This window comes from Filicampus tigris, chromosome 22 (genome assembly GCF_054856515.1).
Source record: "Filicampus tigris isolate MCC_2025a chromosome 22, RoL_Ftig_1.0, whole genome shotgun sequence".
NCBI classification, from domain to species: Eukaryota; Metazoa; Chordata; class Actinopteri; order Syngnathiformes; family Syngnathidae; genus Filicampus; species Filicampus tigris.
Genome location: NC_141238.1, coordinates 8,960,687 through 9,088,186, shown reverse-complemented (window position 1 = coordinate 9,088,186; position 127,500 = coordinate 8,960,687). Strand labels below are relative to the sequence as shown.

Genomic DNA, 127,500 nt, shown 5'->3' with positions numbered 1-127,500 from the left:
GGTTCCAGATGGCCAGGAGCTGCAGCAGCAGGGTGGCGCCCAGCAGACCCAGACCCAACCACTCCAGGATGCGGTAGGGTTCCGGGTTCCAGTAGCGCTGCAGCCGCTCGGGGTGGTAGAGCTTGACGTAGAGCGAGCGCGAGGAAAAGCGCCGCCTCAGGAGCTCCTTCAGGACCGGGAAGAAGTCCGGATGGGGCAAGGCGTCGTCCTCCAGGACCACCATGTTCCGGGGCTCCGCCAGCTGGAAGGCGCGGCGCAGGCAGAACGTGTAGTCCTGCTTCTCGCGCTCAAACGTATTGACGGGCTGGCGGCGGCCAGCCGGCCGGCGGAACACGCTGAAGTGCCCCTCCAGCAGTTTGGCGTCCTCGTTGACGTCCGGGCCACTCTCTGCGTCGCACAGCACCACCTGTCGAAGGACGTTGATTGGATTGGTTTCGACGACACATTTGGGGCAACCTTTATCCTTGATGGCGCGGGTGTCAAACTCTGGTCACCGGGGGCCGGTATCCAGCCTGTTTTGGATGTCTCCCTCCTCCCGGCACACCTGAATCCAATCATCTGGATCGTGATCAGGCTCCTGCAGAGCTTGTTGATGAGCTGATCATTTGAATCAGGTGTGTGTCGAAGGTGGGAGGGAAACATCTCAAACAAGCAGAACAGTGGCCCTCGAGGACCACGGTTTGACACCTGCGCTCGATGGGAAATCGTTAGCTCAAAATGACTTTGTGGTTTGAAATGGTCCGCTTGATGGATGGCGAACGTCCTGAGGATTTCATCAACAAGAGATTGTTGGAGAAAGTCCACTGCTCCTAACTTGTCTCGTCTTTTTATGGTTTGTGTCACATGGACAAGTCAACTATACAAAAGAATGATGAGCAAACGCTGCAGGACATTGGCCCCTCTCTCTCTCGACCGAGTCTTGTCAAACCAATCCGTTCCTTGTTGCTGACAGCATTTGATCATCATCTTGTTCTTGCGGTCATGACCCCGTAGCTCGTGACCAAAGATGTGGGAAGGAACGCAGAAAAAAATCCAGCCCGACCCAGGCCCGCAGGTATTTAAGCCCGACCCCGACCACAAACCCGAAATTTCATATTTTATTTGCAGAGCTGGGCAGCGACCCTCCGTCCCCGGTTTCCGTCTTCGTCCTGCATATTCAATCGACCCAGGTGGTCCCACTCGGTCGGAGTCAGCCAACCGGCGTCGAGAACGGACTTTGCCGGTACCGCGTCACATTCAGGTGGCGCACTACTGACATGCGGTCGAGTAAGGAAACAATAAAAAATAAAAGGGTGTCGTATACCTTGCGGTCCCACAGACACAATGACAATGTGCCCCGTTTTTTTTCACGGATCACCACGCCGTGCGTGTGTGTGTGTGTGTGTGTGTCAGTTGTTTTTGTTTGATATATCTTCTTTGTTTGGCAGCGTGTCTGCTCGTGCGGCACCTGCGTGTGACGTAAAGATGATGTAATCGACGCCGATTGGCTGTCGCCGGCGAAAGACAGGCCGGGACCACGTGAGCCCGTTAAATATGCAGGACGTAAACCGGGGATGGAGGGTCGCTGCCCAGCTCTGTTTATTTGTGAGGACTCGGGAGGAGGAGGGGTGATTTATGATAACAAATGGTGATAAACATTTATTAAAACGAAAAAAAAAAAAGTCCGCGAGAGAGAAGCCCGACCCGACTCGAATTGTTATAAATTCCTCATTACTGCTTTGTTTGCACATGCATTGTTTGCTGTTTAATTTGTGTGCTTTAGCATCAGGCATGTTTCGGGCAGCTAATGGGTCCTCTTTGTTTTCGTTGATTTAAGTCGGGCATATTGTTGGACAGAAAAAGGGTCCTATCGAGTCCGTGGTCCGTTAGCCGTTAGCGATTAGCGGCGAACTCGTGCGGTTTTACGGTCGTGTGTATGCGCCGTGATGAGCGAGCTGTTATGTTCTGTGAAGTGGAATGAAGTGCGATTAAAACCAATTGTTCTCTACCATCGTGTCCGGCCACGCTTTTGACTCGAGCGACTGTTTGGATGAGGTGCTCCTGCGAATCTCCCTAAATTCACCGACAGTCCTAGCTCTCCGCAACACGAATGTAATGACATTTCGGGCCAGGTTGGGCTCGGACTCGGGCTTAAGATCTTACCTCTAACGAATCATATTTATGTATGTTGAGAGACTTACCGTGATTTCTCACAATAATTAGCAATGATTTAACATGGCGGTCACAGTTAAATATTACTTCTGTCAATCCCTTGCAAATACTGTATTAGCATTATCGAATGATCACTTCACCAGTGAGTTATTTTGAGAGCAGTCCCGCGTGCTACTGCCGTAGCCCTTGGGGGCACCCCGTTGTTGGTCTAGCTGCTACCAAAGAATTGGATGACTCCAACTTGTCTTCATTTGAACCCTGACCAGGGATGGCAAATCAGGGTCCAGATAAATCTGGTTTAGCTGCCGGTTGAGGAAGAGCGCCTGTGGCTAAAGCCAAACTGTGGCAGGGTTTGGACTTTCTGGACCTGGATTTGCCACCTCTGACAAAAGGGACGTTCTTGGAATTAGTCTTGAACTCTTTTGAGCCCCAAAATATGCAAAACTTTGGAGGTGAAATGAAAGTCACACTTGACTCGAAAGGATGACGGGCAACACACCTGGGCGCAGGGCCGCTCCCCGCAGCCGCCCAGGAGACCGCTGAGCTCGCGCATCACCTGCAGAAGGTAGTGATAAGGCAGAGCCTCGTGCCGCCGAGTCGTCACCACCGTCACCAGCAGCTCGGGATGCCGGGAAAGCATCTCTGGGGGGGCGGGGCCGGTGGCGGGCCGGCGTGTGGCGCTCTGCCAGAAGAGCAGCGCGTCCTGACCGCGCCGCAGACTCTGGCGCAAGGCGTCCTGGCTCATGGTGTCCAAGTGGGCCGAGCGCATGAAGTAGTAGGAGTGCAGCAGGCGGTGGCAGATAGCCGGAAGCGCCACGCAGAAGGTCAGCGCAAACACCACCAGCGCCTGCGTGGCGCCGCTGGACCAGCGCACGCGGCGAATCAGTAGCAGCATTGCGGCTGGCGGCGCCGCGCTTTGGCTGGGGGAAACATCCAAAAACAACCATTTCAAACTCACTGTATTCAGTCAAATGATCCACTTTCTCCTGACACTGGTCGCACGCATGCCTCTGCCAGCTGCCTTTGGGCAGTAGGCGGGGTGCACCCTGAACCCGCTGCCAGCCAATCTCAGGGCACACATGGACGGACAACATTCGGAAGATGTTTTTTTACTCTTTGAGCGCCGTTGACATGAACTATCGTCAGTGGAAAACCTAACGAGGAGGGCCAGAGATGAAACCGTCGTCAACTAAGTTTCTCGGGCGCCGGAAAGTCTTGGCCAGCTCACGTTTTTGATCATTAAACTGGAGAAGTAAAAACAACAAATGGCAACATTGGGTCTTTTTTGGGGGGAGATGAGATCAGCGTTCATCAAAACACACTTGTGAAAATGGCCGACCTCTGGCAGCGTGACCTTTGCCAGCAGCTTGTAATTGATCGGTGTTTGGCACGTTAAATCTGTGACAAAGAGTGTCACAAAACGGAGAGAAGATGACGAAGATTTTTTAAATTCAGAAGTAGAACTGATGATGTCATGTATGTACAGAAACACATGCGCGCGCACACACTACGAAATGGCCAATGGCGCCCACTCACCGTAGCGACAAGTGAAGCCGGCGGCGGCCATCTTACGTTGCCACTCGCTAAGCCCACCTAACTCGAATTTGTTGGTTTCTCTGCGCCATTTTCACGTTAATTTCTGTCTCTGCGGGGAAAATGCCACAGTGGGTGGCATACGTTTGGACCATGAAGTCTAAGGAGAAGTACGACATGTACATTTCATTGTGAATGCAATTATACATTTTCTCGTACAATGTGTATCTGTGAGTGCGACCCAGGATTTGTTTGCATCTTGTTAGAGGCATCAACAATGAATGAAAGCCAAGCGCGTCAGGGACAAAATTTGCTGCGATATTTACACCTAATCTCTAGGGATAGACCGATATTCTTTTTTCAGTTATTATTAGTAGTCAAGGTGGTCGATAACCGATATTTGAAGGCAATATTTATTTGTAGAAAAAAGGGGGAAAATGGTGTCAAATTTATGAAAAATAAAAACTCCAAGTCTCCAACACTTGACTCTGTTTAAATGCCTTTAAGCCCATGTTTATAAAACAACTTTAGTGATTTACACGATGTTAAAGCACATATGTCAAAGTCAAGGCCTGCGGGCCGGATGTGTGTAGAAGGTTTTCTATGGCCCCTGGGCTGATATTGCTTTATTATTAGATCTGGCCCGCAGCAAGCCGGTGTGGATAGCAGATGTGATCGGTAGTTTGTTCGTGCCAGCAAACTCAGTAGTTGCAGATTTCCTGTTTTTCGCCACGTTTGTTGTAATGTGTAAATGTTAAAAGGTGAGTTTAATCATTTAGGTTCGTGTCAGGTAACTGCTGTACATAATAGCCTAGATATGTGCTCGTGAGTGATGTCACGTTGCGTTGATGAACACTAGTTAGTTATTTCGGGTAGTATGCTAACTATTTTAGTGATGAAACGTGAATGTTTATTGTATGTATTGTTTGGCTGTTTAATTTCTTAATAAAGTGCATTGTAATGTTTAGGCATATTGTTAACAAATGGCTATGCATTGGATGATGTTGCTAGGTTATTCTTTGTGTTGTTGCAGACAACAATAAATAGATGTGTCAAGTGGAATACGGGCCTGTGTTCTCTGACAGGAGCACCACATCCATACCTTGCCACTCTAAAATAGGGTTAGCTGGAGACATCATACCAATCATATGATGTCATGTCATGTCATGTCATGTCATCTTCCAAACCGCTTATCCTATACAGGGTCGCGGGGAGTTGCTGGAGCCTATCCCAGCCGTCAATGGGCGAAGGCAGACTACACCCCGAACTGGTCGCCAGCCAGTCGCAGGGCACACATAGACACTGTCAATGAGCGGGAATCGATCCCACGCTGCCCGCACACAACTCAGGCGTGTGTACCACTACACTATCAGTGGACGCCAATCATATGATCCTCTCCATTTTACTTCACATTATGGACAGTTCATACAATCTTGCCGCCCGAGTCAACAAGAAAATTGTTTCCAGTTTGGCAGAAACGCAAACATTCCACTGATCTTGTTTCACAAGACGGGCAGCTGCTTTTTTTAAGGCCATAAGCGGAAGTGACGTACAAGCTGCCCCGCAAACGTAGCAGTAATGTACTTTATTTTTTATTTAGTAACCCCGAACATAAAAACACAACAGCCAGGGGGTGACAGAGAAATATATTACAGAAATATAAAGTGTGACATCATCAGCAGGCGTGAAGGACCCGATCCAATATGGACATTTGAAAAAATTTCAATGAACATTCTATCAGTCCGGCCCTCGGCTTGTCGCAAATATTATTTGCCTTTGACACCCCTGTGTTAAAGCTTTTCTAGATCTTAAAAAATAGACAACTTTGTTTTACGTCTCACAAAAAAGTGCAGGGAGCTCCCAGGCTCAGCTGCATGTCTAACAAATATCTCCTTACAGTTTTCTAAAAATCCACTATAACTGAAATGTTTATCTTTCACACATCTTTGTTTTAAAGTTCAAAAACATAAAAGTGAATCCACAACGCAGCTACTAGCCAGAAAGATAAGCATGTTTCCAATACCGGACTTTCACATGCAGTACTTTGCCGTCCATTTTTTGCTGCACCATGTACAGCACTTGGAGCGGTGGTTGTTTTAAAGTGCTCTATAAATAAAGTTGAGTTTAGCTTTTCATTACGTGGCTACGTACACACACACACACACAATGGCACTCACTCACGTCTTACTTTTATCACCATTACCCGATATTATCAGCAACTTCTTTCAGGGTGTGGTTAGCTTGAGCCGCAAGGCGAGCAGAATTGCCCCTTGCCCCTTTATATGACATAGAAGGGCTCACAGTAATGTTACAAGTGAGTTATAGTAGACTGACATTTACTATTTACTGTGGCGAGCAGAATTGCCCCTTGCCCCTTTATATGACATAGAAGGGCTCATAATAATGTTAGAAGTGAGTTATAGTAGACTGACATTTACTAAAATTTCGGCGAAGTCGATTGCATTACCTTGGACTACTCACTCGCCGACTCCTGTTGTGTATGTGCTTGGCTCGTCCAGGAGACACAGAGAAAGAGCCAGCCAGCAGGGAGCGAACACGCAGCTTTACGCTGATTGGCTGTTACGCACTGTATAAGGAACCAATCAGATGGTGCTTTGGGCGGGCCAATCTGCCTAAGAAGGCAGGGCCAGTCGTGCAGCAAACAGAGAGAAGCACACTTCAGCAAGCGCGAATAAAGCAGTTTTTAATTTATCGGCATTAAAATAAAAAAGGCCGATGCCGATAATCGCTAACATGCTAAATATCCCCCCGGTAACCGGCCCGGCCGATAATCGATCCATCCCTAACCTCAACCAAATAAAACCAAACTGGCTCACTCGTATCAAGACACCACAATACTCATTTTACTGGAACCGCCTTTAAAAGATCTGCCTGATAATGCTGGTCTTGTGGAACGTTTTTTTTTCTTTGAAACTTCTGCAACCACCGATTATTTCAACAAACTATTCATAAAATTTTTAATCTATTCATCTGACAACTGGTTACTCAGTACAGCAGTGTTATGCTAAAACTAACTATGCTCTCTCTCTATATATCCCTCTTTCTCTCTCTCTCTCTCTCTCTCTCTCTCTCTCTCTCTCTCTATATATATATATATATATATATATATATATATATATATATATATATATATATATATATATGTATATATATTAGGTCTGTCAATTCAACGCGTTATTTTTTAAGTTAATCCAACCCCCTTTTGACGCCGTCAATTTTTTTGATCGCGTGATTAAGGTTCCCACATCAACCAGCGGCTGCATTAATAAAGGCTGCTAATCACCATGATCTGTCATATCATGTCATCTTCCAAACCGCTTATCCTATATAGGGTCGCGGGGAGTTGCTGGAGCCTATCCCAGCCGTCAATGGGCGAAGGCAGACTACACCCCGAACTGGTCGCCAGCCAGTCGCAGGGCACATCACCATGATCTATACATGTATATTTTTTTTAAAAAAAGCTTTAGAGTGCATGTATATCTAAAGAAAAAGCTTTAGAGTAGAGGAGGGGTTCCATCTGCTTCAAAATATTGACGATGAGGATTAATTTCTCACCTGACACATGCACGGCTGAGTGCCCCTGCCCGCGGTGATATTCGCGACAGAATTGTGGGCGAGTTACAATATAGGTTAGGCTTTATGTATTTATTCTGCCGTCTTCCTTGGTAAAGACAATCGACACGGCAGGACAGTGTTTTGTTGAGTCTTGTGAGTCAGACGTGAACATTCATTCATTCATTCATTATCCATACCGCTTATCCTCACAAGGGTCGCGGGCGTGCTGGAGCCTATCCCAGCTGTCTTTGGGCAGTAGGCGGGGGACACCCCGAATTGGTTGCCAGCCAATCGCAGGGCACACAGAGACAAACATCCGCACTCACAATCACACCTAGGGGCAATTTTAGAGAGTCCAATCAACTTACCATGCATGTTTTTGGAATGTGGGAGGAAACCGGAGTACCCGGAGGAAACCCACGCAGGCACGGGGAGCAGACGTGAACAGTCTCGTTCTAATTCACCTCTCTCTCTCGTTTCTTTTTCGCGCCGTACCAAACCAAATCGAAAGGGAATGAATACTTAAGCACAATATACATAAATAAATACATACTCAAAAGAACAATATTGCAGCATTTTAGAAAAATAATAAATACAAAATAATATGCCATTTGCGCCAAAGCAGCTGTATTTTATAACAGCAGGAACCATACAGCGCGATCGAGAGCCGCACGGGACAATCTCAGCGGTACACCACCTTTTTCTCATTCATCTATCTGACGCAATTTACATTAAAATATACCCACAACAGAATTTTAACAAACAAAATACCTTTGTAAAACACTCGAGCAGCGAAGCGAATAATAATCTTTGTGTGTCTGAGTGTGTGCATTAGCGTGCGTGTGGGTGCGTGCGGGCGTGCGTTTGCGCGTGTGTGTGGGGGTGTGCGCGTGTGTGTGTGGGGGCGGGGGGTGCGTGTGTGTGTGTGTGTGTTATTGAAAGGGCTAAGGGACTGTTTGTGTGAGATGAATCCAATGTTTGTTTTTTCAATTGAACAGGAAGTCAACCCAAACATTTTTTTTCAAGAATATGTTCTATGCAGGACCCCTAGTTGAAACAAGGCATTCTGATTAATATTGTGTTTGTGGAATATGAGTCAAGCGGCAAAATCTAGCCATCTCAGGGTTCGGCCAGTTTATCACTTCTGTCAACTGAAAATGGCATCACAGATGCCCCGAGGGCTCAAATAACGACCAAACATGGCTCAGTTTAAGAAAACAGATGATCTGTGATTTGTTGTTACCTGAGCAACTGTGATGTCATTTTCAGTCGACAGACGAGACAAAATGGCCGCCCCCGGTGATGGCTAAAAACAGGTGGATTAACTCTTATTCCACAAACGCAATATTATCAGAATGCCTTGTTTCAACAAGTGGGCCTGCACATATTCTTGAAAAAAATATTTTTGAGTTGACTTCTCTTTAATAAAGTATTTGCATAAGAAAATCAATCCTCTTATTCATGATAAGGGTATTAAAATTCGAGAAAATAATGAGAAAATCAAGGGATTTTTTTCCAATACATAAAATATGCGATTAACTACGAGTTAACTATGAAAGAAATGCGATTAAAATTTTTTATCATTTGACAGCACTAATATATATACATATATAAATAAAACCGATTTTCCAATTACGATTTCTTTGTCAAATAAAAATACTGAAAAATGAAGTATTTTGAATGTCTTTTATTTAATCTTTATTTTTCTTTCTTTGAACTCAAAATGCCAGTCCAGTCAATTCAATTTAATACACACAGAACAATCCATTGGGATTAACAGCATTTTACTTACACAACATAGTTCAGATCTGTTCTTAATTAAACCAATAATGAAAGAATTAAGTGCATATACCATCTGAAATGAAATCATCAACATGAAAGAAGGTAGACAGTCAATTCTGTAAACCAAACGGTCTGTCAGCAAGTCATTTTGCCAACCAGCTAGTGACTAGCCTTTCACATTTCTCCCTGGTCTTACTTAAACATAAATCAATGATTCATGCAAAACTGTCACTCAATAATACAATGCACTGTCAAACTTAGTCCGACTGGACCAGAAGCCCGTTGTAGAGGAGAAAAAAAGGGACAGCTTTCAAACATTGAGTTACTTGCTCACGGGTTGTATTGTACATGCTTGGACCACACTACACTACAGATCTATTTTTGCCCGATTTATGAACTAAACTACCCATAGATGTTGTTGTAGTTTTTTTCAGACTGCACACTCGTGGGAGAAAGCGGAAATGCAGAAGATACTATGGTGGCTTAGATACACCAAAAATAAAAAAATCGAACGTGCCGATTTGAACGTTACTAAAATAGTTTTATCCAGAAAATTCGGTTACAGTGCAAAATCGCTTTATCGAGCAGCCCTATTTCCAACAATCGCTGACAGTTTTTAAGGCATGACATTTGAGTTAAATGTAAAAATCGTAGATTAATCTCGGGCGTCACCTTGTGGTTTAGGGGTGTTACACAATTTCATAATTTTTCCTGTTTTGGAGTCGCATTATAAAACACCAGGTTTACAGAACATCAAAAAGTGTGATTTTCAATGATTTATAATGGGAGTCAATGAGCCCCAAAATGTCCATTGCAACAACAGCCTAGCCTAGTGTAAATCTGCCTCTGCCATATGCAATAATTTAGAAACTGCAGCATGGTGCCATTTTGAACTTCTGCATGTTTTAACAACCCTGGAGAAATATCAGCACCCTGGTGTTTTTTAATGCTTTATCTTTGATGTAAAAGATGAAAGACGCAAACATGTCCCAAAAATGGACCAAAAGAAAACCCCGGGGGTTAAACGCGTCTTACCTTTGTTCATCCAATGCAATGTACTTGGCTTGGTCGAACACAAACATGTCATGAGTCCTCTTGAGCAAGCGAAAGACCAGTGTGTGGACCGAGTGCTTCTGCACGTCCTGTGAACACATGAAACTTATCTATGGGTCGGGCCAAAACCTTGTACCTCCAAAATAGTCACTTTTTAGGAGACCCCCAAAATGGCAAGTTTGTTCACCAATTTACGTTGCATCGTGAAAGAGAGTAAGCCATTTTTAAAAGCGGGAGAATGTCGAATCGGAAGCAATTAATTCTTCCAAGGAATTAGTCGGGCGGGAGCGATCAAAAAAGAGCCACCAAAAGTCTCAAATGTTCGTCTTACCTCAGTCATTTGTGGGGATAAATGTCGTACCAAAGGATCAGTGCGTAAAAAATCTAAATGAGAGGGGAGAAGAAGAGAAGTGTTTTTTTTTTTTTTTAATCTGAGACATATTATGCACACCAGCAACGATGAAGACCACAACAAATTCAAGGGGATCTGGCCGGAGGAGGGGTCATCTCAGACAGGGGTATTGTCAGACCGGAAAGGGTATTCTCAGAGAGGAAGTGGTGGTGGTCGTAAAGATTTTTAAATAAAAGTGTTTAAATTTTGCAAATAAAAGCGTTTACATTTTCAAAATGAAGTGTTGGTAGTAAAGATTTTGAAAATAAGTGATGATTACATTTTCACAACAACTTTTAAAACGCGCATTAATGCTGCTTACTATTGGCACCCCCAGCCCCTCTTTTGTGACGATCAGGCAGTGTAACCAGCGTGACAGTAACGTGATTAGGTTTAAAACTTTAAAACTTATAATTAATCCATAGGCTGGTAGACATCTGCTGCTGAGATCAGTGCGAGCATAACCCTTAAGTTAGTTTCCTCTGACTTGATACTATGTCAAGTACCTACCTTGAAGAACCAGAACCAGAATTTTGATTGTCAGAACAGTAATTTTATAACATTTGGCTACTTTTAACTATAGAATAGAAATTTAGAAAAGCCTTTGTAACATCTACTTGATAATACTCAATATTTCTACTTATACTTATAATTTCTAAAAAGTCATGTCATGATGTTGCATTATAAACTTGGAATAATATTTATATAAAATGTGCTATAATATTTACATACCTGTATCAGAATGTTATGACCATTAGCTGTTTGTAATATTCATGTTATAATTGTTAAATATCTACTTATTTAGAAAGTATAATTGTAGTAATCATAGTTTATTTATTTTTATTTATGTATTTTTTCAATACTCTACAGAATATCAGAGGAAAAGTAGGATCTTATGTAAGGGGTAGGGTTAGATATTAGTTTATACTTCCTCATGTCCCCTTTCAAGCAAGTGATAGTCTGATTTGCCTTGCCATATTTTTTATTTTTTATTCTTCTTTGTTTGACCTATAGAAAAATGTATATTTGTATTTTAATTTGAATATTTTATTTACATGCACAAAATAAAGGCAATCAATAGTGGCTGCTACATAAAAGATAAATACCATTGCATTTAAAACCGTAACGTATGAATCAACCGTCTGCTAGATGCATTTTGCACTGCAGCGTTTGTCTTATAATGTGTCTTATAATGTGTCTTATAATGTAATAAACACCGACACAAAACTGAACCACTACTTCCTATGTATACATTATGTTGTAGCATTCATGAAATAACTGAATATTAAAGCTGAGATGGACACAATCATTTATTTAAGATAGTCTCTTCTTGTCTTTGATACTTTACCTTATAGGTCCAACATCACTTGCCATGATTAATGATTACAAAAACTGTATTCTGTTTGTACTCAACCCTGTCTACAATTAAATGTTCGAAAAGACACATTCAAAAGGTTTAGTTAGGTCAAATGTATTCAATGAAAAAGTCTCAGGGCTTTTAAAAGACCACGAGGACATCCCCTCATCTTAACCCCAGGAGGGCAAGAAAAAACTCCAAACACACAGTTAATAGACAATTCAGTGCTATACAACGCAAACCCGAATAGTGTGTAAGTCCATTTCAAGATAAAGCGCTGCAGGATGACTCCTTAGGAGAAGTAGGTCCTCCTCAGAATCCGTCCCGGTTGGTCAATCTCCAGTGCAGCACCACATCATCTGTTAGATCTCCATCTTTATCACATGTGGGGAAAAGCCGATAGAAGTTTTTGTTGCTCCTCTTGCTTCAATTTTTTTTTCCCATTATTCAAATACAATTTTTTTTTAAGAAAATAGCATCAAAGTTTTGGGATGTTTTTTTTTTATCATAAGGAAGGATTTCTTAGTGAAAAGAAACATTGTTATAAAAGTGGGCTTCAAAAATAAATGAAACCATTGATGAAATCAACCTCAGAAGTGTTGTCCAGCTGGTGCTTCCTAAGTTAGAACACAGGAAGGATTTCACCTCGCAGAAATACCTTTGAAGCATCCGTCCAGCGTGCAAATAATTTCCCATAGCTGAAATAAGACATAACATTACATAACATTTTTCATTCAAACAAATTATACAGTTGCACAGTACCAACCTGCCAAGGATGAAGCTTTCCATTAATAGTATACACCAACTTTTCTTCAATACAGGCATGTCAGTCTAAAAAAAAAATAATACAAGCATTTATTTTATAAGCCATGTAAAAACACACAAGGAATGTGTGTTATTTTTGAGCTACAGCATATTAAAGTAACAAGAAACTATAACTAAAAGAACGTTTGGGATGTGACAGGTGCTGCAGTACCGAATAATTACTGCTGTGCAAGTGATAAAGAGAGTCATCAAAAAGTACAGTCAATGTCAACGAAGTCTTCTACAGCTTACTTAAAAAAAAAAAAAAAAAAAACGGGTAACAATGGTGAAGTCATAGGCAGCATCCAGAACTTGGTAAACTTAGGAAGGGGTCACATGATGTTGGACTCCATTTTGGAACAACATAAAGGTCTGCAACATATATGGTCTTTCCCTGTGTAACATATTGTAGACAAGATATCAGGCACTCAATTACATAAAGTATAAGACAAAGCACATTTAGAGAACACATTTTCTATTATTTTTTCTAATTTTTTTTCGCCTGTGAATGGGCAATCTGCTGAATGAGGTCAAAGCAAGCATTTTCTATCAGCAATTGAAAAAAATGGTTGAAATTGTTTGGCTTTTCTTTATGTCAATTTGTACATAATCCAAAAACATCCATCTGTGGGTGACCTGCCGTTCATTTCATTTCATTGTCCATCCAAAGCTTGGCACGCATCAGGGCAGCTGTCTGCATTTTCACTACCAGTTCTTTTCCTGGCTTTTTGATGTCCAAGACATATAGTCAAGTTAATTAAAACACACAAACATTTAATTTTAAACAAAAATACAATGTAGCACTATCTTACCAGGTACCTTATGGATTGCTTCAATATACGGTACTATTCAATAATACATAACAGCTGCTGTTAGGGAGAATGTAATTCTAGTGTCCATGAAGTGTCCACAGATGCATTTTAGCAAGAAATACACGAACTGGCAAATTCCTTGAAACGCAATTGCATTTTTTTGTGTGCTGGAGAACTTTACAGAGACGAGTAGGTTTAAATTAGGGGCAAAGCGGCCAGTATATTTGCAATATTGAGTGCAGCGCTGCATTGCAAAAAAAAAAAAAAAAAAAAAAAAAAAACCCACCTCTTCCTTTCAGAGAATACCCCACCTCCGGCCAAATATCCATCCATCCATTATCGATACCGCTTATCCTCACAAGGGTCGCGGGGCGTGCTGGAGCCTATCCCAGCTGTCTTCGGGCAGTGGGCGGGGGACACCCTGAATTGGTTGCCAGCCAATCGCTGGGCACACAGAGACAAACAGCCGCACTCACAATCACACCTAGGGTGTGATTTAGAGAGTCCAATAAACTTACCATGCATGTTTTTGGAATGTGGGAGGAAACCGGAGTACCCGGAGAAAACGGGGGGAATATGCAAACTCCACACAGGGAGGCGGAGCCGGGATCGAACCCACGACCTCTGAGCTGTGAGGCGGACGTGCTAACCAGTCGATCACCGTGCCGCCTTCCGGCCAACTACCTCTCGCAAATTGTGTATTGACAGTACCATTTCCAAACTTAGGAAGTCTGAAAAAATAACTTTCTAAATATCGGGTTCATTTGACCATCTCAAGTACTGAACGCACCGAATCGTTGACACAGTGCGCCCATCACTACTTTTCCGGGTTGAAACGAAATTCATCCTAGTTATTTTAGCTGGCCGTTAGTTAGCTCAGCTTGCTAGCCGCTGTCAAAGAGACTTATTAGTTACAAATCGCTAAACAGAGATCCATTGAGAAAGTGTTGGGATTGCATTGTGAAAATGTGCGCAAGGACCACAACAAAGTATGCGGAGGAACTTTGTGGCGCAAAAGAGGAAAACGAACGTCGTCAACTACTGGAAGCTCTTTGCCAGCAGCCTTGTGTTGTGTTATACAAAACAGGTTTGAACACGTCTTACTCTCGCTTGTTTGGTAGAGAACTACTTTCTATGATGAATAGTATTCCAGTGTTTATTTTCAAGAGAATGGATGGATGGATGCGACTGCATGTCATAGACAAAGTCAAGGGCATGAATAAATTATGCCATATTACTGACGCCGTGGACTCTAGGGGGCGCCAAAAATCGGGTGAAATTTACCTTAAATATAAGAACATAACAAATAATTGCTATTTACTCATGATTTCAAGTCAAAGATGAAGAAAAGTTCATTTAAATTTATATAAAAGAAAAATCGGAAAGGAGACAGGTGTGCGCATGTTTTTGTGCATTGTGCATCGTTGAAACTAATGTCACTGCTAAGCAGATAATTCTGCGAATGATTCATTCTTTGAAGCATTCATATAATTATATTCTCATTAAAACACTCCAGTGCACAGTCCTGCCTGACGAGATTTTTATAAATAGTGAAATCAAGACAAGACAGCTGGGATAGGCTCCAGCACGCCCCGCGACCCTTGTGAGGATAAGCGGTATCGATAATGGCTGGATGGATAAAATCAAGACAACTTGTTCAGGAGGTAGGGAGGGAGGAAAGGAGGGGAAAAATACATAATTTTACTCTACAACTACAGATAGTACGGTATTGGTGTATGAGTTATGTTAATATCTGATGAATGTTGTTGTTAGAAAAAGGAACAGAGCCTGAGTCTCTTTAAAAATTAATAATAATAATAATTTTTATCTGTTTATCCAATCTGTCTTATTCTACTTTGGATAATAAAAAAATGTTTATGTAATCAACATTTAGGAAATTTTTAAACAATTTCACATAACTGGATATGAAAAACATTTTTTTTTACACACGACTGATATTTCTATTTAGATCCAGCACTAACTGAAGACTGAGGGCACCAAAATGTTTGTTGTTTATTATTTAAGCCTTTTGGGGAGTATAAAATCTCCTTGAAGAACACAAATTCCCTGTCTTCTGTGATTGGCTGTTACCTGAGCCCTCAGCAACTGTGATGTCATTTTCAGTCGACAGCAGCTCTTACTCTAATAATCTCATGCACTTGTAATTCACCTAAACAATTTTAGCGGTCCTTGTTAGAACCGCCTGGACTGGATTTTCTAATATATTTTTCCCGCACGTTTCACCGGTCAGGTGACTGAATGTTTTTCATTACTTGGTAGTAATCAATATTCATATGAATTATAATGATAATTAAATGTGATTAAAATGCCTGTGCTAAAATAAAACTAAGTAAATGTCTAATTGTACAATGTGAAGCCCAAGGGGAGGGGCTAAGCATATATACAGGTGTTGTTTTAAAGGTTTTTTTAGGAGTGTGTGTAGAGTGTGCTGAAATGAAGGGTACTACACGAGAGTTAATAGAAGTTTGCAACGGTAGAAAAGCGCTATTGAAGTGATAGTCCAAATATATTTTTGTAAATACTATTTTTGACCTTTTTTTGTATTTTGGGAGTTTTGCACAATAAATTACACTGGTAAATATATTCTGACTTTGCCATTCATTTGCGACCCGCAACAAGGTCAAAAGTCTTTTAGATGGATAGTCGAGTGATCAAGTCACCTATTTCCACTAATATCTAATTCGGACTAAGACAGTTTGGAACGCAAAGGATTGAGATGCTAAGTTGACCCTCTCCTAAGAGTTACAAGAGTGTTCCTTTTGAACATTTTGAACTTCCTTAAAATGACACTGGCAACGTCCTTAAATCGACACGTAGGTCACTTCCCCAAAAGAACATCTGTTGGCGGGGCCACTCAATGTCGTTCAGCATCGCGAGGTGCCTGTGTTTCATCTTGGCAATAAGCAAGTAAACCATAGCTGGAAGTTAAGTTTGTGTGACTCTATGTGAAGCTAAAACAGTTCATGTCATTCAAGTCTAGTCAAGTCTGGCGAACTCTGGTAGTTAAATTTAGTAGTACAATTTGTCAAATTTGCTTGGGACTTAATCCAACACATTGAATCATATCACATCACAGCATTCATAGAACTTTTGTTTCGCCATTTGTGCTATCACTACATCACCTTTTGTGGCACATTGTCATCACAATCCTTGACAATGTGTGTATATATACACGCCCCCCCCCCCCCACATATATATATATATATATATATATATATATATATATATATGTATGTGTGTATATATATATATATAATAAAATCTTGTGCCTGCGTGGGTTTTCTCCAGGTACTCCGGTTTCCTCCCACTTTCCAAAAACATGCATGGTAGGTTAATTGGACACTCTAAGTGTGATTGTGAGTGTGTTTTTGCTATTTTCAAAAAATTCTAATTCTATTGTACCAGTCTCCCAACGTGCCATTACCACAAAATGCCCCAGGTTGCGAGGGCCCTTAATAGCTGCGCACAGCTCTAGTTATTATTATTATTATGATGATGATGATGAGGACTAGCAGGGAAAAATAAAGTGCAGATGCAGAAGCAGCACAAAAAACTAATCTAGGAGAGTCTACTTGTATCTTTGATTAAAAAATGTCGTAAACATTTGTTGTGACCACTGTTATGAAATTGTTAACATAAAGCCATGCGAACATGAAACACGCAAAAAAAACCACAAACTCCAATTCTAACTCTGATAATCAAGTATCAATGAACATGGTTTCTGTAAAAAAAAAAATTTTAATCTAAATGGGGACACATTAAACTACGCTAGCCTTATTAGGTCAATCATCTGCCAAATAAACACCATTAGCCTTATCACCATTTTATTGTAATAGCCGTAAGTAACATTAAACCTTAAGTATACATATAAACAATCATCTGTTGTGTTAAAACATGAGATTTGACCAACTTGGTGTGCTTATTTTCTTATGTCTTCAAGATGTCGATGAAGATCTTCACATTAAGGAGGAAATAGACGACGATGAGACCCCCCCACATAAAAGGGAAGATGGTGCCTGAATGTCATCTCATTAAAAGAGAGGAGGAACAGCACCATCACATCAAACTGGAGGAGAAAGAGCACCTCCACACTAAGGAGGAGGAAAAAAAAACTCCCTACGTCAAAGAGAAGGAGGAGGATATCACAGAGTTTCCATCGGCTGGTGTCTCTTTGCAGAGTGAAGATGATGCTCAAAATGAGGAGAGCGGAGGGGCGGAGCCTCCAAACAGCAGCAGCTCAAGTCAACACATGACAACAGAAGGTGATGGAGACCACTGTGGAGGATCCCAAGTAGATGACCTCAGAGCTCCGTTTGCCTGTTTGGATTGTGGCAAAAGGTTCTCTGACCAAGGGACCTTAAAAAATCACAGAAGAACACACACTGGTGAAAAGCCGTTTGCATGCTCAGTTTGTGGTAGAGGATTCTCTCAGAAGGGGAACTTAACAGTACACACAAGAACCCACACTGGTGAGAAACCTTTTTCCTGTTCAGTTTGTGGTAAAAGATTCTCCCATAAGGGAGACTTGACAAAACACACAAGAACACACACTGGTGAAAAGCTGTTTGCATGCTCAGTTTGTTGTAAAGGATTCTCTCAGAAGGGGAACTTGACGAAACACTTAAGAACCCACACTGGTGAGAAACCTTTTGCCTGTTTGGATTGTAGCCAAAAGTTCTCTGACCAAAGCACCTTAAAAAATCACAGAAGAACACACACTGGTGAAAAGCCATTTGCCTGCTCAGTTTGTGGCCAAAGATTCTCAAAGAAGGGAAACTTAACAGTACACACAAGAACCCACACTGGTGAAAAACCCTTTTCCTGTTCAGTTTGTGGTAAAAGATTCTCCCATAAGGGAGACTTGATAAAACACACAAGAACACACACTGGTGAAAAGCTGTTTGCATGCTCAGTTTGTGGTAAAAGATTCTCTCAGACGGGAAGCTTAAAAACGCACTCAAGAACGCATACTGGTGAGAAACCTTTTGCCTGTTCGGATTGTGGCCAAAGGTTTTCAGACCAAGGGACCTTAAAAAATCACAGAAGAACACACACTGGTGAAAAGCCGTTTGCATGCTCAGTTTGTGGTCAAAGATTCTCTCAGAAGGGGAACTTGACAAAACATACAAGAATCCACACTGGTGAGAAACCTTTTGCCTGTTTGGATTGTGGCCAAAGGTTCTCTGACCAAAGCACCTTAAAAAATCACAGAAGAACACACATTGGTGAAAAGCCATTTGAATGCTCAGTTTGTGGTCAAAGATTCTCTCAGAAGGGAAACTTAAAAATACACACAAGAACCCACACTGGTGAGAAACCTTTTTCCTGTTCAGTTTGTGGCCAAAGATTCTCAGTGGAGGGAACTTTAAGACGTCACATGAGAACCCACACCGATGAGGAAACCTTTTGCCTGCTCAGACTGTGGTAAAAGATTTTCTTTTAAGAGAAGTTTAAGGGTACAAATAAGAACACACGGGTGAGAAACATGTTTCCTGTTCGGTTTGTTAGCAAAGATTCTCTTGTAAGAGCAGCTCAAAAATCCACACAAGAACACACACTGGTGAGAAACCGTCTACCCCCTCATATTGTGACCAAAGATACTCTCATAAGAAAAGCTTAAAAACTCACACAAGATCAACAAGTGGCGAGAAAAAAAAAATTGTGGCCAAAGGTTCTGTCAAATGAAAGACTTAAGAACTCACACAAGAACCCACACTGATGAGAAGCCATTTTCCTGCTTAGTTTGTGGCCAAAGATTCTGATGGAAGTATTAGGGTTAAGAATCATAAATGTCTAAGTGATCTTATATGATGAGTTGTCATCAGGGTCATAATAGTTTTGGATTTTTCAGCATAGCTCATGTTTCTGTTTCCCAGTATTGAGCTATGCCCCAGTATCAGGCGTGGACTGACCGGTATGGCTGGAGTGCCGGGAACAAAAAAAAAATACTCTGCAGCTTTTAATGCAGCAACCACCCGCAGTGTTTATTTTGCGACCTGCTTGCAGCAGACGTTCCTTGTGTATTGCTCGCTGCCCAATAAAGTTGTGTTTGTTCAAAAAGCTTGAATCAGTGGAGTCTTCTTCAATACCACCCATCACAATTGGGAGTCAGGCAGGCCCGTTGGGGGTTGGGCAGTTATAATCAACTGTGTAGGTAGAACTGACTGAAGTTTGTGACGCTGCATCAGCAACATCTATGTTTTTTTTTGTGATGTGTTTTCACAAAATTAGGCGTATGGCGTGGAGATTGGTTTTGAGTTATTGACCAAAAAACATTGTGTGGTCAAAAATGCAGATTTTTGAAAATTTTCCCAAAATACTCTCCTTAAAGTCTTTATTTTAATTTCCCAGTAGCCAAAAGGTTAAACTTCGAAGTTTATGAAAATAAGTGATTAATTAGACAATGTGCGTTGTAGCTAAGTAAACTAGTGCCTGTTTTGTCACACCAAATAGAAAATAATCTTGTGAGACAAAATTCTTCATTCAAATTTCCTATTGTGGTAATTTGACCTCATTAAACACACACACACCCACACACACGCACGCACACCCACACACACACAAAACAAACAGAAGTTCAAATGATTTCCTTTTAAGAAATGGTTAGTTCTCTCATTGAAACCATGCAAACTTTTTTTTTAAAGAATCGGAATCGAATCGATTACCTGGAACCGCATTCATCTAAATTCAAATGATGTCCAACTGTAAATACCAAGTCAATTATTAAGTGTCTGGATGGATAGAGGGAGATTTAGGAATAGTAAAGCAACACATAAGCAACCCCCCAAATGGTAATGAATCGGTTACATCAGCCATAATGAGGCTCTGAAAGGTCAAAAGTACATTATTCAATATACAGTAATAAATATTTATATCAGCAATGCATTTGCGTTTGTTTTCTCCCTTTTAACCATGGGATGCTGAGAGCTACATAACCAAAGGTCTCAAAATAACATTTTTTAAAATAAATTTAGCTTTACAGGACACTATATTTATGATATTTGTTAACGGTATTCCATATGTGCTCCATTAACCCTCTCCAGGCAGGTGTTGCAGATTCGCAACTAATTGCTGATCACCTAATTAATACACATTCATATTACGTGAGCCCTTTTTTATCCAGAAGTACTACTAAACTATTACTAAAATGTAATTTGAGCCTGGCATCACCCCTTATCACAGTTTTGCTGATTTATACCCGAGGCCAAAATTGTTGGTACGAATCTCTTGATGAAAAGAAAAACCAGCAGTGTGCCAACATACCTGCTGAGAAGTGCACAAGTATCACTGAGAGTCAAAAAACGTTTGATTGCAGTGAATGCCTATAAAGGTTGTGTGGCAAAATATTTTAAGGGGACCAGAATTTTTGTACAGGCTTGTTTCACGAGTTTGCTTTTTAGAATAATTTATTACTTTGGTAAATTCAAGTTATTTCTGTGACCACGTGGGGTTTTCTTTCATTAACAGAGGGTTACAATTTTGTCCATGTGTGTATACGATGAAAAATAATCTCTTGGATGTACATTTTTTCAAATCAGAATTGGAGGTTTTACCAACATCAATAATGAACCAAATTAAATCATAGTCATGTTGGTGAGACTATGATTTGTATGCATGCAATCAATGTACATAAATTTGAAAAATAAATTCAACTTATTTTTCAGCATATATAAATAAAGAGAAAGAAAGACAGTCAATAGACAACATATAAATACTGTTGTAAATGTCAACCATTTCCTAAACAAGAATAAGAGGAGCGCTGCAAATGATGCTGGTGAAAGCGCCGCAATCGCGTTTGGCACAGTTTGTTCAAGTGGTTTGCCGTAGATTTTTCGCTGCAGCTCTCCATATTTTTACCTATGCACACGCTTCACTACATTTTCCAGATTAAAAAAAACTCAAATTTACTCAAGAGACACAACGCAGGCGCCCATTGCTACTTTCGGTGACTTCAATATCTTTTGTTCAATCTTTCTCCTCGCTTCAAGTCGTCTCGACGCACGTTGGAGCTCCGCGGCATAGTTTAGCTTAGCTCATTTTAGCTTAGCTTGGTTTAGTTTAGCTAAGATTGCTAGCCGCAAACAAAGAGACGCGTTTGGGATCAACTCATCGCTCAGCAAAGATCAAGTGTGATTGTCAAGTGATTGCTGGGTGAAAATGTGCGCAAGAAATACAGCAGAGTACGAGGAGGAACTTAGTGGAGCAAAAGAGGACAACGACGCTGATTTCAAGAAGTCTCTGGTTGGCTCACACAGAGCAGGTTTGTTATCACCTCGATCTTACTCTCTATTGTGTACGAAGTAGTTTTACAACATTTCTGTGTTTGTTTATAATGGCGAGACCTTCATCCGAGCACTGTATGATGTGACATTGAATATGACTCGGTCCGTCTGTCGGTCCCCCCACCCCACTCCAAAAAAACACTTAAATACAATACAAGCTGTAACTTGTTATAGAGCTGTAACAAAGCACTTTACAAACAATACAATAAATAGAACAAAGACAATAAAAGGTTGCGATACATGTATTAATAAATATAGATATAAATAATATATAAAATATAAATAATTAATGGCGGCGGCACGGTGGTCGTCTCAGATGTCACAGCCGGGAAGCAAGCATTGTAATATTGCTTGGTTTGTCAGTTCTGTTTAGTGAAAACGGCGACCGATCGCCAACAAAAGTAAAATGCACATTAATACTGTCCACTTCAACCTGTGAAAATATAAAAGCTTAGGGATGGGAATTTTGACTAATTTGCCCGCCGACTAGTCTCAAATTTTATTTGCGACTAGTTGACTAGTCTATAAGCAAGAAAACCTGAAATTGAATACATATTGAATTCAAAGTTTAAAATGCAAATGTTTTGTGTATTTACAGTAGGGGCTATTTTAGCCCAAACATTCAGGACAGGTCCGCTGATAGTGTAGTGGTACACACGCCCGAGTTGTGTGCGGGCAGCGTGGGATCGATTCCCGCTCAGTGACGGTGTCTGTGTGTGCCCTGCGACTGGCTGGCGACCAGTTCGGGGTGTAGTCTGCCTTCGCCCGTTGACGACTGGGATAGGCTCCAGCAACTCCCCGCGACCCTGTATAGGATAAGCGGTTTAGAAGATGACATTCAGGACAGTTTGTTAATTTAAATTCTATTGAGGTAACAACAATTGACTGAATAAAAGTGAACAATTGAAAGAGAAATGCATTTCTGATACATTTTCCAATGCAATGCATGGCATTTATGAATAACGTATTGAGTAATGGTACCAACGCCCAGTCCAGCAGGGTCTCATTCGCCAGCACCATGGTAGGTGCATTATCATGCACACAGGCGACGACTTTTTGTAGTGTCCACGTACCCATCACACTCCGCAGGTGAGCAGCCAAGTTTTCAGCTGTGTCTCATTCCTCTAAGGCGCATGTCTGGAGCACACAGCAGCGGAGATTTTCTTCGTCCACATAATGACACGTTATAGTCATGTAAGATTCGGTGGCTATGGACATCCATCCGTCTGTAGTTATGGCCACATAGTTGCTCGTAGTATCAAGCGCTCGCAGCATCTCCTCTTTCATTTGGTTATGGCTACTCTCGAGTTGGGACGTGATTGTTTTGCGACTGGGCACCGCGTACTCGGGCTCGATAGACAGCATTAATTTTTCAAACCCTTTTCCTTCAACAAACGAAAGTGGCAGCATATTGCGGGCAGTCATTTCACAAATTAGTTGGGTAATCTTTGCTGTGCGGCGAGCATCACAGAGCCTGGCTGGAACAAACGCTCTCACGCTCGTCTGGCTGGTCCCGCCGCCATGCCCACTGTCATATGCTGCATCAAAATGCTGCCAAATGGAGCTGCCAAATGGAGCTGTTTTTTTCGTGGTAGCTTCGACATCTTCAGAATTCCAAACTTAGTGTCCCCGCCCCTACTATGTGTGTGGGGGTGGGGGGTGGGGGGGGGGTGTACTCGGGTGCTGGGGGGCAATTCTCTCTCTTGGTATTCAGCTTGTTTACAGGGGCCGAGGCAGAGGCGTGTGGAACAAGATGCGTGATAATGCAGCGTTTGATTATGATTATTATTTTATATGATATTTATTGTACAGTTTTATTTTGGGGGGATTTGCGCCTCTGTTACACTGTTGGGAACCCCCGACATCGTTCCCACACTTCTAAATACTTGTTACACAATCAAATTAACGTTCAAAATGCAAAATGAAGAATAAATACCAAGCTGCAGGCTGTGAGAAGAATTGAGCTTCAACCGCGGCAGTTGACGATCACGACGGAACGTTCACTAAAAAACTACGTTAAAGTTTTAATTTTTATCATAAAATTGACTTACCTTAACTAGAATGCCATAGTGTAATTTATCCAATCCCGCACTTTAAAACATTTGTCGTCATCGTGAAAAGTGAAAGTAAAAACGTCCGCTTCTTCTTCGCTTATTCTTCTTCTTTGCCTGCTCTTTCTTGTTAGCTCCCTTTGTTGCCTCCTACTTCATCTAAAATCGAAGAAGAAGCATGGCATGCATTAATTAACTTTACCTTTGCACAATAACATCAACAAAGTCCTTCGGATAAAATGAAATGCGAGATTGTAGTTAACGTAAGCTGTTTTAAGACAACCTAAGACAAAACTAGCAAACACTTTCACACTTTGTTTGGCGATGTCTAAATCCGTGTCGCTGGCCGGCCGGGAGCGCGTTGCGCTCGCGACTTATAAACACAGCTGTTGTACTGCACTGAGGAAGGCTGCAAGTGACAGGTGAAACTGTCAGCACGGTCAGAGAGTTTTCTCTTCACAAAAAAATAGGAAGATCATTGTCATTGTCGAAACAAAAGAAACTTGAAACTCATGAACAAAATGAGTCGATGCTTACGATTAGCGATAGCGATTAGCATTAGCGATACTTATTAGTATGTTCAGTCAACAACCTACAATCATCCACAATTCAGCTCGTATATAAATGTCCATCCATCCATCCATTATCTGTACCGCTTCTCCTCACAAGGGTCGCGGGGCGCGCTGGAGCCTATCCCAGCTGTCTTTGGGCAGTAGGCGGGGGACACCCTGAACTGGTTGCCAGCCAATCGCAGGGCACACCGAGACAAACATCCGCACTCACAATCACACCTAGGGGCAATTTAGAGTGTCCAATCAACTTACCATGCATGTTTTTGGAATGTGGGAGGAAACCGGAGTACCCGCAGGAAACCCACGCAGGCACGGGGAGAACATGCAAACTCCACACAGGGAGGCCGGAGCCGGGATCGAACCCACGACCTCTGAACTGTGAGGCGGACGTGCTAACCAGTCGACGTATATAAATGTCATTACACATAATTGTCTAAGTTAGTTTCAGACAACGATTGAACAAGAATGAACCACAAACAGGCAGACATGCTAACGATTAGCAATCGCGATCAGCATTAGCTATAGCGATTAGTATGTTCAGTCAACAACCTACAATCATCCACAATTCAGCTCGTATATAAATGTCATTACACAAAATTGTCTAAGTTAGTTTCAGACAACGATTGAACCAGAATTAACCACAAACAGGCAGACATGCTAACGATTAGCGATCGCGATCAGCATTAGCTATAGCGATTAGTATGTTCAGTCAACAACCTACAGTCATCCACAATTCAGCTTGTATATAAATGTCATGACACACACTTGTCTAAGTTACTTACAGGCGATGGTTGAACAAGAATAAACCACAAACAGGCAGTTGCCTGCCTCTCACTGTATTGCATCATGCAGCCACACACGTACGGAGGAGCACACTCAGCACAAAGGAAACGAAGACATAATTACGATCGAATACATAAATACTTTTGGAGACTTGGAAACATTCTACATGGTCGGGGATAAATGAAAGACTTATTTAATCGATCTACAACCATTTTGGTGAGTGTAAAGTTATCTTACCGTAACTTTCTTGTATGCTATTTGTAGCATCGTAGCTCGGTGGAAATGATGTGTACTAGGCGCACAATCCATCCATCCATTATCTATACCGCTTATGCTCACAAGGGTCGCGGGCGTGCTGGAGCCTATCCCAGCTGTCTTCGGGCAGTAGGCGGGGGACACCCCGAACTGGTTGCCAGCACACAGAGACAAGCAATCACACACACTCACAATCACACCTAGGGGCAATTTAGAGTGTCCAATCAACTTACCATTCACGTTTTTGGAATGTGGGAAGAAATCGGAGTACCCGTGGAAAACCCACGCAGGCACGGGGAGAACATGCAAAATCCACACAGGGAGGCCGGAGCCGGGATCAAACACACAACCTCTGAATTGTGAGGCAGACGTGCTAACCAATTGATCACCGTGCCGCTCTAAGGCACAATTTCCTCCCAAAATGCGACTTATACTCCAGTGCGACATATGTTTTTTTCCTCTTTATTATGCATTTTATGGCTGGTGCGACTTGTACCCCGGAGCGAATTATAGTCCAGGAAAATACGGTAAGTAACATGTATTGCTGTTGTGTATTGCCATAATTTAGATGGCACTCCTAACCATCTCTTAACTGTATATTCTTTCTTCGAGAAGGAAGAAAAAAAAAAAAGGTATTTATGACAGATGTGACTGGCGAACGTGTGCAGTCTGAAAATATTAGAACTAAACTCAAAATATTTTGGGGGGGATACGTTGAAAATCCTCATGGATCACATAAATCATATGTATGAGAGCATTTTGGCAACTTGGGGTGAAAGGAGTCTGCCTCTTGTTCATCATTCGTCATTCAGACATGCCATGAAAGCTGCAAACATACTCAACGAACGCCGCCGTCGCAAAGGCTAACTTCAAAGTAAAGCGTACCAAATAATACACTGAGTCATTGAAGCCAATACAATAGCCTTAGTAGACTTTTACTTTGAAGTTAGCCCGTGTGGTGGCGTAACAGCTAACTTGACTTCTGTTTTCAACGTTTTGGCTTGCTTTACGCAGTTTTAATTGACAGTACATAGTGGCCATCAACAGAACGTCATCCCGCAATCATATTCAGTTGCTAATTTAGGACGATAACAAACCGCTAGTTAATTACGCCGTCATTGTATGATACGGCACACGTCTCTGGCATTAGTGGCTAGGAATGTGGCCCCTCCAGGGCACCCTAACAGCACTCCACAGCTCCTTCAGTGACAGACTGTTACACCCTCGCTGTGCAAAAGAGAGGTTCCTTCTTGCCTGCTGCTGTCAGACTCTTTAACAAGAACATTGTGTAGTCGCTACAAACTGGCGGACATTAGTGCAATTGTGCAGTCCTGCACCTGAGCTCATATCGTGCAATACTCAATATTCCCCACTACTGTAATACCGTGCAATACTCAACATTCCCCACTACTGTTAGTCTAGTATTATTTTTATCCAATGCTGTTCCTTACATTTCACTACAGCACTGCAGCACTGTCACTTACTTAGACTATTTTTCCTCTGTACTATGTACAGGCCAAAATGAGTGTTCCTCATACTTTTTATGTAGATGTATGTTTGTGTGTATATACATGTGTATATACACGTTACTGCGTATATTTACATAGGTTTGATCCTGAATGTTTGCCATCAATGTTATACATTAATGGCTAAATTATGCCGCCGTCCGTCCCTGTGTGACCTATATCTTTGCTGCTGTAACACTGAAAATTTCCCCACTGTGGGATCAATAAAGGCATTCTTATCTTATCTTCTTATCTTAGCTAGCTATTAGCATAAGCAACAAGTGCCTGGCTGGTAGTTCAACAGCTGTTCCTTGCCTTTATATTTTTTATACTTCTTTTTCAATATTGTGGACCAAGATTACTTTGTAATGCACTCTCCAAGTTTTAAGGAATGGAATGTGCCTTAAATTGCACTTTGAGGTCTTTTTCATTATACGTATATAAAAAAAAAACAATTAAATGAAACTTTGTCTTCATTTATTTTACAAAACACTTTTGTATTCAGCTAAAAATGTCTGGCAGGATACATTGTTTTATGCACTGGGCTGTACCGATAATTCAATATCAATATGTATTGCAATTGACACGTGATCGATATCAATAGAAAATGCCTTCAATCAAACATTCAATAAAAAAAAAAAATAGAAAACAAACCTGATTGCAGCACGACGCGTGATGTAGGCAGCGCACATCCGCCTCCAAACACAAAGAAGAAGTTAAACCAACGAAGAAAAAGCAGCTAACCCCAACGAAGAAGAAGCAGCTAACCCAACGGAGCATGCCGCGCGGGCCCGGCGGCCGTGCGCCATACTCGTGTTGAGTGAGCGGCATAACTTCGTTCAAATAAATGACCAGTGGACTCAATAAAACTCAATAAACTCAATAAAATATTATTCATGATAACCCGATTTAAACACCTCCGGATGGAGACGTGGTGTACAAGTAAAGGAGTTCCCTGACTTTGACATGCTAGCGCCAGTGTTAGCCATGTCCGACCCTCTATGAACAATGTATGGCAATAATGAGTCCGCTAAAAAGATAAAGTAGTCCTTAGACAGTTGGTCAATGATAATGTATACACCGTAAGAGAGTATTAGTTCACTTACATTGGATGAACATTGAATGAAGTCAAATTAATGTGTATCAACAATAATGCTTTGGCGTAGCACCTAATGCAAATAAGCATTTACAATGCACTGGTGGAGGAGCAACGGCACATTACGCTACATAACGATGTACGCAACCGTGCTCTATAACCCTATAGTTTTTATAATGCTATGAATGTGTGGAGTCGGTATTAGTGTAACAGTGGCGGCGACTCCGCTGTCCCAGCCCTACCTACTCAGACTCCGAAGCCTGGCCGTCACTGGCTTGGGAGCACGGGCCGTAAATTCATCGGCTTTCAAAGCTCCAAGGAAAGAGATTTTAATTAGGAACAATCACGCAGCGCAAGCTGGCGTCTTAACTGGGTTAGCTTTGTTGCTACGAACGTAACAGCTGAGTGTTTCACTCTAGGCATGACTAATGGATTTCCACTTAATGCAACGGTTACACTGATGTAAAATTTTGGTCATTCTTGGTTTAGGTGGTTATGCCTGGAGACTGGAGAGGGACGGAGGGATGACGTCACAACGTCGCATGCACGTTGTCACAAGTGCAATCAAACATTAAAATGTCACGGGGAAACACGAGCAAACTCATACATATAAAAATGTGCACCTCACCTCTCAAGTCATTTTTTCAGCCCAAGTGCATGTTCCAGCATGGGTTCTAACATTTTTGTTTTGTTTTTCTCAGCAAAACAAAAATGCCAATAAGAATACCGTTGATGCACCGGATCAATAAAATCTTATCGATACCCATACCTAGCCACCACTCAAAAAGGTGCAATGTGCAAGTCTTTCCACAAATAATGGATCAGTAAGTGAATTTGAAAATGCCAAACAGTACGTATTAATCTTTACTCATCTGGCTCTTCTAATAATCTTCATTCTAAATACAAACCTAACACTGTGTGTATGGCTTCTGTCCTCTTGCAGACATCAGTGAAGATTTTCGTCCTCACATTAAAGAGGAAGAAGAGGACGAAGAGGTCTCCCACTTTAAAGAGGAAGAGGAGCAGCAGTCTCCTTCCGTAATAAAAGAGGAGGTACTAGAGTGCCCTTGCATGAAAGAGGAGGGAGAAGAGCCCCCATACATCAAAGAGCAAGAGGAGGTTTTCTGCAAGTTTCCATCAGCTGGTGTCGTTCTGAAGAGTAATGATGAAAGTCAAAGAAAGGGGAGCAGAGGGGCGGAGCTTCCAAGCAGCAGCTCGTGTCAACAAATGTCAACAGAGAGTGATGGAGACCAATGTGAAGGATCACAAGCAGATGGCCTCCTACCTCCATTATCAGATAGTGATGACGTGTCATCACATGATGCTGCTGCTTCTGATGATGATGATGAAGAAGCGGAAGGTGTTATGACATGTAACACTGACAACAAATGCTGGAAAAAACACAGCCGTTTAAAACACATGAGCACACACGCTGGTGAAAAACGTTTTTCCTGTTCAGTTTGTGGGAAAAGATTCGCTGATAAGTCACACTTAAAATTACACACAAGGATCCACACTGGTGAGAAACCTTTTGCCTGCTCAGTTTGTGGCCAAAGATTCTCTCAGAAGGGAAGCTTAACAAGTCACACCAGAACCCACACCGGTGAGAAACCCTTTGCCTGCGTATTTTGTGGCCAAAGATTCTCTCAGAAGGGAAACTTAAAAAAACACACAAGAACCCACACTGGTGAGAAACCTTTTTCCTGTACAGTTTGTGGTCAAAGATTCGCTAATAAGTCACACTTAATATTACACACAAGGAGCCACACAGGTGAGAAACCTTTTTCCTGCTCAGTTTGTGGTAAAAGATTCGCTGATAAGTCACAATTGAAATTACACACAAGAACCCACACTGGTGAGAAACCTTTTGCCTGCTCAGTCTGTGGTCAAAGTTTCTCTCAGAAGGGAAGCTTAAAATGTCACACAAGAATCCACACTGGTGACAAACCTTTTTCCTGTACAGTCTGTGACCAAAGATTCTCTGACAATCGAAACTTAAAATTACACATAAGAATCCACACTGGTGAGAAACCTTTTGCCTGTTCATTTTGTGACCAAAGATTCTCAGTGAAGGAAACTTTAAGACGTCACACCAGAACCCACACCGGTGAGAAACCCTTTGCCTGCGTATTTTGTAGCCTAAGATTCTCTCAGAAGGGAAACTTAAAAAAACACACAAGAACCCACACTGGTGAGAAACCTTTTTCCTGTTCAGTTTGTGGTCAAAGATTCGCTGATAAGTCACAATTGAAATTACACACAAGAACTCACACTAGTGAGAAACCTTTTCGCTGCTCAGTTTGTGGTAAAAGATTCTCTCAGCAGGATTCGGTCATGAGACACAAGTGTGCTGGTGACAACCGCAATGATGAAAAAGTTTGAAATGAAAATGTTTAACAGGTGAAGTATTTAGCATGACAATTATTTACAAAATCTGGGTTGTTTTATTCTATGTAGCATCTTTTATTTTGTCTTCTTCTCTTTGTATCTACTAAGTCCTCCTGTGGACCAGTGTTGAGAATTAGCACTGGTGCTCCATTTTTAAGCAATGTAACACTTAGTACAATGTTTTAGTGATGTCCATATGAAGTCCATTCATAATTGATTACAGTGGTACCTCTACTTACAAAATTAATTGGCTCTGGAATAAATTTCTTAAGTAGAAAATTTTGTAAGTAAAGACGTATTTTCCATGTAAATGCCTTAATCCGTTCCAAGCCCCCCCAATATTCAGACATAAATGTTTTATAAATATATAAAGCATCTCTCTCTCTCTCTCTCTCTCTCTCTCTCTCTCTCTCTCTCTCTCTCTCTCTCTCTCTCTCTCTCTCTCTCTCTCTATATATATATATGCATATATTATATTTTTTATATATTTATATATTTGACCGTTCAGTCAAAAAAGAGCAACGGCTCTCCTGTTCGTCCTCCGCTACTCTCGCTCGTATACCCTCCCATCCAGCGAGCTGCACGATGCATTCATTAATCTCGTAAACAAAATAACTTGGCAAGACACGAATTCGACCACAACACAGATAACCCAATTCGTTACACTATGTCTGTAATTTATTTCTTTGCATCTATGTTTGCCACCCCCTGGCTGTTGTTATAACAAACATTACCGCAACATTTGCGAGGATCGTCCTTCGATCGTCACTTTATGAGGAAATACTTCATGTTAGAAATCTCACGTTGTTTTATTATAAGTAATTGTTGGCATTTGATAACTTCATTGAGTTTGGATGAAGTGCTGAGATGTCCCACACTGTGAGCAGGCATTGAACGCTCCTCAAGCGCTAAGTGTCAATAGCGAGAGACGTGGTTTCTTTTCTTTCTCCTCCTTCAACACAGCTAGCTAGTGGTTTGTTTGTGCCAGCAAACTCAGTAGTTGCAGATTTCCCATGTTTCATCACGTGTGTTGTTGTGTGTAAAAGTTAAAAGGTGAGTTTAATAATTTAAGTTCGTGTCAGCTGTACATAATAGCCTAGATATGTTCTCGGGAGTGATTTCACGTTGATAACCACTAGTATGCTAACTATTCTAGTGATGAAACGTGTGAATGTGTATTGTATGTATTGTTTGGCTGTTTAATTTCTTAATACAGTGAATTGTAATGTTTAGGCATATTGTTAACAAATGGATATGCATTGGATGATGTTGCTAGGTTATTCTTTGTCTGTGTTGTTGCAGACCACAATAAATAGACGTGTCAAGTGGAATACGGGCCTGTGTTTTCTGACAGGAGCACCCACATTCATACCTTGCCACTCTAAAATAGAGTCAGCTGGAGACATCATCCCAATCATATGGTCCTCTCCATTTTACTTCACATTATGTACAGTTAATACAATCTTGCAGCCCGAGTCAACCAGAAAATTGTTTCTAGTTGGAAAACAGAAACGCTAACGGAAGTGACGTATGGGCTGCCTCGCAAAAGTAGCAGTAATGTACTTTATTTTTTATTTAGTAAGTCCGAAGATAAAAACACAACAGCCAGGGGGGTGACAAACGTAGAGGCAAAGAAATATATTACAGACATATAAAGCGTGACATCATCAGCAGGTGCGAAGGACCCGATCCATTCTGGACATTTTAAAAAATTTCAATGAACATACTATCAGTCCAGCCCTCGGCTTGTCGCAAATTTGTTTATTTGGCCCTCCGTTCATTTGATTTTGACACCCCTGCTTCAGGGTCGTGGGAAGTGCTGGAGCCTATCCCAGCTGACAATGGGTGACAGACTACACGCTGAACTGGTCGCCAGCCAGTCGCAGGGGACACACAGACACCGTCACTGGGCGGGAACTGATCCCACGCTGCCTGCACACAACTCAGGTGTGTGTACCACTACACCATCAGTGACCCTTTCATTCTCTCTACTTTCCGTACCCATTGTATAATTATTTCATATTATTCTTTTTGTCAAGGCTTTTTATGTGGTAATTTCTCACTAGACAGTGATTGTGAAATCAGGGTTTGTCCAGTCAAAAATCCGAAAGGTTATGGAAATTGAAAATATGTTTCTAGTTAGCATTAACATATTAAATAAAATAGTTATTCAATGGTTAAATCAACCAAGCAAGTCTTTTGTTTTATTCCTCTTCAAAGGACACATGAGCATGAACTTTTAAATACATTTTTAACAGTGACTCCATCTTACATCACATCTCTCGCTGACTTTTGACGACTAAAGATTTGAGAGGTCCATTTTTACTGGGCTGGCAGTGAATAAGTCTGGGCCATCACTCTGTTTCATGAAGGGGGGGGACTTGGCCCCACACGATGTACAGTGCAAAGATTGAAAAACAATACAATACTGTGTAAAAGTTCAAAGTCATCATTCGATTCAAAGTTGAAGGCTCAAGGCACAGAGCCAGGAGACCCAACACAAACACGGGGAGTGGGTTTACAAAATTGACCACAAAAAAACAAAATATGTCTATACATGCCTCATTTTTATTTATTTCTTGCTTTCCCTCTTAAAAAAACCAAACTGTGCTAAAAGGCAGATTTCCAAAATTATCAAATTCATAAACGCACTTGACTAGACCTAATATTTAACTTAGCATACATGCATACCAAGGATGTAACAATAACAAAGATATTGCAATAATAAAATTGCCACGATATCATTATGTTACGATATTAAAAGCAGCATCTGCTTCCCAAAAGTTATTTTTGCCCACTTCAGATGAACACAGCATTGTGAACTCATGAAGCCCATGATACTTTGCGAGCTGAGCCAACAAGAGCACATGGCAGGAAGGAATTGTAACCCCCGCCCCCCAAAAAAACGGAAATAAATCAGTAACTTCAGCCATAATGAGGTGCTCATAAGTTCAAAAGTATATTATGTAATACAATTAATATTTATATCAGCCATGTATTTGCATTTATTTGCTCCATTTTGAACCCTGGGATGTTGAGTGTTGAGATCTAAACAGTTAAAGGTCTCAAAACATTATCTCTTTATTAAGAACGACAGCAGAGTACGAGGGGAAACGTTGTGGCGCAGAAGAGGACAACGACCCTGTCTTCAAGAAGGTCGGCCATCTTTGATCGCCATCTTCTGCAACCATGCGGTCAAAATATGTTCGTAATGTGTTCACACAATCTGCAGTGCGCCTTCGTAATTTTCTCAGCACAAAAATGGCTGTTGATTTTTGACACATCCTAGTGACCATTGTATTTGAACTGAAACAATTATTTATTCGTGAAATCAGCTTAAGCATGAGGCTTCATAGCTCAGTGGTTAGAGCACTGGTCTAGTAAACCAGGGGTCGTGTGTTCAATTCTCACTGAGGCCTGCTAGATTAGTAAATGACTGACATACAAACATTATGAATAATGGCTCAGGCTGAATCTATGCAGTTGTCCTCACAGTCGTTAGGAAGTGTAACAAATCAATAGTTCCCACCTTTAAATGCCATGCTAACAGTGTGCTGCTATGCAAGTCTTTAATCTCTTTTTGTCTGAGGAAAAGAAGCGGCCTAATAAATATAATGTCTATATTTTAATATAGACTAGTACAGTTAGACTTCATTTATGCCTGTTTTAAGTGAGAAGTGGCCGCTCATGTGGGCCAAATGGTCAGCAGGTCACTGGCCTTCTAGGGGGGAGGCAGGATGCCCTCAGACCGTGGACATCTGGATAAACATTCCTGTGACTTGCCTGTCGTAAACTGATCATTCTCAAGGTAATCAATCTTAGGGGCGTGCAATTTGAAGTAGACTTTGGGGCGCCTCTAGGAATTAGCTACTCATGTGTACCCAATACATATGTAATTATCAAGTTTGAATATTGATCCTGCTCCCCATAAGAAGGGGGACGCGAGACGGGAGGAGTACGCGCACGCGGCAACTCAAAGAACAACTTCTTTGGCATCAGCTGTATTGGTCTTAATAAAATCTTATTGTCCAATCAACTGAATTGTTGATTGGAAGTCTTTTGCATCATCAATCCAGTCTGGCCTTGCCTCTGCTCCGGACAGAGGCATCGACTGACCCTGCTCCTTGGAAGAAAATACACTACACTAATAATTATGCACGCCTTAGGAGCAACATTTTGGCCACATCCCACAACACACAAGGTGGAGGGAGCAGACCGAGCTTCTCAATATATGGGCCAAATTTACTCCTGAGAGAGGAACGCAGTCTGCCTTCATCGCAACCAAAACTCATCGGGTGTAACAATTGGGAGCCTCCGACTCAAGTTCTGTTCTCTCTGCTGCCAAAGTCAGTCCTGAATATTTTTTAGTTTTTTTTTATAAATCGTTCAACAAAGTCCATGACGTAGTCTCTCTCTGCTTCTTTAATTATACCAAGGATTATTCCTCCTTGGACGTGTCTCCAAATTTACAAGATGTGCTTGAATGTCCTCTTGCAGTTCAAGTTTATGCACCAACACTTCCTTTACCAATTCGATGGAAAATTCCTCCATCTCTGACACTCGACGCCTGGTTTCCTCAATCTTGTTGTTCATTCCTTTCATGTCAATGTGAACAACACAGAGCGTCTGCGTTATCTCGGATCTGAAGTCTGAAATATGTTTCTGAATTTGTCCCGTGGGTTTGTTGACCTTGCTCACGTCGGCATGCACCTCCTGTATTTCGGGGATAATGCTAATTCTCATAGCCTCCAAGCTAGTGTGGTGGATTAACTTTCTAGCTGTTTATACTCATTTGCATATTTTAATGGGGGCATGGAGAGTCTGGTACGCAAACATTTACGCATTGGTTGACATTTACAAAAGGAAAGTGCATACACAGTTTCATGCAGCTTTTGCCCGGCATTTTCTGGATTTGTCCATATGTACGTTTTTCAGTGAGCAAGCCATGCAAGGCCTCATAGCTCAGTGGTTAGAGCACTGGTCTTGTAAACCAGGGGTCGTGTGTTCAATTCTCACTGGGGCCTGGTGAATAGTTACACTTGCATTATGTGTTAGTTCGCATTTTTGGATAATGTGCGAAAGCCCCATCGTTAGCAAGAGAACTGCTTTCGTAAATGAGCAGTAATAGATTGCATTACACTGAAGCCAAACAACTAATAACAATTTACAAATTTCTGTCTGTTGTGCTAACCAAGAAAAGTGCGAGAATCAAAATCAGGACTCTTGCTTCACAAGACCAGAACTTCAACCATCTATGGTCTTAGCATGTTAAACGGTGCTTTAACAGCTACGCTATGTGACCTTGCTTAGTCGCAGGGTATTAGCATGGGAATTAAATATCATAATTACATTTTTTCAGCACAAAAATGTCTGTTGATTTTTGACACATCCGAATGACCACGCATTGTTCTTGAACTGAAACAATTGTTTATTCATAAAATCAGCTTAACCATAAGGCCTCATAGCTCAGTGGTTAGAGCACTGGTCTAGTAAACCAGGGGTCGTGTGTTCAATTCTCACTGAGGCCTGATAGATTAGTAAATGACTGACATTACATTACAGCTATATAATTAATGGCTCACGCTGAATCTATGCAGTTGTCATTAGGAAGTGTCACAAACAAATATTATTTCCCATCTTTAAATGCCATGCTAACAGTGTTCTCCTATGCAAGTCTTTAATCTCTTTTTGCCTGAGGAAAAGAAGCTACCTAATAATTATGCACGCCTTAGGAGCAACACTTTGGCCACATCCCACAACACACAAGGTGGAGGGAGCAGACCGAGCCTCTCAGCATATGGGCCAAATTTCCTCCTGAGAGAGGAACGCAGTCTGTCATCATTGCAACCAAAACTCATCGGGTGTAACAATTGGGAGCCTTCGACTCAAGTTCTGTTCTCTCTGCTGCCAAAGTCTGTCCTGAATATTTTTTATTTTTTTTTATTTTTTTTTATAAATCGTTCAACAAATCCCATGACGTTGTCTCTCTCTGCTTCTTTAATTATACCAAGGATTATTTCTCCTTGGACATGTCTCCAAATTTGCAAACTGTGCTTGAATGTCCTCTTGCAGTTCAAGTTTATGCGCCAACACTTCCTTTCCCAATTCGATGGAAAATTCCTCCATCTCTGACACTCGCCGCCTGTTTTCCTCAACCTTGTTGCTCATTCCTTTCAAGTCAATGTTAACAACACGGAGCGTCTGCGTTATCTCCGATCTGAAGTCTGCTTAACGTAGCTTCGTTGACCTTTCTCACGTCGGCATGCACCTCCTGTATTTCAGCGATAATGCTAACTCTCATAGCCTCCAAGCTAGTGGGGTAGATGACCTTTCTAGCACCCCCGTGCAGTCTTCGTGCTTGCACGATGACAAAACGTGGTCTTCGCGGTTTGCCAATCAATCCCCCCCCCCCCCCCCTCCATTCATATAAGTTTCAGACATGATTCTATTGACTTTACAAGTTAAATATTAGGGGAGGCGACTCGGACCCACTGGTGAATGATGCTGCCACTCACATCTCCACCATACCGAAAGTCCCGGGCACGCCTTGTTTATACTCATTTGCATATTTTAATGGGGGCGTGGAGAGTCTGGTACGCTAATATTTCCGCATTGGTTGACATTTACAAAAGGAAAGTGCATACACAGATTCATGAATTTTGCCCGACAGTTTCTGGATTTGTCCATATGTACGTTTTTCAAGGAGGAAGGCCTCATAGCTCAGTGGTTAGAGCACTGGTCTTGTAAACCAGGGGTCGTGAGTTCAACTCTCACTGGGGCCTGCCACATAGTTACACCTGCTGAAAGCTATTTCACCTAAAGAAATTGGTATCATGAATGCACTACATTGTTTATTGGAAAAAGATCATCTATCAGAGGCTGAATAGATTCAATTGAAAAAAATTAAGAGGAAATAAATGTTGCATATATTATCAGGGCTAAAGGATCCTTTAAAGAGCCAAATGGATGGAATTTGTTGAGAGAAGCTAGTTATTTTTTGCTCTGGAGAAACGTCATCAAAAAAGAAATAATGTTTCAGCCCTTAAAATAAAGGATAACATAACCACCAATTATGTAGACCTTTCAAAATATGTTGGAGAATTTTACGCTCATTTACATGAATCAAACTCTTGCATCAGTGATTGTAATAAGTTCATTCATTCATTGAAATCGATTATTTCAGAACATTTTAAATTATGCTGTGAACAACCAATTTCCAAATTGGAAATATATGAGGATTTTTATGGAATGAAAAAAAACATAAATCCCCAGGAAATTATGGGCTATCAGTGGATTTCTATGTACATTTTGGGGATATTGCTGAAGATCATCTATTAGCAGGGGTGCACATAACTGGTACCAGGTACGCATGCGCAACAGAAATCACTGAGGACTTCGCTCGTGAAAGTCGGTGTTAGGATTAAGGTCTAAATCACGATACTTACCCTAATTATTTGACTCCAAATTATTTACCATATATTTATTATTTGAACCGACATTAACCTTACCTAACAATTATGCGTGCTCGTTCCGTAAGAGAGAAGACCAGAAAGCCAATCAGTCGAATCACCGAAATTTTATTCCTAACAGCAAAAGCTAATACAGTATCTGGGGCTCGGTTCCCTCTCAATACAGATCTGTGCGCTCCTGTGGCCATCAGACACCACACCCGAGTTGCCCCGAACAGTTATAGAAAACAATATGCAAATTAAACACACCAAAAACACTAGCCACTATCATTTCATTAGTTACATGGTATCTGCAATATATTTCTTCAGATGCTGATTGGTTCTCTTTTCCCCGCCGTCTCAGATGACGCCTTTTCTTGTGCACATGACTCGCTTGGTTGTAGCTCCTGAAAACACCAAGTTATCTGCATTCCAAGAGGCCGGGGCCTTCAGAGAAACTGTGGCTCGCCTTTGTCTCCCTGTTTTTTTCACTGGCGGCACCTGGTACCATTAAACCTCCCACACATTGTGTTCCGCTGATACAGCAACCTTGAAACAGCTCTACTTCTACTCATTTGTAATACAACTTTGAATCATTAATAAATGGTTAACATAATGTGTGCCTTCACAAACTAATAATAAAACCCTTCATCGGCCAAAGTTTGCAGTCAGAATCGCTAACGGACACTCCGGATTAGAGCCGAGACGAGATCGGTCTAACAAAAAACGAGTTTTAATTTTTTTTTTCCCATACCAAAATTGTTATACGGCGTACACAATTTGAAATGATTAAAAAACGTATGAAACGTATATTTGTGTGGAGCAACAAGCATCAGTACTTAAAAAAAAGAAATTATTTGTTTGCAGAGGTCTGAAGGTAGTCTAGAAGCATTAGATTTTAATCAACTTCATAATACCTTTAAGGTCAAATGGCTCAAGAGCTGTCTTGAATATCCAAATTCATTACGGTCCTTTATGCCTACTAATATTTTCCAAAAAGTAGCGGGTTTGAAATTTCTACTTGGATGTAATTATTCAGTAGCGAAATCAAACTCTCCAAATTCTGGTAGCAAGTTTTACTCTCATGGAAACTATGTTACACACACACAATTTTTCACCTCACAAAGATATCATTTGGAATAATTGTGACATTGTGAGTGGTAAAAAAAAAAGTTTATACAAGGCGAACTGGAATGAAAGGGGCATCACTTTAATTGCTGATCTTTTTTATCATAATGGTAATCTCTGTAGTTATGAAAACTTGATGAAAACCAAACGTTTCCAATCCTGTTTAAAGAATTTTCTTCTGTTACAAAAGCACTGCCCACAGGCATAGTAATGAAATCTTGCTTAAGCTATCAGAAAGTTGTCACTTTAACTCCTGACCTTAAAGTTGGCGGAATTGCCTTAACAGACAAGAAATGTACCAACAAACAAATACGAGGTGTGCTTCAAGGTAAAAGTAGGATCTTGCCTAAGGGGAAAATTGATTGGGCATTCACAATTTGAAGACATCAACTGGAGTAGAGCTTGGTTATGCCCCTTTAAATTCTGTATCTCGAATAAGTGTAAAGAAATTCATTTCAAAATTGTACACAGTATTTATCCTAGTAATGTCATTCTTTCCAATTTTGTTGATATAGACGTGATATGTTCCTTTTGCAAATTGGATCCTGAAACCACAATTGATTTATTTTGTTGCTGTCCAGTTACATCTAAATTTTGGAGTGATGTAAGAGACTTTATGTTCAGTAAAATTGGCAAATGTATAGAGATTAAACCCAAGGATATCATATCTGGTTTTGAATATGAAAATGTATCAATTAGTTATGTGATGAATATTATTTTTACTTTTAGGGAAATTCCACAATCATAAGGAAAAATTGAATAATTCTTCTCCACTTCTTACCGTTTTGCTGTTCGAGCTGAAATCATATGTTCATGTACTGTCCCTCGTCGTGATGAACAAGAAAAGTCTACATACGTTGTCACACTTATCTGAAACCTTTGCTCTTTTGTGAAGTTAAATTTGAAAAAACGTGTTTATGGAACTTGTCCGTCATAGTTTGCTTTGAATTGTATTGACATTGATCGAGTTGAAAGTTGTCTTTAACTATGTCCGTATGTTATGTACATTATGTATATTATGTAATTGTATAATATCCAATCCCCAAAAAAACATGCATTTAAAAAAAAAGCTAAGCTCAGTTCGCATTTCACAAGTTATGGAAATTGAAAATATGTTTCTAGTTGGCATTAATAACATATTGATTAAAATAATTATTCAATTATTAAACCGGGCAAGCAAATATCGTCCATTGTTTTATTCCGCTTCAAAGGACACGTGATCATGAACTTTCAAATACATTTTTAACGATGACTCCATCCTATATCACATCATTTACTGATTTTTGACGGCTAACAATTTGATGGATCCATTTTTACTGGGCTGGCAGTAAATAAGTCAGGAGTGTCACTGGGTTTCATGCATAGAATGAAAAACATACAAAACTGTGTAAAAGTAAGTAACCATTCAATTCAAAGTTTACCGACGTGTGTGAAATGCCTTTAAGCGGCACGCCTCCTGCATGTGAAGATGTCCTCAAGGCATTGAAGCGCTGGCTGCACCTGCGCTCACTGCACCTTCGCTCCTCGTTGATAAGTATGACACGCAAAGTGGAACTTTTTCGTTCGCCGACAGCCATTGCAAGCCGACCGACGTGACAAAAAAAGACGGTGGTTGTTTTCAAACTACCGTGGCTCGAGGTATGATCTCGTCCAATCTGGCCGAGTACCTCGCTGCCCGGCATCCAGAGAGTTATAGCACAGCGACAGGTTGCGATCCATTTATAACACCTCCAAAATAAGTAGAGTGAGAATTATTTTGTTCACAATTTCACAAGGCATTCGACCTGCTGGGAGCGGATTAGAGAAGAGTAGATACACACACACACACCCACACACGCACCCACACACCCCCACACACACCCACACACACACACACGCACACACACAGACGAGCAACATTATGTTGAGTCATTATCAATTAAATGAACATATTTGCTTGACTGTAACGGTATTGTCAATATCAACAATGGACGACATGAAATGAAATTATGTAAAAACGTATCGTGAATAAGTATGTACATACATGTATACATGATGCTTATACAAACATATAAATGCAGACATTGATCTCATTATTAAAAAAAAAAAATGTTCTTAATTAAAATCAGAATTGGCTAGTTCTGTGTCCAAAAAGCATAGAGGTTGACAAAAAAAGTTTTTTTCAGTCAGCTATACAACACCAAACACGGTAAGTGTGATTACAGAATCAACCACAAAAGAAACAAAATATGTACACCTTGCATACACAAAAGTCCATGCAATCAGATACATTTGAACAAAGGGTACTGTGTTTACTTAAGCCTCTCCTTCTGCCTGACTCTACATGATACATTGAAACTAGGGCTGTCAAAACTAAAACATTAACAATGGAGATTAATTTGAATTTTACAACGCATTAAAAAAAATTAACTCGGTTAACTCAGTTTTATTTGCTTCCTGCGGGAGCTTCCCTCTGCTCAATTTGCAGTCAAATTTAGAGGAGAATCACTGTCACAAAGACGGGCGTTTGCGTAATTTTACTTTAAAAAGTTGCACATTGGCTCACTGAAGGAATCCAAAATAATTTGTGCACTTTGCCAAGCCAAATTCAAATACCATATTACTTATACGTCTTTGGTGTATCATTCAACAGTTGTATTTTACAGGAAAAGAATCGTATTCAATGATCAAAGAAAGCGATTAGAACAGTCTTTGAATCAAAATATACTTCTAATTTGTTTCATATTAATTCCAACATTTTACTCAAGTAAATATTGGTTCCAAGCTTTGTAAAAAATTGTAGTTGAAAAATATGATTAATCGCGATAAATTATGGAAAAAATTGTGATGATTTGTTTTTAAAAATTCAATCGTTTGACAGCACTAATTGAAACCTGATCATGATGAAATTACCTGATCAACATTGAGGCAAATGACACGGTAATTAAGCTCCGAAATAATAAAAACCCTTTTTTTCTTTCTTTTTTGCTTTCCATCTTTAAAAAATACAATACAGCTTTCCAGAGCTGGGCACTTGACCATTTTTTGCCCGTCCGGCCGCGACCCTCCACCCTTGACTTGGGTACCCTTCCGGCCGCGACCCCCGGCCATATTCATAAACGTTGTCGGCCCCCGCCCCATCCGCCCTCCGTCCAAAAAAAAAAAAAAAAAAAAAAAGCATCCATGATTGACGTCGCTGCGGGAGAAATGCTCTAACGGCAGAGGCTTTTTGAAGATCATTAGCTGGCTAATTTACAATTTGAACCCGCTGTGGACACGCTTCAAATGCGCCAGTAGTACAGTAGCCAACGTGCGTGTGCTTACTTGCATTGCTAGCCCCGGGCTGGATTTGTCGTATTGTATAATTATTTGGGACCAACAGCCAGCCAGTAGTCGTAGTCAAGGAGTAGAAAGAAGCCTAAAAATCAGCCTTTCACCGAGTAGGCTGAGATGAATTCGGCAACCTCGCGAGCACGTCACACGCACGAGGGCCGATAGTGGGCTGGACTAAAATACACCTCCGGCCATGCTTAGTTAAGCCATTTTTTTTTTAATTTGTCGCGCTCCACCCCCCCTGCCCACGAAATGGGCATCCGGCCCGGAAGGTCCGACCGGTCCGGCCCAGGGACGGACTGCCCAGCTCTGCAGATTCCCAAAATTACCAAATTCACAAACACGCTGAACGAGACCTAATATTTATTTTACACAGCATACATGCATAGGAAGTAACGATGATGGCAATATTGCAACAATAAATTTGTCACAATATTTGAGACATGTTATGATAAAAGCAGCACATCTGCATAAAAAAAACTTTATCCGCTTTAGCCGAACACAGCATTGTGAACTATCGACCATGATAATTCAACAAACTAATAAGAGAGAATCACAGTCAAAAGACAGCATAAATTAATACTGTTAAAAACTTGGCAAGGGTAATAGGCGCTCCTCTTCCAGAGGATGCTGGGAAGAGCGCTGCAAAGGATGCTGGGAAGAGCACTGCAAAGGATACTGGGAAATGCTCTGCAAAGGATGCTGGGAAGTGCGCTGCAAAGGATGCTGGGAAGTGCGCTGCAAAGGATGCTGGGAAGTGCGCTCCGATCGCGTGTGGCACAGTTTGTTCAAGTGGAGTTGCCGTAGTCTCCTTGGCAGTGAATGAATTAAATACATCTTGATTGATTAACTCATTTAATCCCAAAGACATATTTATATGTCAAGACATATCGTCGCTGAAGCTCCTAATTATACGATCTGCATGCTGTGCTGCGCCCAGTGCACAGAGAGCTTTCCGGAGCAGATAACTGATGTCGCGTGTTACTGGTTATAGGTACATAAAGCAGCGGAACCAACGTAACATTACCTACAAGCAACACAATTGGACTGAAGTGAAATAGCTGCGTGAACGTTAGCTACATAATGCACGAAGTTGAAACACAACGCGGCGTAACTTTGACTGCAAACCGCTGCTTCAAGAAATGAAACATAACGATGCACGTTAATACGTCGGACACAACAGCAATTTTAGTAAAACCGGGGGATATTAGTTAGTTAGATGGACTTAGGATCCTCCAGCTTTCTTCTTTCTCTCGTCTTCCCTTCTGATCCCACTTAATAAGTCACACCAGAACACACACTGGTGAGAAACCTTTTGCCTGTTCTGTTTGTGGACAAATGTTCTCTCATAAATTAAGCTTAAAAATACACAGAAGAATGCACACTGGTGTGAAACCTTTTGCCTGTTCAGTTTGTGGCCAAAGATTCTCTCAGAAGGGACACTTACTAAGTCACACCAGAACACACACTGGTGAGAAACCTTTTGCCTGTTCAGTTTGTGGCCAAAGATTCTCTCTGAAGGGAAACTTAATACATCACACAAGAACCCACACTGGTGAGAAACCTTTTGCATGTTCAGTTTGTGGACAAATGTTCTCTCACAAGGGACACTTAATACATCACACAAGAACCCACACTGGTGAGAAACCTTTTGCCTGCTCAGTTTGTGGCCAAAGATTCTCAGAGAAGGAAAGCGTAAAAGAACACACAAGAACCCACACTGGTGAGAAACCTTTTGCCTGCTCAATTTGTAGCCAACGCTTCTCACGGAAGGTTTCTGTCAAGAGACACAAGTGTGTTGGTGCCAACCGCAATAATCAAGAAGTCTTAAATGAAAATGTTCATGTTTAACAGCTAAAGTATTTAATGTGATAGTTATTTTCAAAATCTGCATTGTTTTATTTTATGTTATTCTCTTCTCTGTATCTACTAAAATCGTGTTTTTTACCACTGTATTTTTTTTTTACCAATTACCACTGTTGGTCTGTTTTTAAGCAATGTATGCACAATGTTTTTGTGATTTCCATATGAAGTAACTTTTTGATTGATTACATTGACTGTGAAGAAACTTTGACTTTTGATAGGAAGGTGGGAACGTTTAGATACAATTCTGCATTCAATACAAATAAATGGAGCCTTTCTCAATGAAATAGGCTGTTTATGTTGACTTTGGAGGTTTGTTGAAGCGATTCAGTGTAACCCGAGTTCCTTTTATATTGTTTCCATTTTCATATATTTTTGTTCTTCTAAATTGTTTGCTTGTTATTTGTTTATTTGTTTTATTGTATGTGCTTGTTTGATAAATGTTGTTTTAGGGATCTGTGTATTCTGTATTTTTTTTTTTTGTGTCATTCTGGAAAACTTTAGAAAATAGAATATATGTTTCTAGTTTGCATTATATTAAATGAACTATTCAATGATTCAACCAAACAAGGGAATACTGTTGATGTCCTCAGTTGTAATGTTGTGCTTGTGCTGTGAGGCGCTGGAACACTGACTATGGGGCTTGCGTCATCACACACTCTTGTTTTTGTTCCTTAGTATTAGAAAGCGAGTCTGTTGGAGCGGGTGCATTTTGTGCTCTCTGTGTTGTTCGCAATAAATACGCCATGTTTGGCTGAAGAAGCTCATTACCTCCGTCGTGAATTCTTCCAAATGCAACGTTAAGCTGCAACAAACTTAACAGGTTATGGACCCAGGAGCCATTTGGAAGAAAAGTTTGTCAGTTTCCATCGTGTAGAAAAGTCGCGGACGGCGTGCTAACGAAAAGCTACTTAGCAAGAAGAGCTAAATAGCATGATGGAGTTTTGCATGATTGTTTAAAGTTGTGTAAAGAAAGATACAGCAACAATATTTGAGCGTTTTGATATGATGGATTGTAAAATCAGAGAGACACCATGTGAGCAAAAGATACAATATGATGAGAATGCTACAAAAATGAATGATGTCAGAATGTACAGGGAGGCTGTGGGAAGTCTTATTTACCTGACTACGTTTACCAGGCCAGACTTAAGCTGGTGAGTAGGTTAGCTCAGTATTTTGCTGAACCTACAGTGGAACAGTGGGTTACCATGAAACATGTGTTAAGACACCTCAAAGGCACCTCTGACAAACAATTAATCTTCAAAAGGAACAACAGTGAGAAACTAGGTTTACGTGCCTATAGTGACGCAGACTGGGCAGCTGATACCAGCGACAGGCGCAGTATTACAGGATACTGTCTGTTTCTAAGTAAAATTAGTTCTCCAGTTTCATGGAAAACAAAGAAACGACCCACGGTGGCACTTTCGACCTGTGAAGCAGAATACATGGCACTAGCTTCAACCATACAGGAATACCTATACTTAGACCAATTTCTAAGTGCAATTGACAATTATCAGTACATACCAACAATTATACATGATGACAATCAGGGGACAAACGCACTTGCCAAGAATCCTGTCAATAGACAGAGATGTGAAGACGTGGACATAAAATATCATTTTATTAGGTCTACTGTCAATGAGGGGAGATTAACTTTGATGTATTGTCCAACTGATAACATGGTTGCTGAAATCATGACAAAACCGCCAACAAAGTCGAAACTGAAGAAGTTTGAAAGTGTTATTTTTGGAGTTTGAAATGTGTAAGACAGGTCCACATTGATACTGTATTTTTGTTTGTTCAAATTTCAACAACATGAGTACAAGTGGGGGTGTTAAGGGAATACTGATGTCCTCAGTTGTAATGTTGTGCTTGTATACGACTGTGAGGCGCTGGAACACTGACTATGGGGCTTGGGCACGCGTCTTCACACACTTTTCTTTTTGCTCCTTAGTAAGAGAGAGAGAGTCTGTTGGAGCGGCTGCATTTTGTTCTCTGTGTTGTTCGCAATAAATACGCCATGAATGGCTGAAGAAGCTCATTACCTCCATCGTGAATTCTTCCAAATGCAACGTTAAGCTGCAACAAACTTAACATTAATAATAATGAAGGTATTTGCCTTCACATAATAATAATAATAATAATTTGTTTTCCTGTCCACGTCATGGCCGCATTGAGTTCAATGCCTTTGGCATTACTGAGGACGGCACTGGTTAGCACGTCCGCCTCACAATTCAGAGGTCGTGCGTTCGATCCCGGCTCCGGCCTCCCTGTGTGGAGTTTGCATGTTCTCCCCGTGCCTGCGTGGGTTTTCTCCGGGTACTCCGGTTTCCTCCCACATTCCAAAAACATGCATGGTAAGTTGATTGGATACTCTAAATTGCCCCTAGGTGTGATTGTGAGTGCGGATGTTTGTCTCTGTGTGCCCTGCGATTGGCTGGCAACCAATTCAGGGTGAACATTCTCGCTGTAATTCACCTCTCTCTCGTTTCTTTTTCGCGCCCTACCAAACCAAATAAGAAAGGAATACATACCTAAGCATAACATACATAAAGAAATATATACTCACAAAACAATATTGCAGCATTTTATAAAAATAATAAATACTAAATAATATGCGCCAAAGCAGCTGTATTTCATAACAGCAGAAAGGAACCATGCAGCGCGATCAAGAGCTGCGCGGGACAATCTCAGCGGTACACCACCTTTTTCACATTCATCTATCTGTTACAATTTACATTAAAATATACCCACAACAGAATTTTACTAAACAAAATACCTTTATAAAACACTCGAGCAGCGAATAATAAGCTTTGTGTGTGTGGGTGTGTGCATGCGCGTGCGTGTGGGTGCGTGCGGGGGCGTTGTAGGGGTGTGTGTGCGTGTGTGTGAAAAATGCTAACCTATTGAAACCCAGCCATTTTCAATAGTAAACGCATCATATGCAAACAAGAGCGAAGATGTAACATCTGTGTATACAACGGACAGGATATTCTTATTCTTATGTCGGATGTGTGCGGCATGTGGTGGCACCTCGCCCGTAGGTGGCTCCCTGGTGTCGTCTTTGACGGGTTCTTCTGCGTCTCAGGCGACTGAGATCTCTGACGTAACTTTCACAGCGCCGTTTCCAGGTTCCCGTGTTCTGCGTGAGGCCTCTGGTCACGCTGGTTTGAAAGGTTGCATGGGCGAAATAATGGACGGTATTAACATTATTCTTCTTTTGACGGTGTCAGTAATAGTGTATTATACAATGTTACACAGCCCATTCACTTCATAGGAAGAATTTAGAACAAAAAACACTCATACACAAGTGAGCATGTGTATTCTAGCTAGCCATATGTGACGTTAGCATTAGCCGGGGTATTGATTTGAATAAAAATGTTCTCACCGTTGTTTGTATGACGTTGCTCGTATTCTTCGCCGACGAGCATCAAAGCATGGTCAGATATGTCATCTGGGCCTGATCCAAACGCTTCGTCGTCGTTACGCGCTGGTGAATAATAATAATAATAATAATACATTTTATTTGTATAGCGCTTTTCATATCACTCAATGACGCAAAAATAAATGAGTAAAATAAAACCCGCTGTTAAAACAAAAACAGTTAAAACCAACAGAAGAAGAAAAAATAGCAAAGATGTTAAAAAGCAAGGCGGAATAGGTGAGTTTTGAGGAGTGTTTTGAAGGATATGAGGTCTGTGCAGTTGGCGGCACGGTGGTCGACTGGTTAGCACGTCCGCCTCACAGTTCAGAGGTCGTGGGTTCGATCCCGGCTCCGGCCTCCCTGTGTGGAGTTTGCATGTTCTCCCCGTGCCTGCGTGGGTTTTCTCCAGGTACTCCGGTTTCCTCCCACATTCCAAAAACACGCATGGTAAGTTGATTGGACACTCTAAATTGCCCCTAGGTGTGATTGTGAGTGCGGATGTTTGTCTCTGTGTGCCCTCCGATTGGCAGGCAACCAATTCAGGGTGTCCCCCGCCTACTGCCCAAAGACAGCTGGGATAGGCTCCAGCACGCCCCGCGACCCTTGTGAGGATAAGCGGTACAGATAATGGATGGATGGATGGAGGTCTGTGCAGTTACGAATGTGTTGTGGAAGGGATTTCCAGAGGGTGGGCGCGGCAACAGAGAAAGCTCGGTGTATAGGAGTGTATGAGTGGAGAAGATCGGAGAGGTAGAAGGGGGCCTGGTTGTGAAGGGCTTTGTACAGGGTGGAGTTGTCAAGAGTAAGGTTGAATTTGGAGGCAGTCTGTGTGAGGGAGTTAGGGCCAATTATCAGCAGGTGGGATTTGGAGCAGTTGAGGAAAAGAAAGTTTGTTTGCATTCAGGATTTGATATCAGAAAGACAGTTGGACAGAGTGGAGTGGGTAGTAGAGGTGATGGATTTAGTGGAGATGTACAATTGGACGTCATCGGCGTAGCAGTGAAAGCGGAGACCGTGGTGACAAATAATTTGACCGAGGGGGGGAAGGTAGAGGATGAAGAGAAGAGGACCAAGCACAGAACCCTGGGGGACACCATGGGACAAGGGGGCAGTGGATGAGGAGCAGTTGTTGATGTGGATGAATTGTTTCCTGTGTGTGAAGTAGGAGTGAAGCCAGGTGAGGACTTTGTGGGTGATTTACCTTGGGCAGACCGCAGGTGCGTGTGTGAAAGGAAGCATCTTCTCAGCCTTCTTGTTTAGATATACTACATTTCAGTTTGATTAAACTAGTTCGCAGAATAACAAAACAGTGATATGTCTTCACTGTACAAGAAATTATGCGCAACATTTTTTCTTTTGCATTAAACACTACTTGTTTTTTTTTTTTTAGTTCTGTGAGAATACTTAGTAAATCAATAAAAACGGAGCAACCAAATTAGCAAGAGCTATTAACAGTATCCATACAATACATTTTTGGCGATGTGATAAATTGTGGGTACATAGACACGTTGAAAACAGAGCTACATTAGCCAAGTACTAATGCTAACAGTGAAACGCATCATTAGACTGCAATCTATTGCCGTAAGCCTGAGTCCAAAGCTAATATTTGAGACAGAACGACGTTATAAAATACATATTAATAAATTGGATATACACGTTGCTGACTTTACCTGCTGTGAAGATGCGTCTCCTGAACCGCTGGAAGCGTCGTCCGATCCGCTCGAGTTCGCCATCTTTGTTCTCTTATCAACGCATGCGCGGGGAGAGGAATCGCGAATCGATTAGCTCCCCTTGGGACTTGCCTGTGTTCTGCGTGTCATCATCCTAATTTGCATGTTGTGCAGATTCGTACCCTCAGCTGGCAATGCGTGCGTGGTGAAGATTCGTAGTTGTAGAAGCGAGCGTTGTTTTTATTCATACTCACAAAAAAAAAAAAAATTCAAACCCTCACAATTTTGATTTGTACTCACAAATTATTACTATTACGGATACGAATCTTTAATCACGGATATGCCTTTTGACAGCAATCTTACTCCATATGAGAGCAGGTAAATGAGTTGATATGTAGGTTGATAAGTCAGATGACATTTCATGATGCCAACCATACACATAACAAGAATCCCCCAAACTACCTCAAAACGTTGCCAATTGACAGAAATTCTCTGAAGTAAAACGGCTCCACAATAATGGCGCTGAGTATGACCGTAAAGGGCAATGCCTTATGAGATTTTACCAGAAATACGTCACACCACTCCGTGCATATAGTCCATTGCCCAGCCTCCCCCTCTGGTAATGGTTTGCCCCAGCGGCAGGAGGGTGGGGCGGTGGACGCGAAATCTCGTAAAAGTGGACCTCTGTGAATCAGTGAATGATGTGACGTAGGATGGAGTCATCGTTCAAAACGTATTTGAAAGTTCATGCTCATATTTCCTTTGAAGTGGAATGAAACAAGGGACGATATTTGCTTGTTTGGTTTAATCATTGAATATTTCATTTAATATAATGCAAACTATAATCGTATGTTCAATTTCCTTAATTTTTCCAGGATGACTGGACAAACCCTGATTTCACAATCACTGTCCAGGTAGAAATGATCACATAAAAAACAGAAGATAAAAAGCCTTTTCCTAACAAAAAGAATTAATGCATTGTAAACTTCACTTATCAAGAAAACAATTTAGCAGAACAAAAATATATGAAAATAGAAACAATATAAAAGGAACTCAGGTTACAATGAATAGCTTCAACAAACCTCCAAAGTCAACATAACCAGCCTATTTCATTGATAAAAAAAAAAGACTCACAGTTTGATTATTTGTATTGAATGCAGAATTGTATGTACACTTTCCCACCTTCCTATCAAAAGTCAAAGTTTCTTCATAGTGCAAGTAATCAAGAAGGTATTGCATATGGAAATCACAAAAACATTGTACCTAGCGCATACATTGCTTAAACACGGACCAACAGTGGTTATTGGTAAAAACAGTGGTAAAAAAAATGGATTTTGGTAGGTACAGAGACAAGGATAAAATAAAAGATGTTTACAATGTGTGTTGATGTACCTTGCACAGCACAACATAATTAACTAGGAACATCTTTTTTTTTTTAATGTTATGCTGCCCATTGATTGGATGCGAGATTCCAGTTCCTTTTAGAGATGTTTATTCGTCAGCAAAACGCCGTAAAACGCCAACACAGCGTCGAACTAAAAGTTTAGACATACAACATAAAACAACATATTACATTTATGACAAAGATAGCTTTGCTTAGCATCAAAGCTAATCACGATAGACAATGCAAAATAGTACTGAGCACTTTGGCCTGCTTTCAACCAACGGCAGTCTTCTCCAAGAGATAATCATCACTGTCAAATATGTGATGCTTCAACAAACTTGTTATATTCTTTTAGTATATACACTCGGCTTTGGCAAAACAATGAAGAAAAAGTAAGCAACACGCCTGGCGAATGCCGCTAAGGCTAGGTTCACACCGCAGGTCTTAATGCTCAATTCGGATTAAAAAAAAAGACTTTTTTTGTGTAAGCGTTCATATTACATTATAAATGCGATCTTGTCTGCTCTATGAACACATACGACACACGTCAAAGTGGCCCGCATGCGCAGAAGAAGAGACGACGTCACACCCGACGTTGTGTTCGCGGAAGTAAATGTGGTCCAGCGTGTCGAGGCATTTATACAGTCAAGGTAGCAGGTAGAAATAAATAAAGTATTTGGGGGAAATTATGGGGCGAGGCTTTATTATCTGATTTCATGGAGACATCACTAACGATTATGTCACGTCTTAACCGTGCATAAAAAATGAATCTGTCTGAGCTGTGGCTGAATTACTACGATCGCCATAAATGTCCACTTTATGCTTCATGTTTCAAGGTGGATTAAATTAAAGTCAAATATAAAATCAATAGTGTTACTCAAAACAACTTTGCAGATTCGATCCCTTGTTGCCAGCAGTTTCCCTCTACCTCCGCGGAGCACATTTTGGGCTCCGGATGACGTCAATATCGGATATGTGCGACCCGGCCGTTCAGACCGCGGACGCATTGGAAAAGATCGGATACGTATCCGATCTAGGACCACATATGAAAGCGACCCAGGTCGCATTTGAAAAAAATCGGAATTGAGCCGTTCAGACTGTCATAAAAAAATCAGATACAGGTCGCATATGGGCAAAAAAACGGAGAGACGCAACTTCCGGTATGACATTTTCAAAATAAAGGCATCGTATTTCAAAATACAGATGGCTGCCATTACAAATGTCATGCGATCTACCAAAACTACCTTTGCGGTCGACGGGTAGATCGCAATCGACGTATTGAGCACCCCTGCTTTAGCTGTTAAACATTAACATTTTCATTTAAGACTTCATTTAAGATTATTGCAGTTGTCACCAGCACACTTGTGTCTCTTGGCAGAAACCTTCCATGAGAAGCGTTGGCCACAAACTGAGCAGGGAAAAGGTTTCTCACCGGTGTGTGTTCTGGTGTGATAAGTTAAGTGTCCCTTCTGAGAGAATCTTTGGCCACAAACTGAACAGGCAAAAGGTTTCTCACCAACATGTGTTCTGGTGTGAATTATTAAGATTCCCCTCTGAGAGAATGTTTGGCCACAATCTGAGCAGGAAAAAGGTTTCTCTTCAGAGTGCATTCTCATGTGTTCTAAACATCTCTTGAAAGCACAAGTTTTCCCACACTCAGAACATTTCCAGCATTTGTTGTCATTGTTACATGTCATATTACCTTGACATTCTTCTTCATCATCATCATCGTCATCATCATTATCACCATCACCATCTGATGATGTCCCATCACTATCAGATAGTGGAGGGCGGAGGTCATCTCCTTGTGATCCTCCCCAGCGGTCCCCATCACCTTCTGTTGTCACGTGTTGACATGAGCTAATGCTTGGAGGCTCCGCCCCTCTGCTCACCTCATTTTGACCATCTTTACTCTTCAAAGATACATGAGTCGATGGTATCTTAAAGCTATCCTGGTCCTCTTCGTCTTTGATGTAGGGGGGCTCTTCTCCCTCCTCTTTCTTGCAAGGGAGCTCTGGTACCTCACCTCCTCTTTTATTACGGAAGGAGACTGCTGCTCCTCTTCCTCTTTAAAGTGGGGGACCTCTTCATCCTCCTCTTCCTCTTTCATGTGAGAATGAACATATTCACTGATGTCTGCAAGACACAAAAACACAAATGCACATGGCATTATAGTTCACATTTATAATGGTTATTAGGAGAGCCAGATAAGTTAAGATTACTATGTACTGTTCGTCATTTTCACTTCCTGATGTATTTTTGGTGGGAAGCCTAACCTTGGTTATTTGTGGAAAAAACTTGCGCACGGTCTGACATTGCACCTTTTTGAGCGGTGACCCCATCAAAAGCGGAACTGGCCTCGTATTTACATGAGCCCCTTGAAGAAATGATTAGCACGACTGCAACTATGACGGTGTACTAAACTCACTATTATTTAAGCACTGCAAAAGCAAAAGTTAATAAGAAAGCTTCATAGAATACGTCACCCAATCATCCATTTTCCAAACCGTCAAGGCACAAACGCCTTCTGAATAATACATGAACATCAAAGCCTTATTTTGAAGCCCTTGCAGTCAGGGCTGCCCTCACCTACTAACCATCAAATATTTATCGATTTAAACGTCACTAGTAGAAAATGTGCACAGAGGTGTATAGAGCCATTCGTGTGACATTCCCTGTAATGCAGTATTGAGCAGGTTATGATCATTTTCATGGCCAGATATGCAGCTGGATAACCTTGATGCTTTTTGGACAGAGATTTAGCCAATTTTGATTTTAAGAACATTTTTTCTTTAAATAATGAGATCAATGTCTGCATTTATATGTTTATATAAGCATCATGTATACATGTGAATGTATGTACAAACTTAAAGGGACGGTGGCCATGTTTTCACTAACAAGTTCATTTTATCTTTTTTTTGATGAGGAAAATGAAAAGAGTTGTCATTTTCTATTTTATCAATAAATTTGGGAGACATTAGGAAATAAGTGACTCCATGAATAACGCCTCTTCTTAATGAGAATGGCCGCGCCCCCTACCGTTCTATCCTTGTTCGCCGGAGTCACGGGAGGGACCGATTACAAACTCTCCATTGGAAACCATTGTACTTTTATTGCTTATAACGTCCAAAAACGGCAAACAATTGGCACCGAAATCTATGTGGACATCTCTACTAATGCTCACTTCAACATATCAAAAGGATTAACCTCTCCGTGGCTGATTTATATGAGGATGAGGAAATGTGGAAGTCAGCAGAGCTACATGGGCTGGGATGAGTGCACACTGCTTCTTTGCTTGAAAAAAAACAAAACGCTGCTTCTTTGCTGATCACGGATAGGACGGCGAGGCATTAAACACCAGTCAGGATATTTACAGAGACTGAAGTGGAAATGAGACGTGCACATTTATTTGGATGAGGAATGACCCCAGATTTTCGACTTACAAGGCGCCGTATTATTTGGAAGGTAACAGCCGAAATGGCACGTTCCGATGCGGCCACATTCTCGGCTGTGCAGTCAGCCTCGCTAGAAATTTTTGTTCGCTGTTCGATGAGGGCTTTCGTTACTCTCGCGCCGCTTCACTCGGGCAGAAGGTGACGCCTGCAAGAAAAAGCAGGGACACCGCGCACGACTGCATGCGAGGCGACATGAAGACACAGGCTTTTTCACCTACACACGCTGGGCGGACAGTAAGGAGCTAATGTTGTTGTGCTAACGCCTTTTGTTTTACCGGCCTGAAGCTAGTTGTTGCTAAACTTCCGCTGTCCCAATCCTACCTTTAACCGGGGAGGGGAGCGGGGGCTCCAGTCTGCCTGCTGCTGCTGCAAGCCGCGTCTCTCTCAGTCCTGAGACACGAGTTTAGAGTCGGTAAATGTCCAAAATATAACCCGTCGGGGTTCGTGTGCGCATTCATGCTCTTGTCCGCTTCAGCTTGTGAAAGTGGAGAAGCAATCGCCACGGTATTTTTGATTTTGTGGAGGTGATCATGATGAGTTCACGTTTTATGTCAATAAATCCAAACTATTGTGCAGAACACTTTTATTGAGTACTAATGTGCATTTGCATTTTGGTGGCGATTGGACACCGTTTTAGACAACAGATTTGACAAAGCGAGCAATATTACCATGCTTGGCTCCCTCCCGTGACGTAGACCGCTGAGACCGAAAACATAATATAAACCACGCCCCTTTTGGGGCGGGGAAATTTGTCATAAACCTAATCACAAAAAAAGACCTTAAATCACTACAGAGACCAATGTTAAGCTCACCCAAGTGTCCTTTTAATCACGATATGTTTTTACATTACATGCCATATTCTTGACCTATTTAACCCCATTTCATGTCGTCCATTGTTGACATTGGCAATAAATTTGCACTGTTACGGTCAAGCAAAAATGTTCATTTAATTGATAATGACTCAACGTAATGTTGCTTGTCTGTGCGCATCTACTCTTCTCTAATCCGCCCCCAGCGAATCGAATGCCTCGTGAAATTGTGAACAAAATAATTATCACTATACTTATTTTTGAGGCGTTAGAAATGCCTCGTAACCTGTCGCTGTGCTATAACTCTTTGGATACCAGTCAGCGAGGTGCTCGGCCAGATTGGACGAGATCCCATATCGAGCCACGGTAGTTTGAAAACATGCCTTATTGACGGTCTTTTTTGTCATGTCGGTTGGCTTGCCATGGCTGTCGGCGAACAAAAAAGTTCCACTTCGTGCGTCATACTTTTCAACGAGGAGCGCAGGTGTAGCCAGCGCTTCAATGATTTGAGGCCATCTTCACATGCAGGAGGCGTGCCACTTAATAAGATGTGAAAAACAATATAAATGTACCGAGACTTCTTACATCAGTAGTGGTCTAGCTAACTAACAGCAGGGCAACATGTTAATTCAAAACGTAATTAAAATAATACACACATATTGCAGGAATAAAGATGACACAACAATAACATTAGAGTGTCAAACAAGCATTAGTGCAATACTTACAATAATTAAATGAACGGCATCCCAACACCGTACAACGTACGTCTGCTCGTGTCCGTTGGGATAGCAACGCTGAGGTTGCCGCTACCGTCTAGCACCACAAACAGGACAATTAATCCAACAATGCCCCCTTGTGGGGGGCGAAACATCCTTCAGCAGATGCTTTTTAAAGATCATTAGCTGGCTAATTTACAATTCGAACCCGCTGTGGACACGCTTCAAATACCACAATCCCTATAACACCAGTTGGCGCTCGCGCGTACGCGGGAGTAGAAAGAAGCCTAAAAAGAAGCCTTTCACTGAGCAAACTGAGATTATTTTTGGCCGCATCGCGAGCACGTCACACGCATGAGGGCCGATTGGTGGGCCGGACTAAAATCAACTTCCGGCCATGCTTAGTCCAGCCATTTTTAAAAATTTGTCATCCCCCACCCCTCCGCCCCAAAAATGAGCATCCGGCCGGGCCGGAGGGTCCGACCGGTGCGGCCCAGGGACGGACTGCCCAGCTCTGCTATTATGCCTGTGGGCAGTGCTTTTGTAACAGAAGAAAATTATTTAAACAGGATTGGAAACATTTTGGTTTTCATAACTATAGAGATTACCATTATGATCAAAAAGATCAGCAATTAAAGTGATGGCCCTTTCATTCCAGCTCGCCTCATATAAACTTTTTTTTTTACCACTCACAATGTCACAATTATTCCAAATGATACCTTTGTGAGGTGAACAATTGTGTGTGTAACATAATTGCCATGAGAGTAAACCTTGCTCATAGAATTTGGAGAGTTTGATAGGCAATTTCGTTACTGAATAATTACATCCAAGTACAAATTTCAAACCCGCTACGTTTTGGAAAATATTAGTAGGCATAAAGGACCAGAATGAATTTGGATATTCAAGACAGCTCTTGAACCATTTGACCTTAAAGGTATTATGAAGTTGATTAAATCGAATGTTTCTAGACCAACTTCAGACCTCTGCAAAGAAATCATTTATTTTTTTAAGTACCCTAATGATGCTTGTTTCTCTACACAAATCTGCAAAACAATTTGTTAATCTCTTAATAATGTAAGGGGCTAACAAAAAGGGACAGAGCTGGATACACCAGACGTGATATACCTTCTGCCTTAGATCAGAACACTCTTCCATAAATGGAGAGATCCCTTTGAAGCCACATATTCAGAATGGATCTGGTTGTTTTGATTTGGGGAATAATATTCTGCTGCTGTCTGATAGCCATGTCTTTCCAAATATGGATACCAAGATATCTAACACTTTGCTTAACAGGAAGGTTGAAAATGGATTGCTCTTCAGTTTCATATAAACATAAGCTTCAGACCAGATGCTTCAGAAAATTCTTTAGTTACCTCTAATGCACCCTGCACTTGTTCTCAATCTTTAAGAAATAATACAGTGTCATCAGCCAGCCACGAGCGTGTACGCAAATGCGCGTCGTGACGCAAATGACGGTACGCGTCAGTGATTTCTGTTGCGCATGCGTAGCTGCGTACCAGTTAAGTGCACCCCTGCTAATAGATGAACTTCAGTATCCCAAAAATGTACATAAAATCCACTGATAGTCCATAATTTCCTGGGGATCTATGTTTTTTTCATTCCATAAAAAGCCTCAGATATTCCCAATTTGGAAATTGGTTGTTCACCGCATAATTTAAAAATAAATAATAGGAATAAATAATAGGAATAGTCGGTAGTTCTTTAACAAAATCAATGAACTTATCACAATCACTGATGCAAGAGTTTGATTCATATAAATGAACGTAAAATTCCCCAACATATTTTGAAATGTCTACATAATTGTTGGTTATGTTATCCTTTATTTTAAGGGCTGAAACATTATTTCTTTTTTGATTATGTTTCTCCAGAGCAAAAAAATAACTAGTTTCCCTCACCAAATTCCATCCATTTGGCTCTTGACCTTATAAAGGCTCCTTTAGTCATGTTAATATATGCAGCATCTATTTCTGCTTTTAATTTTTTTCAGTTGAATCCATTCATCCTCTGATAGATGATCTTTTTCCAATAAATAATAGCAAATCATTCATCACTGTGTCAGAATGTAAGGTGAGCAGGTGTAACTAAGGAGCAGGCCCCAGTGAGAGTTGAACTCACGACCCCTGGTTTACAAGACCAGTGCTCTAACCACTGAGCTATGAGGCCTTGTGCTGCTTCCTCCTTGAAAAACGTACATATGGACAAATCCAGAAACTGTCGGGCAAAATTCATGAATCTGTGTATGCACTTTCCTTTTGTAAATGTCAACCGATGCGGAAATGTTTGCGTACCAGACTCTCCACGCCCCCATTAAAATATGCAAATGAGTATAAACAAGGCCTGCTCTACGACTTCCAATATGTTGGAGATGTGGGGGGGCGGGGGGGGGGGGGGGTCAAGGAAATGCACAGGCAAACCGCAAAGACCATGTTTTGAAGACTGAAGACACACGAAGACTGCACGGGGGTGCTAGAAAGTTCATCTACACCACTAGCTTGGAGGCTATGAGAGTTAGCATTATCGCCGAAATACAGGAGGTGCATGCCGACGTGAGAAAGGTCAATGAAGCTACGAGGCAAATTCAGAAACATCTTTCAGACTTCAGATCGGAGATAACGCAGAGGCTCCGTGTTGTTAACATTGACTTGAAAGGAATGAGCAACAAGGTTGAGGAAACCAGGCGGCGAGTGTCAGAGATGGAGGAATTTTCCATCGAATTGGCAAAGGAAGTGTTGGCGCATAAACTTGAACTGCAAGAGGACATTCAAGCACAGCTTGCAAATTTGGAGACATGTCCAAGGAGAAATAATCCTTGGTATAATTAAAGAAGCAGAGAGAGACAACGTCATGGGATTTGTTGAACGATTTATAAAAAAAAATAAAAAAAAATAAAAAATATTCAGGACAGACTTTGGCAGCAGAGAGAACAGAACTTGAGTCGGAGGCTCCCAATTGTTACACCCGATGAGTTTTGGTTGCGATGAAGGCAGACTGCGTTCCTCTCTCAGGAGTAAATTTGGCCCATATATTGAGAAGCTCGGTCTGCTCCCTCCACCTTGTGTGTTGTGGGATGTGGCCAAAGTGTTGCTCCTAAGGCGTGCATAATTATTAGGCAGCTTCTTTTCCTCAGGCAAAAAGAGATTAAAGACTTGCATAGGAGAACACTGTTAGCATGGCATTTAAAGAAGGGGGAATAATATTTGTTTGTGACACTTCCTAATGACAACTGCATAGATTCAGCGTGAGCCATTAATTATAAAGCTGTAATGTAATGTCAGTCATTTACTAATCTATCAGGCCTCAGTGAGAATTGAACACACGACCCCTGGTTTACTAGACCAGTGCTCTAACCACTGAGCTATGAGGCCTTACGGGAGAGCTGATTTTATGAATAAACAATTGTTTCAGTTCAAGAACCATGCAGCGTGGTCATTCGGATGTGTCAAAAATCGACAGACATTTTTGTCCTGAAAAAATGTCATTATGATATTTAATTCCCATGCTAATACCCTGCGACTAAGCAAGGTCACATAGCGTAGCTGTTAAAGCACCGTTTAACATGCTAAGACCTCATAGATGGTTGAAGTTCTGGTCTTGTGAAGCAAGAGTCCTGATTTTGATTATCGCACTTTTCTTGGTTAGCACAACAGACAGAAATTTGTAAATTGTTATTCGTTGTTTGTCTTCAGTGAAATGTAATCTATGACTGCTCATTTACGAAAGCAGTTCTCTTGCTAACAAAAGGGCTTTAGCACATTATCCAAAAACATTGGATAACACTAGCACATAATGCAAGTGTAACTATTCACCAGGCCTCAGTGAGAATTGAACACACAACGCCTGGTTTACAAGACCAGTGCTCTAACCACTGAGCTATGAAGCCTTATGGTTAAGATGATTTTCTGAATAAACAATTGTTTCAGTTCAAGTACAATGCAGTGGTAGGATGTGTCAAAAATCAACAGACATTTTTGTGGTGAAAAAATGTCATTATGATATTTAATTCCCATGCTAATACTCTGCTACGAAGCAAGGCCACATAGTTTAGCAGTTAAAGCACCGTTTAAAGTGCTCAGACCTCATAGATGGTTGAAATTCTGGTCTTGTGAAGCAGGAGTTCTGATTTTGATTCTCGCACTTTTCTTGGTTAACACAACAGAGAGAAATTTGTAAATTGTTATTAGTTGTTTGGCTTCAGGGAAAATGCAATCTATGACTGCTCATTTACGAAAGCAGTTCTCTTGCTAACGATGGGGCTTTAGCACATTATCCCAAAATGCCAACACTAGCACATAATGCAAGTGTAACTAATCACCAGGCCCCAGTGAGAATTGAACACACGACCCCTGGTTTACAAGACCAGTGCTCTAACCACTGAGCTATGAGGCCTTGCATGGCTTTCTCATTGAAACACGGCATATGGACAAATCCAGATACTGTCGGGCAAAACCAGTTGGATTCATCTGTGTATGCATGAATCCGAGCACATTCCTTTTGTACATGTCAATCAATGCGGAAATGTTAGCGTACCAGACTCCTCAATCTCCACGCCCCCATATAAATATGCAAATGAGCAGAGGTGGGCCTTCCGTCAAATTCAAACTCGGATGGCACCGATTTACATTACTTCCATACAGTTTCTTCTGACTCCTTTTCCGTTGCGTATGATAAAAAACACAACCAAACAGCATAATGTTCACAAATGTTGTTACAGGAAAGGACAACTGATAGCCGATTTCATTTACCGTATATTCCGGACTATAATTTTTTTTCATAGTTTGGCCGGGGGTGCGACTTATACTCTGGAGCGACTTATGTGTGATATTATTAACACATTATTACTGTTATGGCTTGTTAGTGCTGACTCGTATTTATGATGTTTTGCCTCCCTCTGCAGGTGCTGTAAATGTTATTGTAACCCACATAAAGAACCATAAGATACATTCTAAAAGCTATTAAAATGCATGAATAATTAAAACGGTTAAAGTCTAATGTTTTGTAAGTAATTAGAATAGTATGAAAAAAGACAATTTGACTGTTAAGGCCTTGCTAGTCGAGGAAGCCAGGTTATCCAACCAGCTAAACATTCAAAAACAAACTCCACAGACTCTAGGTGTGCAGCGAAGTTGCCTGTTTATATTGTGAAACTGCACAAGAAAAAGAAAATACTATGCATTACATACACATGTATGTACAATTCAACAAAAATACAACTTATCAAACATGTCAGAAATTTAAAACGAAAATTAGATAAGTTGCACAAATGTAATAAAAGCAGTAAATACATAATTCAACTTAGGGTGAATTCAAGAGTGATCAGTTCTTAAATTACACGATGCCTGATTAGTGACAAGATAAATTTGGCTTTTTGAAAAAGTTGGATGACTGACAGGCTCTTTTATTCTCAATAGAACATCTATTTTCATGTTACCTTGCCTTCAGTGGAATTTTAGCAGTGTCCGAAAGATTTTGAAATATTCCTTTCTGTCTAGCGTCTTACACTGAGCTCAAAAAAGTTAAAAATTTCCCTTCTAATTTTGCATCGTACGTCTAAGAGGTTCCCTCAGCATCGCAGGTCGGAAAAAGGGGAGAAAAAAAAAGAGCGCTTCCTCCTGAAGACATAGATTTCGAAACTGTTCTAGAACCTTCTCTCCAGTCGGGTGACCAGGAGAGGGCCAATCGTAAAAGCTTAGCTATCGTCCGATGTTCGTGTGCTAATTTAGATAACCTTTTGAGGTTAAACATCACGTGACGTTTTTCTGTTATAGCTTGTTTTTTTTCTACTGTCGGAATTTACCGTTCGCACCGACCACAAGCACATCTGGCAGATCAAAGGCCTGTAAAAATGTTTGTTTACGAGAATATGCCATTAACCTGAATTCACCCCGTACATACATTTCCCTGAAGAATAGCTACGATGCGAACATTGTTAATGAAACAAAAAAAACTGTTGCGATTGGAAGACACGGCTCGCCAAGCACAAGCATAATAAAAAATAAAAAGGTGAAATAACTACTCACATTATTGCCATAATTTTCACATGCAACAATGGGTCTACTACTTAAATCCTATCACATGTAAAACATGGTGGGATTCATATTACACATGGGCACATCACTTCTATTTAAAACATAAGTTTAAGAGAAGCAGTATATAAAAGCAGTATATCGTCGCTGTCATGTGAAAGACACTTCTCCATTTTTTTTTCATTTTCTTATTTTTACATGAATCATGTTTCCGTGTGGCGGCACGGTGGGCGACTGGTTAGCACGTCCGCCTCACAGTTCAGAGGTCGTGGGTTCGATCCCGGCTCCGGCCTCCCTGTGTGGAGTTTGCATGTTCTCCCCGTGCCTGCGTGGGTTTCCTCCGGGTACTCCGGTTTCCTCCCACATTCCAAAAAACATGCATGGTAAGTTGATTGGACTCTCTAAATCACACCCTAGGTGTGATTGTGAGTGCGGATGTTTGTCTCTGTGTGCCCTGCGATTGGCTGGCAACCAATTCAGGGTGTCCCCCGCCTACTGCCCAAAGACAGCTGGGATAGGCTCCAGCATGCCCGCGACCCTTGTGAGGATAAGCGGTATGGATAATGAATGAATGAATGAATGTTTCCGTGTTACAGACACCGCATTAAAGTGAAAAATAAAAAAAGGTTCCAAAATTAGAGATAAGTGTTTTTCACAGGACAGTGACGATATAGTAATAATGAGCATCTTGTGAGCTGAGCACAACATCCTCAGAATCATCAGTGGGTCACGCATCTTTCCTTCTGCTTTGAGTTTGTGTAACTGTGCACATTATTGATTTCAGTTCTGGTTCATGACTTCAGTTATTTTGGCGAATTCTAGTATTCAAATTTGGGACTACACGTGCCCAGCGCTTAGGCCACAATCCATTATCAAGCCCCTCGTTGCATCATCTGACGTGGCGGTTTTTTTTTGTTTTTTTTTTTTACTACATCAACAAAAACACTTCCTATTACACCACCGCCACCATATGACGTTGATAAAATTGGCTTTGTGTCTTTAAAAGATGTTTGCAAATTTCAGGATTCAATCTATATATTGTATTATATATTGTTTTCAAAATCTACACTTTTACAACTTACAACAGAGTCAGTTCCTTCAGTTTATTTTTTTGAAACTTCAAGGATTGCTGCTATTGTCACCAGCACACGTGTGTTTTTCACACCACTTTTTAGTGGAGAATCTTTTAGCACAACCACTACAACTGAATGGTTTCATCCCAGTGTGTGTTCTCACGTGTTTTGTTAAAAGTGGCTTTTGAGAGAAGCTTTTGCCACAAACTGTGCAGGAAAAAGGTTTTTCTCCACTGTGTGTTCTTGTGTGTTGTGTCAAAGTTGACTTCTGAGAGAAGCTTTTGTCACAAACTGAGCAGGAAAAAGGTTTCTCTCCACTGTGTGTTCTTGTGTGCTCCTTTAAATGTGACTTTACAGAGAAGCTTTTGCCACAAACTGTGCAGGAAAAAGGTTTTTCTCCATTGTGTGTTCTTGTGTGTTCTGTTAAAATTGACTTGTGAGAAAAACCTTTGCCACAAACTGTGCAGGAAAAAGGTTTTTCTCCACTGTGTATTCTTGTGTGCTTCATTAAATCTGATTTATTGGAGACGCTTTTACCACAAACTGAGCAGGAAAAAAGTTTTTCTCCACTGTGTATTCTTGTGTGTCGTTTTAAATGTGACTTTACAAAGAAGCTTTTGCCACAAACTGAGCAGGAAAAAGGTTTTTCTCCACTGTGTGTTCTTGTGTGCTCCTTTAAATGTGACTTTTTAGAGAAGCTTTTGCCACAAACTGAGCAGGAAAAAGGTTTTTCTCCACTGTGTGTGCGTGTGTGTTTTGCTAAATTTGACTTGTCAGAGAAGCTTTTGCAACAAACTGAACAGCAAAAAGGTTTTTCTCCACTGTGTGTTCTGGTGTGTCGTTTTAAATTTGACTTTTGAGAGAATCTTTTGCCACAATCTAAGCAGGAAAAAGGTTTTTCTCCACTGTGTGTTCTTGTGTGCTTTATTAAATCTGATTTATGAGAGGAACCTCTACCACAATCTAAGCACGAAAAAGGCTTTTCTCCACTGTGTGTTCTTGTGTGTCGTGTTAAATGTGACTTTACAGAGAAGCTTTTGCCACAAACTGAGCAGGAAAACGTTTTTTCTCTACTGTGTGTTCTTGTGTGGACTTTTAAAGACCCCTTTGAACTTAACAGTTTCCCACACTGTGAACATTCACAGCATTTGTTGTCAGTGTGACATGCCCTATCAGCTTTAGCTTGTTCATCATCATAATCAGTGTCAGGAGAGTGTGATGATCTGTCATCACTCTGTGCTTGTGACGATCCCCAGTAGTCACTTTCTATGGTCGTGCGTTGACTTGAGCTGCTGATTGGAGGCTCCGCCCCTCTGCCGTCTTCACTCTTTAAAGTGCCAAAGGGCAGTGGTGATGTGATCTGCTCCTCCTCCTCCTCCTCCTTTTTAATGTGAGTGAAGTCTGGCTCAATTTTTTCAGGACGAAGATATTTTTCACTGACATCTGCAGGACACAAAAAGAAAGACACACATTTGGTTTGGCCGAGTCGTAAACCGTACTTTGGAGCGATTTGATCTATGGACGCCCTGCGACGTGATATGAAATTAGAATTTCTCTTGCTCTCCTATAAAAAACACACTGTGTTCCAAATTATTATACAAATGACTTTTTTCCTCATATTTTAACAAATATTCTATGCCAGGGCTCACCAACTCCGGTCCTCAAGGGCCAATATTCTGCATGTTTTAGATGTTTCCCTCCTTCAACACACCTAATTCAAATGATCATGATGAGTAGAGATAGACCGATTATCAGCCAGGCCGATTATCGGGGCCGATAATTGGCATTTTGGCGATTATCGGCATCTGCCTTTTTTATTCATCCGACAGCCGATAAGCAAACCATTTAAAACTGGGTCATTTTGCCTCTGATGTAGCCGAGCGCGTCTGTCTGTAATGGAGCCTCACTCCAGCATTGTCCCGCCCAAAGCAGCATCTGATTGCCGGTTAGCCGTGAAGAGCCACAGCCAATCATTAGCAACAGTCATATATGGATTCAACCACAGCGGTCCCACACTCATGGGAGATATGCAGGCTTAGAAGGTAAGTTACTGAAGTTTAATCATCAGTAAGATATGCAAGGCTGTTTTTACTGTACCCAACAAAAATCCCTTTCTCACATCTTGCATCTAATTTCTTGTGATCATGCCTTTGCGCATAACATTCTGATCCAAACACCCACATTTTGGAAATATCTGGCTTTCGTCCTGTCATCATGAAATATGGAGTGTTTTTAATCCTGTCATTGTAACATCTGTTATGAATATGAGCAGCATTTTGAACAGGATAAGACCACAGCACTTTTGGTAACCCCTTTTCTAATAGCAGGCACCGTCCCATTTCAAAAAGCGTTCTCCGCTGTCGTTCAGCTGTACCATTTTGGTGTGGAGAGTATGGGGATGAAGTTTCACGTCCAATTTTTCCCTCAAGAGTGACTAGAAAGGCATTGTTGGTGTATTCTGTACCATTATCTGACCCAATACATTTACACTGCCATATGGAGACGGTCTGCAAGGAACCTTTCTGTTGCCAATAATGTGTCACTTTAGTTTTTAAGAAAATAAACAGATACTGCCCCTGAAAAATTATCTGTGAATGAGACTGCATACGAATCATTGTTTACAGCGGGATAAGCTGTTAGCACTCTGTGCTAACCCCACGCCGGCTCCTGGAGCGAGACCCGATATCCCGTGTGAGCTGAGGAGGAAGAGACGGGGATCTTGTGCAGGGGTGAAACGCCGGGCAAGGAGGAGACGATACCATCCCGCCTTCCCGTCTGTTATTATAGGGAATGTTAGATCTCTACCCAACAAGATGGACAAGCTAACGGCGCTAACCCGGCATGAGAGAAGAGTTCCGGGAGGCGAGCATGTTGCTATTCACGGTGTCGTGGCTAACAGCGCTAACGCCAGACGCGGTCGTAGAATTGGACGGCTTCCAAATCCTACTCGCGGACAGAACGCTGGAGAGTGGTAAGAGAAAAGGAGTAGGGCTGGTTGTGTTTGTGAACGATAGCTGGTGTAATCCTGGGCACATTACGATTAAGGAGCAGCTCTGCAGTAGGGACATTGAGCTGTTGGCATGAGACCATACTATATCCCGCGAGAGTTTAGTCATGTGATCGCGGTGACCGTGTACAGGTGTGTATAAAGGTAACTACAGTTCAGGAAAAGTTTGGAAAATTATACAAATTTAGTAAGACTAAGAAATAAAATTTAGTAAGCATAAGGAATAAAAACTGTGGAATAACGTCTTGCAAAATATAACATAGGTTTGTACCGTATTTGCACAACTGTAAGGCGCACTTAAAAGTCTAAAATTTTCTCCAAAATGGACGGGGCGCCTTATAATGCGGTGCGTCTTATGTGTGCACCGAGTTCCAATATCTGTGAATGTTATGTGACTTTGTTGAGTGCTGCGTTTGACTGACTGGGAGCATTTGCTGCCACACGCTGCTTATATAGAGAAAATGCGGACCCAGTAGGTATATAGTGCCGGTATATGCATTCATTGTGCATAACAACATTGAAAATGGTACCCACGAAGAGACACGCCTACAAAGCACAGTTCAAACTGCAAGTTATCAGCTACGCGCAGGAACATGGAAATCGAGCAGCCGCGAGGGAATTCAAGATCAACGAATCCATGGTTCGCAAGTGGAGGAAGCTGGAAAACGAGCTTCGCCAAGTCAAGAGGACGAAGCTGAGTTTCCGTGGAAACACGGCGAGGTGGATTAATGATCAAAGAACAGCCGGGAGAAGCGACTCTATAGTCACCATTCAAATCAAAGCAAAAACGCTTGCTGAAGAAATGAAAACTGAACATTTTCAAGGAGGTCCGTCTTGGTGCTTTTGTTTTATGAAACGGCGCCATCTATCCATCCGCGCAAGAACGGCCGTCACGCAGCAACATCCGGCGGATTACCAGGAAAAGATGGCTATCTTCCGCTCCTATTGTAGTAAAAAGATTGGCGACAAACGCATCCAGGCCAACCACATCACCAACATGGACGAGGTGCCGCTAACGTTCGACATCCCGGTGAACCACACTGTTGAAAAGAAGGGGACCAGCACGGTAGCAATACGCACAACGGGGCACGAAAAGTCGGCTTTCACTGTTGTGCTTCGTTGCCATGGTAACGGACAGAAACTGCCACCTGTGGTGATTTTCAAGCGGAAGACGCTGCCAAAAGAAAAGTTTCCAGCCGGAGTCATTATAAAGGCCAATCAAAAGGGCTGGATGGACGAGGAGAAAATGAGCGAATGGCTGTGTACACAAAGAGACTGGATGTTTTTTTTCCGCACACGTCATCGTCACTGTTAATTTGTGACTCCATACGCGCCCATCTCACAGACAATGTAAAAAAACAAGTGAAGCAAATTAACTCCGAGCTCGCCATTATTCCCGGAGGCTTAACAAAGGAACTCCAACCACTGGACATTGCCGTAAATAGGGCGTTCAAAGTTAAGTTGCGAGCGGCGTGGCAGCGATGGATGATGGGCGGCGAACACAGCTTCACAAAGACTGGGAGGCAAAGCCGGGCAAGTTACGCGACAATTTGTATGAGGAGCCGCAAGGCAACGAGACGGACTCAGACAATGACGAAAGTGAACATGGCGTGGTTAATGGAGAGCTTGCCCAAGTGTTGGTTTCGGATGCCGAAGATGAGGACTTTGATGGCTTTGTGGATGACAGTTAATCACTGACGATTATGTGAGTAAATCGCTAAATGTTTCAATAAAAAACAACCGAACTCAGTTTTGCTCCCGCTGCTTTTTTAAAAACATAGTGGTAAGTTAGCATGTTTGCTAGCATATGATTTAGCGTGCATGCATGCTACCGTGTGTTTTAAGCTATCGTACGTTTTACCATGCCTGCGCCCAATAATACGGTGCGCCTTATGTATGTGTTAAATACAAAAATAGCGCCCATAACTGAGACTGCGCCTTTTAATGCGGTGCGCCTTTTGGCCGTGAAAATACGGTATATGAAAATTTGCTTTTTTAAATACAGCATTTAAAACTGATTAAAATGGTTTTCTTGGTTTAGTAATACATGCAGCATTTAGTACACATGCGGCATTTCCCATATGCCTTTTGTCCTTTCAGACTTCCTGTAGCGGGGATGCGAGGGGCGTGACATTCCCGGTGGGGCGTTTTGTCAAGGGGGCGTTCCGCACCGGGGGCGTAGGTGGCGTTCTGTACCGTGGTCTGCAGTCTGCAGTCAGATACATCTGGACACACGGGGCAGCACAGTGGACCTCACCGGAATCTCGCGTAAGAGTTACACCCAGATATTTAAATCCCTGCCTAGATTGCCTAAAAGAGACCAGGCTATCGAATTGTGATGGCCACTTCCCCACAAGCATTAACGATTCAGATTTATTTGTGTTAATTTTGTAACCTGATACCTTACTACAGTGGTACCTCTACTTCCAAATTTAATTGGTTCTGGAAGAAATTTCTTTTTCCACATTTTCCATGTAAATGCCCTAATACGTTCCTAGCCCACCAATATTCAGACATAAATGTTTTATAAAGCATCAAAATGCATGAAAACATGAAACAAATACATGTTACAATTAGATTATTGCACAATAAATGAGAGTTGTGCATAATGTAAAAAAACAAAGAATATAGTAAGGAATAAAAATGATGGTCGTTTACCTTTTAATTGCTGTCCTCATCGCTTTTTGCTCTCTTTGGTTCATGTTCTCTCTCAGAAGTGGTTTTTGTGGCGTTTTGTAAACAACTGATTTAATAACGTGGCGGCTGTCGATACATTACGGTCATGTTCTTTGGCGAGATCGACCAAACGCATCCCCTTTTCATACTTTTCTATTATCTCTTGCTTTGTTTGTATGGACAAAAAACGATTTTCTCATTTTTTCTTTTCCTTGTTTCTAATTCACGTAAAACTATCGGAAGACCTCATGGCCCGAGGGGCGAATGACGAGGACGCTGCATCTATGTTAGAGGCATAGCCTGACAGCTACGTGGTGAGTGACGTGTGCTGGTGGGGGGAGAAAACCCGGAAGGTAAGTGCTGGTGTAGGAGAGAGAAAGGAGGGGATTAAAAATAAATAGAACCCCGATTGCTAAGCTACTTGACGCCTCGTTGTCTTTGTCCACCACGCTGACTGCAGTCAGTTCGTCCCTTACCACGGTTTGGGGCTGATAAGACTGACTCAAGCCTGATCATGGAAGGTAACATCTATCTATCTATTTACCTGTCAATCCACACACTTAGAGACATACGGAAGAGGTCCCTCTTAGCCAATGGGATGCCAGGACGATGCTAGGCTAGCCAATGTCAGAGCAGCTATAAGTATGTTGTGTTCAGGAAACTCCCGAGCTGCTGGTAACAGCCCATACTGCGAGTATCACCCCATACTTTTACCTTTCGTATCCTGAAATTTCTTTCGTAACTAGAGGCAATATTTTCCTGTTGAGGCGTTTCCTAACTTAAAAATTTCGTATGAAGAGACGTTCGTAAGTAGAGGTACCACTGTATACTGATCAAGACTATTGAGCAAGGCAAGCATATCAATGCCTATTATAATGATTTATATCAATTTTATATTGATTTTCGATACATTTCTACATCCCTACTAATAACCTTAACACAAGCACGCACAGCCACAACGTCTCCTCCAGTGCGCATAGGTCTGAGGCAGAGCGGTGGGTTTTTCTTCATAAGGACAGGCAAGTCAAAAGATTAACTCATTGGATAAGTCTGCCTTGTCCGATAAAAAGAAGCCTCCTGGTTCCTCACTGGTTGCATTTAACGAGGTCAAAAATCAATAGTGTCGTTTGTAGATGAGAGAAGTCACACACGTAGCCAACATGCAGACCTGCATGGGCCTTCATTTTAGCCTGCACAGTTCTTTACATAACGTTCTAAATGTATTGTTTACCATTAGATCAAATGTTTAACAGAGAAATCTCTCATTCTATCGTATTGCTTATATGGGCCATTCAACCAAATTGTTGCCTTTTGCATCCCCAGGCAATTATATGAAAATATGTTTTTTATAAAGCGTCCTGCACATTGATATGTAGCTGTGTAAATGTTACAGACTTAATAGCATTTGATCAGCCTGCCTTGATAAGTGACAAGTTTCTCGTGCCAGGCTATGTACACTTGCCTATTGGTCCCTTTTTGTCCTTTTGCCCATTTTGACTATTAATGTTCTCAGACTTGTTCAAATAAACACTGATTGTGATCTTGTAAGAATATTCTGTTGTAATTTTTAAATTTTTAATCAAATACAATATGAATACGATATAAGAAAAACAATGTTGAAGGGAATGTTAAGTTATGTTAGCTCGAACAGTAATAAGGGCCAAATTTATACATGAAAACGGAGTGAACTCAAGAGGGCCAGTGAAGTGTGAAGCGCTTTGAGTAGATACAAGTGATAGCCAAAGGCAATGTATACAAATAAAGGGGAAAAACCTTGAACGCATTTTCCCCTAACAACGTCATCTGACCATCATTACCATACACTAGTAAAGAATATTACATTGAAATACAGACACATTTTTAACGATAGAAAGACGTTCTTTACAAAGATTTTAGATGTACAAACCTGCTCCGTGTAGCACAACACGAGGCTGCGTGCAAAATTCGCCCAACAGTTGAAGGTGTTGCTCGTTCTCTTCTTTTATTCCACAAAGTTTCTCCTCGTACTTTGTTGTCGTCATTGCACACATTTTCACACGACAACCTCAACAAATGCGCACTTCTTGATCGCTGTTTGACGGTGAGTCGTGTGCTTCTTTGTTAGCGGCTAGCGAGCACAGCTAAGCTAAGGTAAAATAAGATAACAAGGTCGAGAAGCATTAACGCGTGCCGATACGAGTTAATCAGGACACAAAAACTTAATAAATAATGTCGTAGTCCTTAGTAGTCACGGGTGTCCTGTGTGGAGGCTGTGGTCCGTTCAGCACAAATAGGAAGGAATGATTTAACGGAGAATGTTTTGTTCTGCAATGAAATGCCGTGCACACTGCACAGTAGGCTTGTGTCGTTCGCGAACGTAACGGCTCTATGAGCCGGCTCTTTGAAGTGAACGACGGGAGCCAGCTTCCCACCAATCGGGAGTCGGCTCCCTTCGAGACGCTTTTTTTCCCTTGAAGGCCCACGTGATTAGTCAATATGCGTGGTGTCGTCCTTGCGTCTGCGCTGCTTAGTGAGCTGAGCAGAGGGGGCGGGGGGGAGTGGCGGCAGCCTGATACACAGCACAGTGAGCACACGAACGGGTAAAGAGAGGTGAGAGAGTGTAACACGGAGGACAAAAAGAAAGAGTAAAAAAGGAAAGGAGTCAAAGCAGGAAAAGGAGATGGACTCATTTTAATTATATGGATGACTCTTCTAGAGACTGCTGATCTTTTCCTTTTACACATTTTAATTTATATTTTTGGGTTGTTTTCCATGGGTTTTGTGTTTTTCAGTCTAAATTTGTTAAAGGTGAATTGTAAATAGTTAAAATTTCTTGTATTTTATAGTTTATATTATATATAGTATATATTTATTGGAGCATTAAAGAGTTAATATTTTTAATTTATATTTAGTTGTTTTGCATTTTTTTCAGGGATTCTGTGTTGTTGTTTAACTTTAAATTTGTTGAGTGTACAAAAAGCTAAAATTGTTTTGTATAATTTCTTTTTGTAGATCTGTAAATACTTTAATTTATATTTCGTATATATGCATATATTTTGTTGTGTTGTGTGTTTTTCAGGGATTCTGTCCCAGCCAACATGTCCAGCTGGGCCCCAAGTGGGGTAAATGCGGGCTTCGTGGGTACCAAGTGGGAATGGGCTAGAAGTGGGCAATGGTACTGGGTTCCATATCGGCGCCATGTGGGATTTGTGGGCATGGGCTTGAACTGGGCAGATGTGGTGGGTGCAATGAGGGTTGTGTATGGGCTAAATGGGCATGGTTTGGAACTGGTCACCCATGTCAGGGTCTCATATGGGTTGTACATGGGCTAAGTGGGTATGGGTTAAAACTTGTCACCATTTATCGGTTCTATCTGGGCTATGTGTGGGTTAAGTGGGCATGGGTCAGAATTGGTCAACCATGACTGGGTCCTGTGTGGGTAATACATGTGCTAAATGGGCATGGGTCAGAATTGGTGAACCGTGTCTGGGTCCTGTATGGGTTATATGTGGGCTAAATGGCGATGGTTTAACACTTGTGTGTTTTTTTGTATTTTTGTTCCTCAGCCAGTGTTGATGGGTTTGGTGGACCCAATAGAGTTAAGGGTTTTCAAAACAACACAATACTCAACAGATGTTTTCCACATAGTCGCTCTGATGGTGTCGTGGTACACATTCCTGAGTTGTGTGTGGGCAGCTTGGGATCGGTTCCCGTTCGGTGACTGATGACTGGTGTCTTTGTGTGTCTGTGTGTGCCCTGCGACTGGCTGGCGACCAGTTCAGGGTGTAGTCCGTCTTTCGTCCATAGTAAGATGGGATAGGCTCCAGCACCTCCCCGCAACCCTGTACAGCAGGCGTCACCAACTCCGGTCCTCGAGGGCACCTGTCCTGCAGGTTTTCAATCTCTCCCTGCTGTAACACACCTGATTCAAATGATCAGCTCATCAGCAAGCTCTTGAGAAGCCTGATAACGACCCTGATCATGACATGACATGACGTGTTAACTACATCCTAATTGCAAGTCATCTGAACAGCAAACATTGTTAATATTTGCCCTTTACCTTTGTTGGATGACATTTGTGAATTCATGTGTGACTCCTTTTTTAAAATAAAATGTAATTTTAAAAAAGAAAAAAGAAACTTCCATAACAGTGTGTTATCACCATGACGAGAAGGTTTCAGATATGCCTTAATTGTGTCATTTTTCTTTTGATAAAAACTGAACGCGGGTCCCACAGACCTAAAGGCAAAACAAAGCCGATTACCCATATCTGGGTGTCATATACTGTAGGCTACATATGGGCTAATCAGGCATGGGATTGAAAAGTTGTTCTGCTTTGCCTGGTTCTTTTATCTTTAATATTCGCTATGTAACCAGCGAACACTGTATTCTCAGTTGAACTATTTAATGGATGCCAGAAAGATCGAGACACGGCCGTGGAGCCTTTCTGTGAGATTGTAGAAAACGGTCTAACCCCTTCCTCCTACTCTTATACTATTACTCTTCAGAGCTGGGCAGGCGGTCCCTGGGCCGGACCGGTCGGAGGGCGGGGGGTGAGGGGTGAAAAATGTCCAAAAATGGCTGGACTAAGCATGGCCGTAAATGGATTTTAGTCTGGCCCACTAATCGGCCCTCATGCGTTTGACGTGGTCGCAAGGCGGCCAAATTTCATCTCAGCCTACTCAGTGAAAGGCTTCTATGTCCACGTCGCCGCATTGATTCACGTGACCGACGCATTGAGCTGTGGCGACTCTTGTGGCCGAGGAGGGTTACTGTTTTGAGGTTGAAAATAAATTATTGCAAGCCCTTCAATTCGGAGCCATCAGTCTCGTCTATTTAGTGGAGCCCGCGCTTACAGTTACCAACACATGGGATGGCATGGCATGGCATCTTCCAAACTTATCCTATACAGGGTCGCGGGGAGGTGCCGGATTGCTTATCGGCCGTCGGATGAATAAGAAAGGCAGATGCCGATAATCGCCAAAATGCCAATTATCGGTCCGATAATTGGCCTGACTGATAATCGGTCTATCTCTACTCATCATGATCCTGATCATTTGAATTAGGTGTGTTGGAGGAGGGAAACATCTAAAACATGCAGAATATTGGCCCTTGAGGACCGGAGTTGGTGACTCCTGGCATAGAATATTTGTTCAAATATGAGGAAAAAAGTCATTTGCATTATAATTTGGAACGCAGTGTGTTTTAAAGGAGAGCAACAGAATTTTTAATTTCATATCACGTCGCAGGGCGTCCATAGATCAAATCGCTCCAATGTATGGGTTTGAGTTGCCAGCCGTTAATTCTTTTTTGTTTCTGATGGTCCGGTCCAAGTTGAGATAGGATGGGCACAAGTCAAGGTCGTACCACTATTGAAACAATAATACACAACATCAAAGTCACCGCCTGAGGTTGGACTTGGCCAAACCAAATGTGTCCTGCAGATGTCAGTGAAAAATATCTTCGTCCTGAAAAAATTGAGCCTGACTTCACTCACATTAAAAAGGAGGAGGAGGAGATGGAGCAGATCACATCACCACTGCCCTTTGTCACTTTAAAGAGTGAAGACGGCAGAGGGGCGGAGCCTCCAAGCAGCAGCTCAAGTCAACGCACGACCATAGAAAATGACTACTGGGGATCATCACAAGAGTGATGACAGATCATCACACTCTCCCGACACTGATGATGATGATGAACAAGCTAAAGATGATAGGGCATGTCACACTGACAACAAATGCTGTGAATGTTCTCAGTGTGGGAAACTGTTAAGTTCAAAGGGGTCTTTAAAAGTCCACACAAGAACACACAGTAAAGAAAAAACGTTTTCCTGCTCAGTTTGTGGCAAAAGCTTCTCTGTAAAGTCACATTTAACACGACACACAAGAACACACAGTGGAGAAAAGCCTTTTTCGTGCTTAGATTGTGGTAGAGGTTCCTCTCATAAATCAGGAACTGACTGTAAAAGTGTAAATGATTTTGAAAACAATATATAATACAATATATAGATTGAATCCTGAAATTTGCAAACATCTTTTAAAGACATGAAGCCAATTTTATCAACGTATATGGTGGCGGTGGTGTGATAGGAAGTGTTTTTGTTGATGTAGTAAAAAAAAAACGCCACGTCAGATGATGCAACGAGGGGCTTGATAATGGGTTGTGGCCTAAGCGCTGGGCACGTGTAGTCCCAAATTTGAATGCTAGAATTCGCCAAAATAACTGAAGTCATGAACCAGAACTGAAATCAATAATGTACACAGTTACACAAACTCAAAGCAGAAGGAAAGATAAGTGACCCACTGATGATTCTGATGATGTTGTGCTCAGCTCACAAGATGCTCATTATTACTATAATATACTGCTTTTATATACTGTATATCTGCTTTTCTTCAACTTATGTTTTAAATAGAAGGGATGTGCCCATGTGTGATATGAATCTCACCATGTTTTACATGTGATAGGATTTAAGTAGTAGACCCATTGTTGCATGTGAAAATTATGGCAATAATGTGAGTAGTTATTTCACATTTTAATTTTTTATGATGCTTGTGCTTTGCACCTGTTTGTGGTTTTAGACTAGCGCTGTAGACGAGCCGTGTCTTCCAATCGCAACAGTTTTTTTTTGTTTCATTAACAATGTTCGCTTCGTAGCTATTCTTCAGAAAGGTATGTACGGGGTGAATTCAGGTTAATGGCATATTCTCGTAAACAAGAATTTTTACAAGCCTTTGATCTGCCAGATATGCTTGTGGCCAGTGCGAACGGTAAATTCCGACAGTAGAAAAAACAAAACAAGCTTTAACAGAAATACATCACGTGTTGTTTAAGCATAAAAGGTGATCTAAATTAGCACACGAACATCGAACGATATCTAAGCTTTTACGATTGGCCCTCTCCTGGTCACCCGACTGGACAGAAGGTTCTAGAACAGTTTCGAAATTTATATAAAGCCATGTCTTCAGGAGGAAGCGCTCGCTCTCTTTTTTGTTTTCCCCTTTTTCCGACCTGCGCTGCTGAAGGAACCTCTTAGACGTAGGATGCAAAATTTGAAGGGAAATTTTTAACTTTTTTGAGCTCAGTGTAAGACGCTAGACAGAGAGGAATATTTCAAAATCTTTCGGACACTGCTAAAATTCCACTGAAGGCAAGGTAACATGAAAATAGATGTTCTATTGAGAATAAAAGAGCCTATCAGTCATCCAACTTCTTCAAAAAGCCAAATTTAACTTCACTAATTAGGCGTTGTGTAATTTAAGAGATCACTCTTGAATTCACCCTAAATTGAATTATGTATTTACTGCTTTGATTACAGTCCGCTGATAGTGTAGTGGTACACACGCCTGAGTTGTGTGCGGGCAGCGTGGGATCGTTTCCCGCTCAGTGACAGTGTCTATGTGTGCCCCGCGACTGGCTGGCGACCAGTTCGGGGTGTATTCTGCCTTCGCCCATTGACGGCTGGGATAGGCTCCAGCAACTCCCCGCGACCCTGTATAGGATAAGCGGTTTGGAAGATGCTTTGATTACATTTATAAAATTTTACGATTCAAACGATTTAAATTTCTGACATGTTTGATGTTGTATTTTTGTTGAATTGTTCAAATGGTTGAAGATACTATCATGAGATTTGAGGATGATGTTCTCTTTTTACACAATAAGAGAAGAATGATGTTAAACCTGTTACCATTTATGAATATTCAATTTTCTCAATTGTCTCTGTCAATAGACAATTGTCATCATTAATTAATGTATTACGAGTCTCGCATGAACAACATTAATTTATGATTTTTGTACGACTTATTACTATATTAATATATGTTATCAAATTATAAATCAAGTACTTTGACTTTATTATCATTTTATTTATACATGAATCATTCTACCTCTAATGTGAAAGAAGAACAGTAACCATAACATCGGATACGTTCACAAATAGAATTCAATTAGTTACGGTGGTATATTAAATATAATTAACAAATCCGAGTGATACTAACAAGGATTGACAGAACCATTGTGTCTTAGTGATGGTGTGTTTATATCTAACATGTAAATGAAATCGGATGTCAGTTGTCCTTGCCTGTAACAACATTTGTGAACATTATGCTGTGTGGTTGTGTTTTTTATCGTACGCAACGGAAAAGGAGTCAGAAGAAACTGTATGGAAGTACTGTAAACCGGTGCCATCGGAGTTTGAATTCGACGGAAGGCCCACCTCTGCTCATTTGCATATTTATATGGGGGCGTGGAGATTGAGGAGTCTGGTACGCTCACATTTCCGCATTGATTGACATGTACAAAAGGAATGTGCTCGGATTCATGCATACACAGATGAATCCAACTGGTTTTGCCCGACAGTATCTGGATTTGTCCATATCCCGTGTTTCAATGAGAAATCCATGCGAGGCCTCATAGCTCAGTGGTTAGAGCACTGGTCTTGTAAACCAGGGGTCGTGTGTTCAATTCTCACTGGGGCCTGGTGAATAGTTACACTTACATTATGTGCTAGTGTTAGTTCCCGTTTTTGGATAATGTGCTAAAGCCCCATCGTAAGCAAGAGAACTGCTTTCGTAAATGAGCAGTAATAGATTACATTTCACTGAAGCCAAACAACTAATAACAATTTGCAAATTTCTCTCTGTTGTGCTAACCAAGAAAAGTGTGGGAATCAAAATCAGGACTCCTGCTTCACAAGACCAGAATTTCAAACATCTATGAGGTCTTAGCACTTTAAACGGTGCTTTAACTGCTAAGCTATGTGACCTTGCTTAGTCGCAGAGTATTAGCATGGGAATTAAATATCATAATGACATTTTTTCAGCACAAAAATGTCAGTTGATTTTTGACACATCCGAATGACCACGACTGGTGTTCTTGAACTGAAACAATTGTTGATTCATAAAATCTGGTTAACCCTAAGGCCTCATAGCTCAGTGGTTAGAGCACTGGTCTAGTAAACCAGGGGTCGTGTGTTCAATTCTCACTGAGGCCTGGTGAAAACTTCCCTTGAATTATATGCTAGTGTTGGCATTTTTTCAGAATGTGCTCAAGCCTTGAAGGTAGCAAGAGAACTGCTTTCATAAATGAGCAGTCACAGATTATAAAACATTAGATTAGATTAGATTAGAAGCCATACAACTAATTACAGTTTACAAATTTATCTCTGTTGTGCTAACCAAGAAAAGTGCGAGAATCAAAATCAGGACTCCTGCGAGGTCTTAGCACATTAAACGGTGCTTTAACTGCTAAACTATGTGGCCTTGCTTAGTAGCAGAGTATTAGCGTGGGAATTAAATATCATCATGACATTTTTTCAGGGGTCACTGATAGTGTAGTGGTACACACGCCCGAGTTGTGTGCGGGCAGCGTGGGATCTATTCCCGCTCAGTGGCGGTGTCTGTGTGTGCCCTGCGACTGGCTGGCGACCAGTTAGTAGTGTAGTCTGCCTTCGCCCGTTGACGGCTGGGATAGGCTCCAGCACCTCCCTGTGACCCTGTATAGGATAAGCGGTTTGGAAGATGATGATGATGACGATGACATTTTTTCAGCATGAAAATGGCTGTTGATTTTTGACACATCTGAATGACCATGCTGCATTGTTCTTGAACTGACACAATTGTTTATACATAAAATCAGCTTAACCATAAGGCCTCATAGCTCAGTGGTTAGAGCACTGGTCTAGTAAACCAGGGGTCGTGTGTTCAATTCTCACTGAGGCCTGCTAGAATAGTAAGTGTTTGACATGCAAGCATTATAATTATTGGCTCAGCCTGAATCTATGCAGTTGTCCTCGCCGGTCATTCGGAAGTGTCACAAATCAATATTTGCCATCTTTAAATGCCATGCTAACAGTGTGCTACAATGCAAGGCTTTAATCTCTTTTTGCCTGAGGAAAATAAGCGGCCTAATAATTATGCACACCTTAGAAGCAACACTTTTGCCACATCCCACAACACACAAGGTGGAAGGAGCAGACCGAGCTTCTCAGCATATGGGCCAAATTTACTCCTGAGAGAGGAACGCAGTCTGTCATCATTGCAACCAAAACTCATCGGGTGTAACAATTGGGAGCCTCCGACTCAAGTTCTGTTCTCTCTGCTGCCAGTCTGTCCTGAATATTTTTTTTTTTTTTTTTTTAGAAATCGTCTCTTTCCGCTTGTTTCTATATACCAAGGTGTTTCTATATACCAAGGATTATTCCTCCTTGGACGTGTCTCCAAATTTGTAAGCTGTGCTTGAATGTCCTCTTGCAGTTCAAGTTTATGCTCCAACACTTCCTTTGCCAATTCGATGGAAAATTCCTCCATCTCTGACACTCGCCACCTGGTTTCCTCAACCTTGTTGTTCATTCCTTTCAAGTCAATGTTGGGGTAGATGAACTTTCTACCACCCCCGTGCAGTCTTCGTGCTTGCACAATGACAAAACGTGGTCTTCGCGGTTTGACCATCAAACCCCAGCCACCCCCCCCCCCCACCCCTTCATATAGGTTTCTGACATGATTCTATTGACTTTACAGGTTAAATATTAGGGGAGGCGACTCGGACCCACTGGTGAATGATGCTGCCACTCACATCTCCGCTATACCAGAAGTCCCGGGCAGGCCCTGTTTATACTCATTTGCATATTTTAATGGGGGCGTGGAGAGTCTGGTACGCTAATATTTCCGCATTGGTTGACATTTACAAAAGGAAAGTGCATACACACATTCATGCTTTTGCCCGACAGTTTCTGGATTTGTCCATATGTACGTTTTTCAAGGAGGAAGGCCTCATAGCTCAGTGGTTAGAGCACTGGTCTTGTAAACCAGGGGTCGTGAGTTGAACTCTCACTGGGGCCTGCTACTTAGTTACACCTGCTCACCTAACATTCTGATGCAGTGATGAATGACAAACTTGTTTGTGATTTGGTCATGAAGATTGCAGTTCAGCTACTCCAGATTATTGAAATGATTCCAATGCAAAGATGGGGATACATGTTTATAACTCTGCAGCTGCCTTAGAGGCTTTTTATTTTCTTCTATTTTTTTAAATGACTCAAGGGTCTAGTGCACCTGTTCTTTTTATTTTTTTGTTTAAAATATGTTTAATATTTTGCTGCTGTTTACATTGAAGTGTGAAATATAATGTTAAATAATCTATTATGTAACAGAGACATGACCTCTGTGATCCCTTTTATATACAATGATGTCATGGTGAGTTAACCAAATTATTCCCAAACAAATCTATTCAAGTCAACTGGTGAAAATTCTATTTTTAACATCGCAATATATATCGCAACCCCCCAGAAAATTGCAATGTCATTTATCGTGCAGCCCTAGTTTAATACTTGTTTTGTTGCTGCAGTAAAATGTTATGTGAATGCAAGCCAGTTGTTTTGTACAGAGTTACTATGCAAAAAAAAAGATGTAATGTGTAGTACTGGGAGTCTGCAGTAGGAGCGCTGTGGTGTGCTATCACTATCTTGAGAACCAGCTATGTACGTTAGAGTGAGACACAAGTAAAATACATTAAGCTGTCAACCTGTCTGTGTCCGTTATTAACAATCGATCGCCATTCAGAGCTTACTAAAAAGCATCTTATATTAAAACTACGACCTATAGTTTATCAAGTCTTTATGTCTGGATGAACTCGTCTCAGCGCGCGTTGCTTCTCCACCTTATCTTATTTTAGCTTAGCTTAGCTTAGCTTAGCTCGCTATCAAAGAGAAGCACACGACTCATCGTCAAACAGCGCTCAAGAAGTGCGCATTTGTTGCGATTGTCGTGTGGAGATGTGTGCAATGACGACAACAAAGTACGAGGAAGAACTTTGTGGAATAAAAGAAGAGAACGAGCAACATCTTCACCTGCTGGGCAAAGTCTGCAAGCAGCCTCTTGTTGTGCTAGGCGGAGGAGGTTTGTACACTACTTACTCTGATTTGTTTTGTAAAGAACGACTTTCTTTAAAAATATGCACGTCACATGTGCTTGTATTTCAATGTCTTTACTAGTGTATGGTAATGATGGTCAGGTGAAGTTGTCTTTATTTTTATTCGTTGCCTTTTACATGCAGGTCTGCTGAACATTTGTTCATGCCAAATGAAATCAGTCCAGAAAATGTGTCCCAAAGGATAACCGTTAGTGGGGGGAATGGTAAATGGGCTGTGACTTGTATCGCGCTTCTCTACTCAATGCGCTTCACACTGTCTCCTCATTTACCTACTGATGACGTCGCATCGGGAGCAACTGGGGGTTCAATATCAAAACCCCGTATTATTTCCCCTTCAGTAGAAAATCTAACTGAATATTTAAAATTTTCCATTTTCTGGGTTGATTTTGTCTTATTTATGAAATTTGTACTGGCCCATCCAGTGAACCTGTCACTGAACCTGTCACAGTCTCGTGCACACGTGCGTGGTTTTACCTCATCCAAACACTTAAGATACATTTTAAACGGATTAAAAAACACTTTTATGAAACACACTTTCTAAACGCATTGTGAAACATTTTTGAACACTCCATGAACGTGCTGCCCAAGTGCCTGGGCGTTAGTTGTGGCGTGGGCAGGAGTGGGACTCCTTCTTTTCAGCCTTGACGTTTCATGGCTCAGACCGGCCCTCTTGAGTTCAATCCGTTTTCATGTATGAATTTGACCCTTATTACTGTTCGAGGCTTCGAGCTCAATAACATTCCCTCCAACATAGGTTTTTATTAGGGATGCTCCGATCGATCGGGCACCGATAATTATCGGTCGATTTTCGTGAAAAATTACGTGATCGGCACATTCGATCAAAGCCTTTTATTGCCGATTAAAAAATCCGATCACCCGCAGCTCACGCGGTGTGCTGTGTGTCGTTTGCGTCTTGTAATATATGCCATGAATACCTCATGGGGGGAGCATGGCCACACATTTCAACACAACCAACTTAATCCGACATTTGAAGAACAAGCAATTGGAAGACTATCGTGAGTTTACGAGGCTGACTTGCATTGAAGTAGCAGCAACAATGAAAATGCAGCTAACGCAGCCCATGCTGACCAACTCAAACCCATATCAGCGCGACAGGCAAAAGGCAACGCAAATAACCAGGATAATAATGAAATTGATCGGACTTGACGACCAACCACTCTCGCTGGTGGAAGACACCGGATTCCGCCGTCTGCTCCCCCACTTCAAGCCTCGCTAGCTACGTGCTACCGTTACGCAAATACTTCACAGACGTAGCTACACCAGAGAGTGTATTGTCGCATCGAAAGTTTCCTAAAAGAAGGCCTATTATCCTGTTTAAGTTTTAAAAGTGTTAAATGGAGCTCGGATGTCAGTCCTGTGTCGATGTTGAGTCTAACAAGGGAGTTAGGTAAAGTTAGCACCAGATTGGCACATTTGGAGTTGGCCATTTTCGTTATTACTGCTCAATAACTTTATGGGTGTACATAATTATGCCTCCAAAATCACATCATATATTGATGGGGACTGCCTGCCTCTACTACAACTCTTATTTTGTGAAAATACAATTTCATGTAATTTTCAGATTTTTTTTATTTTCGTTGTTATTACTGCTCAATAACTTTATGGGTGTACATAATTATGTCTCCAAAATTACATCATATATTGATGGGGACTACCTGCTTCTACTACAACTCTTATTTTGTGAAAATACAATTTTCATGTAATTTTCAGATTTTTTTTATTTTCGTTGTTATTACTGCTCAATAACTTTATGGGTGTACATAATTATGTCTCCAAAATTACATCATATATTGATGGGGACTACCTGCTTCTACTACAACTCTTATTTTGTGAAAATACAATTTTCATGTCATTTTCAGATTTTTTTTATTTTCGTTGTTATTACTGCTCAATAACTTTATGGGTGTACATAATTATGTCTCCAAAATTACATCATATATTGATGGGGACTACCAGCTTCTACTACAACTCTTATTTTGTTAAAATACAATTTCATGTAATTTTCAGATTTTTCTTTTAAATTTTGGAGCGTTATTACTGCTCAAGTATGTAATTATGTACACCCATGAAGTTATTGAGCAGTAATAACACCCAAAATTTTGGGGAAAAAATCTGAAATTTACATGAAATTGTAATTTCATAATATGAGAGTTGTAGTAGAATCATGTAGTCCCCATCAATATGTGATGTGATTTTGGAGGCCTAATTATGTACTACCATGAAATTATTGAGCAGTAATAACAATGAAAAATTCTGAAAAATAGTGAAAATTACATGAAATTGTATTTTCACAAAATAAGAGTTGTAGTATAAGTAGGTAGTGCCAATCAATATATGATGTGGTTTTGGAGGCCTAATTATGTACTAGCATGAAATTATTGAGCAGTAATAAGAACTAAAAACACGTTTTAAATGTTAAAATTATGTGAAATTGTATTTTCATAATATAAGAGTTGTAGTGTAAGCAGGTAGTCCCCATCAATATGTGATTTAATTTTGGAGGTCTAATTCTATACTATCATGAAGTTATTAAACACTATTTAACAACAAATCTTTCTGAAAAATGCAGAAAATTGTATTTTCATAATATAAGAGTTGTAGTATAAGCAGGAAGTCCCCATCGATGTGTGACGTGACTTTTGAGACCCTATGATTAACACTCATGAAGTTATTGAGTATTGATACAAACTCCCCCTTTAAAATCTGTTTTTTGGGGTGGGGTAGGGGGTTCACAAAATGAGGGTTGTACTGTAACCAGCTGCAGATCTTCTGTGTGTGTAATTAAAGAAGAAACACGACAATGAATAATGACTTTTTTTATTTGAAATAGTTTGTTTTCTTGTCGGCGATTGCTATTTGTTGACGGTCCCTGGGCACTGCCTCCGCGTCAGCCCTTTATAAGAAACAACGACATATTCTTCGCTTCGATGACAATCAGTTGTGCTAAAAATCAACTCATATCAGCTTGTAGCTCGTTGGCTACATCACTGTGGTTAGAGAGAAGCATTGTTTGTGTTTTAAGAATGCTTCGTTATTACATTATTGGACCGACAACTCCGAATGGACCAATGTTTTGCTAACTTTACCGGACTTAACAAGGGAGTTTTCCGCTCGCGTACTGCTTTTCATGACAATGTTTGAACTAGGGCTGGGCCGATAATTCGATATTGATATGTATCGCGATTGACACGTGATCGATACCAATAGAAAATGACTTCGATAAAACGTTCGATAGAATAAAAGAAAAACAAACCCGATCGTAGCATGGTGCGTGATGCATGCAGCACGCTTCCGCCTCCAAACATGAAGAAGAAGCGTTTAAACCAAAGAAGAAGCAGCTTTTAAACCAACGACTAAGGAACAGTACAGTATTTTGTATTTTGTATAGATGGATTGATAGACAGTCAAATTGTCTTTTATAATTCGATTTTAATTACCTACTTAAAAAAATATTAGATTTTAACCGTTTAAATTATTTATGCATTTTAATAGCTTTAAGGAGTCATCTTATGTTTCTTTATGTGGGTTACAATAACGTGTGAAATTAATATAGAGGTAATTGTCATGGCTTGTTAGTGCTGGCTTGTATTTATGATGTTTTGTCTCCCTCGGCAGCTTGACCAAGCTGTAAAATGGCTGTAAACACGTCAAGATAACATGTTGCTTAGCAGACTACTTGAACTATGAACTGGAGGTGGCGTGATTAAATCTGCCAATAAGAAGACAAGTTATATTGGGGACAGACTCAATTACGCTAAAGCGCCTGCAAATCATCATAAATACAAGTCAGCACTAACAAGCCATGACCGTAATAATCATGTTCTACTGCAACTATGTGTTAATAATTTTACACATGAGTCGCGCCTGAGTAAAACTCGCACCCCTGGCCAAACTATGGGGGGAAAAAAAAAGAATGCGACTTACAGTCCGGATAATACGGTATAGCTTTTTGTCAAAATTACGGCAATAAAATGGCTGGGGTTTTTTTTGCAGATAATATTGCATAATAGCAGCCACAATAAAAAAAAATGGAAAAATATAGATATTCCATGTGATCGGTATCGGCCGATTTCACTCATGCATGATCGGTATCAGTATCGGTGTTATAAAACCTGATCGGAACATCCCTAGTTTTTATATTGTATTCATATTGTATTTGGTTAAAAATCTAAATTACAACAGAACGTGCTTACAAGATCACAATCAGTGTTTATTTGAACAAGTCTGAGGACATTAATAGTCAAAATGGGCAAAAGGACAAAAAGGGACCAATAGGCAAGTGTACATAGCCTGGCACGAGAAACTTGACACTTATCGAGGCAGACTGATCAAATGCTATTAAGTCGGTAACATTTACCCAGCTACATATCAATGTGCAGGACGCTTGATAAAAAACATATTTTCATGTAATTGCCTGGGGATATAAGCAATACCATAGAATGAGGGATTTCTCTGTTGAACATCTGATTTAATAGTAAACAATACATTTAGAACGTTATGTAAAGAATTGTGCAGGCTAAAATGAAGGCCCATGTGCGTGACATCTCTCATCTACAAATGACACTATTGATTTTAGACCTCATTAAATGCAACCAGTGGGGAACGATGCCGTTAAGCAGGAGGCTTCTTTTTCCTCAGGCAAGGCAGACTTATTCAATGAGTTAATCTTTTGACTTGCCTGTCCTTATGAAGAAAAACCCACCGCTCTGGCTCTGCCTCAGACCTATGCGCACTGGAGGAGACGTCGTGCCTGTGTAACTGTGTGTGCGATTGTTATTAGTAAGGATGTAGAAATGTATCGAAAATCGATATAAATGATTAAAATATGCATCGATGTAAAAAAAATACAAATCCATTCGCAATGCCATGTTAACAATAGCTGCCTCCCATGTCCTCCTGCTGCAACGCACATGCGCAGTAATGGTAATCCGGGTCATCCGTGATGTAAACAGAAGCATTGTGGGTAATGTTGTCATGGCTACCCGAGTTAAAGTTAACAACAGAATCCCAAAGTCCGGGAGTATTTGACAAAATTAGTTAAAATGATGTAAATCTCCCTTTCATAGCAACACGGCGGTGATAAACGGGCATCTAAAAAGGAAGCACGTTATGGCTGATGCCCGATTTCATTTATGGCACAGGGACAGTCGTTTCTGGAAGCTAGCTAGTTAGCACACACAGGCTACCGTGTGAGTCTGAGTGAACGCGCATGTCCTGTTTGAGCCAGTGTGGACTGACATCACGGGGAGCACTGTGGTCAGCTCAAAGCAATGGCGAGCTCTCGCAAAGTACAGTATTTGTCGCTCAGTTTTCATTTTAATCAAAGGAGACTCAACGCACACAATAGCCAGACATAGTAGTGTCATACTGCCATCTTGTGGAGAGAGGTAAACCATCTCTAACATGTTTTATTGTAATTTTCATCATGATAACAATACTTTTGTCTGTGCCAGGAGTCATTTCCAATGCATACTTGTGATCATATAACACTTGTCTGATCAACTATTTTCATGTTATTTTTGTAGCGTCTACATTCTCTGAGCAAATCAACTTACCGGTTCAGCAAACCCCATAACATTTCTTTCTCTTGAAATTATTGTAATAGTCAACTGTAAATATACAGGGGTAGTGCAAAAGTAGGACGTTTTCGCTGATTGATAACATAGGCCACAATTAAAACTGATGTAAATAAATACAAATACTTTTTTTTATTACAAATACCACAAATAATGTGTTATACATATGTGCAATTGACTACTCATGATTTTGTCAAGTACTTTCATTGTATGTTGTGATTAGACATTTCTCGCAGCTCTGTTCCGGTGGTCGGACGGTCCTGCTGAGGGCATGTACTCATCGTACATGGCTGTCACCAGTGCATGTCCTCCATCTCAGACTCTGTGCCCACTCCTGAAAATACAATTACTTGGAAAAAAAAATAGTTACTATCAGTATATTATTTGAGATGATGGCAACATGTAACATATAATCATGTAATTGGATTATTAAAATAACTCAATGATAACATTTATAAATGTAGCTCTGAATAAGAAACATAAAAAAACAATTAAGTATTGTTGACTGCAAATACGCAGAGAAAAGCAACTAAATTAGTGTTTTGTTGCTTTATAGTAGAAAATAAAACAAATATTTCAAAAACCAAAGATGTTGAAATACAGTAATATTTAAAAAATAAAACACAGGCCCTATACAGGTGTGGAGGGCTAATTCTTTTTCGCAAATCCGTTAAAACCTTCAATACAGAAAAACTGACAGTTAATGAAAACAGTTTGGTACACTTCAGTATTGTAAACTGGTTCGTTTTCATTGACTGTCAGACAGTAGCCTCTATTAATTTTGTATCAGCAGTTATTTGCTTAATTTTTTCTCTTGGATGATGGTGGCTGTGAGTGGACGACTGTGTGTGTATGTTACTAGATATGATTTGTTACGTCTTTTCTGAATGGCTTTCGAACGATGGTTGTCAAAGTGCTTCTAAATACAGCTGAGTTTATTTATCCCCGACCATGTACAATGTTTCCAAGTCTCCAAAAGTATTTATGTATTCGGTCGTAATTATGTCTTCGTCTCATCTGTGCTCGGCTTCTTACGTGTGTGGGTGCATGATGCAATACCCCAGCCAGAGGCAGGCAACCGCCTGTTTGTGGTTTATTCTTGTTCAACCGTCATCTGAAACTAACTTAGACAATTGTGTGTAATGACACTTATATACAAGCTGAATTGTGGATGATTGTAGGTTGTTGACTAAACATACTAATCGCTATAGCTAATGCTGATCGCGATCGCTAATCGTTAGCATAGGCTCATCTTGTTCATGTCTATGAAAATACATGTGTATGTAATGCATAGATTGACAGTATTTTCTGTTTCTTGTGCAGTTTCACAATATAAACAGGCAACTTCGCTGCACACCTGGAGTCAGTGGAGTTTGTTTGTGAATGTTTAGCTGTTTGGATAAGCTGGCTTCCTTGACTAGCAAGGCCTGTTAGTTGAACAAAACATTAGACTTTAACCGTTTGAATTAGTCATGCTTTTTAATAGCTTTTAGGATGTATCTTATGTTTCTTTATGTTGGTTACAATAACATGTGAAATGATATAGAAGTAATTGTCATGGCTTGTTAGTGCTGACTTGTATTTATGATGTTTTGTCTTCCTCTGCTTTAGTGCTAAAGCGCCTGCAGGGGGAGGCAAAACATCATAAATACAAGTCAGCACTAACAAGCCATGGCAGTAATAATATTTTAATAATTTCACACATAAGTTGCTACAAAGTATAAGTCGCACCCCCGGCCAAACTATGAAAAAAAAAACGTGCCTTATAGTCCGGAAAATACGGTAGTGCTGTGTGATCATATTGATACATAGTATTATTTAAAAATGGCAACCGTGCTGTATCACCCCATAGTTTTTATTATGTTATTAATGTGTGGGGTAGAGGTGGGCGATATATATCCTTATCGATATCATCGTCAATTTTGCCTACACGATGTGTAATTTTACATTATCGAGTATTAATACTGCCTCGAAGCGAGTCAGCCGACGGCCGCAAAGTTGGAGGAAATGCTGAAAAATCATTGTGCATTGAGGGTAGAGGAGGAAGTGATAATCATTCGCTGCACTTTTCGGTAAATTGCAGTTTTGTTATTCAACTTTATTCTGAATACGTTGGCCAATGTATGAGAATGGGTGTTGTGTGATTACGTCTTTTTTTCTCTCGCTGGGTGACACTTCGTCACCCGTCACATATCAAATACATTTTTTTCTCATTCTGACTGCTGTAGTTAACACCCTTTTCTCATTCTGATTGCTGTAGTAGTTGGCAGTGGTACACCAGTACCTACTGCAGCTCAAAATGTAACATCATTATGGAAAAACACCACAGACATTTAAATGACATAAATATTCCTAAAAATCAATGTTAGTCTGTACATAATTTTTTGTTTTTTATTGTTAAATATTGTCGTAGAATATCATTGTTTTGCAGAAGCTGTATTTAGCAATTTAAAAGAGATGTTGTTCACAAACGCTGTCTATCCACAACTGTTCTGTGAAGCAAGTGCAGATTTAAAATATTTTTTGTAGAATTTTGCCAAATTATCGTTTTTTAAAAAAAAAATATATATTTTTTTTTTCCCATATTGCCCACCCCAAGTGTGGCGTCGGTATTAGTGTAACGACTCCACTGTCCCAGCCCCACCTACTTGGGTTTCGAAGCCGCGCCTTCACCGGCTTGGGAGAACGGGCCGTTTCATCGGCTTTCAAGAAATTTTAATTATGTACACTCACGCAGCGCTAGCTGGTGTCCTTTCAATTGGGTTAGCTTTGTTGCTACGAACGTAACAGCTGAGTGTTAGTGCATGACTAATGGATTCCCACTTAATGCAACCGTTACACTGATGTAAAATTTTGGTCATTCTTGGTTTGGGTGGTTATGCCTGGAGACTGGAGAGGGATGGAGGGTTGACATGACAACGTCGCATGCACGTTGTCACAAGTGCAATCAAACATTAAAATGTCAGGGGGAAACATGAGCAAACTCATACATATAAAAATGTGCAAAAAAAGTCCTTTTTTTCAGCCCAAGTGCATGTTTCAGCATGAGTTCTAACATTTTTGTTTGGTTTTTCTAAGCAAAACAAAAGTACCAATAAGAATACGGTTGAGGCACCGTATCACTAAAATCTTATCGATACACATCCCTCACACCACTCAAAAAGACGCAATGTGCAAGTCTTTCCACAAATAATGGATAGGCTCCCCCCAAAAATGCATCAGTAAGTGAATTTGAAAATGCCAAACAGTACGTATTAATCTTAACTCATCTGGCTCTCCTAATAACCTTCATTATAAATATCAACTATAATGCAATGTGCGCTTGTCTTTTTGTGTCTTGCAGACATCAGTGAATATGTTCCTCCTCACATTAAAGGGGAAGAAGAGGAAAAAGAGGTCTCCCACTTCAAAGAGGAAGAGGAACAGCAGTCTCCTTCCGTAATTAAAGAGGAGGTACTACAGCTCCCTTGCATGAAAGAGGAGGGAGAAGAGCCCCCATACATCAAAGAGCAAGAGGAGGTTTTCTGCACGTTTCCATCAGCTGGTGTGGTTCTGAAGAGTAATGATGAAAGTCAAAGTGAGGGGACCAGAGGGGCGGAGCTTCCAAGCAGCAGCTCATGTCAACAAATGTCAACAGAGAGTAATGGAGACCAATGTGAAGGATCACAAGCAGATGGCCTCCTACCTCCATTATCAGATAGTGATGATGTGTCGTCACATGCTGCTGCTGCTTCTGATGATGATGATGATGAAGAAGCGGAAGATGATATGACATGTAACACTGACAACAAATGCTGGAAAAAACACAACCGTTTAAAACACATGGGCACACACACTGGTGAGAAACCTTTTTCCTGTTCAGTTTGTGGGAAAAGATTCACTGATAGGTCACATTTAAAATTACACACAAGGATCCACACTGGTGAGAAACCTTTTGCCTGCTCAGTTTGTGGCCAAGGATTCTCTCAGAAGGGAAGCTTAATAAGTCACACCAGAACCCACACCGGTGAGAAACCCTTTGCCTGCGTATTTTGTGGCCAAAGATTCTCTCAGAAGGGAAACTTAAAAAAACACACAAGAACCCACACTGGTGAGAAACCTTTTTCCTGTTCAGCTTGTGGTCAAAGATTTGCTGATAAGTCACAATTGAAAAAACACACAAGAACCCACACTGGTGAGAAACCTTTTGCCTGCTCAGTCTGTGGTCAAAGATTCTCTCAGAAGGGAAGCTTAAAAATACACACACGAATCCATACTGGTGAGAAACCTTTTGCCTGCTCAGTTTGTGGTAAAAGATTCGCTGTTAAGTCACAATTGAAATTACACAGAAGAACCCACACTGGTGAGAAACCTTTTGCCTGCGTATTGTGTGGTCAAAGTTTCTCTCAGAAGGGAACTTTAAGATGTCACACCAGAACCCACACCGGTGAGAAACCCTTTGCCTGCGTATTGTGTGACCAAAGATTTTCTCAGAGGGGTTCGGTCATGAGACACAAGTGTGCTGGTGACAACCGCAATGATGAAAAAGTTTAAAATGAAAATGTTTAACAGCTGAAGTATTTAGCATGATAATTATTTACAAAATCTGCGTTGTTTTATACTATTTGTATCTACTAAATCCTCCTGTGGACAAGCGTTGAGAATTAGCACTGGTGCTCCATTTTTAAGCAATGTATCACTTTATACAATGTTTTAGTGATGTCCATATGAAGTAAATTCATAATTGATTATGTAGACTGTTAGGAAACTTTTACTTTTGAAAGTGTACACGTGATTCTGAATGAAATACAAATTATCCAACAGTTTGTCTTCTTTGTCACTGTTTGGATATGTTGACTTTAGAGGTTTCTTGAAGCTTTGGAGGTGTAACCCAAGTTCCATTTTATTTGCTTGTTAGTTTCGGTTTTTTGTTTTTATATAATGTATATGTATATGTATATATATATGTACATGTATATGTATATATATATATGTATATATATAATGTATATATATATAATGTGTATATATATATATATATATAATGTATATATATATAATGTATATATTGTATTGTATTGACACCGATGCCGATCATGCATGAGTGAGATCGGCCGATACTGATTCCAATCACATGGAATATCTATATTTTTCCATTTATTTATGGTGACTGCTATTATGCAATATTATCTGAAAAAAAGCAGGCATATTATTGCCGGGATTTTGACAAAAATGTAAATATATTTTCAAAAGCATGAAAAAATACAAAACCGTTGCTGGCACAATACAATTACTCAGTCACAAAGATAACTGAAAAACTTCAATTTACCAGTAACACAGTTTTTAACAGATTAAAAAAATCAGCAGTCTCAAAAGACTTAATTACGCAAAAAATCTAATAAATAACATGCCACCTAAACATTGGATGGTTCAGAATATAATCAAAGTAGAAAAAATAGTCACATGCAGGCTTCACTCGAATAAACTATTCAATGAGTTCTTAAATTGAAGCGATTCAGCAACTTGGTTTCTTGCCTTGTGCATAGACAAACTATCTTGTGCATTTGTTCACGTGAAAAAAGTCACTGTTAATCTTTTGTGAATTATAAAATAACATAGTGGGTCTGTTGCCCACAAGTGACGTAAAATGCGTCTCCCTGTGGCAATATATGCCACTTACATACTGCGCTGTGACTGTAACACATCATTCATAACAAGTTACAGCGTGTGTGCCTACACCCCAAACTCAGTCGTCCATTTATTATCGGTCCGAGCTCCATTTAACACTTGTAAAACTTAAACAGGATAATAGGCCTTTTTTAGGAAGCTTTCGATGCGACAATACACTCTGGTGGAGCTCGATCAGGCAGAGCTACGCCTTGCGTCCCGCTAGCACGTAGCGAGGCTCGAAGTGGGCGAACAGATGGCGCAATCCGGCGTCTTCCACCACCGAGAATGGTTGGTCATCAAATTCGACAATTTTCATTATTGTCCTGGTTATTTGCGTTGCCTTTTGCCTGTCGCGGTGATATGGGTTTGAGTTGGTTAGCATGGGCTGCGTTAGCTGCCGTTTCATTGTTGCTGCTGCGTCCGCCAATCCAGCGAGCCTCCTAAACTCACCAGTCTTCCAATTGCTTGTTCTTCAAATGTCGGATGAAGTTGGCTGTGTTGAAAGTTTTGGCCATGCTCCCCCCGCGAGGTACACTTTTCATGGCACACAGCAGACATGCTGTTAGTGCCGCGCGCCTCCACAGCGTGCAGAGGGGGAGGGGCGGGGGCGCAACACGGCTGTAGGCTGCGAAGCATGAGCTGCGGGTGATCGGATTTTTTGATCGGCAATAAAAGGCTTTGTTCGAATAGTCCGATCACGTAATTTTTCATGAAAATCGGCCGATCATGATCATTATCTCTTTGTTTTTCTTCCTATGTTTTTCACTTGATAAATATTTTTTAGGGATGTGTGTAGGAAAATATTCAGACCCTTTGAAATGATTCAGTCTGTGCCATTGCAGCCATTTGCCAAACTAAAAAAAAGTTCATTTTATTCCTCAGTAATGTACACTCAGCACCCCATCCAAAAAAAAAACAGAAATGTTTTTTTGCAAATTAATGAAAAAAGAAAAACTGTATTCAGACTCTTTGCAGCGACCATATTTAACTCGCATGCTTTCCATTTTTTCTGATCCTCCTTTGGATGGTTCTGCTCCTTTATTGGAGTCCAGCTGTGTTTAATTAAACTGATTGGACTTGATTAGGAAAGGTCTATATAAGATAAAATAAGAGTGGCGTCAGAACAACTCTGTGACCGTTCTTGACTGGCCCAGCCAGAGTCCTGACCTAAAGCCCTGATGGAGCATCTCTGGAGAGACCTGAAAATGGCTGGCCACCAACGTTCATCATCCAACCTGACAGAACTGGAGCGGATCTGCAAAGAAGAATGGCAGAGGATCCCCAAATCCAGGTGTGAAAAACTTGTTGCATCATTCCCAAAGAGACTCATGGCTGTGCTAGCTCCAAAGGGTGCGTCTACTCAAAACTGAGCACAGGGTTTGAATACTTATGACCATATAGTTCATTTTTTATTTTTTAACAAATATACATTTTCAACATTTCGGGTTTTTTCTGTCAAGATTAGGGATGTGCTCGACAAGTCGTTTAACCGTCTACGATTTATGAAACGTTTTGTATTTTACTAGTCGGTTAAACGCAGCAGTAAGTACTAGCATCTTGTTCCACAGAACAAGAGAGAGAGAGAGAATTGCACCCCCCCCCCCCCCCCCAAAACAAAAAATCCTATTTTTTGTGTAAGCGTTCATATTACATTAAAAATGCGACCTCTGTCTTGTTTGCTGTATGAACACATGCGTCGTCAAAGTGGCCCGCCTGCGCAGAAGAAGAGACGACGTCACACCCGACGTTGTGTTTGCGGAAGTAAATGTGATCCAGCGTGTCGGGGCATTCAAGCGATTAGGTAGCAGGTAGAAATAAATACAGTATTTGGGGGGAAATTATGAGGCGAGGCTTTATTACCTCATTTCATGGAGACACCACTAACGATGACGTCACGTCATAACCGTGCGTAAAAAATCAATCTATCCGAGCCGTGGCTGAATTGCTACGAACGCCATAAATGTCCACTTTATGCTTCACGTTTCAAGTGGGATTAAATTAAAGTAAAATAAAAAGTCAATAGTGTTACTCAAAACAATTTTGCAGATTCGATCCCCCTGCTGCCAGCACTTTCCCCTCCGCCTGCGCAGAGCGCATATTGGGCTCATATGAACATATGAAAGCGACCCAGGTCGCATTTGAAAAAAAATCGGAATTGAGCCGTTCAGACTGTCCTAAAAAAAATCTGATACAGGTCGCATATGGGCAAAAAAAGTCCGATCTGGGTCGCATTTGCCTGCGGTGTGAACCTAGCCTAACATGGTGCTAGCGAATGAGACCCTGCTGGACTGGGAGTCGGTACCATTACTCATTACATTATTCATAATAAATGCCATGCATTGCATTGGAAAATGTATCAAAAAATTATTTCTCTTTCAACTGTTCACCTTTATTCAGTCCGTTGTTGTTACATCAATAGAATTTAAATTAAGAAACTGTCCTGAATGTTTGGGCTAAAGTAGCCCCTAAATACACACAACATTTGCATTTTAAACTTTGAATTCATTATGTATCAAAATTCAAGTTTTCTTCCTTATAGACTAGTCGACTAGTCGCAAATAGAATTTGAGACTAGTCGGCGGGCAAATTAGTCGAAATTCCCATCCCTAGTCAAGGTGGTGTGCTGAGTGTCCATTAAAGGCAAATAAAATGAACTTTTTTGCCTTTGGAAAATGGCTGCAATGACAGACAGTGAAAACTTTCAAGGGGTTTGAATACTTTCTGTACCCACTGGATAATTATTTTATATTATTCTTTTTGTTAACGCTTTTTATGTGGTCATTTCTCACTGGACAGTGATTGTGAAATCAGGGTTTGTACAGTCAAAAATCCTGGAAAAGTTATGGAAATTGAAAATATATGTTTCTTGTTAGCATTAACATGTTAAATAAAATAGTTATTCAATGATTGAATCAACCAAGCAAGTCTTTTTTTTATTCCTCTTCAAAGGACACATGAGCATGAACTTTTAAATACATTTTTAACAGTGGCTCCATCTTACATCACATCTCTCGCTGACTTTTGAGGACTAAAGACTAAAGATTTGAGAGGTCCATTTTTTGAAAAAGATTGAAAAACTATACAATGCTGTGTAAAAGTTCAAAGTCATTCGATTCAAAGTTCAAGGCTCAAGGCACAGAGCCAGGAGACCCAACACAAACACGTTGAGTGTGTTTACAAAATTAACCACACAAAAACACAATATGTCTACTACATCATTTTTCTTTCTGTCTTGCTTTCCTTCTTAAAAAAAACAAACTGTGTTAAAAGGCAGATTCCCAAAATTATTAAGACCTAATATTTAACATATTATACATGCATACTAAGGATGTAACAATAACAAAGATATTGCAATAATAAAGTTGCCACAATATCATTATGTTACGATATTAAAAGCAGCACATCTGCGTCCCAAAAATTATTTTCGCCCGCTTCAGCTGAACACAGCATTGTGAACCCATGAAGCCCATGATACTTTGCGAGCTGAGCCAACGGGAGCACATGGCAGGGAAATATTAGTGTCTTGGGAGATAAAGAGAGAAAGGAAGGAATTGTACACCGACACAGTAACCCCCCCCCAAAAGAAACGGAAATAAATCAGTAACGTCAGCCATAATGAGGTGCCTATAAGTTCAAAAGTATATTATGTAATACAATAAATATTCATATCAGCCATGTATTTGCATTTATTTGCTCCATTTTGAACCATGGTTCAAGGTTGCTGAGTGTTGAGATCTAAAGGTCTCAAAACATTATCTCTGTATTTTTAAAAATCAATTTAGCTTTACGAAGAGCCTATATCTATGCTATTTGTTAAATTTATACCATTACATGTGCGCCCATAAATGGGGTCTGGCGTCGCCCATGCACGGTACAACAATTGTCACTGTATAACTGATTTATACTCTCGGACAAAATTGTTGGTATGCATCTGTTGATGAAAGAAAAAGCTGCAGTGTTTGCCACTGCTGAGAAGTGCACAAGTATCACTCCATCCATCCATCCATTATCTATACCGCTTATCCTCACATGGGTCGCGGGGCATGCTGGAGCCTATCCCAGCTGTCTTCGGGGAGTAGGCGGGGGACACCCCGAATTGGTTGCCAGCCAATCGCAGGGCACACAGAGACAAACATCCGCACTCACAATCACACCTAGGGGCAATTTAGACAGTCCAATCGACTTACCATGCATGTTTTTGGAATGTGGGAGGAAACCGGAGTTCCCGGAGAAAACCCACGCAGGCACGGGGAGAACATGCAAACTCCACACGGGGAAGCCGGAGCCGGGATCGAACCCACGACCTCTGAACTGTGAGGCGGATGTGCTAACCAGTCGCCCACCGTGCCGCCCCTCACAAGTATCACTGAGAGTTAAAAATCATTTGATTGCAGTGAATGCCTGAAAAGTTTTTGTGACAAAATATTAAGTTAAAGGTGCCATCATTTTTTTCCAGGCTTGTGTCATGACTTTGCTTTTTAGATTAATTTTGTTTTCAGTATTTTTTCCCAATATTGTTACTTTAGTCAGATACAAGTTATTTTTGTGACCATGTGGGCGTTACAATTTTGTCAATGTGTCCTCCTTTCCCATCAGCACTCAGAAACAGTTATCCATGCCTTACATCTTGGCTAGATTACTGCAATGCACTTTATTTCGGAGTCAGCCAGTCCTCCCTCAAACGTCTCCAGTTGGTCCAAAATGCTGCTGCCCGCCTACTAACTGGAGCTCGGAGGATGGAGCACATAACACCAATTCTGGCCTCCCTTTACTGGCTCCCAGTGCATTTCAGGGTTCAATTTAAGATTCTCCTATTTGTCTTTAAATCATTAAATGGCCTCGCCCCGGCGTACCTCTCCGAGCTCCTCCACTCCTTCGCACCTTCCCGCAGCCTCGGGTCTGCGGACCGGGCGCTGCTCGAGGTGCCGAGGACCAAGCGGAGCCTCAGAGGGGATCGAGCCTTTTCTGTTGCTGGTCCTTCCCTCTGGAATGACCTCCCATTGGTTGTTAGGCAAGCCCGCTCTCTGTCTATTTTAAAAACCCGGTTGAAGACACATTTCTTTTCTCGGGCTTTTGATCAAACCAGAAATTTTCAGCTCTTTTCCGGTGTCAATTGTACGTATATAGTGTTTTATGTCAATTTATTGGCTTTATTATTTATATTTTAGATATTATTTATATATATATTTGTTAATATATGTATCAGAGCCTTTTATTGTTTCTATTCTATTTATTGTATTGTTTGTAAAATGCTTTGTTACAGCTCTTATGAAATGTGCTATATAAATAAAAGTGTATCGTATAACAAGACTAAATTTGACAGAATTATCAGAGTATAGTATTGACTTGATATGCGTTTTATTAAAAAACTGAAATGGAAATCAATTTTATTTTGAAATGATTCAACATATTTCTGGCCTGACGGTGGTGGTTTGAGCTCTGCAGAGACGTGGGGAGGAAGGGCGGGCTGCAGTCAGACTCTCCTGAAAAGTGACTGACTGGGTGAATTCAAAGAAAAAAGGGCATGGACCCATAGGACCTCGATGCCAATTTTAAAAGAGATAACTCAAAAATTTAGAGTCGTTTATTTGGAGTCATTTTGATTTGTCAAAAGGCTTACTGCTTACCTGGACTCGTCAAGCTTTTCGGGTGGCCTTCAACTTCTTCCTTCAAGTTCTTCAATCCAAAGTCATGGGACCAAATTCATGTTTTTTTTCCCCCAGTTCTTTTGTGGACAGGCTCGTGTAAGGAGGCCGAAAATGAAATCAACTTTATATTAAAAGATTAGAAATTCAAACACGAGAGACGACACTTTTTTTATTACAGTGCATTCAACAAGCGTCTCGTCAGATGATTTGCTCCTCGTCCGGAATCTGCGATTGATTGGAGTATCTGCTAAGATGTTTTATTGATTAAGAACCTCCACACATTTTCTACATCTCCCACATCTCATCTTTGACGCTCGTTCTTTGATCCTAAAGTTAGTAGAACCGTTTGAAAAGTTCTACAGTGTTTCATTCACTTTGACTTGCATTTGCTTTTATTCATCCAGGTAGACGTTCAATTTTGCTTCAACTACAAAATTAATTTCCACAGCTACAAGTTGTAGAATTTCAATTTTTCACACGTTTCCCTCCAATATCACATTTTGGTCTTTCAATGATGTTATGTTTGGGCTTTTCTTGTTTTGTTTTCTCAGTATTTCTGTGTCTGTCTCGTCAATGATTGTGTCCACCTGTGTGCATTCCGCACCCTAGTGTTGGCCAATCAGCTCCCTCCTACCTTGTGCGTCTCGTCAGTATGCTTGTATTTAAGTTCCTAGTTTTCGTTCAGTCCTCGTCGGGTCATTGTCTCCGTCATGTTATTTTGTTTCTCCTGGAGTTGTGTTCTGGTTTTCTTTGCTACTTTGAGTTCTGGACTTTAAGATTTTTTTGTGCTCGTTTTTGTTAGTAAATATTTTCTTCAGTACCCCCTGCTTCTCCTGCCTCCCTGCATTTGGGTCCTCTACCATCCGGGAAACGTGACAGATGTTGTCACACCATCGTGACAAAAACGTCCATCTATCGACAAACGTTGACAAAATTGTTGGCATTGCTATGTAAAGAAAATCCTGCTGTACTTCCCCCTTGGCATTCAAATGAACAGCCAAACATCCAAAAACAGCAGAGTGTTCTTTTCGCACACACAATATTTGGCCAGAAGCAACGTTATTGCCAGTGGTTTGGAAAGAACGTATTTGCCATTGCATGGGCGCAGATGGCAGAGGCTAGAGGGGGGCACACGACCCACCCCCTCGTCACCAAAATTCAAGATGACTGCACTAACTGGTGAAAAAAGCAATGGTGAAATAAAACATATTGAAATGTATTTAAAAATAAAAAAGGGGAACATGAATATTTTTTATCAACAACAAATTTAAATGAATGCAATATGAATTCAAAGGATTTTAAAATAAAAAAACACTCAACAAAATAGTGACATGCTAAAATAAATAGTGAAAAAATGGAAGAAAATTTAATTAAATAAATACACGTTGAAACAAATACTGAAATGTTGAAATTAAAAATATTGAAAAAGTTTTGAAATTAAAAAAACGCTGAAAATTAAACACTGAATAAATGAATATTAAAATGAACGAATACTGAAATGGTTGAATAAATATTGCAAAATCGTTGAATAACTATTGAACGAACTAAAAACATATTCAAATATTGAAATAAACACTGAAAGAAGTTGAACATTTGTCAAATACATCTTGAAATATTTTAATGAATAACAAAAAGCTGAAAGATTTCAATTTAAATCAATATCGCAATAAATATTGAGATTAATATGGATGTATGGTCTAAACTGAAATGTCTAGACAAATAATAAATATTGAAATGAACACTAAGGTCACTTAATTTAAAAATATTGAGATTCAATTAAATTGGACATAAATAGTTCGAATCGCGTTCTCAGCCCGGCGGCCACCAGACACGATCGCGAGCTAGCAAGCAGCTAGCTCACCACACGAACACCAAGGGACACCCGCAGCCGTTCGTGGTGTGTCACGGTCTGCAAGGGCAGGCTGTGAGCCTCGACTGGACTGGGCAGCGTCTTCGGAGTCCACCGTCATCACCGCGGTCGGCCACCCTCGACAGCAGAGCTCGTCCCCGACATTCGGCAGCAAGTGCGCTCGCTCACTCGCCGAGAAAAGTTTCCCCGCCTCTCTCCTCCAGTAACCGCGGCAACGTTGGCCAGAACATTCCATTATTTAACTAATTTGGGCGCCCAATTCAATTTTGGTTATCAACTAAATTGTTTGTCATTACTAACCAGTTGTTTAAGTATAGTAAATTCTATTTGTTCAATTCATTTCATTCCCTCTCGCTCTCTCTCCACCTCAGTTGGATTTAGTACAAGTAATTAAGTAGTTAAGGCATCCGCCAAACCCCTAAAGTGAAATTCCTCTAAGCTCCGGCACAAATTTTGGTCCTTCGAGCCAGATTTATCAGACTAGGATATCTAGAGAGAGCGAAAGGTCTTCAGTAAAATGCCATATTTCCCCTGCTAAAGTTAAGTCACCCGCGGCCCTTGTGGGGATAAGCGGTGGAGTTAATGAATGAATGAATGAAAGAAAGTTAAGTCACACGCTGTTAGAGAACGCCGAATGCCCTTGAGACTAGATGACTATGTCATGAGCACACCAGACGAAGAGACAAACAGTATTCATAGTCTAGAGAGCGACCAGCGTGTGCTAAACACACCAGCTGACCAGGCAGTAGCGGAGTGCCCCACAGTGACGTTAGAGACGCCCCAGCCAGTAGAGGGTGCTACAGCCACATCGCAGGTAGATACGACTACAAACACTTCCCAGCTGCCTGAAGAGGATGAGCAACAAATGATGGCAGGCCAGACTAGTAACACCTGATTAACTTCTACTAATCCCCTGCTACTGAACACTGCCAACCAAGGTGAATTTAGGAAAGAAGAAAGGGAACCGATTCAGAATCCAGCCAAGACATCTTCCCCTCCGACCACGTGAAGCCACCCAAGGGGGAAGATTTCCATCACTTCCAACCAGGCGACTTCTTCCTAGACACCCATCGAAATGGTAGGCCCCCCCCAGCAGAAAGTCCTGCTCATCCCGACGCAGCAGTGGCAGCCAGCATTCAAGCAGTGAAAAATTATCACGTAAAAAACAGAAGATAAAAAGCCTTTGATTAACAAAAAGAATGAATGCATGTAAACTAAAAAATGATTATACAGAATACACACATCCCTAAAACAACATTTATCAAACATACACATACAATTTTAAAAAATGAAATTAACGAGCAAACAATTTAGAAGAACAAAAATATATGAAAATAGAAACAATATAAAAGGCACTCGGGTTACACTGAATCGCTTTAACGAACCTCAAAAGTCAGGATAAACAGCTATTTCATTGATTTAAAAAAAAAAAAGACACACACTTTGATTATTTGTATTGAATGCAGAATTGTATGTACACTTTCCCACCTTCCTATCAAAAGTCAAAGTTTCTTCACAGTCCATGTATCAAGGAGTTACTTCAAATGGAAAAGAGGGGCGGAGCCAGAACGTGACTGTGGGTCTGGAAAAATCAGTGTGGGCCTGAATATTTCCATCACTGAGCACAATCCTCCTGTCCCGACACATCTTATATTCAAATAAAATGACAAAAGTGAATAATATGAAGTTCAGATCTTCCTTAGACAACCACAATTATGCCATTGTTAATATTCAATACAATAAAAAACACAATGAAACACAAATTCAAAAATAACTTCATGATAATTTACAAAAACTTTTTTTCGTGAATCTCACTGGGTGGGAAATCTGTCAATCTGGGTGGGCCTGTGCACACCCAGGCCCACCCATGGCTCCGCCCCTGATATGGAAATCACAAAAACATTGTACATAGCGCATACATTGCTTAAAAACGGACCAACAGTGACAATTGGTTTAAAAAAAAAAAAAAAAAAAAAAAAAAAAAGATTCGAGTAGATACAGAGACGAGGATGAAATAAACGATGTTACGTTGAATAAAACAATGCAGATTTTGAAAATAACTATCATGTTAAATACTTTAGCTGTTAAACATTAATATTTTCATTTAAGACTTCTTGATTATTGCGGTTGTCACCAGCACACTTGTGTCTCTTGACAGAAATTTTCCATGAGAAGCGTTGGCCACAAACTGAACAGGCAAAAGGTTTCTCACCAGTGTGTGTTCTGATGTGACTTATTAAGTGTCCCTTCTGAGAGAATGTTTGACCACAATCTGAACATGCAAAAGTTTTCTCACCAGTGTGGGTTCTTGTGTGACGAATTAAGTGTCCCTTGTGAGAGAATCTTTGGCCACAATCTGAACAAGCAAAAGGTTTCTCACCAGTGTGTGTTCTTCTGTGTATTTTTAAGTTTAACTTATGAGAGAACATTTGTCCACAAACTGAACAGGAAAAAGGTTTCTCACCCGAGTGGATTCTTGAGTGTGTTTTTAAGTGTCCCTTCAGAGAGAATCTTTGGCCACAATCTGAACAGGCAAAAGGTTTCTCACCAGTGTGAGTTCTGGTGTGACTTATTAAGTGTCCCTTATGAGAGAACATTTGTCCACAACGTGAACATGCAAAAGGTTTCTCACCAGTGTGAGTTCTGGTGTGACTTATTAAGTGTCCCTTCTGAGAGAATCGTTGTCCACAAACTGAACAGGCAAAAGGTTTCTCACCAGTGTGTGTTCTGGTGTGATAAGTTAAGATTCCCTTCTGAGAGAATCTTTGGCCACATACTGAACAGGCAAAAGGTTTCTCACCAGTGTGTGTTCTGGTGTGATAAGTTAAGATTCCCTTCTGAGAGAATCTTTGGCCACATACTGAACAGGCAAAAGGTTTCTCACCAGTGTGTGTTCTTATGTGTTGCTTTAATGTTGACCTATGAGAGAACATTTGTCCACAAGCTGAACAGGCAAAAGGTTTCTCACCAGTGTGTGTTCTGGTGTGACTTATTAAGCTTCCCTTCCGAGAGAATCTTTGGCCACAATCTGAACAGGTAAAAGGTTTCTCACCAGTGTGGGTTCTTCTGTGTATATTTAAGCTTAACTTGTGAGAGAACATTTGTCCACAAACTGAACAGGCAAAAGGTTTCTCACCAGTGTGTGTTCTGGTGTGACTTAAGTGTCCCTTCCGAGAGAATCTTTGGCCACAAACTGAGCAGGAAAAAGGTTTCTCTTCAGGGTGCATTCTCGTGTGTTTTAAACGTCTCTTGAAAGCGCACGTTTTGCCACACTTAGAACATTTCCAGCATTTGTTGTCATTGTTACATGTCATATCACGTTCACATTCTTCTTCATCGCCATCATCATCATTTGATGACATCTCATCACTATCAGTTAGTAGAGGCCGGAGGCCATCTCCTTGTGATCCTCCCCAGTGGTCCCCATCACCGTCTGTTGTCACGTTTTGACATGAGCTGCTGCTTGGAGGCTCCGCCCCTTTGCTCACCTCACTTTGACCTTCATCTTTACTCTTCAAAGATACATGAGTCGATGGCAACTTATCCTGGTCCTCCTCATCTTTGATGTAGGGGGGCTCTTCTCCCTCCTCTTTTTTGCAGGGGCGCTCTTGCTCATCCTCCTGTTTAACATAAGGGGACTGCTGCTCCTCTTCCCCTTTAAAGTGGGGGATCTCTTCATCCTCATCTTCCTCTTTAATATGAGGATAAACATATTCACTGATGTCTGCAAGACACAAAGGACTACCTCTGTGAGAGAAATCAACAATTACATTCATATCATGCTTAAAAGTTTCATTTCTTTGATACTCTTCTTGTGACATTTAGTTGAACTCAGCGCACACAGTCTCGATCTGCAGTAAAATGTCAATCTTGGCTGGTCTAAGTTGCTTTTTACAGTCCTCTATTAGGCTAATCCAGATTACGACGGACTGTTCGGCATTAGCAAATTCACTTCCTGATGCATTTCTGTGGGAAACCTATCCTTGGTTATTTGTGGAAAGACTTGGACACGGTCTGACATTGTACCTTTTTGAGCGGTGACCCCGTCAAAAGCGGCACTGGCCTCGTATATACATGAGCCCCTTTAAGACGATGACTGAATCTATGACGGTGTACTAAAGTCACTATTATTTAAGCACTGCAAAAGCAAAAGTTAATATGAAAACTTCAAAGAATACGTCACCCAATCATCCATTTTCTGAACCGTCAATGTGCAAACGCCTTCTAAATAATACATGAACATCAAATTCTTTGTAGGCTTTTATTTTGAAGGCCTTGTAGGCAAGGCTGCCCTCACCTACTCATAAGCCCCGAGGCTAACCATGAAATATGTATTTATTGATTCAAATGTCACTAGTAGAAAATGTGCATAGATGTGTGTAGAGCCATTCGTGTGACATCTCCTGTAATGCAGTATTGAGCAGGTTATGATCATTTTCATGGACAGATATGCAGCTGGACACAGAATTAGCCAATTCTGATTTTAAGAACGTTTTTGAAATAATGAGACCAATGTCTGCATTTATATGTTTATATAAGCATCATGTATACATGTCAATGTATGTACATACTTATTCACGATATGCTTTTACATTATATGCCATATTCTTGACCTATTTGACTGCATTTCATGTCATCCATTGTTGATATTGACAATACATTTACACCGTTACGGTTAAGCAAAAATTTTCATTTACTGGGTAATTGATAATGACTCAACGTAATGTTGCATGGGTGTGCATGCGTGTGCGTGTATTCTTCTCTAATCCACTCCCAGCTAGTCAAATGCCTCGTAAAATTGTGAACAAAATAATTCCCACTCTACTTATTTTTGATGGAAGAGTGAGAAATGCATCGCAACCTGTCGCTGTGCTATAACTCTCTGGATGCCAGTCAGCGAGGTGCTCGGCCAGATTGGACGAGATCCCACCTCCAGCCACGGTAGTTTGAAAACAAGCCTTATAGACGGGCTTTTTTTTTTTGTCATGTTGGTTGGCCTGCCATGGCTGTCGGCCATGTAAGTAAAAAAGTTCCACTTTGCATGTCATACTTTACAACGGAGCGCAGGTGCAGTGAGCGCAGCTGCAGCCAGCGCTTGAATGCCCTCAAACGCCATCTTCACACACGCCACTTAGTCGTTACACACGTCGGTAGACAGACGGCTATACGCCTATGTATACTTGTCTTTAAGACAGAGTTGGTAAGATGCGTATGCTTTTTTAAAAAATACCGTTATTAAAAAAAATGGTATCGAGTCGTTTTTTACGCTGAAAAATCGGGGTATGGTACTGGTATCCCGTGGCAACACTAATCACGATATAAGTAGTTCATTCATTCATTCATTATCCATACCGCTTATCCTCACAAGGGTCGCGGGCGTGCTGGAGCCTATCCCAGCTGTCTTTGGGCAGTAGGCGGGGGACACCCCGAATTGGTTGCCAGCCAATCGCAGGGCACACAGAGACAAACATCCGCACTCACAATCACACCTAGGGCCAATTTAGACAGTCCAATCGACTTACCATGCATGTTTTTGGAATGTTGGAGGAAACCGGAGTACCCGGAGGAAACCCACGCAGGCACGGGGAGAACATGCAAACTCCACACAGGGTGGCCGGAGCCGGGATCGAACCCACGACCTCTGAACTGTGAGGCGGACGTGCTAACCAGTCGACCACCGTGCCGCCTTACATAAGTAGTTCATATTAATTGATATTGATATATATTGGTTATTTTTTTGTCCTTTTCTTTCTTTTTTTAAGTATTGAGCCCAGGGGAAAAAAACATTGAATTTAGGTCATTTTATTTTAACATATAATACTTAATATTAAGACTTCAAGAAGTCAACAGAACTATGAAAAAAGTCAAATAAACTAGTCAACTTATATCAATCAAACTTTGTTCAAATAAATGACCAGTTGAATCAGTACGAGGACTGCCAAGATTAGTCGACTAATCACGCCGAAGATCAAAATCGTCTACAATGAATTTTAATAGTCGACGAGTCGTTTATCTATATATTTATTTATTTGGCGCATTGTTTTTCTCTCGAAACGGACTCTTCTCACACTTCTTCCGCCGGCTGTTTTCCTGTGTGCAACACACATGCGCAGTAGTGGTAATCCGGGTCATTTGTGATGTAAACAGAAGCATTGTGGGTAAAGCAGTGTAAGGGCTAATTCGTGTTGGCAACAGAGTCCGAAAGTTGCGGCGCAGTTCACCAAATATACTCAATACAATGCAAACTTGCCTTACATGGCAGCACGATGGGGATCATTTAAAAAAAAATAATAATAAAAGAAGCACGTCATGGCTTACGCCTGATTTCATTTCTGACCTTGGCACAGTCGTGTCTAGAAGCTAGCTGCAGTTACATACACACGTTACGGTGTGTTTGATGTAATGTTGTAACACAATGTCCTATTTGGAATGCTAACATATGGTCTACTATGGATTAAGCAGCCACGTTTATTAACAACCAAAGCAGTGTGCGTTATTTCCGCGGTGGACATCAAAGCAGGAAGAGCTTGCTTGCTCGCTCTTTCTCTCTCACGAACAGAGTGATGGATTCATGAACTGGGAAATATCAGCACTCAGCACAAAAATTACATTTGCCACTCATCGGCATCACATAACAATAACACCCATCATTAAGTTTGTTGCAATATACTACATTATACTGCAAAAAAAAAAAGTTTTTTTTTGTTCCAGGTGCATCCCACATTTTGATTGATCTAGATCAATTTACTTCTTTGAAAGTGTGCATATGAGTGAAGAAAAACAAAATCTTTTGGATAAAGGTTAAAGTAAGACAAAATTAAAAACCAATTATTTTAGTTTTCTTTAGCACACTGCATTTTCCCAAATTAGCCCTCTCATTTCACTACCTTCTGTTAAAAAATAAGTCTTGGTGCCAAGAAGAGTGAAAATGTATACAAGTATTACTTTTTGTATTTATAGATAATTTCACAATCATTATTAATTAATGCAGGCAGCACGGTGGTCGACTGGTTAGCACGTCCGCCTCACAGTTCAGAGGTCGTGGGTTCGATCCCGGCTCCGGCCTCCCTGTGTGGAGTTTGCATGTTCTCCCCGTGCCTGCGTGGGTTTTCTCCGGGCACTCCGGTTTCCTCCCACATTCCAAAAACATGCATGGTAAGTTGATTGGATACTCTAAATTGCCCCTAGGTGTGATTGTGAGTGCGGCTGTTTGTCTCTGTGTGCCCTGCGATTGGCTGGCAACCAGTTCAGGGTGTCCCCCGCCTACTGCCCAAAGACAGCTGGGATAGGCTCCAGCACGCCCCGCGACCCTTGTGAGGAGAAGCGGTACAGATAATGGATGGATGGATATTAATTAATGCAACTCTGCATAATGTACAGTTTTGGTTCCATTTTTAAGTGGAAGTCAACCCAAACATTTTTTTCAAGAATATGTTCTATGCAAGACCACTAGTTGAAACAGGGCATTCTGATAAATATCGCGCTTGTGGAATAAGTGTTAATTAGCCATCTCCGGGGGCGGCCATTTTGTCTTCTGTTGATTGAAAATGAAATCACAACTGCTCCGGGCTCAGATAACGACCAATCACGGCTGACCTGTTTTCTGAAGATGAGTCGTGATTGGTCGTTCCCTGAGCCCTGGGTAATTGTGATGTCATTTTCAGTCGACAGAAGTGACAAAATGGCCGCCCTAAAAACGAGTGCATTTTGCACAAATGACGCAAAAAACGCAAAATGAATCAGAATTCCGTGTTTCAACTAGTGGGCCTGCTGGGAACATATTCTTGAAAAAAACATGTTTGGGTTGACTTTCACTTTAAAATGATACTAAATAATTACAGCGAAAAATGTTAAGGCCACAGCATCGTCATCAATTTGAGTTGCTCCCTAATTTATAAACATGTGAGGAATGATGCTTAAGTTGTAAAGTTTAATCCAAGTTGAATGTTCTGTCATCTTAATTGTCTTTACGATTAGCTTGTACATAAAGAACTCAAGATGTAAGCGATTGATGGTTATTACGAAAGCAGCAGCTTGCTGATGCAATTTGCTCCGATTTATATATTTTCCGATTCGTCATCTAATCACGACTGCTGTTAGTGATTAGTCGACTAGCAAAATAATCATTTGTGACAGCCCTACAGGCAATGCCGATAACAGCGCCCCAAAAAATGTCAAACTTCATCAAAAGAGACAGAAAGGTGAAGCGAGTCAGGAACCACGCACAGTACATGACTCAAGACAAAAACAGCCGATTCACGGCAGGCAGAATTCCTCGCTCCTGCGATCGACCAATCGGAGCCGTACATGGCAGAATAACCACAACCATTTTTAATCATACATATAACCATGATTACTATTTTTTCCCCCATAATTGTCCAGCCCTAACACCTAGTACTAGATGTTGAATCTTAATCATGTTCTATTAAACGTAACAAAAACTGAAATAAGGAGGATTTCATTCGAAACATATGAGACTGTAGTAGTCAGTAAGCACGTGAGAATGACAAGAGAACAAAGCAAACCTGTTCTGTGTAAGACAACTCGAGGTTCCAACTTGCAAAGATGACGTTGTGGCTTGATGTCCTCTTCTGCTGCACAAAGTTCCTCCTTGAACTCTGCTGTCTTTTTTGTACACATTTTCACAGAACAATCACAACACTTTGCAGTTTGCACTCGATCTCTTCTGGGCGACGTGTTGCTAATGCTAACACACGTGTCTCTTTGTTTGCAGCGAGCAAGCTAAGCTACGTTACAATAGAGAAGTTTCAACGTGCATCCAGATGAGTTTATCCGACGATCCAACGAGTTCTGTGTTAGTCCAGTATTGTGGCGACGGACATGCTGCTTCGTAACTTTAGTCCGTTCCGTAGTAATTCAAGAAGAATGATTTAGTGAAGCCCGTGTCCAGTCTTCCACTGGCCAAGTCACAAGCTGTGTCTACAAAAATCCACAGTGCGCATGCGCAATAGGTCAAGCCAGGATCGTGTGCCTCCCCGCATTCTTTTGTCTTTTTAGGTAAACTATTTCCTTGGTGGTTTTAATGATGCGCAGTTTTATTTTTTTAGTTACCTTTTAACACTTTATTGGATATCAAAAATTACAAACTCTCAACCCTCAGTCAGTCGGGGCGGGGCTATGAATTGTTTCACGGAAGTGGTCGTCACCAAGGGGATCTGGCCGGAGCAGTAAGACCAAGCGCGATTTGCGGCAGTGGCAGCGGTCGAGGCAGCCTTTACATCACTTCCGCTAATACCACGACCGCTGCCGCAATCGAGGCAGCTGCCATTGCGTCACTTCCGCTTATAAGACGACCGATGCCACAATCGCTTCTGCCGGGAGATGTCGCAACTCCATTCGACCTGCTGCCGCTACCTTTTACCCATTCCACGGCATCGAACGTTTTTATTAACGGCTTCTTTTTGTTCGTATGTGTTTATAAACGACTTATTTTTATTATTGCTCAATATACATGATTAAAATATATAGAGGGGTACAAAATACCTGCTGCAATCAATTTATAAAATATTTTCTCCTCTTCGTGGTGGACTTTATACGCTGTTAGTCTGTACTATGAATGAATGTATGTATGTATGTATGTATGTATGTATTTATTACTTGCACTGGGTTGTCTGTTATTGGTGCTTCAATTATTTTACTATCGTGTAAATCTCTTTGGACCTGAAGACTTTAAGATGTTGTGGCAGCTGCCTGCACCTGCCTTTCCACTCCAATCGACCTGCTGCTGCTGCTGCTACAGTTTCTGATTCCACCGCACCGTTTACTCTTTGTTATTCCTTTTCTTTCTTTCTTTTTTCTTTTATTCTATAGATTGAAAAAAAATCCGGCTGAGCCTTTTGTCTGTGTTAATACTGTATTTATTTATTTATTTATTCAATGGAGAGGCATAGAGAGTGGCGTTGGTGGCGAGGCTGTTGCAACGTCACTTTCTCTTATACCCCAACCATATATGAGGTCACTTCCTGTCAGCCATTATCCAACTTCCACTACTCAGCCCAAAAATACATAAATAAAACAAGTGGCAGCTGCCTAATGGCCGCCAGGAAATGCAACACCACTTTCTCTTACGCCCCGACCATATATGGAGTTACTTCTTGTCGGCCATTATCCAACTGCCACTACTCAGCCCAAAAATACATAAATAAAACTAGTGGCAGCTGTATAATGGCCGGTCACTTTCTCTTATGCCGCGACCATATATGGAGTCACTCGACTCCTTTAAAGCGTTTGATTCTATAGAACATACATTTTTAATTAACGCATTATAGAAATTTGGATTCGGGGCTATAATCTGTGAAGTCATAATGTTTTATAATGACATAGTTAGCTACATCTCTCTAAATCCAGGAATGACCCCTAAAATAAAGATTCTTAGAGGAATTAGATACGGCTGTCCGATATCACCAAAACATTTCATTCTGTGCACCCAAATATTGGCATATTTGATTGTTAATCACTCAGAAATTAATGGGATTAAATTTGGGGATTATGAATTTCAAATAAATCAATTTGCGGATGATACGGTTTTATTTTTAAAAGACAAATCAACAATTGAAAAGGCGTTAAAAGTGATCTCCATTTTCTCCTAACCATCTGATTTAAATTTGAATCTGAACAAATATGAAATTCTCTCATTGTGATGAAGTCCAAATCATGTCTATTCCTGTTTCTCTCAGAAGATGTCGCTGCTCTATTCCGCCAGCTGCCTCTCCTGCGACCAGGCAGCTGCTACGTAACTTTTACTTATGCCGGGAGAGTTGTTGTCCAGCGACCAGAAACGTTTGTCCAATTCTCCATGCAATTGAACATCCAATTGTTCAAGTCCTGCCGATACTCTAAATAGCTGTGGAGCTATTATTGACGATTCATTTTAGATCGCATTTACCCCCACTTACTTTGGAAACATGTTGTACTTTTATTGTACATTATAGGTATACCCATGCACTATTTTAGCAAAATTCTCTCATTGCAATTTATGCATGAGAAAACAACTTTCGGTGGTTTATTTGTACATAGGAAGTTATTTTTCTACATTATCAGTGCGTGTGTGTGTGTGTATGTATATATATATATATATATATATATATATATATATATATATATATATATATATATATATATATATATATATATATATATATATATGTACATATATATATACATATATATACACATATATACATACAAATATATATATACATACATATATACATATATATATATATACATACTATATATATATATATGTATATATATATATATACACAGTATGCATGTATATACTGTATATATATATATATATATATATATATATATATATATATAACAGTAAAGTAAAAAAAAAAAACAATAACACAATAATAGTCAAACCAGTACAAGTAAGAAATTAAAAATGGAAAAAAAGTACAATGATAATATCCATCCAAACATCCATTGTCTGAACTGCTTGTCCTCAAGAGGGTCCCACGTGCCGTAGGTCAACTGGAGTTCTGAGATAAAGTGGAAAGGCAGGTGCAGGCAGCTGCCACAGCATCTTATAGTCTTCAGGTCCAAAGAGACTTGCACGATCAATAAATACATAAATAAATGAATTAAATGCATTTAAATACATAAATGGTACAGACTAAGATCGAACAAAGTCCACAATGAAAAAGGAGAAAATATTTTATAAATTAGGGTTTGACTTTAGGAAATGTCATTATACAGCTGCCACTAGTTGTATTTATTTATTTTTGGGCTGAGTAGTGGCAGTTGGATAATGGCCGACAAGAAGTGACTCCATATATGGTCGGGGCGTAAGAGAAGGGGCGTTGCATTTCCTGGCAGCCATTAGGCACCTGCCACTGGTTTTATTTATTTTTTGGCTGAGTAGTGGCAGTTGGATAATGGCTGACAGGAGGTGACCTCATATATGGTCGGAGCGTTGCAGCAGCCTCGCCACCAACGCCACTCTCTATGCCTCCCCATTGAAGAAATAAATAAATACAGTATTAACACAGACAAAAGATTCAGCTGGAAAAGAAAAAAGAAAGAAAAGGAATAACAAAGAGTAAACGGTGCGGTGGAATCAGAAACTGTAGCAGCAGCAGCAGGTCGATTGGAGTCATAAAGTGGGAAGGCAGGTGCAGGCAGCTGCCACAACATCTTAAAGTCTTCAGGTCCAAAGAGACTTACACGATCAATATAAATAGTAGAATAAATCACCAATAACAGACAATCCAGTGCAAGTAATAAATACATACATACATACATAGTACAGACTAACAGCGTACAAAGTCCACCACGAAGAGGAGAAAATATTTTATAAATTGATTGCAGCAGTGTTACGCCTCTCTATATTTTAATCGTGTATACTGAGCACTAACAAAAAGAAGTCATTTATAAACACATACGAACAAAAAGAAGCCGTTAATAAAAACGTTCGATGCCATGGAATGGGTAAAAGGTAGCGGCAGTAGGTCGAATGGAGTTGCGACATCTCCCGGCAGAAGCAGGAAATGCATAGGCAGTTGCCTCGATTGTGGCAGCGGTCGTGGTATTAGCGGAAGTGACGTAAAGGCTGCCTCGACCGCTGCCACTGCCGCAAATCGCGCTTGGTCTTTCTCCGTATGGAGGAGCACACTCAACACAAAGGAAACGAAGACATAATTACGATCGAATACATAAATACTTTTGGAGACTTGGAAACATTTTACATGGTCGGGGATAAATAAAAGACTTATTTAATCTACAACCGTTTTTGTGAGTTTAAAGTTATCTTACCGTAACTTTCTTGTATGCTACATGTAGCATCGTATCTCGGTGGAAATGATGTGTACTAAGCGCACAATTTCCTCCCAAAATGCGACTTATACTCCAGTGCGACTTATGTATGTTTTTTTCCCCTCTTTTTTGTGCATTTTATGACTGGTGCGACTTTTACTCCGGAGCCACTTATAGTCCGGAAAATACAGTACACACTATTCGAGTTTGCATTGTATAGCACTGCATTGTCTATTAACCGTTGCCACTCAGCATCCATTGCAGCCTGGTCATCCTGGAAGGGGGATCTCCCCTATTTGTGGCCTCTTCTCATGGTTTCTCAATTTTTCTCAATTGTGTTTGGAGTTTTTTCTTGCCCTCCTGGGGGTTAAGATGAGGGGACGTCCTTGTGATCTTTTTAAAGCCCTGAGACTTTTTTCATTGAATAAATCTGACCTCACTAAACTTTTTGAATTTTTGAATGTGTCTTTTCGAACAGTCAATTGTACACAGAGTTGAGTACAAACAGAATACAGTTTTTGTAATCATTAACCATGGCAAATGATGTTGGACCTACAAGGTAAAGTACCGGTATCAAAGACAAGAACATTATGCTGCAGCATAATGTATACATAGGAAGTAGTGGTTCAGTCTTGTGTCAGCGTTAATTACATTATAAGACACATTATAAGACAAACGCTGCAGTGCAAAATGCATCTAGCAAACGGTTGACTCATACGTTACGATTTTATATGCAATGGTTTTTATCTTTTATGTAGCAGCCACTATTGATTGATTGTCTTTATTTCGTGCATGTAAATAAAATAATATTCAAATTAAAATTGAGATACACATAACATTTTTCTATAGGTCAAACAAAAGAAGAAAAAATTAAACATATGGCAAGGCAAATCAGACTATCACTTGCTCGAAAGGGGGTATGAGGTACGTATAAACTAATATCTAGTCCTATATACCCCTTACATAAGATCCTACTTTTCATCTGATATTCTGTACAGTATTGAAAAAATACATAAATAAAAATAAACTATGATTAATACAATTATACAATACTTTCTAATTATGTAGATATTTAACAACTATAACATGAATATTACAAACAGTTACTGGTCATAACATTCTTATACAGGTATACAAATATTATAGGACATTTTATATAAATATAAGTTTCTTCTTATAATGCAACATCATGACATTATTTTTTAGAAATTATAAGTGGAAATATTGAGTATTATAAGTAGAAACAGTACAATGTCAACACGTCGATGTTGCAAAGGCTTTTCTAAATTTCTATACTATAGTTAAAAATAGCATACATAACCATATAAAATACAATACAATACAATACAACATAATCACGTTACTGTCACGCTTATACGCTGCCTGATCTTCAGAAAAGAGGGGGGCCAAAAGTAAGCGGCGTTAATGTGCGTTTTACATGTTGTTGTGACAATGTAATCTTTTTTATTTTCATCACTTTATTTTCAAATTTTTACTACCATCACTTCATGTTGAAAATGTAAACGCTTTTATTTGCAAATATTTATGACCACAAATCTTTACGACCACCATCACTTCCTTTCTGAGAATACCCTTTCCGGTCCAACAATACCCCTGTCTGAGATTACCCCTCCTCCGGCCAGATCCCCTTGAAAATTTTGGGGGCTTGGAATGGAAGAAATTTCTTCCAGAACCAATTAATTTCGTAAGTAGCGACCTGCTGCGCATGCGCGCAAAGATCATGCCCTGGACTCCGATTTTATTATATTTCATTAGCAGAGCTGGGCAGTTCATCCCGGGGCCGGACCGACCGGACGCCCACTTTTGGGCGGGGCGTGGGGGCTGACAACTTTTCAAAAAGGGCTCGACTAAGCAAGGCCAGAAGTGGATTTTAGTCCGGCCCACCAATTGGCCCTCGTGCGTGTGACGTGGTCACGAGCGGCCAAATTTCATCTCAGCCTACTCGGCAAAAGGCTTCTTTCGGCCTCTTTATACTCCCGCGTCGTTATAAGTTTTATGAATATGGGCGGAGGGTCAAGGCCGGAAGGGTACCCAGGTCAAGGCCAGACCGGCAAAATGGGGTCAAGTGCCCAGCTTTGTGAGTATATGATCATGGGTTCACACTACTTCCAAAAGAGTACCGGTAATATAAAGTGCTGTTACTGAGTATATCTTCAGCATCAATACGTGACTTATTGGAAGGAAGCAGACTGTAGAAGGAGTGTAAGGTTGTGTAAGACTATGCGGAGCTAAATAGTTCATGTCTAATTCAAATCTGGTGTGGCAAACTCTAGTGGCTCAAATTGGAATTACAATTTCTGTAATTCGGTTTTGCGATTTGTGGCACATTCTGCCGGGGACTTAACCCATCAATGAGAATCAAATCACATCACCTTTCATGGCACTGCCGTTACACCTTTTGCGCTCTTGCTACATCGTCTTTTTGTTGCACCAAATCATCACATTTGACAAGACAAAAGGTTTCTCTCCAGTGTGGGTTCTTGTGTGGCGTTTTAAGCTTCCCTTACGAGAGAATCTTTTGTCACAAATTGAGCACGCAAAAGGTTTCTTTCCAGTGTGTGTATTTGTGTGTTTTTTTAAGTCTCCCTTCTCAGAGAATCTTTTACTACAGACTGAGCAGGGAAAAGGTTTCTCACCAGTGTGTGTTCTTGTGTGTGTTTTTAAAAGTTGATTCCGACTGAATCTTTGGCCACAATCTGAACATGCAAAAGGTTTCTCACCAGTGTGGATTCTTGTATGACTTATTAAGTGTCCTTTGTGAGAGAATGCTTGGCCACAAACTGAGCAGGCAAAAGGTTTCTCACCAGTGTGGATTCTTGTGTGACTTATTAAGCTTCCCTTCTGAGAGAATCTTTGACCACAGACTGAGCAGGCAAAAGGTTTCTCACCAGTGTGGGTTCTTGTGTGCCGTAACAGAGTTCCTTTGCAAGAGAATCTTTTAGTACAAAGTGAGCAGGCAAAAGGTTTCTCACCAGTGTGTATCTTCATGTGTTGTTTCAAACCTTTCTTGAATGCAAATGTTTTACTACACTGAGAACATTTCCAGCGTTTGTTGTCAGTGTGACATGTCATATTACCAACAGACTCATCTTCAACGGCAACAGCGTGAGGAGCGTGTGACGAGTCGTCACTATCCGATAGTGGCGCGAAGAGGCTGTATGCTCGTGATCCTTTACATCGGTCTCCATCGCTTTCTGCTAAGTGTTGACATGAGCTGCTGCCTGGAGGCTCCGCCCCTCTGCTCGTTTCACTTTGACCTTCATCTTCACTTTTGAATGGGACACCAGTCGATGGCAACTTGCAGATATCCTCCTCCTCCTTTCTGATGTAGGGGGCCTCCTGTCCCTCCTCATCTACGCATAGGTGCTGTGGCTCCTCCTCTATTTTAATGTTAAAGGACTGCGGCACCTCTTCGTCCTTCTCTTCCTCTTTAATGTGAGGGAGCTTTGGCTCCTGTCGCTCAATACGAACATCTTCACTGATGTCTGCAAGACACAAGACAAACACACATGGTATTATGGTTCTCATTCATAACAAAGGTTATTAGGAGAGGCAGAGGACTTAACATTACGACTTACTGTTTGGCATTAGCCAATTCACTTACTGATGGATTTTTGATATGGAGCCTATTGTTGGTTACATGTGGAAAGAGTTGCACCTGTTGAGTAGTGGAAGTGGCACTGGCCTCATATACCCAAGATATAAATTCAGTAGGTTTTAATGACTATTTCATATTAGAGTGTCTTCATGGTGTATTTTTCAAGCGTCTTCAAGAAATCTTTAGTTCGACTGCATTCATGGCTATATCGGTGTCCTAACCTCACTAAAATCAAAGTTTCGCAATGTCAAAAATTTATATTATAGCTTCAAATGCATAATTTACTCAATTACTCAAGTCCCTGTAAAGTGAAAACAAATGATCTTCTAAATTTGACAACAGAATAGCAATGTTAACAAGACTGGCAAAAATGAAAGTATCCAAAAATTGCCCAGTATATAAAATAAGGCTCCAATGTCATAAAAAATAGAGCCAACCTTGCAGCTGCAGGGTGGCGTGAGCTTGTCCAATGGCAATCAAAACATGTATGTTTGTACAGTGTTAGCTGAAAAATGTGTGCCAGCTGGCTGCTGCTTTGAATCAACAGTCTACTCACGTGCAAAGTAAAAATAATCAGAGTGGCAAATGGCTTGACAAGACCAGAAAATACCATTTGCTTTAAAATCAAATCAAATTTTATTTACAGTATTTTACGGACTATAAGTCGAAAGAGTCAAAGACCATGTATGTTGCAGACTTTTATGTTGTTCCAACATCATGTGACCCCTTCCCAAGCTTACCAAGTCCTAGATGCTGCCTATGACTTCGCCATTGTAAGTTAACCATCTTTTTTTTTTTTTTTTTAATTATTTTTTTAAGTAAGGTCTAGAAGACTTCGTTGACATTGACTGTACTTTTTGATGACTCTTTATCACTTGCACAGCAGTAATTATTCGGTACTGCAGCACCTGTCACATCCCAAATGTTCTTTTAGTACCGTATTTTCCGGACTATAAGTCACTTTTTTTTTTTCATAGTTTGGCCGGGGGTGCGACTTATACTCCGGAGCGACTTATATGTGAAATTATTAACACATTACTGTCATGGCTTGTTAGTGCTGACTTGCATTTATGATGTTTTGCCTCCCTCTGCAGGCGCTTTAGCGCTAAAGCGCAACATTTATGTTTATGTTTTGATATTTTTTTTGTTATAGGAGAAGTTACAGACATTTGTTACAACTAGAGCTGGGGAGCCCGTCCCTGGGCCGGACCGGAGGGTCCCTCCGGCCCGGCCAGATGCCCATTTTTGGGGCGGTGGGGTGGGGGGTGACAAATTTTTAAAAATGGCTTGGCCGGAAGTGGATTTTAGTCCGGCCCACTAATCGGCCCTCATGCGTGTGACGTGTTCGCGAGGCCGCCAAATTTCATCTCAGCCTACTCGGAAAGGCTTCTTTTTAGGCTTCTTTCAAAACAAATTGTGTCCGGGAGGAAAATCAAGCTGCGCGCAGCACTCAAGTATGACACTGGCACATCATGCACTTCCCTACTTCCGGAAATACACCGTAGCAAGCCTGCTGTGTAGTGGTTTGCTGGCATGCTTTTATTTTGAAGGCCGGGAAGTGTGAAGGAGGGGAGTGTGGAAAATAAGTAACTTGAATGCTTGCAGACTTGTCGTCTGTCGGACCCAAATAATTATACAATACAACAAAAGCAACCCCATGGCTCGCAATGGAAGTAAGTACACGCAGCTGGGTTGTTGTGTCTTTCACAACATTATAACTTGGAGAAGTCTCGGAGCTCAGCTTCTTTTTATTGCGTAAACTGCATTCATTCACAGACTAGTTGAATCACTGATAACACTTGAAATTATATCAGTCCGTGCATGTCGCGGTGTACTGAGGAAATCACAGGGCAAATAACTACGCCTGGAAAAGTAGGTCCATACTAGGCTTGTCAAAAATATCGATACTTCGGTACTTACTCGTTACTAAATATTTTTGAACGGATACAATACTAGCTTGCTGCGGTATCGATATTACTGATACCAAACCACTGACTTCGATACCAACAGCGCTTTGCCAACGTCTGCTCCTAATGGTCTGCTGCTCCCGCACACACTGCCGAAGCCTGCCCCGTGCGCCCCTCCCTCCCTGCTCTGCCGAGTGCAGACTGCTCGTCGACTCCCTAGTTAGCCGCGCCCATGAGCTACAAACGAAGTACAACCGATTTTTTTTTTTTTAAAAAGTGTGCGCCTCGGGCTCCTGCAGCCGAAGCTGTGTCGCAATAGCACGGAAGCTCGCCCCCACTCGGGCTGCCGTGGTCCTTTCGGTCAGCCCCTCCGTTCACTTCGTACCGGATGGCAAGCGCGGGCTGCGGGGTCGGCTTCTCTGAGCGTGCGCCCGGCCCTTCCCACGGATTTCCCCAGCAGCCGCCGCGGTGGCAGCGGTCGCCCATCGCGGGGTCGCTGATCCTGCTCGGGCCAGGCCGGCCCGGTTGGCTCATTCGGCCGACGCCGAGCCATAGAATGACGCGTTGCCCAGCTGCGTGTTCAGAAAGCTTACCTGGCTTAAAATGTCATTTTTTTTCTTCTCTGGTTTATGTACATTTTAAATATGTTTCATGTTTAACATGAGGAAAATGGTCAAAAATGTGTTCTTCTTGGGTTTTATTTACATTTTAAATGTTTTATGTTTAACATGAGGAAACTGGTCAAAAATGTGCAAATTAGTCCAAAAAAAACATGTAAAAAAAGAATCATGATAAAATGAGTGTGATTTTATTCATGATATTTTTGCCATATCGCCCACCACTAGGCGGAACATTTTTTTTTTTTTTTGTTAGTACTATAACAGTATATTGCAACACACTTATGTGTTTTATTGTTTTGTGATGCCAATGAGGGCTTGTGGCAAACACTGTATGTTATTTTTTGTTACTTTGAGTACTGGAATTTCCCAGTTCGTGAACGCATCACTCCTTTCGTGAGAGATCTTTCTGCTTCGATGTCAAACACGGCATACACACAGTTTTGGTTGTTAAAAATGTGAGTTCACTGACTAATGCCACCTTAATCCATATTAGACACTATAGTATGTTAGCGTAGCAAAAAGGACATTGTGTCAATGTACATCAAACACACACCGGTTAGGGCTACAGATAGCTTTCAGACACAACTGAACGTGTCAAAAATGAAAAAAGGTTTTAGCCACGTGCTCCTTTCTCGATTATCGAGAATCCCCGTCTTGCTGCCACGGAAGGTAAGTTTGCATCGTAAGTAGTTGTGGATGAAATGTGCCGTAACTTTAGGACTCTGTTGCTAACACCGGGTAGCCTTGACACCCCGCCTCACTACCCACAATGCTTCTGTGATCACGGATGACCTGAATCACCGCAACTGAGCATGTGTGCCCTTGACAGTTTCAAAAGAAAAGCATTGCACCAAATAAATAAATATAAAAATAAACAACTCGTCGACTTAAATTAATTGTCGACGATTTGGATCGTCGACGTCATCGTGATTAGTCAACTAATCTTGGCAGCCCGACTGAAAATGACATCACGACTACCCAGGGCTCAGGTAACGACCAATCACAGCTCGCCTGTTTTCTAAAGCTGAGCTGTGATTGGTCATTATCTGAGCCCTGAATAGTTGTGATGTCATTTTCAGTCGACAGAAGTGACAAAATGGCCGAGAGATGGCTAAAAATGAGTAGATTAACTCTTATTCCACAAACAGTATTTATCAGAATGCCATGTTTCAACTAGTGGGCCTGCTGGGAACATATTCTTGAAAAAAATGTGTTTGGGTTGATTTCGCCTTTAAAAGCAAATGTGATCCTACACTGACAACATTTCCGTCTTTTGTCGTCATCACCCACAAACTTGTCATCATCATGGGGAGCAACGTGACAACATGTCGTCAACTCTCAGATTTTGTAGCTAAAAAGGCCGTCTGCTAGCGGTCCTGCGCAGTGATCACCATCATCTTCTGTTGTCATGCGTTGACATGAGCTGCTGCTTGGAGGCTTCGCCCCTCTGCTCACCTCACATTTATTTTTACCTTCGTCTTCACTCTTCAAAGGGACACCAGTCGATGGCAGCTTGCACATATCCTCCTCTCTAATGTAGTGGGGGTCTTCTCTCTCCTCTTTCATGCAAAGGTCCTCTGACTCCTCCTCTTTTTTGATGTAAAGAGACATCTGCTCCTCTTCCTCTTTGAAATGGCGGACTTCCTCATTCTCCTCTTCCACTTTAATGTGAGCGCACTCTGGCTCAGCACGAACATCTTCGCTGATGTCTGCAAGACAAGTCAAATACACATGGTTGATCTATGGAATGAAGGTGATTCGGACAGCCAGACGAGTTCAGATTACAACATACTGTTTGGCATTAGCAAACCGACTTACTGATGCATTTTTGGGGGGAGCCCATCTTTGCGCAGGGTCTGACGTTGCACATTATTTAGTGGTGGCCCCATCAAAAGCGGTATTGGTTTCGTATATTCATAAGATAATGCAGAAGTTGATTATTTGTGTCTTTACACTGTATCATTTAAGATCACTCCGAGTGATTGGTTGGGTTTTCTCGGGGTACTCCGGTTTCCTCCCACATTCCAAAAACATGCGTAGTAGGTTCATTGGACACTCCAAATTGTCCCGAGGTGTGAGTGAGTGCGAATGTTTGTCTCTGTGTGCCCTGCAATTGGCTGGCAACCATTTCAGGGCGTACCGTGCCTACTACCCGAAGACGGCTGGGATAACCGGGTTGGATAATGGATGGATGAATAAATATTAAGGGCCCAATGTGTAGAATTTAGTGCCATCTTGTGGTGAACTGATAGAATGCAACAACCGAATCTCGAAGTGAGTGCATTTTGAAGCGCATGCAGTCCGGTGCCTCAGAGAAAACATTCGTTGCAAGCCTACCACTACAGATAGACCGGGCCGATTATCGGGAGGGAGGGATGGACGGTAGGACGGAGAAACTCTCTTCAGTGACAGGCTCCGAGGAAGGCTGCAAGTGACAGCCGAAACTGTCAGCACGGTAAGAGAGTTTTCTCTTCACAAAAAAATTGGAAGATCATTGTCGAAACAAAACAAAATTGAAAATCATGAACAAGATGAGCCTATGCTAGCGATTAGCGATAGCGATTAGCATTAGCGATACTTATTAGTATGCTCAGTCAACAACCTACAATCATCCACAATTCAGCTTGTATATAAATGTCATTACACACAATTGTCTAGGTTGGTTTCAGAAGACGATTGAACAAGACCCACAAACAGGCAGACATGCTAACAATTAGCAACCGCGATTAGCATTAGCGATAGAGATAAGTATGTTCAGTCAACAACAACGTACAACCAGCCACAATTCAGCTCCTATATAAATGTTGCATGCTCATTACACACAATTGTCTAAGTTACTTACAGGCGATGGTTGAACAATAATAAACCACAAACAGGCAGTTGCCGTGCCTTGGCTGTGTGTGTGTGTGTGTGTGTGTGTGTGTGTGTGTGTGTGTGTGTGTGTGTGTGTGTGCTCAGCACAAAGGAGATGAAGACATAATTACGACCGAATACATAAATACTTTTGGAGACTTCTACATGGTCGGGGACAAATAAAAGACTTATTTAATCTTCTACAACCGTTTTGGTGAGTTTAAAGTTATCTTACCGCAACTTTCTTGTATGCTACATGTAGCATCGTAGTTCGGTGGATGTGTACTAAGTGCACAATTTCCTCCCAAAATGCGACTTATACTCCAGTGCGACTTGTGGTTTTTTTTTCCTTTTTATTATGCACTTTATGGCTAGTGCAACTTGTACTCCGGTGCGACTTATAGTCCGGAAAATACGGTAGACTAGACTTCGACTTCCCCCTGGAGGGTTAAATTTAGCCATGCTAGCTGTCATTACTTGGAAGTAAATGGTTGGACTTTCACAACATCCCTGCGGTAATCGAGTAAAAGTCTACCTTTTCCCTCCAAAAGTGAATGCAAACCAGAATTGACTGTCCTCTGCCACCGGGACAGAGAAGAATGCATTACTAATGTCCACCACAGTAGAAAATAGCAGCATCTGGCCTCAAATTATTTAATAGTGTATGTCACATATGTCAAAGTCAAGGCCAGGCTCGGATTGTGGTGAAAAGTTATTTAGAGTAAAACACAATTTATTAAGAAATACTTCATGTTGAAATCTTACGTTTTATTATTAGTAATTGTTGGCATTTGATAAATTCATTGAGTTTCGATGTAGTGTTGAGATGTCCCACACTGTGAGCAGGCATTGAACGCTCCTCGATCGCTAAGTGTTGATAGCGAGAGATGTGGTTTCTTTTCTTTTCTTCGACACAGCTAGCTAGAAGTTTGCTCGTGCCAGCAAACTCAGTAGTTGCAGATTTCCCTTGTTTCACCATGTTTGTTGTTGTGTGTAAATGTTAAAAGATGGGTTTAATCATTTAGGTTCGTGTCAGGTAACTGCTGTACATAATAGCCTAGATATGTTCTTGTGAGTGATGTCACGTTGATGAACACTAGTTAGTTATTTCGGATAGTATGCTAACTATTCTAGTGATGAAACGTGTGAATCTGTATTGTATGTTTTGTTTGGCTGTTTAATTTTCAATACAGTGAATTGTAATGTTTAGGCATATTGTTAACTAATGGATATGCATTGGATGATGTTGCCAGGTTATTCTTTGTCTGTGTTGTTGCAGACCACAATAAATAGACGTGTCAAGTGGAATACGGGCCTGTGTTTTCTGACAGGAGCACCCACATTCATACCTTGCCACTCTAAAATAGGGTCAGCTGGAGACATCATACCAATCATATGATCCTCTCCGTTTTACTTCACATTATGTACAGTTCATACAATCTTGCAGCCCGAGTCAACCAGGAAATTGTTTCAAGTTTGGCAGGAGAAACGCAAACAGAAGTGACGTACAAGCTGCCTCGCAAAAGTAGCAGTAATGTACTTTATTTTATTTTTTATTTAGTAACTCTGAAGATAAAAACACAACAGCCAGGGGGGGGGGGGTGACAAACAGAGGCAAAGAAATATATTACATATATATAAAGTGTGACATCATCAGCAGGCGCGAATCTGGACATTTTAAAACATTTCAAAGAACATTCTATCGGTCCGGCCCTCGGCATGTCACAATTATTTTTTTTATTTGGCCCTCCGTCCATTTGACTTTGACACCCATGTTGTATGTGGATCAGGCACACATGGCGCACGTTGGAGGACTGCTGCATTGACAGCCTGCAAGTCCTGAATCCACCTCCAACCAGTGGATGGGGGAGCTTGTTACACAAGGAAAATTGCACATAGAATTACCACACTCTATAATCACTTCTGCTTTTAGTAAATCGTTTAACAGCGGTCTTATTCCCTCGAGTGCGTCTGGTTTTAACGGGTATTGACGCACACAGGGCCTGTATTCAGTTGTGGGCCTAATTTGAACCGGCAATGCTCTCTTTATGAGACCTACATGTGATGGTCCTTGTGACCACAATGTTAACGGTACAGCTCCCAACCATTTTTCCTCATCCTCTGTCAATGTTAACAAGGCAGAGGGTACTTTTCGTCAATGGAGGTGAATCTCCTCCTGCACCTGTGTGGTCCGAAAAAATTGCTTTTTTATGCAGTCCCGTTTCATCACTGGAATGGATTGAACAAGATATAAAGCTAAAAAAATGGCATATGTTAAATATTCAGTTAAGTATACAAACCTGCTCCGTCTAGCACAACACGAGGCTGCTTGCAAACTTCGCCCAGCAGTTGAAGATGTTGCTCGTTCTCTTCTTTTATTCCACAAAGTTCCTCCTCGTACTTTGTTGTCGCCATTGCACACATCTCCACACGACAATCGCAACAAATGCGCACTTCTTGAGCGCTGTTTGACGATTAGTCGTGTGCTTCTCTTTGTTAGCAAGCTAAGCTAAGCTAAAATAAGATAACAAGGCGGAGAAGCATCGGAGTGCTGAGACGAGTTCATCCGGACACAAAGACTTGATAAATGATAGGTCGTGGTCCTTTAAAGTAGTGATGGACGTCCTGTGTGGAGGCTGCATTGGGTAACTTCAGCACTAAATCGGAAAAAAAGATTCAGCGGAGCTTGTTTTGTTACGGATCAAAAAACCGTGCACAGAAGACGTGTGGCGGAAGTCATACAGGACACGCCCCGCTGTGATATGATTGGCTGCTGGAAATTTGCTCAGGCGGCGAAGCGTGTGTGGAGCACTTTCATCAAGTCACCTATAGATGTAACCATTTACCTGCAAATTGAACCACGCCATGATACATTTTATTAGTTTTGCTGGTTGTAATAGAATTGTTGAAACATTTCAAAATGACTGCCCGTCGGCAACCGTGGCTGCTGCTTGAATGACGGACTTGCTGGGGAACTGTGAGGCTCCGGTGTCCCAAAGGTTTGGGGCATATTTCATATTTTGAGGGGAATAGTTCACTGTTTATTTCAAGATTTATTCTATTATCTAAAAATAATTTATATGTTTCAACACTTAATATATTAATTCAAATATCTCAATATTTAATTGATGTTTTTTTTTTAAATCTTTTATTTGAATACAACACTTAACATATTGATTTAAATATCTCAATATTTAATTGATTTTTTAAAAATCTTTTATTAGAATATTTATTTCACTATTTATTTTTACTAGTATTCTGTTATTTCAGTGTTTATTTATTTGAATATTTATTATTTGTCTAGTCATTTCAAGATCTAAATATTTCAGTATTGAATGAATAATTTCTCACTTTTCAATATTTATTGTGATAGTCATTTACATTTTAATATTTAACTATTTCAATATTTATTCAAACATTTCCAAAAACTGTTCACGCATTTTCATCTTCTTTCAGTGTTTACTTTAAGGTTCAAATGTTTCATTATTCTTTTTGATATGTATAAAGTAATTTCACAGTTCATTTCAACATTTATTCAACTATTTAGGTATTAATTTAGTTTTGTATTTATTTGTTTCGGGTTGAATTTTTTTCAATACAATTTTTAAAAATATTTCGCAATTTTTTTTCTTTTCAATTTTCCAGTATTTGTTGCAACGTGTACTCATTTAGTACGATACTAATTAAATGATGTCACCCTTTATTTGAGTATTTCACTTTTTTGTTCAATCAAATTTCAACATTTATTTACCTCTTTCAATATTCATTTCTTTTATTATTCATTCAATTATTTCAATTTTCCTATACAAACACTTATTAAAATATATGTTAATAATCTTTTTAATATTTTTTTGATACGTTTTCAAAATCTCACTGTTAGTTTATTTCAGTATTCATTCAATTATATATTATTATAATAATATATAAATATTTCAATATTTATTTTTATTTTAATTATCTATGTATCTGTTTGTTTATTTTAACATTCACTCAATGGAATATTTCTTTTTTTTTTTACAGATTTATTCAGTTTTTTAATGTTTATTTCAATCTTTATTACTTCTTCATTAATTTCAATATGAATATTTCAATATTAATGAAATTACCATTCACAATTTATACATATTTTTTTCAATCTTCATTTGCCATTCATTCAATTTCTTTTCCATTCAAATTTCATTAGTTTATATATATTTTATTAATTATTGAAATGTTTATTTCACCCTTAAATAGGGATGAAACGATTAATCGAAAATCAATTAAACAGGGTTCAAACTGATGAATCGAATAATCGATTCGAATCGAGATGACTCGAACTCGGACATCTCAGCTCTCACAAATCCTATACAGCAGCACCTAAAAAAATACAAAACAAACCTAAGCCATTAGAATTTTTTAATTTAGAGTGTTAAAAAATGATGACTTTAATGTTTCTTTTTCCATTCCAAATGCATACCACACTTTGAATGTGTAGATCAAATTATGCGCTTGCGCCATACATGATTGCGTATTGCGTTTGTGGACGGCTGCAGCACCACACTAGCGCACAGTGACAAGCGTGGTAGCGATTTTTAAAATAGTGAATCGAATCGAAAATCGGGAACTGAAAATCCCTACTCTTGAGATATTCCGATATTTGTTTCAGTATGTATTTAAATATCCATTTCATTTGCAATGTCTTTCGACAAGCATGTAATGATTTCAAGCTTGACCTTTTTCCCCATTTCTTGGCTTCTGGAAGACTTTCACTACTGCTGTGTTAACGTCCGTCTTGTGTGTGGCTTGCGAAGTGGAGGGATTGCTGAAAGTTGGGCTAAGTTGTTTGTGCGCTCTCTGCTCAAGATTTGGAGCGGAGAAGGTGTTTATATCAAATGTAAATGCAATCAGATGTCAAATGTCTTTGCCACATTTGCGAACGTTGTGCTTTTTGGTTGTGTTTTTAATTGTACGTCACGGAAAACGAGTGAGAAGAAACTGCGCTTATGAAATCTCAGCCCTTTTCCACAATCATCAATAAAAGCACTTGCTTGATTGCACTGTTTCAAAATATGAAAAGAATAACAGAACTAGAAGGTGAATTACAAGAACACGAAAAAGAAAAGTAAGTAAGTCTCAATATGTCTCAATAGTTTTTGAACGTCACGGCCGATCCGGCTGGCCTGGAGACCAGTTGGCGACCTGATTTAAAGAGTCCTAACATGACCTTTGCAGTAACAAAAACAAACATCCTCTGGGCGCCCTAATACTGTATCAAAACACTTTTTCAAGAAATTCCAACTTGTAGAATTACAGGCTTCAATAGGAAGGTCTCTGACAGCCGAGGATGAAACATGCGGATTTTGGTGGGCGTGGCCAGGGCATGCCTGTTCCACGTGCTTGTTTACGCACTGAGTCTTTGACGTCGGCACTTAGAGAAATATTGACGCACGCTTTTGTGCGCTTCAGTAGGTGATCACCAAATGCCACCTGTACAAAATGTCATTATAATGGGTATAATTACAGCATTCTCTGATAGTTATCAAATCCATTTCTAAATTAGGTGCCCAATCAAAAACATTTTTTTGTTCAGTTGCACTCCACTCACACTTTAGTCTCCAAACATATCCTGGACAATAATATATCAATATCCTGTAGTAGTACAACTCAATGTAGTGTACAGTATGTATAATTTATTAGTTTTTGTTAATTGCACGTATGGTAGCACCTGGTAATTGTCGCTGGCTAAATACATCATCACATCGACGTTAGCTTGTGTTGCCGATGCGAGAGTTGACAGAAATAGCTCAACACAGTGAGGAGGCGGCGGTTGCTACCCCGCCGTTTAGCGCGACCTGGCCGGTGTTCAATAGACACTATCTTGGCCACATTCGACGTCAGCGCCTAGTTTATTTTTGTGTTATTTTAAAAGATCATTCGCTAGTAGCACCTTTTTAACTGATTGTTTACTTGTTCTTGCTGTGGTGTTTTTGTTTCTGTTGTTGCAGGACTGGAGGCTTGCGGTGGTGGCCAGATTCGGGATTCTTGTTTTACGGTGTTGTGTGTGTCTGTGTCTGTGTGTGTGTGTCTGTGTCTGTTTTGGATCACTGTATCACAGTGGGGTGTTTTTGATTTCGGAATTCTACTTCTTTCGTGCCCTGTAGTGTGCCACCGATAAGCTCCTTGCTGTATGTTTTGTTTACTATTTCATTTCTAAGTTATTGATTCTGTTTGAATAAAAACAATTGGATATTTATTTTGAACTACGCCTCATGCTCTCTCTCAGTAAAACGAACCTGAGTGCCTTACGATTTAGCTTAATTTTCCTTGGGTAAATTCCCACGGTGGCGTTGTCGGATATAGATTTTGATTGCCCCCATTGCATACCAAATTGACAACACTCCAAACGCCACATACGTATTAGAATGGTTAGTTGTCAATTGTGATTGGTTGTTTAGTTTCATACAACATTAGCTGGTCATAGTGCTAATTTGGGTAGCTGCTGGTGCTTAGTTTATTACATGTAAGTGATGTAATCACTAAATTGTACCCGAATCAAGTCCATCCACTTTTAGGTCAAAACTAAATTCTCCATTGCAAACTATGAAAACGGCAAATGTCACTGCATGGGTCTTAATATGTCCATATGGCCTATT

The 127,500-nt window shown here is 40.7% G+C and overlaps 6 protein-coding genes, 12 non-coding genes and 1 pseudogene across 21 annotated transcripts in view; 11 read left to right on the top strand and 8 right to left on the bottom strand.

The window, feature by feature from the left end:
• The window catches only part of LOC147126876 (GPI-N-acetylgalactosamine transferase PGAP4-like), a 6,881-nt gene extending 640 nt beyond the window's left edge, over window positions 1-6,241 (bottom strand). The window contains exons 1-3 of the mRNA XM_086022153.1: window positions 6,152-6,241; window positions 2,651-3,071; window positions 1-406 (exon numbers count right to left, since the gene is read on the bottom strand). The exon at window positions 1-406 is cut by the window's left edge and continues 640 nt beyond it. Of these exons, the coding sequence (XP_085878279.1) occupies window positions 1-406; window positions 2,651-3,046 (802 nt within the window). The 5' untranslated portion in view covers window positions 3,047-3,071; window positions 6,152-6,241. The remainder of the gene's footprint in view (window positions 407-2,650; window positions 3,072-6,151) is intronic.
• Window positions 6,242-17,489: 11,248 nt separating this feature from the next.
• Window positions 17,490-19,151, top strand: LOC147126875 (uncharacterized; annotated as a pseudogene).
• A 2,158-nt stretch (window positions 19,152-21,309) lies between these two features.
• On the top strand, window positions 21,310-35,821 carry LOC147126872 (uncharacterized). Its single transcript, XM_086022127.1, has 3 exons — window positions 21,310-21,740; window positions 28,968-32,359; window positions 33,502-35,821. Exons 1-2 carry the CDS (start codon window positions 21,638-21,640, stop codon window positions 30,404-30,406), a joined length of 1,542 nt encoding a protein of 513 aa, XP_085878253.1. The 5' UTR covers window positions 21,310-21,637; the 3' UTR covers window positions 30,407-32,359; window positions 33,502-35,821.
• trnat-agu (transfer RNA threonine (anticodon AGU)) lies at window positions 33,759-33,831 on the top strand. The gene has a single exon. It is a non-coding gene; the product is annotated as a tRNA-Thr (tRNA).
• Window positions 35,364-35,436, top strand: trnat-ugu (transfer RNA threonine (anticodon UGU)). Its single transcript has one exon. It is a non-coding gene; the product is annotated as a tRNA-Thr (tRNA).
• A 46-nt stretch (window positions 35,822-35,867) lies between the features above and the next one.
• Window positions 35,868-35,940, top strand: trnat-agu (transfer RNA threonine (anticodon AGU)). Its single transcript has one exon. It is a non-coding gene; the product is annotated as a tRNA-Thr (tRNA).
• A 1,181-nt stretch (window positions 35,941-37,121) lies between these two features.
• trnat-ugu (transfer RNA threonine (anticodon UGU)) lies at window positions 37,122-37,194 on the top strand. Its single transcript has one exon. It is a non-coding gene; the product is annotated as a tRNA-Thr (tRNA).
• A 20,538-nt stretch (window positions 37,195-57,732) lies between these two features.
• Window positions 57,733-57,805, bottom strand: trnat-ugu (transfer RNA threonine (anticodon UGU)). The gene has a single exon. It is a non-coding gene; the product is annotated as a tRNA-Thr (tRNA).
• Window positions 57,806-58,934: 1,129 nt separating this feature from the next.
• Window positions 58,935-59,007, bottom strand: trnat-agu (transfer RNA threonine (anticodon AGU)). Its single transcript has one exon. It is a non-coding gene; the product is annotated as a tRNA-Thr (tRNA).
• Window positions 59,008-59,449: 442 nt separating this feature from the next.
• trnat-ugu (transfer RNA threonine (anticodon UGU)) lies at window positions 59,450-59,522 on the bottom strand. The gene has a single exon. It is a non-coding gene; the product is annotated as a tRNA-Thr (tRNA).
• A 433-nt stretch (window positions 59,523-59,955) lies between these two features.
• On the bottom strand, window positions 59,956-60,028 carry trnat-ugu (transfer RNA threonine (anticodon UGU)). The gene has a single exon. It is a non-coding gene; the product is annotated as a tRNA-Thr (tRNA).
• A 2,725-nt stretch (window positions 60,029-62,753) lies between these two features.
• Window positions 62,754-70,898, bottom strand: LOC147126865 (uncharacterized). Its single transcript, XM_086022132.1, has 2 exons — window positions 70,328-70,898; window positions 62,754-64,181 (listed from the first exon to the last, which is right to left on the bottom strand). Exons 1-2 carry the CDS (start codon window positions 70,449-70,451, stop codon window positions 62,785-62,787), a joined length of 1,521 nt encoding a protein of 506 aa, XP_085878258.1. The 5' UTR covers window positions 70,452-70,898; the 3' UTR covers window positions 62,754-62,784.
• A 5,901-nt stretch (window positions 70,899-76,799) lies between these two features.
• On the top strand, window positions 76,800-76,872 carry trnat-ugu (transfer RNA threonine (anticodon UGU)). Its single transcript has one exon. It is a non-coding gene; the product is annotated as a tRNA-Thr (tRNA).
• Window positions 76,873-77,313: 441 nt separating this feature from the next.
• Window positions 77,314-77,386, top strand: trnat-agu (transfer RNA threonine (anticodon AGU)). Its single transcript has one exon. It is a non-coding gene; the product is annotated as a tRNA-Thr (tRNA).
• A 655-nt stretch (window positions 77,387-78,041) lies between these two features.
• On the top strand, window positions 78,042-78,114 carry trnat-agu (transfer RNA threonine (anticodon AGU)). The gene has a single exon. It is a non-coding gene; the product is annotated as a tRNA-Thr (tRNA).
• Window positions 78,115-79,159: 1,045 nt separating this feature from the next.
• On the top strand, window positions 79,160-79,232 carry trnat-ugu (transfer RNA threonine (anticodon UGU)). Its single transcript has one exon. It is a non-coding gene; the product is annotated as a tRNA-Thr (tRNA).
• A 605-nt stretch (window positions 79,233-79,837) lies between these two features.
• LOC147126860 (uncharacterized) lies at window positions 79,838-90,724 on the top strand. 2 transcript variants are annotated; one of them, XM_086022149.1, is made up of 2 exons: window positions 79,838-80,288; window positions 89,263-90,724. In XM_086022149.1, exons 1-2 carry the CDS (start codon window positions 80,165-80,167, stop codon window positions 90,450-90,452), a joined length of 1,314 nt encoding a protein of 437 aa, XP_085878275.1. In that variant the 5' UTR covers window positions 79,838-80,164; the 3' UTR covers window positions 90,453-90,724. The 2 variants fall into 2 exon arrangements, with proteins under 2 accessions (XP_085878275.1, XP_085878276.1); XM_086022150.1 differs by lacking the exon at window positions 79,838-80,288 and adding an exon at window positions 85,323-85,730.
• Window positions 90,725-100,523: 9,799 nt separating this feature from the next.
• Window positions 100,524-108,052, bottom strand: LOC147126859 (uncharacterized). Of its 2 annotated transcripts, none has more exons than XM_086022110.1 (2): window positions 107,612-108,052; window positions 100,524-102,810 (listed from the first exon to the last, which is right to left on the bottom strand). In XM_086022110.1, exons 1-2 carry the CDS (start codon window positions 107,724-107,726, stop codon window positions 101,171-101,173), a joined length of 1,755 nt encoding a protein of 584 aa, XP_085878236.1. In that variant the 5' UTR covers window positions 107,727-108,052; the 3' UTR covers window positions 100,524-101,170. The 2 variants fall into 2 exon arrangements, with proteins under 2 accessions (XP_085878236.1, XP_085878237.1); XM_086022111.1 differs by having other exon boundaries at window positions 100,524-102,777.
• Window positions 108,053-112,640: 4,588 nt separating this feature from the next.
• On the bottom strand, window positions 112,641-123,586 carry LOC147126858 (uncharacterized). Of its 2 annotated transcripts, none has more exons than XM_086022136.1 (3): window positions 123,169-123,586; window positions 119,488-119,724; window positions 112,641-115,375 (listed from the first exon to the last, which is right to left on the bottom strand). In XM_086022136.1, the coding sequence occupies exons 1-3, from the start codon at window positions 123,290-123,292 to the stop codon at window positions 114,300-114,302; spliced, it is 1,437 nt and encodes a 478-aa protein (XP_085878262.1). In that variant the 5' UTR covers window positions 123,293-123,586; the 3' UTR covers window positions 112,641-114,299. The 2 variants fall into 2 exon arrangements, with proteins under 2 accessions (XP_085878262.1, XP_085878263.1); XM_086022137.1 differs by having other exon boundaries at window positions 115,229-115,375; window positions 119,471-119,724.
• Between the last annotated feature and the right edge of the window lie 3,914 nt (window positions 123,587-127,500).

Excerpts from the sequence above, each read along its gene's own strand:
- LOC147126858 (XM_086022136.1), bottom strand. The coding sequence starts at position 123,292 with ATGTGTGCAATGGCGACAACAAAGTACGAGGAGGAACTTTGTGGAATA. Across the intron at positions 119,725-123,168 it reads TGTTGTGCTAGACGGAGCAG|ACATCAGCGAAGATGTTCGT; the intron begins GTTTGTATACTT and ends CTTGTCTTGCAG. Across the intron at positions 115,376-119,487 it reads TTTGAAGAGTGAAGACGAAG|ACATCAGTGAAGATGTTCGT; the intron begins GTAAAAATAAAT and ends TGTGTCTTGCAG.
- LOC147126865 (XM_086022132.1), bottom strand. The coding sequence starts at position 70,451 with ATGTGTGCAATGACGACAACAAAGTACGAGGAGAAACTTTGTGGAATA. Across the intron at positions 64,182-70,327 it reads TGTTGTGCTACACGGAGCAG|ATGTCAGTGAAAAATATCTT; the intron begins GTTTGTACATCT and ends TGTGTCCTGCAG.
- LOC147126860 (XM_086022149.1), top strand. The coding sequence starts at position 80,165 with ATGTGTGCAATGACGACAACAAAGTACGAGGAAGAACTTTGTGGAATA. Across the intron at positions 80,289-89,262 it reads TGTTGTGCTAGGCGGAGGAG|ACATCAGTGAATATGTTCCT; the intron begins GTTTGTACACTA and ends TGTGTCTTGCAG.
- LOC147126859 (XM_086022110.1), bottom strand. The coding sequence starts at position 107,726 with ATGTGTACAAAAAAGACAGCAGAGTTCAAGGAGGAACTTTGTGCAGCA. Across the intron at positions 102,811-107,611 it reads AGTTGTCTTACACAGAACAG|ACATCAGTGAATATGTTTAT; the intron begins GTTTGCTTTGTT and ends TGTGTCTTGCAG.
- LOC147126872 (XM_086022127.1), top strand. The coding sequence starts at position 21,638 with ATGTGCGCAAGAAATACAGCAGAGTACGAGGAGGAACTTAGTGGAGCA. Across the intron at positions 21,741-28,967 it reads GGTTGGCTCACACAGAGCAG|ACATCAGTGAAGATTTTCGT; the intron begins GTTTGTTATCAC and ends GTCCTCTTGCAG.